Source organism: Onychomys torridus, chromosome 1 (assembly GCF_903995425.1).
Source record: "Onychomys torridus chromosome 1, mOncTor1.1, whole genome shotgun sequence".
Lineage (NCBI taxonomy): Eukaryota > Metazoa > Chordata > Mammalia > Rodentia > Cricetidae > Onychomys > Onychomys torridus.
The window spans coordinates 10,667,394-10,785,741 of record NC_050443.1 but is presented as its reverse complement, the minus strand read 5'-3'; the positions used below and the strand labels follow the sequence as shown (position 1 = coordinate 10,785,741).

Genomic DNA, 118,348 nt, shown 5'->3' with positions numbered 1-118,348 from the left:
TCCCTGAGACCAAGGAAAACTCAAAGAACACCAAAGAACAAGGATCACAGCAATTGAGGGTGGTTGGGCATGATGAGTCCACAAAGCCACAGACTCAGTTTACACAACCTCTCTAGCAAACTAATCAAATCACCAGTGAGGGGCTGGGGGCGTGGATCAACGTCTATCTCACTGAAAGCTTTGAGTTCTACCCAAGCACTATAACAAAACAAAACAAAGAAAGAAAGAGAGAGAGAGAAAAAAAACCCAGAACTACAGAGCTGGAGGCCAGCGGATCTCTGTGAGTTCAGGACTAGTCTGGTTGTCTTACCCAGACCCTGTCTCAAAAGGAAGTAAGTGGCTAGTGAAACTGAGGCCCAGGGGAGCAGTGTGCACCTGTAATCCTATCACTGTGGAGGAAGAAACAGAAAGCCCAGATATTCAAGGCCATCCCTGCAACGGCTGGCAAGTTCAAAGCCAGCCTTGACCACATCAAAATAAATGAGTAAATAAAACTAATGAATAAAGGGATTGATAGATCGGTTGGGAGAGTAGACCGGGCAGGCCTTGTTGCGAGCCATGGCAGCAGACAGTGGAAGAGTATGTGAGCTTCCATCTCAGATGCTCAGCTTCGGCTTGGTTCCCTCCTGAGCCGGGGAGCTCATGACCTCCCGGCTTGTATGCACCTCACAGGAGCAGCAGAGGTACTGTTTTAAAGAGACAGCCGCCTGTCACCCAGCACCCGCTCCGTGCCAAACTGTGGGCTGAATACCTCCGCTGCAAATGCTCACCCTAACCCTAGAAGGGAAGGTACTGTTTGTTCTCACACATTTAACACGGGAGGAAACCTGTCCGCCTCCCCCTCCTCCCGGCCACCCGGGCGCAGATGCTCAGGCTGCCTTCTGTTAGCATCATCCAGCTCATCTTCGGGAAAGGCTCCCATCCCAAAACTCAGCTCACAGGGGTTAGGTTGAGACTGCCTCTTTTCTGGAGAACTCACCCCATCCAGGCCCAGCCCAGTCCTCTGCCCACATGTGACCGTGATTGGTTCAGGGGCAGGCATGTGACCCTGTTGGGGGCCAATGAATGATGGATAAAGCAGGAGGCTTGGGTAGCCAGGCGTCAGCTTGGAGAGCATAGTGAACTCTTTGCTAAAATAATGTTAACACAGAAATACAGGCTGAGGAATGTGGCTCAGTGGGTAGAATCCTTGTCTAGCAACGGTGAAGACCTGGGTTCAGTCTCTAGCACCAAGCGGCACAAACCGGTTCTGCCATCACTTGGAAGACAGAAGCAGGAGGATTAGAAGTTCACAGTCATGGTTAAGAATACTGGCAGTGGACTGGCCGTGGTGGGTGGTGGTGGTGCAAGCTGGAACTTGGGAGGCAGAGGCAGGCGGATCTCTGTGAGTTCCAGGCCAGCCTGGTCTACAGAGCGAGATCCAGCACAGTCAGAGCTACACAGAGAAACCCTGTCTTGGAAATAAACAAACAAACAAAAAGAACATGTATTTGAATCTTTGGTTTCTAGTTAGTGGAAATGTTTGAGAAGAATTAGGAGGCATGGCTTTGTTAGAGGAGGCATGTCACTGGGGTGGGCTTTGTTGGAGGAGGTTGTCACTGGGGGTGGGCTTTGCGGGTTCAAAGGCCCAAGCCAAGCCTGGCTTGCTCTCTACCTACAACTTTCTGGATCAGATGTGAGCTCTTAGCTACTTCACCAATGCCACACCTGTCTGTCACCACACTCCCTGGCATCATGGTCATGGGCTCTCACCCTCTGAAACTGTAAGCAAGCCCCCAATTAAATTCTTCCTTCTACAGGTTGCCTTGGTTATGGTGTTTCAACACAGGGCTAGAACAGTAGCTAAGACAGATCCCCAGCAGGGACATGGCGGCTTAAAACAATCCAATACTCGCTGGGTGGTGGCGCACGCCTTTAATCCCAGCACTCGGGAGGCAGATACAGGCGGTCTCTGTGTGTTCGAGGCCAGCCTGGGCTACAGAGTGAGTTCCAGGACAGCCAGGTTACACAGAGAAACCCTGTCTCAAAACAAACAAACAAACAAAAAGAAAGGAAAAGAAGCAACTCCACAAAGCTGTGCCCTGACCACCACACACACACACACACACACACACACACACACACACACACACGTGACACCTGTACCCCCCATCATGCACAAGCACATGCAATAATAAATAAATGAATAAGTAAGTAATATGGAGAGCCTGCCTTGAGGGAATCACAGAGAAATATGGAACTGCAGCCAGTGATTTCACGGCACCAAGCTGTGGCTGAAGCAATATTCGCTTGTCTCTTTTTCTCCCTCCCCCACACTCTCTCTGTTTTATTTATTTGGTAAGCCAATACATTTTCCTAGGCCCGTGTGTTGTGTAGCCAAGGCTGAGAAACTCCTGATGGATCCCCTGCTTCTCTCCAAGGCCTCCCTGAACTAGCCCTGTACTCGACTACTCTGAGTCCTGGGGACGGCATCGTGATATTCTCTGCATTATAGCTGGGACCCTGTGAGGCCCGGGCTGTATGATCCTCTATACATGTATGGGTGCTTGCCCACTCCCTCACAAGGCAGGCTGTCTGTGGTGACCCTGGGTAATCACCTCCATGTCCACAGACATAGGCTTGAGCCAGACCCTGGCCTGAAGTTTCTCCTTGTGGTCCTGGCTGGCTGATGGGCGCCTCTTAGCAGCTCTTATGATGCACTGTGGATGACGTACTGGGTGGGTTCTTTCCATCTCCAGTACCATAAACAGCATGAAGTTCAATGCTGCATCCCCAGGGCCAAGCCTGGCACATAGAAGAGCTGTAAAAATGTATGTCCAGGGTTCAGCAGGTGAAGGTGCTTGTCACTAAGTCTGAACATGGACTTAAATCCTGGGGACCCACTCCACAAAGCTGTCCTCTGACCTCCACATGACCTCCATAGCCCACAAGGCCTTGCACAATAATAAAGGGTTTGGTTTTGTTTTTAGTGGTTCTCTCTCTCTCTCTCTCTCTCTCTCTCTCTCTCTCTCTCTGTGTGTGTGTGTGTGTGTGTGTGTGTGTGTGTGTGTGTGTTGGAAAATGGTATCATTACAAAGCCTTGGCTGTCCTGAAACTCAATATGTAGACCAAGCTGGCCTTTCTTAGAGATAGCTGCCTGCCTCTCTTCCTGAGAAGATGGGGGGGGGGGGGGGGGGTGTTTCTGGGACTAAAGGTGTGTACCGCCCTGCTTGGCAAATAAATAAACTTTTTAAAAGTGTATGATGGGATCATCGAGATGGCTCAGTGTTGGTAAAAGTGCTCTTGGAACCCATGTAAAGGCACACAGGCTGTATACACTCTCTCTCTCTCTCTCTCTCTCTCTCTCTCTCTCTCTCTCTCTCTCTTAACGTAAAAGTCACTTTTGATGGCGTAAGCCATCCCAGCACTTGGAGGTCAGAGGCAGGAAGATCTCTTGGAGTTCAAGGCCAGTCAAGGCTGCATAGTGAGACCCTATCTCAAAGGGAGAAAGAGGGAGACAAGGAGACAGAGACAGACACAGGCAGAGGAGGGGGAGGGAGACAGAGGCAGAGAAAGGGATAAAGAGGGAGGGAGGGGTCAAGGAGGCAAAGACAGGCAGATCTCTGTGAGTTCAATGCTAACCTGGGATAACCTAGCTCAAAGAGGAGAGAGGAGAGAGAGGGAATGGGAGACAGACAGACAGACAGACAGACACACACACACACACACACACACACACACACACACACACACACACACACACGGGTGCGGTGGGGTGGGGGGCGAGGGTTGGGGAGAGGCCCTGAGAGGCAGAGAGGCCGAGAGGCAGAGAGACAGAAATACAGACAGGCAGGCAGACATTAAGAAAGACGGAGACAGAGGGTCCAAGCTGAAGCTGCAGGATGCTACCTTGCACTGAGCCCATTAGCCACATTGCAAGCACCCCGCCCCGGGGGTGGGGGCTGGGGGGTTCGGCGTGCCTCGGTTTCCCCCTTCCGCGATGCCCGAGCGTGGAGGGCCCCCTCCTCGCCGCGCTCGAATCCCCTGGAAGGTTCTGCGCGACGGTGACTCAGGCGCGTCCCCGGCTCCCCGGGCGCGCACGGCCTCGGCCACCCGCGCGCGCGGCGGCTCCATTTTTACCCGAACGCCGCTAAAAATAGTCGCCGCTGCGAGCGGAGCCCGAAATAGCGGCCGCCTGATAAGGCAGCGACGACTCAGCGCTTCCGGGGAGCGGAAGGCAGCCGGGAGGCGGCCCCGCGGTCACCCCGGCCAGCCCAGCCCGGATCTGCTCCCCCCTCAGCCGGGGATCGGAATCTGTCCGTCCGACCTCTGCATCGGTCCGTCCATCCCAGCCCCGTGGCCGCCGCGGGTCCCGGGAGGCAGCCGGGCTGACCGCTGGGAGAGGAGGGCTGACATCCTTCTGTGCTGGGGTGGATCTCCTGAGACGGCCGGAGCTGGGACTCACCCTGGGCCTGACTCCGGTCCCTATTTATTTGTATTTGTTTGTTTTTGAGGCAAGGTCTGGCTGTCCTGCGACTCGCTCTGCAGACCTAGCTGGCCTCGAACTCAGAGATCCACATGCCTCTGTCTCCCAAGTGCTGGGTTTAAAGCCGTGTGCCAACACTGCCCGGCTTGTGTATGTAGACCCGAGATCGCATCTGCCTCTGCCTCCTGAATGCTGGGATTAAAGCGTAGCATACCCGGTTCTTTCTTTCTCTCTTTCTTTATTGGTTTTAAAATATCTTAATTATACACTTACTTATTTATTGTGTATGTACACTTGTGGAGGCCAGAGGTCAAGGTCGTATCTTCCCCAGTTTCTTTCCGCCCTGGAGCTTGCTCACTGATTGTCCGCACCGCCTGACCACAGAGCCCCAGAAACCCTTCTGTCTCTGCCTCCGGGACTAAAACACCGTGTGCAGCCACACCCTGCTTTGTAGAAGGGTGCTTCGGCTTGGACTCAGGTACTCATGATCAAGCCTTTGACCAACCGAGCCATCTCCCAGCCTCCCGACTCCACACTTTTTTTTGGGTGTGTGTGTGGGGTGTCTTGCTGTGTAGTCCTGGCTGGCTCGGTACTTGCCAGCTTACTTTCTATTTTTTAAAGGACATATTTATTATTTTTATATATGTGTGCGTGACTGATTGAGTTTATGCGCAATGCATGCAATGGGGTGTCCTCCGGGGGCCAGAGGATGGTGTCATATCCCTAGAATTGGAGTTACAAAGTGTTTGTGAGCCACCATGTGGATGCCAGGGACCACATCTGGATCCTCTGCTTAATTGCTGAGCCATCTCCCCAGCCCTTCATTTTATTTACTTTTTCTCTTGGATGGACTGAAGTTCTTGTTTTGCAGCCCAGGCTAGGCTTAAACCTCTCAATCCTCCTGCCTCAACCTCCTCTGTGCTAGCATTACAAATGTGTAGCATCACACCATGCCTTATTTTCTTTACTATTTTTTCTGTGTGTGTTTGTGTGTGCGCGCACATGAGCATGTGAGTGCAGGAGGTGGTCCATTGTCATTTCTTAGATTCTGCCTTATTTATTTAGATTTTATGTGGATGGGTGTTTTCCCTGCCTATATGCTGACACCTCTGTGTTCAGTGCCTTTGGAGGTCGGAGAAGGGCGTGAAACCCTCTGCAACTGGATGTGAGCTGTCATGTGGGGACTGGAATTGAACCAGGATCCTCTGGAAGAGCAGCTGGTGCTCTTAACCACTGAGCCATCTCTGCCAGGCTTTTACTTTTGAGACTGGGCCTCTCAGTATCCTGAAACCTGCCACCAGCCTGGCCAGGGAGCTCCAGGGAGCTGCCTGTCTCTGGCACAAACCGCCAAGCCCAGCTTTCCTGTTTGTTTTTAAATCAGGTTAACTCAGGTCCTCCCTCCTTTAAGGCAAGCACTTTACCAACTGAGCCGCCTCCCAGGTACTTATTTACTATCTTGACTGACATCATATTTATACATATTCATGAGGTACTAGATCTTTTTTTTCTTAATTTCACTTGTATTGGACAATGATCAGCATAGACTAATTAGGATATCAACCATTTTTAACTTATCTTTTTTTCTTCACTATTACAGGGCCTTCCATAGCCCAGGATGGCCTTAAACTGGTTTTGTAGCCTGGGATGACCTTGAACTTCCCTCCTGTGCCCCCCAAACCCGGCCTGTCATTTCTCAATACTAACTCTTGTAGGTCTCAGTCAGTGGGATCTACACAGCCCTCACCATGCCTTGCCTGGGATTAAGTCTATCACCGTGCTGACCTTGCTGCCAATAGGGCCCTGGGTACTACTGTTAAGCCCTTCCCTTAGGAGCTGTGGAGTGTGCCAGTGACCTCAGTCCTAAGGAAGCTGAGGCAGGAGATCTTGACCAGCTTGAGATATATTCCTATGAGACCTTATCTCGAAAGAAAAGAGGGGCCTGCAGGCTTGGGGAGGCACAGGGATGCTGCCTCTTAACGGGATGAAAGGTTTTCAACACTTCAAGTAGAAGCTAGGGGTAATGGCATACACCTGCCACCCCAGAGGCAGGAGGACTCAAACACACTGAAGACCAGAAGGCTGAGGGGGGTGGGGTAAAGCTCTGTGGGGACACAGGTGAGTATGGGGTTTTCTGAACAAGCTTGAAGCCCTGACTTCTATCCCCAGAACATGTTTTAAAATGCCAGACATGTGTGCTGGAAAGATGGCTCAGCGGTTAGGAGCATTGGCTGCTCTTGCAGAGGACCCGGGTTCGATTCCCAGCACCCACATGGTGGTTCACAACCATCTGTAACGCCAGTTCCAGCAGACCTGACGCCTCCATCTAACCTCTGTGGACACCAATCACGCACATGGTGTACATACAAATGTACAGGCACAACACTCACACATAAAATGAATAAATCTTTAAAAAGTAAGATTAAATAAAAAGCCAGGCATGGAGGATGGAGAGAGTCTTGCAGAGGACCAGGGTTGAGTTCCCAGGACCCACATTAACAGTAGACAACTGTCACTCCATTTCAGGGATCTGGTGTCCTCTGCTGGCCTTTTTAGGTACTACACACACACAGTATACATACAGACATACACAGCATTCATATAAATACATAATAAGAAAGAAAGAAATAATATTCTAGGCAAGCGCTCTACCACTGAGCTAAATCCCCAACCCCTTAAACCCATCCTCTATTCAATCACTATAGAAGCAGAAACAGGTAGGCCTTTGGAGCTGGGGGTCCAGCCAGCCTTGTTTGTTTGTCCAGCTCCAAGGCAGTGAGAGATGCTATCTCAAAAAACAAGGTAGAGCCCGGCGGTGGTGGCACACACCTTTAATCCCAGCACTCAGGAGGCAGAGCCAGGCGGATCTCTGTGAGTTCGAGGCCAGCCTAGGCTACAGAGTGAGTTCCAGGAAAGACACAAAGCTACACAGAGAAACCCTGTCTCGAAAAACAAACAAACCACCAAAAAATAAAACAAGGTAGATTGACACCTGAGAAATGATGCCAGATGTTGTGCTCTGGCTTCTGCACTCATGTACATGTGTGTGTGTGTGTGTGTGCACATAGAACTGCATGTGCACACTTATGTGCACCCTATGTATACACTCAAACACACACACACACACACACACACACACACACACACACACACGAAGTGGATATGATCAGAAAGAGTAAGATTCCAATTAGGGCACAAAGGAAGGCTCCCTAGAGGATCTTCCACATCCTTCTGGTGGGGAGCTTTGAGCTTTGGTGGGAGCACCCCCACTTTGGGAGGCTGAGATGTCACCACAGAGTCCCCCCTTCCTGTGTCCCTGAGGCACCCAGAAGTGTTTAAAGCCAGAGAATGAGGCTCCTAAATGACATCTGAGGGACACACTATGCTGCCAACACAGCCAGCTCTATGACATCAGAGTGATTCGCCACCTGCGGGCATAAGCTAGTCATGCCCTGGGGTTGAGATGAGGAAGTCCAGGAACTCAGTAGCTGAGAGATGCGTGGTCTGTCCTCAGCCCCAGGGAACCGTCTCTCAGAGGGCTGATGGAAGGTCTACCGTCGGAGGCAGGGTCTGAGGAAGCAGCCCAGACTTGGAGGAGGTCTACCTGGAGTCAGTGATGATAGGACAGAGTCAGCCAAGGGTTTCTGGGTTCCTGGACCCCGATTTTGGTGACTGTTGGATAGCTCTCACTGTAGGCAGTAACTGGGACAGATCAGGCACTCAATATATTTGTTGTTGTTTCCAGACGAGGGTGGGGTGGGGGTGGGCTCGCTCTCTGGCCCAGGCTGGCCTTAAACTCCAGACAATCTCCCTGCTTCAGCTTTCAGAGAGCTGGGATTACAAGGCAAGGCTCTCACCTGGCTCTCAACCAGCGCTCTATGGGAACCTGTTTATGATCTGGGACTGACTCAGTTTACCCTCCTGGCTGATAGCCTCGGCCGTGAGAACCAGTACCTCCCACAGGGACATCACTAAGCCTCGGGTCCACCGGGGTCTCCCATCAGGACCTGGATTCTCCATTGGGAGGTGCCTGAACAAGAAAAAGCAATTCCCGCCTGGCGGTGCCCCTCCCCCAGTGACGTAATGAGCATCAGCGGGGATCCCGACCCAAGCCCTTCCTTGGGGATGAGGGAGGAGACTAACCCGGATCGGTGGCCCGGCAAGGTTACATAACCGGTCCTCGTGTCCCATGGGACGTTGCCGGACGTCCTGGCCGGGCTGGGGACAATGGACGGGGAGGGGCTGTGCCTCCTGGCGCCTGAAAGTGGCCAGCACCCCCTTTCCGATTCACCCGAATTTCCGGCTCTTTGTGACCTTCCCAGGGAGATTTCTGGTGTCCCTAAATTTCACTTGCCACCCCACACCCAACAATTCAGCTCCGCATCCACCCTGCGAATGTCTGTCCCTACACCATCGCACCCCAGTCCCTTCCTACCCTTACAACTACCTCCTGCTGTTCCAGATCCCCCCTAAGTTTCTAGCCCCCACCTTTCTTTTTGGTTCAGCCATCCTTAGCCTCCCTTTCAGCACCCCGATACTGCCCTGACCTCCCAGTTGCCCTTTCTTTCCCAATATTCCCCAGTATCTCTGAATTTTCTCCAAACTCCTCCTGTCTTCCCTCCAACTGACCCCTAGAACTCTTTCTAACTTCCTAGTCCCAGATTCCGACTGTCTCCTTGAAACGACCCCCATGTTCCTATCTTGCCCCTTCCCCAAGCTGCTCTCCCATCTCTCCTCTCTCAAGTCACCCACCGGGTGCCAGCCCGGCCCGAGGTGACCCCTGCAACCCTCCCGACGTGCTCCCACGCCGAGCCCGGGTTCCCAGGCCGGTACTCGGGTTGGTGGCCCAGAGACCCAGTTTGCCGCTGCAAAACATTGGTCTCCAAGGCAACAAACCCCGCCCCGGGGCGGCTCCTGTGGGAACCCGGCAGCCAGGGCCAGGGGAGGGCGCTTGCGGAGAGGCCGGGCTGGGACCTGAGCCCAGAGCGCAGGGGACAGGGGTCATCCCGCACAACCCCCACCCCCCAGTCCCGGCTCAAGCACAGACCGGGACACCGGGACATAACAAGGCCAAACAAACCTCGGGACCCTGGAGCAAAAAACAAAACAATAAAAAACCTTCAGAGACACGGAGACTTCAGCCACAGGGAACTGTCAGGGATGCAAAGATAAGGGAAAAAGCAATGACCAGCCCCAGAAATAGACACCGAGATAGTGCGATTAAACACAGGCAACTCCAAGGCACGCAGGGACGCGCCTCCGATATCAGGATAATCTATTTCTTCGCTCACCAGGGCCTTGAGTCCTGTGTCTGGGACTTCCCCTTTCCTCTTCTCGGTTTCACATCTGTAAACGTGGAGACCTTCATACGCAGGCCTTAGGCAACCGCACTGTAGTGACGATCAAGGGACTCCCAAGACCTGAAGATGGTAACACCGATCACCCCACACACCACTCCTAACGGAGTCATTCAGCGTCTACTGAACATGGACTACAGGCCAGCCCGTGCGCACCTAGCTGGGAGAACGACAAAGATGATGGTACTTCCGGTGCTGATGAGTAGGGAGGGAGTTTGCCAACAAATTAACAGGTAATAAATAAAGCCGGGCGGCGGTGGCACACTCCTTTAACCCAGCACTCGAGAGGCAGAGGCAGGCGGATCTCTGTGAGTTCGAAGCCAGCCCCGTCCACAGAGTGAGCTCCAGGACAGCCAGGGCTACACAGAGAAACCCTGTCTCGGAAATAAATATATAAATGCATAGATAGATAAAAAATAAACATAGTCGAGCAGATTAAATTATAGTAATGAGGTTTGTCAAGATGGTTGGGGTTTGTAACTGTCAGTGAGGTGAACAAGAAAGGCCAGGGAGATGGTTCCAAGGGGGAAGGTTCCTGCTGACAAGGCTGATGATCTGAGTTTGGTCCCCGGGACCCACAAAGTGACAGGAGAGAACTGACTCCTGCAGGTTATCCTCTGATCTCCACACTAGAGTTATGGAGCACACACACAAACATGTAAAAACAATAAAATAAAAATTTTAAAATGTAATCAAAAGTACTTTTTAAAGGAAGGTCTAAGTAATAAGGTAATGAATGTTTCAGTAAAAATGGGATTTGTCAGGGGCGGGGCCTGTAGACACCTGGACAGAGTTTGTACCATTCTGAGGAAACGCAGGTACACAGCGATAAGGGGCTTAGCTCAAAATTGAGCCCCTGCCTAGAATCCCCCAGTGAGGGGCTGGGAGTGTGATTCAGTGGTAGAGCCCTACCTAGAATACCCAGTGAGGGGCTGGGGTGTGGCTCAGTGGTAGAGCCCCTGCCTAGAATCCCCCAGTGAGGGGCTGGGGTGTGGCTCAGTGGAGAGCCCCTGCCTAGAATCCCCCAGTGAGGGGCTGGGGTGTAGCTCAGTGGTAGAGTCTCTGCCTAGAATCCCCCAGTGAGGGGCTGGGGTGTGTCGTCTGTGGTATTTGGAAAGCCCTAAATGGGCTAGGGGAGTCCAGCAAGTGCAGAGAGCTTGCAGGAATAGGGAGGAGGTCAACATAGCAGAGGGAACTAGGGGAGGCAGTGACAGACAGGACAGGCCTGTTCTGTAGGCCATGGTGAAGCTTTTGACTTTTACCTAGTACAGAACACTGAGAAAGTTTTGGGCTAAGTGCTACAGGTGACCAGAATGGTGGCACATATTTATAACCCCAGCACTAGGAAGGTGGGGCGGAAGAATGAAGAGTTTAAAGTCATCTTCGGGAACACGAAGGCCACCCTGGGCTACAGGAGACCCTGTCCCAAATAAACAAACAAACAAACAAACAAACAAACAGAGAACTCCATGGTCTGGTTGTGGGTTTTAATGGGACCCAGCTGGCTATATGTGTACAGGCGACTGCAGGGTAGAGGCAAAGAGACCAGCGAGGGAGAGCAAAGGTCCACACAGCGATTACGTCATCCTGGCCCAGGTGGTAACAGAGATCAGCATCCCCAGGCTGTCAAGCACGGTGGTGAACATCTGTGACTCCAGCACTTGGGAGGCAGAGGGAAGAGGGCCATGCAGGGTGACATGGCGAAGACCTGCCAAACACTGACGAGAAAGAAGGAAAAAGAGAAGAAAGAAGACTCTGAAGGCGTCTGAACTTTGAGCTGCAGAATTTGCTGATGGCCACATTCCTGGCCAGTTCTTAGCGGAGAGCAGCAGTCAGATGGTGTTCGTCCGGTCCCCACGAGCGTCATTATCGGAGCCTGTGAGGTAGCTTAGTGGGTAAAGGCACTGTTGGGCAAGCCTGGTGAGCTGGGTTCAATTCTGGGGACCACATAAAGGTGGAGGGACAAAAGGAATTTCACAAATGTGTCCTCTGGTCTCCACATTTGCTGTGACAGGAAATTCCCCAAATACACTTCATGCACCTGTGCACACATCACATGCACACATTCATAAACACATACACTAATACTACACTTAAAAACATTTTTAAAGGGAGGGGGTCTGGGGAGATGGCTCAAAGATTAACAACACTGGCTGCTCTTTCAGAGGACCTGAGTTCAGTTCCCAGCACACATTATGACAGCTGACAGCCACCAGCTCCAGAGTATCTGATGCTCTCTTCTGGCTCCTTCGGTACCTGCATGCACAATGCACACAGCACACACACACACACACACACACACACACACACACACACACACACACAAATAAAATAAATCTTAGGGGCTGGAGAGATGGCTCAGCAGTTCAGAGCATTGGCTGCTCATGCAGAGGACCTGGGTTTGATCTACAGGGCCCACAGGGTGGCCTAAAACCATCTCCAGCTACAATTTCAGGGGTTCCTATGCTCCCTTCTGGCCTCGAAGGCACCAGGCACCTGGCATGTATGTGGTGCACAGGCATACATGCAGGCAAGACACCCATACACATAGAAAGCTGAAAACACAAATCTTTCAAAGGGATGCTATATGCAGAAACTAAGGTTACCCAAATGTCATTCACCTCACACAGGCTCCCTCAAGCTCAGGCACCAAGATAATAACAAACGTTGTCAGCGCCCAGATCTACAGCACCCTCCATGTGGGCTTGTCCACAGCTCTGGGCCAGGTTCTCATGATAACCACACCCAGCAGGGCGTTGTCGGGCCCAGCAGGGAGAATGCTGCCTGACTGGTGCTGGGGTTGTCAGGCCATCACCTGCGCCAACTTGGGTCACTTGCTTACAGGCAGGCTGGCACATGCCAAGGGGAGGACCCACAGCCTTCCACAATCAATCGTGGTCTTAAACTAGGCACACCCCACACTTCCTGCAGCAACCTGCTAAACTTAGTCACACGTGTATACTGAGACGTGGCCCTGGGCTCTTGGAGATGCATTTTCTGATGGCATGAAAACAAAAGTTTTGTACCTGTCACTTCTGTTTGTCTGTGCTAGGGATGGAATCCAGAGCTTTCTGTGTGTTAGGAAAGCGCTCTAAGCCTAAGCCACGCCCCTAGCCCCTCCCTGGGGGATTCTAGGCAGGGGCTCTACCATTGAGCCACACCCCAGCCCCTCACTGGGGGATTCTAGGCAGGGGCTCTACCATTGAGCCACACCCCAGCCCCTCACTGGGGGACTCTAAGCAGGGGCTCTACCACTGAGCCACACCCCAGCCCCTCACTGGGGGATTCTAGGCAGGGGCTCTACCACTGAGCCACACCCCAGCCCCTCACTGGGGGATTCTAGGCAGGGGCTCTACCACTGAGCCACACCCCAGCCCCTCACTGGGGGATTCTAGGCAGGGGCTCTACCAATGAGCTATATTCCCAATTCTCATTTTTATTTTGAAACACATGTTTGGCCTAGTTACTGAGGTTGGTCTTGGATTCACTGTATAGCCCAGGCAGGCCTCAAACTTCTAATCCTCCTACCTCAGCCTCCCAGGATGACTGGCTTGGACCTCCTGACCTAGCTGCAGTGGAATGAACCTTTGCTTATACCCGCACATCTTTGCAGAACCTAAACTACTATTGTGGCATCAGGACTTAGCTTTTGGACAAGTATCACACACACACATACACACACACACACACACACACACACACACACACAAAACAAAACAAAACAAAACACAAATAAAATTTAAAAATAAGCCCATGACTGAGAAAGGCAGAATGTTGATTAGTGATACAGAAGGACTCCCCAGGAGGGGTGCATGCTCTTCCAACAGTGTGCATATACACGCCCATGATTGCTAGACACAGCCAGTGCCATGGGTTGGTGATCTCAGGGGACCAGGCCCTCTTCTCCAGGCTGCATATGTAGGATGTACCAAAGACATCGTTTACATAACCTGCCCTGCATGCAGAACCCAAGAGCTTTACATAACATAGCGCAGTGAGTCACGACACAGACATGGGAGAGTGACCTGACAAGCCCAAGGAGGGGAACCCCCACTCAGGACCGTTACCCGGAAGTGACTCTGTGACACAGAGAGATCATAGGTTTCATAGAGAAGCAAGTAGGGTCAGAGAGGGCAAGACACTTGCTTGGGAGCCACACAGTCAGGATTTAATAGGCAAGGATTTCAGCCCCATCTGCCAGTCAGTGGAACATAATAAAAACATCACTAACAGGGGCTGGAGAGATGGTTCAATGGTTATGGGCAGCTGTTGCTCTTGCAGAGGACCTGGGTTCGATTCCCAACATTCAGGTGGTGCAAATTCATATACATAAAATTAGTAAATCAAGAAATATATTTTAAAAAAATCACTAATATGCAACACTCCTGGATATTGACTATGCCATACTGCATGAAGTACATACAGTTCATTCTAATTCTCCACTTATTGCATATTTTTATTAATGTTGTGCGTGGGGTTAATATGTATGCTATGGCCTGTGTGTAGCAGTCAGAGAACAACCTACAGGAGTCGGTTCTCTCTTTTCACCTGTAGGTCTCAGGCTGTCAGACTTAGCAGCAAGCGCCTCTGCCCACTGAACCATCTCCTTGACTCATTCATTTATCTTAAAATCGGTGAGGTAGGGACAGAACCCAGGCTATTTTTGTATTAAGATTTATTTGTTTATTATGTAGGGTAGGAGGTGCAGGTGCCAGGGTGCATGTAGAGGTCAGAGGACAACCCACAGGAGTTGATTCTCTCTTTCTACCATGTAGGTCCCAGGGATTGAAGTCATTTCCACAGGCTTGGTGGCAAGCGCCTCCACCCACTGGCCATCTAGGCTGCCCTAGATAATACTTTCTATCCACTACACACCTTAGAGAATTTAGAGAGGTCACAAGGTCTCACGGTGAGAGATGCTATCAACCCCACCCCAGGAAGGAAAGGGACTCACAGGTCAAAGTCACAGAGCGGGTACTGGAATCCAGTTTTTTGTTGTTCTTTTCCTCACCGCCAGGAACATGCCTTGCGCACCTGCTGCGAGCGAACCTGCTCACAGATGCCATCAACAAACACCAACATCTCAAATACTTGAGTTGACATATCTACTACAGCTGCGGCCTGGTGTTCTCTTTCCGCTTCGAGAGCGCGCTTGCTCCTGACTCAGCCTCCAGATCCACTGACTGTCCCCGTGGTCTGGAAAGAACTGTTTTTCTCTGCCTGCAGCTCCCGGGTCTCCTCGCGGGACCCAGGACCGGCTCCTGCCCCTTTAAGAGTGGAACAGTCGCCCGGCGTCGCCCTAGCAGCGCCGCGGTGGTTGCCTAGCAATGTCAACAAACCGCGGCGCCGCCGGCGACTCTGCGCGCCCTCCCCCCCCCGCCCCGCCCGCGCAGACGCGGTGACGCGACGGCCTGTGGCACGCCGTTGCCTAGCGACGGGAAGGTTGTTTGTCCCGGGCCAGGCAGCAGGACCGTGCACAGCAACCAGGGCTGGCCGGGGGCAGACGGGCCCGACCCGGGGATGGCAGCGAGGGGACATCTGGGTCCCTAAATTACCGCCGTCTGCGCCCCCTCCTCTCCGGAGTGCCCGTCTGTCCAGAGCCTCCCGCGCGTTGACTGTCTCCTTCCCCCAAACCATGACACACAAAAACAAGAGAGGTGGCCCTTCTCAGACTTGTGACCTCAGACTCCAGGTTTCCGGGTGCAGTGCTGGGGCAGGGGGATCCCCCCCACTAGGGGAGACGGTTGCTCAGTGCACGACCTGTACACACGCACACACCCAGGGCCACAGCCCGGACCTCTCCCCACTCCCTCCTCTGTGGGTTTCTTGCCTACCTGTCTCCTCCACCGCCTCCGTCACCAGTCTGAAGCATCCCGGCTCTGTCTGAGAAACCATCCACGAACTGGGAGGGTCTACCCACTGGCCCAGCACACCTCCTCCTCCCAGGGCCCCCCATGCCGCAGCTTCATGTGACCAGGGCTGGGCCGAATCTCTGAGCAAAGAGACGCAGGGTGGAGTGAGTTCTGGGGACAGTGCCCAGCTGTGTGATAGACAGCAGGTTCCCGAGGACCACTGTTGTGTGTGTGAGAGAAAGCCATGTTTTTCTAGGTGAGTGGCGTGTGTGTGTGTGTCGGGGGTGGTGGGGGGTTGTGTTTGTAGCCAGGTTGATTGTGTAGGTGTAGGGGTGTGTGTGTGTGTGTGTGTGTGTGTGTGTGTGTGTGTGTGTGTGTGTGTGTGTGTCTCCCCAGGTAATCTGTGAAGCCGAGAATGTGGAAGTGTCTGTGGGTGGCTTTACCTCTAGTGGAACCTCCTGTTTACAACTATGTGTGTTCAGACAATCCATTCAGAGATCCCCTGGGGTTGTAGCTCATAGAGAGGCTTGCTTAGAGCGGCTTGCTTAGCATGCATGAGACTGTGGGGGACGTGGGTTCAAATCCCAGGGCTGAGAATTCCCTCTGCACATTGAATGCAATTTGTTTGTTTTCTTTTTTGGCTGGATCTAATCTTGTGCAGACTACTTCAAACTTAATATATAGCTGAGGAAACCCTCAAATTCCAATTCTCTGCCTCCACCTTCTAAGTGCTGATTACAGACATGTACCCCTCTGCCCAGCTTACACAGTACCTGGGACCAAACCCAGGGCTTCATACCTGTGGGTCAAGTACTGTACCAATGGAAACACATGCCTAGTCTCTTGTCTTTACCTTTTTTCTTTTTTCTTTTTTTCTTTTGGTTTTTTCGAGACAGGGTTTCTCTGTGTAGCTTTGTGCCTTTCCTGGAACTCATTTGGTAGCCCAGGCTGGCCTCAAACTCACAGAGATCCACCTGACTCTGCCTCCCGAGTGCTGGGATTAAAGGCATTCACCACCACCGCCCGGCTACCTTTTTTTCTTAAACAAGGTTTTCTTATATAGCCCAGGCTGCCTTTAAATTCCTAATCCACCTGCCTCGGTTTCCCAAATGCTAGAAAGATAAACCTGTAGCAAGATAATGCCTCCACTTTCCAGTGCTCCCTGTGTTCTGCAGTGTACTGTGTCCTGTGAGGGAAGGACCCAGGTGTCACACACACCCCGGGTCCCCCAACATTGCCCTACACACAGTAATTGCTCTGACCTGAGTGTCTGCAAAAGTGTCACAAGTTCTGGGGGGTTTGTCTGCCATAAGCTTCGTCTCCAGAGCTTTGATGGACTAAAAAGACACCAACTGTCCCACCCACAATGGGGTCAATGCCCATGGGCTTGGACTGTGTGACTCTCTCCGCTCTGAGCAGTACTATGCTCGGTCTCTGCCATTTGTTAAGTGGAGTGATATGGCCAAGTGATTTGCCTCATGTCTATAATCCCAGCTCCCAGCACCCACGCTGAGGCAGGAGGGCCGACATAATTCATAGCGAATTCCAGCCTAGAATGAGACCCTGTTTCAATGTTACCCGTAGAGAAGAGGGTGTGATGGTACCCACTCATGAGACTACCAGCCATAAACAGTGGCAAATGTTTACACAGTGCTTGGCACAGCCAGGTGTGGCGGCACACACCTGGATCCTAGTACTTGGAGAGCAAAGCCAGGGAGATTAGGGAAAGTTTCAGATCAGACAGGCCTACATAATGAGACCTTCTCTCTCTCTGTCTCTCTCTCTCTGTCTCTCTCTCTCTGTCTCTCTCTCTCTCTCTCTCTCTCTCTCTCTCTCTCTCTCTCACACACACACACACACACACACTCACACACACACATACACTTATTCCCCAAGGCGGAGGAAAGAGGGCCTGCTAAAGAGAACCACCTAAGGGCAGGCTCTTGACTAGACTAGCTGCTCCAAATGACTGTTGAGGGTGGAAGATTCTGAAAGACCAGACTTGTGTGAGGAACTCTTGGGGAGTGACAGAAGCCAGCTTGCTAGTTAGTGGAATTAGAAATAAGGACCATAAACACAGGGCACGCACAATCGACAGGCTAGTCCTGAACTTGTGTCCTTCTGCCTCAACCTCCCAACTCTTCCAGGCCTGTGTCACCAGCTGGATGTCTTGTTTCTTTCTGTGCCTGGGGCTTCACTGGATGGGGATTACATGTCTGAATGGCTGAATGAATGACTGGACCAACGGATGGATGGATGGATGGACGGACGGATGGATGGATGGATGGACAGATGGATGTCTTTGGGAAAATGGGGAAGGATTGGTGGCGAGCACAAGCTGGCCCAGAGCCCTGACTCTGCGAACCGAACCCTCTCTTTCTTTTGTGTCCCTAGCTCAGGGCCATAAAGGGCGTGGAGGGGGCCGGGAAGGGAGTGTCAGCTCAGTGGCTGCCTGCCCTGGACACTGGCCCAGAGTGTCTGGAGGAAGAATAGGGTATCTCAGGCGTCTGAGTCACCTTGGAGAAACCCTGGCCACATACCTGTCTGCTGACATCACGCGACCAGGGTAACCCTAGTGGCCTAGACAAGGAGACTGAATCATGGACTGAATTCAGTCACCTTGGGCACGGGCACATGGCCACTAGTGACCCCCTGAGACACCCCCGAGTGGCTGTCTGGCTGTGGGGGCGTGCAGGCCACATCAGGGTCAGTGAGGGCACACCAGCCTGAGTCAGGGACAGGGTGGTTACTGCCAGAGACCACCGACCACAGCATCCACAGGGGCAGGAAGAGAAAGTGAAGGAGGGAAGCCAGAGGGGAGGCCCCAGCCAGGGAGAGGGAAGTGCCCCGTGGGTGGGACAGGAAGCTGTGGCTTGCGGCAGTGGCCTGGGACCTGCGGCAGGGATGTGGAACAGGGACTTGGTGTTTGCGCACAGAATGGCGAACTTGCAAGAGAGTGAGAGGGTCAGGGCACGATCGAGCCAGCAGACAATGGGCTCTTACACATGCACACGCAGGCTCTTGCGCACAGAAGCCAGCACAGAGCCAGCTAGCCACCAGGCGCCCCAGGGCCGCAGCTTACCACACACAAGCCTGTCCCCCAAGGCTTGCTTCCTTACCCCATTGAGTGACATCCGTAATATGTGTTTTATGAAGATTGTTACTCATGATATTTGATTATCTCGTTTGATATGAATAATTTACACATATGAAGCACACATATCTTGCCAGGTACTGTTCTAAGCTATTTGTTTACTTAGCGGTTCTGGGGATTGAACCCACCCACGACTTGTAGCATGCTTGGCAAGCACTCTACCACTGAACCTGTCCCCAGCCCCTCCCTCAGGGATTCTAGACAAGTGCCTTGCTGTTTGTCTCCAGAATCCTGCTTTACTTTCAATTCCGAGACAGGGTCTCATTATGTAGTCCTAGCTGGCCTGGAACTTGCTATGTAGATCAGGCTGGCCTTGAACTCACAGAGATCTGCCTGCCTCTGAGGTGTGTACTATCATGCCCAGCTAGCTGTGTATATCTTTAAGGAGGTAGAGAGGTATACAGACTCCAAAGAAACATATGTATAGACTCACACAGTTGGACAGGCAACTGCCCTAAGGTGCACATACACTCATGAACAGATATTTAGCTGTGTCTAGCAATCACGCCTTAATCCCAGCACTGGATCAATGAGTTGAAAGAGCCTGGCTGGGTGATAGAGTGACCAGACCCTGAGACATAACAGACCTGAGACACAAGCTTCTCCCCAGCAGCTTGGGCACAGAGGGTTGTGCCCAACATCTGGAGTCAGGTACCACACTCACACACAGTGTCCCTGCCTCCAGGTGATCCACTAGCTGCATATTTGAAGGCCCAGCCAAATAGGTCTCTCACTGTGTTGCCCATCAGACCCTATGAATGAATGAATGAATGAATGAATGAATGAATGTTTATGGAGGCAAGAATGAGTCAGGTGTGGAGGCTAATGCCTGTAATTCCAGCACTCAGGAGGCTGAAGCAGGAGGATTGCACGGAGTTGGAGGCCAGCCTGTGCTACAGAGTAAGACTGTCTCAAATGGAAGAAACAAGAGCTGGCAAGGTGGTTCAGTGGGTAAAGGCACTTGCCTACAAGTCTGAGGACCGGAGTTCAATCCCTGGAATTCTCATGATGGAAGATGAGAACCAAGACCCACAAGGTGTCTTCTGACCCTCACAAGTGTACACACACACACACACACACACACACACACACGAAGTAAAAAATAAATTTTAAATTAAAAGAACAAAGAAAATTGCATATGTGGTCGGGCTGGGGTGTGGCTCAGGTGGTATCCTTGCCTAGGACTAGTGAAGCCTTGGGTTTGACCCTCCCGCACTGTACAAAGCAGGTGTGGTGGCACACACCTGTGATTCCAGTGCTGGGAGCTAGAGCCAAAAGGATCAGAGAAGCTCTGGCTGGATTATCCTTGGCTGTACAAAACACTGGATGCTGCTACCTGAGACTGTACCTCAAAAATGATAAAGTAAAAATAACGTAAATTCTTGATTTGGCAAAAAATGTTTGCAGCACCTACAGATTCCCCTCACTGTGCTGGGACACCACAGTGAACAGGGTCGCCTCAGCCCAGCTCTGAGTGGGACACCTGAGGGACCACACACTTGGCACAGGGACACTAGCTCATCTGAGACCAAGGCAGCTGTGGGAGCCCAGCAAAGCCGAAGAGTGCTCCACACAGAGGGAAGAGGTACACAAATCATCAGGAGTCTGAGGTGGGTAGGGAGAGGGGAGGCCGTGGCAGGGGTCACTGACAGGGACCATAGATCATTTCATTCTGTCTCCCTGAATTTCCATGGGTACCACCTCCAGGAGGCCTCCAGGATTGCTACCAAAGAGTGCCTGAGCCAGCAGACAATTCTGCTCTGGCCTCAGAGCCGTGGGGGTGCAGTGGGGGTGGGAGCTGGGGGGACAGGCTACTAAATCTATGAGAGTGAGGAGGGCAGGAGGGGGGGACACTCATGCATTGCCATGGGCAGGCCCTCTCTCTTCTCCAGCCATGGAAATGTCCACAGACATCACAGCTCACTGGGGCCCTTAGGGCCAAGGCTGGGGTGTGGCCTGATGGTTTGAGGGGACTTAGGAATATAATAGTAAAGGTTTGCTAAGGGAAGGCCAGCGGATTCTGTATGAATGAAGGCCAGGGTGATGCCATTGTAGCAAATAAACACAATATCAGGTATGGTATGTAGCTGGGAGGCAGAAGCAGCAGGGTGGGTAGTAGTTTGACAGTTCAAAGCTAGCCTGGGCTACAGAGTAAGAGCCTATTCAGAAAATAGGAAGGAGCTGGGTATACTAACTCGGCTTGCGAGGCAATGAGTTCTAGGCCAGCCTGGGCTGCACAGGGATTCTCTGTCTGGAAACAAATGAAGCTGGAGAGATGGCTCAGCAGTTATGAGTGTGTGTGTGTGTGTGTGTGTGTGTGTGTGTGTGTGTGTGTATACAGCCGTAGCAAGGTCCAGCGGTCCACTACTCCACTGGGAGCCTCTTTGCCTCCCTGTGTACATAAACACCTAACATGTAAGATGGTGGGGTCGTGTGAGAAGATATCTTTCTCCGTGCAGGTGTGTCTGTGAAGCCACTCTCGATGGCTGTGGGCTACTCCTTGTGGGCAGATGTCTGAGTGAGCCTGTGGCGGTGGCATTCTGGGTGTCTGAGATCCCTGTGTCAGGGTCTGAGGGCTTTGGGGCAGCCAGAGTGGGTGTTTGTGTGTCTCCTTTTTCCCCCAGGAAAAGGAGATGAGAGGGTCACTCCCTGTCTGATGCCCGAGCCGACTCATTGCCTGTTGGTGGCTGCTGTGTCATCCCAGGGTACCTGTCCCCCCCCTCACTGGAGCAGACAGAGGGGGCGTGGGCAACCAGGTGGAGGGTGCTTTGAGGCAAGGCTTTTGTCTGGCTGTCTCTATGTCGTCACCTCCAAGTCCCTTTAGCCTTATGTGGCTCTCCATCCTCTCTCCATTACTGGTGCAGAGAGAATCAAGGTTCTCCTGGGTGTGAGACATTACATCTTGTCCTTGGTGTTGGCCCTGAGCAAGGGCTTTTCCTTTCTGGGCCTATGAGATTCAACTTTTTCTCTTGAGACAGGGTCTATGTAGCTCTCTAGCTGCCCTGGACCTTGCTATATAGACCAGGCTGGCCTTGAACTCACAGAGATCCACCTGCCTCTGCTCCAGATTGCTGGCTTTAAAGGCGTGCACCCCGGTGCCTGGTGAGGGTTAAAGTGCTTCTTGGGGCTGGAGACATTGGTCAGTAGTGAAGAGCACTGGCTGCTCGTACAGAGGACCAATGTTTGGTTCCCAGTACCCAGGGGGTGGTTCACAACCATCTGTAACTTCAGTTCCAGGGAACCAATGCCCTCTTCTGACCTCCGTGGGCACCAGGCACACACACGGTGCACAAAACACTCATACACACAATATAAAATAAATAATCCTAAAAAAAATTAACATGTTTCTTTGCTTTCTTCTCTGAATTCTGGGCTAGACCAGGAGTGTGTAACAGTTTCCTCTAAGATTGAAACATCTCATCTTGTAGAGAAGTTCTTTAAACAGAAAGCTAAACCACTCAGAATAGGAAGTCCCTGAAACCAACCAGATTTACTAAGCCCCTTCCTGCCAGAGTAAGCAATAAAAGCTCAGAGCCCATCCCCCTCCTTAGAGGAAATGGAGACAAAATGCAAAGAATACCCTTACACAGGCCAAGTGGAAAAGAAGATTCGGACACCAGTCGAGCTGCCTGCAAGAGGTGTAGACCAACTGAGGCACCTGGGAAGGACACCCTCCAACATGCTGAGCTGCCTGCAGGCCCTGCCATGTGCTCCAGGTTCCCAGCTCTGGGAGCTGTCACTCATGGAGGGGTGGGCTTTGGTGATGCTGTCTTTGAGTCTTTTCTGCTCCTATAAGTAACCCCTCACCAATACATATTCTGGTAAGTAACTCCAATAAAACCCACTGGTTCACCAAATTGGGCTTGGGCGGTATCCGCACTTTGGTCTATTGAGAGCTGGCTCCCTATCTGGGGAGAGTGGACATGTGTGTGTTGCATCTGCCCCAAAAAAGTCTTGTCACACAGGCTGGGTCTGGGACTCTCCAGGCTTGTGTAGTTGCTGATGACACCTTTCTAAGTGAGTGTTTAAGAGTCAGGACTCTGGCCAGCCATGCAGCCCAGGTGGTGGACTGCTCACCAAGCATGCAGGAGGCCCTGGGCTCCATCCCCAGCAACACATAAAGCAGGCCTGGTGACAACACGGAGATGAGGGAAGAGTTTCAGAAGATTATCCTCAGATACAATAGTAAATTCCAGACTTTGTCTTAAAGACAAACAGGCTATAAGATCAGAAATGTTCACTGTCTGGCATGATGGCACATGCCTTTAATTCCAGCACTCAAGAGGTAGAGGGTAGCCTGGTCTACATAACCAGTTCCAGGCTAGCCAGGGCTGTATAATGAGGCCCTATCTCAAAAGCAGATAGAGGCGGGGGGGGGGGGGGGAGAAAAAGGAAACGCTCACATTAGATTCTGTAAATATGTTACATTTATTATACTATATATATTATATTATACTATATATATTATACACACACACATACACATACACACACATATATATGAGACAGTTTCACATAGCCCAGGCTTGCCTCAAACTCTCTATCCAACATGCTTTAAAATGGAATCCCTGTGGCTTCGTCTGTGCTAGCCCTCCTCAGTGGTCTCTCAAGCCTATCAATTAATCTAACATCCTTTCTTCCTGTTTTCTTTCCTTCCTTATTCTTTCCAGGCTGGGGATTAGAACTCAGGACTTCACACATGCTAGATATGCATTCCACTTTAAGCTACATCCCAGCCCTCCTCATTTCCTCTAAATTATTATTTCTCTTTAATTAAATAATAATAATGATGATGATTATGTGTGAGTACCGGTTGGTATGTACCTCAGCACACGTGTGGAAGTCCTGAGAACTTCCAGAGAACATATTTCAGGAGCCATTTGTCTCCTTCCACCGTGAGGCCCGGGGGAACTCGGGTCGGCAGGTTTGTGTGGCAAGCTCCTTTACCTGTGAGCCATCTCCCTGACCTTCATTTTCATGTGCTATGAAGATACTACTCTCTTAAAATGCTCAAGGTTTCAAGGATTAGAAGTTTTACCCTTCAAAGGCTCAGCACTGAGCTGACATTTGCTGATTGCTAAACACATGCCACCAATATTATTATTATTATTATTATTATTATTATTATTAAGTATTAATTATAATAATTTTTTGAGACAGGGTTTCTCTGTGTAGCTTTGCATCTTTCCTGAAACTCACTCTGTAGCCCAGGCTGGCCTCGAACTCACAGAGCTCCACCTGCCTCTGCCTCCTGAGTGCTGGGATTAAAGGCATGCGCTACAACCAATAATTATTATTGTTCTTAATTACACATACTTTCTATCTCCGGGTAAGGCGCTAAGCAGGAAGGAGAGAACTTCCAACACCATCAAGCCCGAAGAACTCACAGGGTGTAGGTTCCTACCTGATCCAATTCTTCAGGTCCCCCAGATGCAGGGCACCCCCCCTACCCCCGGAAGCCACCCATCCTTGGCTTAGCTGTGAGCACTGAAGTTTTGTCTCAAGGAGGGAGCACATTTTCCAAGGTCAGCGAATCAGGCAGAATCTGGCACAAAGTTAGTGGGGAAGGGACTCCATCCTGACTTACCTCTACCTACACCTGGGGACATCACAGCCCCTCCAACCCCGCCTGAGCCTCAGTTTCCCCGCCTGGATTGACTACACCTCTCTCACTAGGATCTGCACTGGGGACTAGCTCTCTTCCACCAGCTGGGGACGCTGCACCGGCTTGGGGAGGATGGGGGTCTCGGGGTTAGCAGGCCTGGGCACCTGGGGTTGCACCTTCCCTAGCTGGGGTCAGCAGGGGCCTTCCCGCAGTGTTCAGGCTCCTGTCAATCTCAGCCCCCGGGGCGGCGTGGCACTGCGCAGGCGCGGGCCTGTTCCGCACGGCGCTGCGGCGGGCGCGCGCGGGAGCGAGGGATTCCCTCTGACGTCATTGCTAGGATACCAAACAAACACTCGGCCGCGCCGGCCGAGCTCCTTATATGGCTAATTGCGTCACAGGAACTCCGGGGAGGGCGGGGCGGGATCCCCTCCCGCGGAGACCCTCAGATCGCAGCCTTGGGGACCCCCGAGACCACCAGGGTCACCCTATGGGCAGGTGGAGGGTGCACGAGGCCCTGGGGGGCGCCACAAGGGGCTTGGGCGGCGGAAAGGGAGAGTTCGGGAGGTTTGTGCATGGAGCCGCGGGTGACGCAAGCGGGGGGGGCGGGTCCCCGGATGCATAAATTCAGCCCGGTAGCTTCAGGCTTCATTCATAAGACTGGAGCGGCTACGCCGGGGACACGCGGAGCCGGGGCTTGCGGGACTTGACTACTGGTGACACTTCTTCTTCTTCTTGGCGGCCGTGAAAAAATTTATATATATATATATTATTTTTTAATTGGAGAGAAAGTTTTGTGGGTTTCTTTTTGTGCAAGACTCCTTCTAGATCGTTCTTCTGTTTCGTCCCGAGGATAGATTTACTTTCTGTGGGCTTTTGGATCGCGCCCCTCTGCCCTCTCCCATTTCGCGGGACTCCTGGAAAGGAAGGAAACAGCATCCGAAGCGCACGCTGACCGGCGGCACTGCGCGGCGGGACTCGGGGCGGGGAGCGATCCCCGCGTCGCCCCCCGTGAAATCGACGGAGCTTGGACTTTCAGGAGGTACAGCGGAGACCTGAAGGGGACCTGGGCGCTTGCAGAGGGGACTTGATCGAAACTTGGGCAGTTCTCCGAGCCGGACGCGGAGCTCCCCCAAGCAGCGCACTTTGGGGACGTGTCCGGTCTACTCCGGACTCGCATCTCATCCCACTCGGCCATAGCCTTGGCTTCCCGGCGACCTCAGCGTGGTCACAGGGGCCCCCCTGTGCCCAGGGAAATGTTTCAAGCTTTCCCCGGAGACTACGACTCCGGCTCCCGGTGTAGCTCGTCACCCTCTGCCGAGTCTCAGTACCTGTCTTCGGTGGACTCCTTCGGCAGTCCACCCACCGCTGCCGCCTCCCAGGTAAGTTCTCGATCGCAAAGATGCTACTTTGGTGGTCATGGAAAAAAATATTTCTTTAAGTCTAAAGTGTGGATTAAGCATCCTCTCAAATAGAGACGCGCCAAAAACCCAAGATCTGGGAAAGCAAGAGGTTTGGGTTGCACTTTGGTTTTTTGTTGTTTGCAAATTGCAAGGAATGGAGAGTTGTTTGCAACGGGTTGTGTGCGAGGAGCGCGGGAAAGGAATGCGGTTTGGCAAGCGTTGGCTATGACCGGTGCAAAGTATAAGCAGTGGCTAGCAGAAGCTGAGAACTTTCAGCTAAGCTCCGGCTCCCTAACGCGGAGCTAGGCAAGCAGGGGAAAAAAAAAAAAACAAAAAAAGAAAATCCCAGAGAAGCTTCCAGTAGCCTTCTCCGCTGCCTCCTCCTCCCAAGCATGGACTGCAGGGCCCCGGTCGCCTGCCACCCGCAGGGAGTTCGGGCCTCGAACCCCGATCACGCTGCCTCCGCCTCCTGCGCGGAGACGTAACGGGGGACCCATGCGTAAAGGCTGACGCGCTGGAATCCTCCGTCTGACGCGGGGCACGCACAGTGCGCGGCGCCCCCTCCGTCCGCCCCGCCCCTGACGTCCCGGGCACGTTCTATTTTGGAACGCCGAGGCCACGTTGCTAAGGGAGGGGGCAGCGCGGCTTTCTGATTGGCTGTCGCGGAGCGGGCTTTAGCCAATCAACGTCTCCTTCCTATTTGTAGAGCGTAGCTCCCTTCCCTGCTTTTTGTGGTTCTTCCGTGCTGGGGGGGGTCTCCAAGAGGCTGAGCTAGGGAATTCTTGTCATGATTGGGGCCACTCTGTGAACTCCTGGGTCTGCGATGACCTTGTGGGGACCTGGTCCTTCTGCTCTCAGAAACAGGAGGCTTCTGGCCGAGTGCTAGCGTCTCTAAGGGGGAACTGGAGGCCGTCACCCCCTCTCCAGGCACACATATACGCGCTCCCTGCGCGCTGAACACCCGGTCCTTTCGAGGTGTCCAAACATTAGATGAGCTACCCCAAAGGGAGGCAGCCAGGTGGTCTCTAAAAGGTCCGCCTTCCCTTAGTTCCCAGGACTCTGATTGGCCAGGGATTCAGCCCTTCCCTCGCCACGCCCCCCAGAGTAGTTAAGCCTCTAGGATTCCACTTGCGGGAGGGGGGTGGTGATGGACGCTTCTTGGGTTTGGGGACGCAGATCCTATATCGCCCCCATCCCCTGCAAGACAGTCTGAAGGATCCTCATTATCACTCTTCTCTACCCACCAGTCCACTCAAACCTGTCACTTGTCAGTCTCCTCGGGGAAGAGACAGAAATTCGGAAGGGATGCTCTCAACTCTTAGGCCAGTCCCCCAAAACCATTGGATCTGGGATCTCCGCCCCTGCGGGAGCCCTCATACAGTGGGGGTGTGTTTGTATGTGAGTGGAGAGGAAGGCTTGGGTTAAGGCCTCTCCCTCCCTCTGGGGTGGGGGTGGGGTGTTGTGACTCTGTGTGTGTGTGTGTGTGTGTGTGTGTGTGTGTGTGTGTGTCTCCATCCCGGGAGGCTCTGTCACCAGGCTCTGTCCAGCCTCCTCTCCACCCCCCCACACACCTAAGAGTCACCAACCCGGGGTGTGATTCACCACCCGCTGCAACCGTGCAACCTTTCCCCGAGGAAGAAGGAGGAGGTAGAAGGCAGTTGAACAGAATCCTCTCATTAACCACTGCGTCACGGTGTAGTGGAAGGGTGGGTGTTGTGGCTTTTTGCCTGTGACACACACATCCACACCCGCTCACCCTGTGCTCACTCACAGGGGTCGGTGTGTGTTATGTGTGTTGGGCGTGTGTGTGTCGGTGGCTTTGTTTGTGTGTCTACGCCTGTGTGTGTATGTCTCACCCCGTAGGAGTGCGCCGGTCTCGGGGAAATGCCCGGCTCCTTCGTGCCAACGGTCACTGCAATCACAACCAGCCAGGACCTCCAGTGGCTCGTGCAACCTACCCTCATCTCTTCCATGGCCCAGTCCCAGGGGCAGCCACTGGCCTCCCAGCCTCCAGCTGTTGACCCTTATGACATGCCAGGAACCAGCTACTCAACCCCAGGCCTGAGTGCCTACAGCGCTGGTGGAGCAAGCGGAAGGGGTGGGCCTTCGACCAGTACTACCACCAGTGGCCCTGGGCCTGCCCGCCCAGCCCGAGCCAGGCCTAGAAGACCCCGGGAAGAGACGGTAAGTGGGAGGCCTCGGGCGTTGATCTGGAGGAGCCTAGGCATGTGGGCTCCGTTGGTAGAGTGCTTGCTAGCATGCATGAAGCCCTGGGTAGCATAGCATAAACCGGGAGTGGTTGTGCAGCCTGGTAGCCCCAGCTCTCCAGAGCTGGAGGCAGGAGGAGCAGGACTTGGGAGGCTAGCCTGTGCTACTTACTGAGCGTGAGTTCAGCCTGGATTGCAAGAGATCATTATTTAAAAAAAAAAAAAAAAAAAAGTTGGCCTGGGGGTGAGGGAAGTAAGAGTGAGAGGGTAGTCACTATTAAGTTGGGGTCCTCTGAGGCCTCAAGACTGAAGGGACTCTATCGTTCCTTCTTCCCTGCCCCTGAGGAGTAGTGGCTGTTGTCTGGGGTTCTGGAGGATAAGGAGTTTTGTCAGGGATGGTGGAAGTGCTCCCAAATCTCATAGTCCTCATCTCTTTGACCCAGCTCACCCCAGAAGAGGAAGAGAAGCGGAGGGTTCGCAGAGAGCGAAACAAGCTGGCGGCAGCTAAATGCAGAAACCGTCGGAGGGAGCTGACCGACCGACTCCAGGCGGTAAGGAGGAGATCGGGGTGTCTCGAGGCCGCGCGCGCGCTGGGCGGGGGGGCTCTTACCTTGCTCTGCCCCCCACTTCGCACTGTGCCTGTGTCCTGAGCGAGGATCCCCACTTAGGGCCTGCCGGAGTCGCTGTGTACGCATGCGCAGACCCCTGCCCGCTTAGTCCCAGCTCTTTCCCACTTTCCCTGGACATGTCCGCACACATTTCTTCCTCTCAGCTTAAGAGGACAAGCTGGAGGAGGCCATTCTCTTTGTCTTGGTTTAGGAATAATCCATTTTGCCGCAATGTCTCCTTTTTTTTTTTTTTTTTTTTTTCCTGAGACGGGGTCTCCCGGTGTAGCCCAGCATGCCAGCCTCCTCCCCCCCCCCCCCACAACTGGATAGCTTTCAGTCTCAGCCCTGTGAGTGCTGAGATGACACACGGACCATCATCTTGGCTGTCTCGAAACTACATTATTTTATGCTGCGTCAATTCCTTGCCTCCTGCCCCAGCCGCCTACAGTTCTCCAGAACTTGAGCTGGTGGCACCCACCAAGCCCCTCCTGTCTCCCTTCTTCCTTAGTGTGAGGGTCCCCTCTCCTTTATGCCTGCAGAGTATCGTCTTGCCCCTTGAAGCCAGGGCACACCTCTGCTTTCCTCCTGGGAGACCGAAGGAAGGGATGTGTGATAGAACCATACTAAAAACAACACATAACCATTGTTTATTCGCATACCAAATTGCACTGTGTTCCCTTTTCTCTCTTTAAAAAAATTGTTTCATTATATTTATTTATTTGCTGACATTCGAGTGTGTGCTAGTGTGCCACAGCACACATAGAGAGGTCAGAGGGCAATTTCCAGAGTTGGTTCTCCCCTTCCATCTTGTGGGTCTCAGAAATCGAGCTCAATCTGTCAGGCTTGCTGGCAACCACCTTTGCTTACTGAGCCGTGTTGCCGCCGCCTTCCTCCCCTTTTAAGGCTGAGTGCTCCTAAGTACAGGCTGGCCTCAAACAGTCCTCTTCCTGCCCAATCATCTCTTGCTCAGTGGGGGAAACTGAGGCTCCAAGTTGCATTGTCTCCCTCCCAGAGGGCGTTCCCCTGAGCACGGAGGGAGCCACCCAGCCCTCTGGATCTGCAGCTATAATGCCTGTGGGGTGGGTGAGCCGCTTGGTGCGGTCGCTGACCGTGGTCCCTCCTTTCTCTCTCCTATGACCTGGCCCTGCTGGGCTCCATCAGGAAACGGATCAGCTGGAAGAGGAAAAGGCAGAGCTGGAGTCGGAGATCGCCGAGCTGCAAAAAGAGAAGGAACGCCTGGAGTTTGTCCTGGTGGCCCACAAACCGGGCTGCAAGATCCCCTACGAAGAGGGGCCGGGGCCAGGACCGCTGGCCGAGGTGAGAGATTTGCCAGGGTCAACATCCGCTAAGGAAGACGGCTTCGGCTGGCTGCTGCCGCCCCCTCCACCACCGCCCCTGCCCTTCCAGAGCAGCCGAGACGCACCCCCCAACCTGACGGCTTCTCTCTTTACACACAGTGAAGTTCAAGTCCTCGGCGACCCCTTCCCCGTTGTTAGCCCTTCGTACACTTCCTCGTTTGTCCTCACCTGCCCGGAGGTCTCCGCATTCGCCAGCGCCCAACGCACCAGCGGCAGCGAGCAGCCGTCTGACCCCCTGAACTCGCCCTCCCTTCTCGCTCTGTGAACTCTTTAGACAAACAAAACAAACAAACCCGCAAAGGAACGAGGAGGAGGAAGAGGAGGAGAGGGGAAGGAGCAGTCGGGGGTGTGTGTGGACCCCTTGACTCTTCTGTCTGACTGACTGCCGTCCGCCTCTGCCGTCGGACAGGACGGAAGGACCTCCTTTGTGTTTTGCGCTGCGTCTCTGGTTTCTGTGCCCCGGCGAGGCCGGAGAGCTGGTGACTTTGGGGACAGGGGGTGGGGCGGGGACGGACACCCCTCCTGCCAGACATCTAAAGGTCCTGTCACTGCAACCCAACTTCTGGGGATAGATGGATGGGTGGATGAGGGGTGGGGTGTGACGCCCACTTTTGGCGTCTTGCGTGAGGCTGGAGGGGAAGGGGTGCTGGGTGTGGGGTGCAGGGTGGGCTTGTGGACGAGCTGGCATGCACCCCCAGAGCGGCCCAACGAGGAACTGACAGCCCTGTCCTTCTCCTTTCCCACACCCACCCACCCACCCACCCACACTCCAAGGCGCAGGGTGACCAAGATAGCTCTCTTATGCCCCCTCGGGCCTTAACTGATTAACCCAACATTTCCAAGAGGTCACAACCTCACCTCCTCCGGGACGAATTGAGCCCCCACCCCCGACTGAGGGAAGTCGGTGCCTGCTTTGGGGAGTCCGCTAACCCCACTTCCCCGATGATTCCAAAATGTGAACCCCTATCTGACTGTTCAGGCTTTTCCTCCTGGAAAAACTGGCGTGGGTTGGATTTTTTTTCTCATCTGCTACAGAGCCCCCTCCCAACTCAGGCCCGAGCCCACCCCTGTGCAGTATTATGCCATGTCCCCCTCACCCCAACCCTCAGCCGCCCTTGGCCGTCCTCGTTGGGCCTTTCTGGTGTCAGGCAGCAGGGGGCGCTGCGACGCCCGTCTTGCTGGAGCGCTTTATACTGTGAATGAGCGGCCGGATTGCGGGGTGCGCGGGGTGGGATTGACCCCCAGCCCTCCAAAGCCTTCCCTGGGTCTCCCCTTCTTCCAGCTGCCTCCTCCCTGCCCTCGACAGGGAGTTAGACTCAAAGGAGGGACGGTGATGCACCCCTGTGGCCGCCTTGCGCAGGCCCCAGACATTTTTCCCCAAGGTCTCCCGCCTTCCCCAGCCTAGGACGCCAACTTCTCCCCACCCTGGGAGCCCCGCATCCTCTCACAGAGGTCGAGGCAGTTTCTAGAGAAGTTTTCAGGGCTGAGGCTTTGGCTCCCCTACCCTTGATATTTGAACCCCCAAATATTTTTGGACTGGCATACTTCAGAGGGGGCTGAGTTTCCACTATTCCACTCCATCCAATTCCTCCAGCCCCAAATATGGGTCCTGGCTCCTCCCTCCAGCTTTCACCTCGTGAGAATTCCACGAGTCAGATTTCTATTTTTTAATATTGGGGAGATGGGCCCTCCCGCCCCCCTCCCCTGTGCTGCATGGAACACATTCCACACCCTGTCCTGGGTCCTCGGTTCCAACCCTAACCCCCACCCAAGCTATTTATCCCTTCCCTGGTTCCCGAAAAGCACTTATATCTATTATGTATAAATAAATATATTATATATGAGTGTGTGTGAGTGCGTGTGCGTGCGGTGTGTGTGTGCGCGCGTGTGTGCGAGCTTCCTCGTTTGCAAGTGTGCTGTGGAGTTCGAAATCACTTCTGGGAACTCGAGTCAGACTCTGGCTATCCCTTCATAACTCACTCTGTTGTCCCAGCCCCTCTGGCTGTTGGAGACAGTCTTTTCTCAGTCTGTTTCGATCTGACCACTTCCAACATGTCTCCTCTCTCACTGGCCCTGATCTTCCTTCTGTCTGTCGACTCTGGGTTTGTTGGGGACATGCAATTTTACTTTTGTGAGTAAGTGTGACTGGGTGGTAGATTTTTACAATCTATATCGTTGAGAATCCTGGCTGGGAATGTATGAGCAGGAGAAGGGCCTGCCGCTGCCGACCACAGTTCATTGACTCCGTAGCTCCCCACCCATGCTGTATTTGTGATTTTGTTGTTGTTGTTGTTGTTGATGATGATGTATTTTGCACCTGACCCAGGGGGTGCTGGGACAGTCTAGCACTGGGCAGCTCCCCTCCCCCCTTGGTTCTGCACTGTCGCCAATAAAAAGCTTTAAAAAATGTATCCACGAGGTCCAAGTGTCTATTTCTCCTGGGCGCCTGTTACATGGCATCCTTTCAGGAAGACGGGATGAATTTGGATTGCTAGGAAGCCTTCACAGGCACTTATTAGGGCACCTAACCAATCAGCCCACAGCCAGATGAAAGGAAAATGGATACCTGGGAGGACTTCCCATGTTTCCAGGCTGTGTCACCTACTGGAAAAAAGTAAGGCCCAGAATGTCAGGTGTAAGGTACTGACATGGAAAGGGTCTGGGAGACTTCATGATTGGGAAAGAATATATCCAGAACATTGGATGTCCAATGATTTCATCAAGAGCTAAAGGGGTGTAAGGCTGGGTGTAATGGGGTACGCTTGTAATCCCAGCCTTTGGGAGATGGAGGCAAGAGGGTCAAGAATTCAGGGTCAAGAAGATGGTAGATATCAGATATTGGGGCACTGAGGGATGTCTCCGTGTCAGGAGCAGCAGGCATGCGGAGAGTCGGAGAGAACCCTTAGGGAGCTTCTGCAGGCAATGACATTCTTAGAATACCGAGTTCCTATGCTCTTTTGAAAGCGTTAGGGAGCCATCACAGGTTCTGAGCAGCAGAGAAGCCTGGCAAGATTAGTGTTAGGTGGACTGAAGAGAAAGGGACCCAGGACGGGAGAGAAAGGATGGATCCAAGAGACACGGGGAGGCAGGACGCATGCCACTTCGTTAATAGAAAGCCCGGGAAGGGAAATTTCCCGGGGAAGGAGGTGCACCAGCACTCGGGTGGTTGAGAGTCCTGGTGACCTCAGAAGAGGGAAGGCATCTATTTGCTCCAGCCTCGGTGTCCCCATTCTCGCCCTCTGTCAGCCCTGCCATCCCTCAAGTGTGTCTGTCTCAAGGTCACCCTGCTCAGGTCTCCTTGTGATGCGCTCTACTTTTCTCGAGTTCATTAAATGCATAATTGCCTGGTGCTGTCTTCTCCACTGGCCCAGGTTCCCTCAGGGCACCAGGGCTAAAGGTGTGATCACAACTGAATGCCCATCACTGCTCCAGTATAGAGACAGGGCTGAGCCAGAGCGAACAACTGAACAAATATATGACTAATACCTGCACGCGTGATTAAATACATAAGCGAGCAAATGACTGGATGAAGGGAGGCACTGAAAATAGACAGGCATATCCTAACACTGTAGAGACAGATTTAAATCCACGTTTGAGATGCACTGGATCCTTCCGGGAGAGACAAATAGTAACTACGAAGAGAGAATAAATAAGAACAGAGCAGGGTTTAGAGACGTTTATAAGAATGTGGGGTTTTTGCAGGGAGCAAAATGGGATAGATACTCCCGCCCGAAAGGTGGAATTGAACCACTCTGTCGCTAAACAGCTACAGGTTTGAAGCCTGCACCCCAGACCACTGAGGATCATCCGGGCAGAAGCTGCTATTTTCGGACTCATATATAAAGGCCAAATGTAGAAAATCTTATTAGTTACGGCAATTATCCATGAGTTACAGGGAAGGACGAATTCTCACGTTTCTAATAGTATTCTCACGTTTTATCGTGAATACATACTGTTTTTTACAATGCATGCCACGAATGACCCTACCAGGTAAAAATAAGTATCTCATTTGCATAGCGCCGTGCATTCTGGGAAGCAGCGCCTCAAGTGCCTTCCCCCCTGACTGTATAGGAGCAGAACTTTTTGCAAAGTGAAAAGTCAGCTTTATTTTTTTGTTTTGTTTTGTTTCTTTAAAGTAAGAACTCTTGGGGCGGCACTCGGAAGCCCCTCCGAGGCAGAAGTCGAGTTTTTCTGCGAGGGAGACGCGAGTTTCTCCGAGGGTCTGATGGCGCGCGGCCGCAGGGCGCGCCCTGCTGTTCCTGCGTGGAACTGCAAGCATTTACGGACCCGCCAAGCGGTCCTTGTCGCGTTTGGACGCCGGAGACCACCCGCGCCTTCCTGCACTCGTGCGTGTGAGCCAGGGAAACTGAGGCACAGACAGGGATCGTGTCGTTAGCCCAGTTCCTGACACCCAGCTCCCTAGGGGAAGCGGAACCAACATCATTATATTCTTACCAGCACTGGTGTTGCTGTTTCCTTGCGACGAGTCTCTTTCTTTTCTGACAGCGGCTCCCTCCGTAGCCCTGGCCGGCCTGCAATTCACTAGGTCGCCCGGGCTGGCCTGAACTTCGAAGCTATCGTCCTGGCTCAGCCTCCCGAGTGTGGGGATTGTTACCGGCGTGAGTCACACACCCAGTTTAAACCTCCAATGCCTCCCATCCCATTAGAGTGGAGCCCATAATCGAACCCCTTCCACCCCATTAACAGCCTGCTCGGGGCCTTTGTGATGCTGATGATCCTTTCTCCCGGGTCCGTGCGGCCCAAAGCCTGCTGCTTTCCCGCTGGTCTCCACCACCGCACCACCGAGAGAGGCCTCCTCCTCGCCTGCCTGCGGTGTGACCGCAGTCAATCGCCTCGCTCTCCCCTGCCACACACAACCAAGTCGCCACGTGCTGCTCGCTTATTGTCTGGCTGCTTAGGTGAGGGCGTGCAAGCCCCTGGACCAGTGGTGCTCAGCCTTCCTGTCGCCGCGACCCTTCAGCACAGGTCCTCACGGTGTGGTGAGCCCCAGACACAGAATTATTTTCGTCGCTACTCCGTAACTGTGATTTTGCTAGTGTTAGGAATCGCAATGGAGGGGGTGCGGGAGGAGGGAAGAGGGGGGATCTGTGGTGGGCATGTGAAATGAATTAAAAAAATTCTTCCTTTTAAAAAAACAAACATTTATTTATTATGTATACAGCATGTGTCCCTGCAGGCCAGAAGAGGGCACCAGATCTCATTACAGATGGTTGTGAGCCACCATGTGGTTGCTGGGAATTGAACTCAGGACCTCTGGAAGAGCAAGCAGTGCTCTTAACTTCTGAACCATCTCTCCAGCCCCTAAAAAATTTCTTAATTAAAAAAAAAAGGATCGCAATGGAAATACCCGTGTTTTCCGACGGTGTTATGCAATCCCACAGGTTGAGATCGGCGCTCCTAGAGGCATTGTGAGGACGCCGGTAGGGGGCGCTCGGCTACTTCAATTCCGAAACTGTTTCTGTTTGTGCCCTGCGTCGGGGCGCAGGGGTGGGTCGGGTGCAGAGAGGGGCCTGAGGGCTTTAGCGTTCCGGTCGGATTCTTCTCCCACCTCCCCATACTATGATATGAACACTACGCGTTAGGAAAGATGTGAACGACCTCATCTCTAAAAAGCTTTGCTGAAGTACAGAGGTCGCCGGGCGTGTGCGGTTGTAATCCCAGCTCTCTCGGGAGGCAGAGGCAGGCGGATCTCTGTGAGTTCGAGGCCAGCCTGGGCTACAGAGCAAGCTCCAGGACAGCCAGGGCGGATACATAGAGAAACGCTGTCTCGGGAAACAAAAAGAAAAAAAGAAAAGAAAGTGTATATATAATAAAGTATTTATTTATTTTGTTTTTTCCCCTCGAACTTCAGACATTTCCCTGCCTCTGCCTCCTGAGTGCTGGGATTAAAAGTGTGTGTGCACCACCATGGTCTGGCGTATTTATTCTTGTGGGTGCATGCACAAGAACGGCTTGAAGAGCCGGCTCCCTCCTCGGGTTGGAGGGTTGGGGGGTTCACCTTTACCCACTGGGCCGGCCACCTTTCCATCATTTGTGTGCATGTATATGTGGTACCGGGGATGTGACCCATGGCCTCTCCCTTGTTATGTAAGTGCCCTATGGCGGGGGGTGGGGGGTGAGGGTGGGGGGGTGGAGGAGGAGAAAGAAAGGAAGGAAGGAAGGAAGGAAGGAAGGAAGGAAGGAAGGAAGGAAGGAAGAAACAAAGAAACAAAGAAAAGGAAAGGAAAAAGACTCAGCAGTTAAGAGCACTGGCTAGTCTTCCAAAGGACCCCAGGTTCGATTACCAGCATCCACATGGCAGCTCACAACCCAACCCTCTGTAGCTCCAGTTCCAGGGGACTTGACACCTTCACACAGACATACCATACATGCAGCCAAAATACCAATGCATATAAAAACAAAATAGACAAAGAAAAAAATCCAACAGTAAACTATTTTTTTTTTTTCTTTCTGGTTTTTCGAGACAGGGTTTCTCTGTGAAACAGTTCTGGCTGTCCTGGAACTCACTCTGTAGACCAGGCTGGCTTCGAACTCACAGAGATCCACCTGCTTCTGCTTCCAGAGTGCTGGGACTAAAGGCGTGCACTATCACTGCCCAGCCAGTAAACTAAATTTTAAAAGTAACACACAACTTGGCTGGAGATACAGATATTGCTGTTGTAGTGGGGGTTTTTGTTTGGTTTGGTTTTGATTTTTTTTTTTTTTTCTTGGCCTGGTCTGACCACATATAGCCCTGGCTGGCCTATAATTCACTACCAAGACCAGGCTGGCCTCTGACTACAGAGATTTATTTGCCTACTTCTGCCTCCTGGGTGCAGAGGACAGTTTGGGGAAGTTAGTTCTCGCCTTCCATCTTGTGCATTCCAGGGATTGAACTCAGGTCATCAGGCTTGGCAGCAAGTGCCTTTAACCCCTGAGCCATCTCCCGGCCCCTCTCTTTGTTCTAGTGCTGCGCTGCACAGCATCCCTACCATGTGGGTCTATAATTCCTCCTTGGCACCCCTGTATCCATCTCCTACAATGGCATACAGGGCAAGAGAAAGGTGATACAGTGATGAACAAGTCCAAATATATTTGTGTTTTTGTGTTTGTCTTTACTGTTATCTATTTCTGACGAGCAATGCTGGCTGGCTTCCAAGGTGGTAAGTAACATTTTCTTTATAAAAGATACTTGTTCTGTTTTATTCTACTTGTTCATGGTGCTGACAATGGAACATAGGACCCCTCGCAAGCTTGGCTAGCTCTTTACCATTGAGCCACACCCCAGCCCCTCACTGGGGAATTCTGGGCAGGGGCTCTACCACTGAGCCACACCCCAGCCCCTCACTGGGGGATTCTAGGCAGGGGCTCCACCACTGAGCCTCACCCCAGCCCCTCACTGGGGGATTGTAGGCAGGGGCTCTACCACTGAGCCACACCCCCAGCCCCTCACTGGGGGACTCTAGGCAGAGGCTCCACCACTGACCACACCCCAACCCCTCACTGGGGGATTCTAGGCAGGGGCTCTACCACTGAGCCACACCCCAGCCCCTCACTGGGGGATTCTAGGCAGGGGCTCTACCACTGAGCCACACCCCCAGCCCCTCACTGGGGGATTCTAGGCAGGGGCTCCACCACTGAGCCACACCCCAGCCCTCACTGGGGGATTCTAGGCAGGGGCTCTACCACTGAGCCACACCCCAGCCCTCACTGGGGGATTCTAGGCAGGGGCTCCACCACTGACCACACCCCAACCCCTCACTGGGGGATTCTACCACTGAGTTGCATACCTAGTCTTTGATATTTTATTTTATTTTATTTTATATGCATTGGTGTTTTGGCTGCATGTATGTCTGTGTGAGGGTATCAGGTCCCCTAGAACTGGAGTTACAGACAGTTGTGAGCTGCCATGTGGGTGCTGGGAATTGAACCCGGGTCCTCCGGGAGAGCAGCAGTGTTCTTAAACGCTGAGCCATCTCTCCAGTCCCATCTTTGATCTTTTGAGACAGTCTGGCTATTATATCTCCGTTTGTCTTTGAACTGTGTAACTATCCTGGAACTCAGCACTGGGATTACAGATGTGTGCCACCCTGTCTGGCTGTTCACTGTGTTTTTCTGAGTCAGGCAGTGCTAGGTATTAAACAAGGGACCTGATACATGCTCCTCAGCAAGTGCTCTTCTGCTAAACCACATCCCTAGCATGAAGGATCTCACAAGGACGTGAATGACATTTGGGAAACAGTATCTCTATCATAAACAGCCAAGCAACCGTACACATTTCTAGGACTGAGCATTTCTGCTGGGTCACACTTGGAAAATATACTTATTGTCATTATGTGTAAGTGCATACACAGACATAGCACGAATGTGGAGGTCAGAGGACAACATCATGGAGACCGTTGTCTTCCAGTCTCTACTGTTACTTTCTGTGTGTGTTTTGCCGGCATGGATGTGAGCGGCTGTGCAGCACAGTGCCTGCAGAGGCCAGAAGAGGGCATCAGATCCCCTGAGACTGGAGTTCAAGGTGGTTGGGGGCCAATGTGTGGAAAACCTTAGACCTCTGGGAGAGCAACCGGGGCTCTTAACTGCTGAGCCATCTCTCCAGCCTGGCATTTCTCTACTGTTCCGTCCATTCCCCAGATTCAACTCATACCACCATGCCTGTGTAGCAAGTGCCTTTCCCGGCTGGACTCTCTCACTGATCTTAAATCTTTCCTCTTTCTTTTTTGAGACAGGGTCTGATGGTTATGGATTACAGACAGGGTTTGATTGTAAACCAGGCTGACCTTGAACTCACCGAGATCCACCTACCTCCGTCATGCCTCGTTCCCCCCACCCCCAAACATTTATTTAGTTATTTATCTGCACGCATCTGTGAGGGTGTACAAGAACAACTTGAAAGGATCATTTCCGGTCTTTCACAGCGCGGTCCCCAGAAATGGAACTCATTTGGAGGTAGGTGCGTCTCATCAGCCCCAGTAATTGACTTTCTAACTGTTATCTGGAAATTATTAAAATGACACTTCTATGTTTATGGTGAGTGAGTGCGGGTATGTGATGGAGCAGACAGAAAAGTAACAGGACAATGGGGTCGGTTCTCTTTCTACCATGCGGGATTGATGATCAATCCGGACCTTACTAGATGAGTCGTCTTGCAGCCCCCAATCATCTCGTTTTGTTGCTGTTTGTTTTGAGACAGGGTCTCTCTACATAGCCCTGGATGTCCTGAAACTCACAGGGCAGACCAGGCTGCTCTCATACCACCTGCCTCTGACTCCTGAGTGCTGGGATTTAAGGACTGCGCTACCATCTTTTAAAAATGCTTTTCAGTGTAGGAAGGTATAAGTGGAGGGGCCTTAAAGCACAGAAGGCCGTGGATTTTCCACAGGAGTCTTTATTACAGTGTACATCCAAGCTCAGGGCTCGTCTGGACCCCATGCAAAGCCCCAGCATAGGGGTTGGTGGCTTCAAAAGATACCAACCCCTCACGGCGCCTCCGGCGGCGGGTCACGGAAGTGCAGGACAGCGTCTGACTATTAAACTACAAGTCCCAGCAGGCTCCGCGGCCAAGGAGCCTGGCCTTTCCTGGACTCTTAGAGCAGAGCCTCTTAGGAAATGTAGTCCGGGTTGCTCAGGCACTTCCCACTGGGAAATGGCTCGGCCGAGTGGGAGAGGGTGTGGATGCACGGGAAGTGAAGGGGAAGAGGGCTGCTGGGGTGTGGGCAGGCGTCCCTCGAGCAGAGACACTCTCATTCGCCTTTGGTTTTGGATCCGGAGACTACTGATGCTGCTGGGGTCCCGGTCCCCGGGATTTTAGCTCTGATCCTGAGGGAGGAAAATTAGGGGCCATGAGGTGTGACAAGAGATGGAGAAGGTGCGGAAGACAGGCTTAACACTCGAAGCTGCCTTGTCTTCCGCCTGATGACCTGCTTTGAGAAGGGGACATTGTGCTCTGGGAGATTTGGGGGTAGGAAGTATAATGGGCATGGGGTGGGGGGACGAAACAAAAAAAACCCGCAAGCAACAAATATCCCAGGCTCCATCCCCTCCCTGCCATCATCTCCTGAACTTACTTAGCTTTGATGTGACTCAACTGATTGGTCACCAGCCCCACATACTGGTCGATCTGGGCCTGGGGAGACCAAAGAGACAAGGGGTTCTGGGTAACTGATGTGGGATGCTGCCTCCAGCTCCCACATCTCCAAATCAGAAGAGGGTGTGGGGCCCACCGCTCCAGTTTCCACTATGAGAACCATAACTGGCCCTTCTGCCTTTGTGTCTCATGTAGCCCAGGTTGGCCTCAAGCTTGCAATGTACCCGAGGATGGCCTTGAACTTCTGGACTTTCTGTGTCTAGCTGGGATTACAGGTGTGTACCACCACATCTGGTTTTATACACTGCTAGAGATCAAAGCCGAGGCTTCATGCATGCTAGGCAAGGACTACTAATTGAGCTGCATCCTCCACCTGTGTTTTAGTTTTACAGACAGAGCCTCGCTACGCAGCCCTGTCTAGCCTTGAACATACAGGCATCCTCCTGCCTCAGCCTCCTGGGTTCTCAGATTGTTCACTTTTTTTGGTGGCACTGGCCTTGAACCCACGGCCTTCACTGTCTAGACCTGTGGTTCTCAACTCTCTGATGCTGCAACCTTTTAATACAGGTTGTTGTGGTGACCCCCAACCATAAAAGTATTTTTGTTGCCACTTCATAACTGGAATTTTGCTACTGTTATGAGTCATAGTGTGAATATCTGTGCTTTCCCATGGTCCCAGGCGACCACTGTGAAAGGGTCACTGAACTTCTTAAAGGGTTTCGACCCCCATGTGGAGAACCGCTGGTCTAGACCCTTTTGCACCGGAAGTGTCTCACCTCCCTCTCCTGAACCATGCCCCAGCCCCTCACTGGTGGAGCCTAAGCAACTGATCTTGAACCCATACCATCCTCACTCTACTGAGTGCCGGATGGCAGCAGAGCTCCCAAGTCTGCCCGGGACATGTCTGGCTACGGAAGGGAGGCAGTCACGTCACCCATTTTTGGCTTCCATGTTGACAATGGGGCGTTTGCCACACTCACCTGGTGTTGTCTGTACAGAAGGGGGACGGTGAACAAGGCAACCACTCCTACAGACACAGAAGGGGGGCGGTCAGGTTCTCCCAGCTCCGTGGGGAACCCCATCCCTCATGAGCCCTCAACAACCCGCTTCCCCACACTTCCCCCCACAGCTCACCCAGGATGACGAGAGTCAAGCCGTTGAAGATGGCCCCCACGAAGGTCAGGATATAGAAGAGAAGAGCCAGCTGCAGGGTGAGCATCAGTGTCAGAGAGACCTAGGGGCGGTGTGAACCCTGCCCCCCACTCTGGGCACAGAGGAGAGAGCTGACAGTCCAGGAGCAGTTTGGGGGGGAGTGTACCTTGAGAGAGTCCACCAGATCTTCCACCAGGAAGAAATGCCGCAGCTGTGTGGCCGTGGAGACCACGTGGGAGGCAATCTGCTGGGACAAACGCTCTGTCTGCTCCCGGGTCAGGGTCAGGTCCATGTCCAGGTAGGCCCTGATGGGATCAAGGAGGGTGGTGTGACTCGGTGTGTATGGGGGCTCAGGCTTGGCCAAGTGGCTCTAACAAGGGTGAGGATGGGATGATGTTTGGCGGGAGAGGAGAGTAAGGGTTGAGGATGCTTGTAGCAAAGGCTAGGGTCAAGTTTAGGGTTAGGAAAGGTAATCAAGGACACAGGAAGGAGTCAGGGCTGGGGACCAGGGTTCACGACCAGAATGAGAAAGGATGAGAACGGGCAATGTGTGAGCTGAGGTCAAGGGTCACAATGGGGTGTCAGGAGTTCTCACTGGAAAGGGTTGGTGCCATCTCCCCGGTGCACGGCCTGCAGCACTTTGCGGTAAACCCTGAGAGAGATGGTGGCGCAGAGACCCAGGAGGGCCAGGTGTGCAGCCACGGATACAATGCTAAAGTGCAGGAGGCAGAGGAGAGAGGCCATGAGGCCCGTGAAGACAGCTCCCGACGCCCTGGTGTCCTTCCAGTACAGCAGATCTGCCACTGTGGAGAAGAAGACAGTGGGTGGGACTGGGCTGGAACCGGGCTGACTTGGTCATCTTTAAGAGGTTTTTTAAGGTTTTCACGGCGACGTGAAGGCTGACTTCAAACTCTGCAGTCCAGGCTGGCCTTGAACTCACAGAGACTCACTTGCCTCTGCCTCCCGAGTGTTGAAATTAAAGCTATGAGCCAGCAGGCCTGGCCGTGGATTAAAGGGCCACACAATACGCTACAGTGACAATCTTCATTTTATTCAATTCTGAACTCAATGTGGGGGTCACTCACTTTGTTTGCACGCCTTCCCCTTGACACAGCAGTGTGGCAAGAGCCCCCCTTCTACGGATATTCTCACCTCCACATGCATCTATTTCTGAGATACACTTCCAGGTTGGAAATCACTTAGGTGGGCCTAGTCCCTAGATCTACTTATTTACTTATTTATTTACTTACTTACTTATTTGCTTACTTACTTATTTTTGGTTTTTCAAGAAAAACCAAACTCTGGAACTCACTCTGTCCTATAGACCAGGCTGGCCTCGAACTCACAGAGATCTGCCTGCCTCTGCCTCCTTAAAGGCCTGCACCACCATAGCTCAGCATGCTCCTTTTCTTTTTCTTTTTTTAAACAATTTATTATCTTTACTTTTTATGTGCATTGGTGAAGGCATGGATGTCTGTGTGAGGGTGTCAGATTTTAGAGTCACAGACAGTTGTGAGCTGCCATGTGGGTGCTGGGAGTTGAACCCGGGTCCTCCCTCTGGTAGAGCAGTTGGTGCTCTTAACCACTGAGCCACCTCTCCAGCCCCATTCCTTTTCTTTAATGGTATACATTTTGTCAAACTGCTCAAGAGGAAGACTAACAATTTTGTTGCTGTTGTTGGTGGTGGTTTTGAGTTTGAGTTCTGTGGCAGGGCCTTGCTATGTAGGCTGGCCTAGGACTTACAGCCATCCTCCTGCCTCTGCCTCCCAAGAGCTGGGATGACCGGTGTGCCACCAAGCCTGGTTACCAAACCTGAGTGTATGGTTACACCACCTGATATTCTGACCCCTGAACCCAAGCTACTGCCCTCTCCCAGTGAGGTGAGCTCACTTCCCAAGCTAGGCGGGGGTCCCTGGTTGGGACCTCAAGCCTTCGAGGGACCATCCTATCACCCGGACCTCTACTGCCCTCTCATGAAGCACACCCACTTGAGCCCCACACTCTGATTTCAGCATCCTCCCGTTTCCTTCCAGCTGACCCACAGGGGCCCACCCTTACTGCTGTCCAAACAACCCATTCCACTGGGCAGGCCGTGGCTGTTCCCTCTCAGAGTTTGCCCTCACTCCTGTACACTCCTTACACATCCTCCCGAACACTAGCGAGGAGCCCCCTTCCCCCAGTGCGGGGGGGGGGGGCTCCCCGTCGGGTCTCCCCCAGACGGAGACGGGGTGGGGGAGGGGCCGGGTCGCCCGAGGCGGGGCTAAGTTTAGGCACCCTGGGGGGAGGAGGCCTCCTGCAGCTGTGCTGGCACATCCAGCCCCGGAGTGACAGCGCAGGAGCCAGGGCACGAGGCTGGGGGAGGGGAACCGCCCTGCTCCCGGGCCCCAAAGCTCTGGCTTGAAGAGGGGACCCCATGTCGCCTCAACGTCCTCCCAAGACGGCCCCTGGTCCGCCGCCCCAGCCCCAGCATGCGTCTCTGACAAATACCCCGGAGGAATCCACGCCCCGGATCGCAGGGAGGAAAGACGAGTCTGCACCCCCTTTGCTCTGTTCCCGGACCCCAGTTCCAGGCCGCCCTGCAAGCCCACCTTTGCTCCCCATCTCGGCTCCAGAGAGCGGCTGCGGACGCCCGGCTTCTGGGGATCTCGCCCACTTCAGTGGGACCCGAGGCAAAGAGCAGAGGGGAAGGGCCCCTTTGTACCCAACCAATGGCTGTCCAGAGAGGTGGGGACAGTTCCCAAATTGGAACTTTGTAAACAGACAAGGAGTCGTCTTAAACCAACAGCTTGTGGTTCCTGGAGGCCCAGGCTTTTTAAACTAAGGCTGAGTCTATTTACAAAGACCGAGGGATACAGTTAGGGAAAAGTAGAATGTTTTCTTTTGTTTCATTCTTGTTTGTTTCTTTGTTTGTTTGTTTGGTTGGTTGTTGGTTTGGTTTGGTTTTCGAGACAAGGTCTTATTGTGAAGTCGGGGCTGGCCTGGAACTCACCAAAATGCACCTGCCTAATCCTCCAGAGTGCTAGGATTAAAGGCGTGCATTCCCCACCATGCCTGGACTGAGTAAAGGTGTTTTGTTTTGTTTATGTGTTTGTTTTGCTTTTTTGTCTTCCTTAAAATGTCTTCTGTTTGTGTGCTTGAGACAAGGTTTCTCTGTGTAGCCCTGACTGTCCTGGAACTCACTATGTAGACCAGGCTGGCTCAAACTCACAAAAACGCACCTGCCTCTGCTCCAGAGTGCTGGGATTAAAGGTGTGTGCAGTCCTCATCATGCCTAGCCTGGGTAAAAGTTTTTAGTTTTGTTTAGTTTTTTCATTTTATTTTATATGTGCACTGGTGTTTTGCCTGCACTGGTAAGGATGGCAGAGCCTAGAACTGGAGTTAGGAACAGGTGTGAGCTGCCATGGGGATATGGGAATTGAACCTGGATCCTTTGGAAGGGTGGCCATTGCTCTTAACCACTGAGCCATCTCTTCAGCCCCCTTGATTTTGTTTTTTAACACAGTGTCTCTCTCTCTCTTTTTTCTTTCTTTCTCTCTTTCTTTTCCGAGACAGAGGTTTTTCTGTGTAGCCTTGGCTTTCCGGGAGCTCACTCTGTAGACCAGTCTGGATCACAGAGATCCTCCTGCTTCTGCCTCCAAAGTGCTGGGATTAAAGGTGAGCGCCACCACCACCTGGCTGGCCTTGAACTCTCCATCCTCCTTATCTCAGCCTCCCCAAGTGCTAAGATTAAAATCCTGAGTCGTCACAATGAACTAAACACAACTTGCTATGTAGCCAAGGCTGAACTTGAAGTCATGATCTTCCCATCTCTGCTTCCCAAGTGCTGGTAGTACAGGTGCATACCACCATACCTGGCAAGAGGAAATCAGTTTTATATTTTATAGATCTTTGTGTGAGTATGCCCACATAAGTGCAGGTAACAAAAGAGGCCAGAAGGGGGCGTCAGATCCCTGGAGCTGGAGTTACAGGCAGCTGGGCACCACAATCCTGCTCTCTGCAAGAAAAGTACATGCTTGTAACAGCTAATCCATCTCTTTAGCCCACGAGTAAAGTTTTTGTAAAGGCCCTGGGTGTGTGTTGAGGTTGGTGTGGCTCAGCACATAAAACAACTTGCAGTACAAGCCTGATGTCCTGTGTCAGACCCCCAGGACCCAGCGAAAGAGCTGGATTGGGTGGAGAGCATCCACAGTCCCACGACTTCTATGATGAGACAGGAAGCTGAAGCAGGAGAATTGCCGGGACTCTCTCAGCCACCAAGCCTGGAGTGGGCAGTGTGGCAACAGAAATGAGAGACTCTGCCTCGGATCTCTGTGAGTTCGAGTCCAGCCCAGCCTCTGCAGTGAGTTTCAGGACCCCCAGGGTTACACAGGGAGACCCTGTCTTAAGTCCACCCCTCACCCCCAGAGACTCCGCCTCTACAAGGTGAAAGGTGGGGATGGACTCCTAACAGCTGTCCTGAGAGAAGCAGGAGGGATGCTCAGTGGGAGCACTCAGTGCTCTTGCAGAGGACCTGGGTTCGGTTTCCAGCACCCACAGGGTAGCTCACAACCATCCTAGCGCCAGTGACTGGGATGTGACTCCCTCTTCTGACCTCCACATGGTGCATAGATATACATGCAAGCAAAACATTTATACACCTAAAATAAATAACACCAGGCAGTTTGACCCTACGCCTTTAATCCCAGCACTTAGGAGGCAGAGGTAGGTGGATCTCTGAGTTCGAGGACAGCCAGGGCTACACAGAGAAACCCTGTCTCAAAACACAAAAACGACAACAAAAAAATTGAGATAGGGTCTCACTATATAGCCTGAACTAGACTGGAGTTTATTACGTAGACTAGGCTGGCCTTAAACTCAGCAAGATACGCTTGCCTCTGCCTCCCAGAGCTCTATGGAGCGATAATTTCATATATAGAAAGTGCCAATGAGGCCAGGGGGTGGTGGTGCACACCTTTAAACCCAACACTTGGGAGGCACAGGTAGGTGGATCTCTGTGAGTTCGAGGCCAGCCTGGTCTACAGAGCGAATTCCTGGACAGCTAGGGCTACACAGAGAAATCCACCCTGTCTTGAAAAACCAAAAAAAAAAAGAAAAGAAAGAACCAATGGAAGCAGGGTCCCGTGGCTGCAGGCCTATGATCCCAGCTGAGGCTGAGGCAGGTGGATGGAGTTCAAGGCCAGCGTGGAGGAGGCCCTGGAGTTAGTTACCAGTGTGCATGTGCGTTGTTGGCGGAGAATCCCCAAACCACACACCCCTAGGTAAAGGGGATCTAGGAGCACTCCCTTCTCCATTGTTCTTGGGTCCTGTGCAGAGCTGGCCCCCTTAACCTTCAATGTCAAACTCCCCACCTCTGTCCAGCTGAACAAGGTCCTCTGCAGCCAAGAGGAGCCTTTGGAGCACAAACCTCTTACCTAGAAGGAGCGGCCCCAATGTGGATTCTGATTGGTCTGTGCTATCGAGGCACTGTGCCATGATTGGCTCCTGCTCCAGCAGCCGCCCATGCTCTCCCTCCTCATTCAGCAGAGGCTCATCAGGACTGGAGTTCGAATCTTGAGATCTTGGTGGGGATGGGGTATGAGCCTGGGGGGTCCCGGAGCTGGGGCTAGGCTGCGGCGTCAGGATCTCAAGTTGCGAACGTAGAGCCTGAGCAAGTCGGAGTTCCAGGTTCGTCTCTGGAGTCATAGAGAGAGGAAAACCATGAGCGTTCTTCTTGCAAGTATCTTGGTGTGCCACGCGCCCTCCGTGCATCTCTGAGATCTCACCTTCCTTAGCCTCGATGGCCTCCAATCCATCAGGCTCCTCGTTTTCCAGTGGGGTGGAGCTGCTGGTGGCCGAATCCTCCCCGGATCCCGCACTCCGGGCAGCCCAGTCCAGTTGGTCCAACCGCAGCCTCAGGTCCTCCAGAGGGCGCTCAGCTGGAGGCACGGTGTCGGGGTCACCTCGGCGCCCCGGCTCTGGGGACTGGCTCAGGCTAGGGATGCTCTCCAAGCTGTCCCCCAGGCCGGGCTGTGGGGGTGGGTCTCGTGGTTCTGAGACTGACCGTCCCTGGGGCCGGGGGCGACGGGCAACTGAGTCCCTACGGCCCCCAGAGCCCACTACACCGTCGAAGGCAATGTACGAAAAGGTCAGCTCCCTTGGGGTACCCCAGTCCTGCGATGTGGTCTCCTCCTCATCATCCTCTGAGAATTCCCGGGCTGTGTGTAGCTCCCGAAAATCCGAGTCGTCATTCCCTCCTGCAGTGGGGGAAGGGTCCTCAGCCTCTCCAAACCACCCCGGTCGTGAAACCCCTCCACGTTCCCGCACTCCACTTACCTTCCGTGGAATCGGGGGTAGAAGAGGCTGTAGACGGAGCTTCTTCTGCAATGAGAAAGAAAAAAAGACTCTAGACTTAGACTGTCTAGATCACAGACATGAGCTGTCATGGTCTTGCAGGCGCATACCGCCAACCCTGACAACCTGACTCTCTAAAGTTGACCTCTGACCTCCACACACAGGACCCAGGACCGGAGGAGCACACACACACACACACACACACACACACACACACACACACACTGTGGCGCATGTTTTTAATCAGAGGCAAAGGCAGGCAGATCTCTGTGAGTTTGAGGCCAGCCTGGTCTACAAAGAGGGTTCCAGGACAGCCTGGGCTACACAGAGAAACACTGCCATGAAAAAAGGAGAGGGAAAAAAAGTCAATCATGTAAGTGCCCCAGGTCTGAAGGCCTGGATGGCTGGAATGAAAAGAATCTTAGAACATTTGAACCGTGGAACATTCTGCATTCTGTATACAGACCGTAAAACTGGGGACATCGATATCAAAATCTCAGAGCTGCAGGCCTGATGGCACAGGCTTGGACTCCCAACTACTGCAGATTGAAGTAGGAGGAACACAAGTTCAAGGCCTGCCTGAGCAAGTTAGCAAGATTGTTTCAAAATAAAAAGCAACAGCCAGGATTGTTACACAGAGAAACCTTGTCTCGAAAGTCCGATAGATAGATAGATAGATAGATAGATAGATAGGGATGGATGGATGGATGGATGGATAGAAAGATAAGATAAGATAAGACAAGATAAGACAGACAGACAGACAAAGAGGGCTGGGGATGCTCAGGAGTAGATTACTTCCCCAGCATGCCGGAAGCCCTAGATTCAGTCAGTCCATACAGCAGGGGGTGAGGGAGGGAGGGAAGAGGGGGTGGCAGGAAGGAGGAAGGGAAGGAGAAGAAGAGGAGGGGGAAGAGGAAAAAGAAAAAGAAGAAGAGAGGGGCTGGAGCCATGCCTGTCTTAATCGCTCTTGCAGAGGACTCTGCTCACAAGCGTCTGTAGCACGTTAGTTCTAAGGGATCAGACGCCCTCCTCTGGCCTCAGAGGGCACTGCATCATGTGGTGCACAGACACATAGGAAGGCAAAACATCATACATATATAAAATAAAAATAGGCCTTTAATCCCAGCACTCGCGGGGCAGAGGCAGGCGGCTGTCTGTGAGTTTGAGGCCAGCCTGGTATACAGAGCGAGCTCCAGAACACCCAGAGCTGTCTCAAAAAAAAAAAAAAAAAAGTAAAAAGTAAAATAATAAAAAGTAGGGGCTTGGAGAAATAGCTCAGTGGTTAGGAGCACTGGCTGCTCTTCCAGACATCTTGAGTTAAATCCCCAGCAACCACATGGTGGCTCACAACCATCTACAATAGGATCTGATGCCTTCTTCTGGAGTTCAGGAATACATGAAGCTAGAGCCCTCACATACATAAAATAAATAAATCTTAAAAAATAAGCTGGGTGGTGGTGGCTCACGCCTTTGATCCCAGCACTCAGGAGGCAGAGGCAGGCAGATCTCTGTGAGTTCGAGACCAGCCTGGGCTACAGAGTGAGTTTCAGGAAAGGTGCAAAGCTACACAGAGAAACCCTGTCTCGAAAAACCAATAAATAAATAAAAATAATAATATAAATAAAAATTAATTAAAGACACAGAAGAGGAAGAGGATGATGGGAGGAACACAGACGCAGAGAAGTCTTAGAGGTTCTGATATACGGTCAAGGATGCAACTCAGTAGGCTGAGTGCTCACTTACAGTGCACAAAACCCCAGGTTCGACTCCCAGCATCAAATAGACAGGGGGTGATGGTGCATGCCTGGTGATCCCAACTTAGGAGGGAGGTGGAGACAGGAGGACCAGAAGCTCAATGTTAACCTCAGACGGCTACATATACCACACATGCAGTCCCAGCCCCGCCTGGGCTACAGGAAGCCTATCACAGTCTTCAAAGTAGGAGCCTTGGAAAATTCAGTTCATCCATTCATTCAACAATCATTCACTAAGAACACATTATGTGGCAGGCACTGCTCTAGGCCTCAGAGGGGCATGTTATGAACAAATCAGAAACTCCTGACTTCATTAAGTTACACCCTGTGGAGGAGTCCAAAAGACATGGAGCCAGACAAGGTAAAGCCGAGTGCTGCTCAATACATGATAATCTTTAAGGCTTTTCTGATGGCATCAGACCTCAGCCCCAAAGGAAGGGAAGTCACGCAGATGCCTAGGGAGCAGCCTGCCAGACCGAGGGACTAGAAGAGGAATAGAGGGTGTAGAGATGTGCGTGGAGAAGAGTGGGGCTGCAGACAGGCCTGCAGGGTCTCCCCCGTGTAATTTCAGCTAAAGACGAGATCTTCGGACGCTGGGGAGGAGGGGAGTGAAAAACTAAAAATGTCCAAAGCACACATTCTCAGAACTTGGGCATCTGGATACCCAAGACGTACAAGTGGCTAGATCTGCTAGCGTCGGCATCCCCAGCTGTCAGAACCACCCTGTGTGGGACGCGGGATGGTAAACACCGACTGCCAGAGCCAATGGCTCTGAGTTGAGCAGGATCGGATGAGGGGCTTGGAACCGGGAAGCCGGCCCCTCAGAGCTAGCTTGGGGGCTCTGCACACGGGAGAGCCTCGAAGCCTTCGAAAATCGAAACCAGACCTCCTGCCCCCACCTCATTTCCTCATCTGGGCAACCGGGAGGCCTGCAGAGGAGTGGGGTCTTCAGCAGGGTTACTACTGAGTGGAAAAGCCCGCTAAAGACTCAGTAGTCTTGGCACCAACCCAACGATGGTGCTCTTTGGGGACGGGGGTCGGACATGCAGAGTGTCATTAGGAGTGCCTTTGGGGCAGGTCACGAGGGTGAGATGTGCAAACGGATCAGATGAGGGGAGTCGGATCCTTCCTTCCATCCTGACTCAACCCGTCAGCCGCGGCCAGCACCAGGGCTGGGGACAGCTCCCCTCGCGCCTGCTCCTTCTCAGACTGGGCGGGGCGACCCAATCCCGCGCCCCGGGCACCCCCCAACACGCGATCTCCGTGACCCCCCAGCTCTGCCCCCTTGCCCCGGGTCCTCCGGGTCAGGATGTCCCAGTTGCCGCCAAAGCGCGACTGGTGGGGGGGGGGAGGGGAGGGATTCCTTTGTCTCCTTCGGCTTCTTCCCCTCAGCCCGGCTCTAGCTCCAGCCCGCGGCGCGCGCAGAAGATGGAGACCCAAGGAGGACCCCACGCGGGTTTCTGCGCCCCACACCAGGCCGGAGCCTCTCCATACTCACTGCAGTGGGCGAAGACCGGCAGGACCTGCCCCATGGCCCCCCTCGGGCCTGCATCAGGACCCCCGCCCACTCCGGCCGCGCCGCCCTGGGCCTGGGGCCACGGGCGCTCATCTCCGCCGCGTCCACGACGCCGCCGCCATCCTCCTCGGCTGCTTTAGCAGCTGCCGCCGCCGCCGCCGCCGCCGCCGCCGCCGCCGCCCTCTGCTCCGCACAGCGCGGGAGGGCGGGGCCGCGGAGGAGCAGGCACTGCAGCGCGGGGCCCGTGGGCGGGGCCAGGCGCGGAGGGGCGGGGCTTGAGGGCATCGGGGGCGGGGCCATCGTGCTAAAGGGAGGGGTCTGGACCTCGAGGGCGCGGCCTTTAGAGAAGCGGGGCGGGGCTTGAGAGGAAGGAGGCGCTGGAGTGAGTGGCCAGAGAAGATGCTGGCGTGGATCTGAGTGGGCTGGGGGCAGATCTAGGGATGATGGCTTTGAGAGAGGGTAGAATATGATGTTCTAGGGTACAGTCCGAGCCTAGACTTGCAAATGGCGTGGAAAATGGGGGAGGGGAAATACTCGAAACTAATTCTTACACGTGTGTGTGTGTGTGTGTGTGTGTGTGTGTGTGTGTGTGTGCGCGCGCGAGCGCCATGGAGCATGCATGCAAGTCAGTCTCCTCCACTCACAGGGCCGTACCCAGTAAGCTTATTCTCACAGTCTTCAAAGTAGGAGCCTTGAGGGGTTGGGGATTTAGCTCAGTGGCCTAGCAAGCGCAAGGCCCTAGGTTCGGTCCTCACTCAGCTCTGGAAAAAAAAAAAAAAAAAGTAGGAGCCTTGGGGAGTTTCATTTCATTTCATTCTTATAACAGTCCTCTACTGAGCACGTGTTGTGAGGCAGGCACTGCTCTAGGCCCCAGATGGATATGGTATAAATAAATTAGACAAAACTCCTATTCTATCCTGACTACCACTTGTCAGCCTTTCTTCTGGGCTGCTTCTGTCAGACCAGGTCCTGGGGCTCCTTCTACCATGTGGGTTTCAGGGATCGAACTCGGGTCATCAGGCAAGGGCTTTTTACCACGCTGAGCCTTCTTGCCCACTATAAAATGTTTGAGGCACAGAGGGGAGCTTAGACATGTGTGCCAGTGAGGCTTACAATGGCATAGAATGACTTAGGGGTCTGAGCTAAAGATGTGGTCTGGAGAGAATAGAAAGGACAAGTGAGAGGGAGGTCACCTCGGCAAAAATGACCACAACTGAGAAGGAGACAGGACAGCTTTGCTTTGTTTATTTGGTTGTTTTTTGGGTTTTTTTTTTTTTGGTGGGGGGGTGAGGGGTGAGGGAAATAGGGTTTCTCTGTGTAGCCCTGACTGTCCTAGAATTCACTCTGCAGACCAGGCTGGCCTTAAACTCCCAAAGATCTGCCTGCCTCTGCCTCCTAAATGCTGGGACTAAAGGTGTGCACCGCCATCAACTGACGTTTTTTAAAGGTATTATTACTATAGTTAGTTTTTGTTTTTGTTTTCTGTTTTTTTGGGGGGATGACAAGGCCTTATGCAGCCTAAAATGACCTTGAACTCCTGATCCTCCTGCCTTTACCTCCCAAGTGCTGGGGTTACAAGTCTGTAATACCATGACTGGTTTGGAGGCCACCCTTGACTAGCCAGTACCCTGAACGCAGAAGCGGGAAGGTCAGGAGTTCAAGGCCAGCCTCAGATACCATATGGAATTAAGAGTCCAGCCTGGGCTACAAGAAGACTTGTCTCAATAACAAAATAAAATGGTTTGGGAGATGGCACTTGGCCCACTAAAGTGGTCAGAGCTTGAGTTTAGACAATCTACCATCTGAAGGAGATCTTTATGTAGAAGGAAGGCAAGGGATCTAGAGTTTATTTTTCTGCAATACAGCTTCCTTTTTCCTGTAATTCAGTTTCCTGGTTTCTAAACTGGTCACATAAAAGCCAGGCATGGGGTGTGTGTGTGTGTGTGTCAAGAGTTAGCTCGGTGGTTAAGAGCACTTGTTCTTACAGAGAACCCAAGGTCCAGCACTCACATGGCAGCTCACTACAAGTATACCACTCAAGTCCCGGAGGATCCGACGCCCTTTTCTGACCTCCAAGCATACCAAAAACACATGTGGTGCACATACAAGACACCCACACACATAAAATAAATGAATCTAAAAATAAATCACAAGAAAAAAAAAATTAGGTGTGGTGAGCAGGTTTGTTTTTTTGTTTGTTTGTTTTTGTTTTGTTTTGTTTTGTTTTTTTAAATCTCAGCATTCAGAAAGCAGAGGCAGGCGGACCTCTGAGTTTGAAAGCCTGGTTTACGTAGTGACTTCCAAGCCAGCCAGGGCTACATACTGAGACCCTGTATCAAAACCCGATAATAAGCCGGGTGGTGGTGGTGGCACACGCCTGTAATCCCAGCACTCAGGAGGCGGAGCCAGGCGGATCTCTGTGAGTTCGAGGCCAGCCTGGTCTACAGAGCGAGATCCAGGACAGGCTCCAAAGCTACACAGAGAAACCCTGTCTCGGAAAAACAAAACAAAACAACCCTCCCCCAAAAAACCCAAAAAACAAAACAACAAAAAATACCAATGATAATAATAATAATAATTAATAATTTGGCATGTAAAATAGTGTGTGTGGCCTGTGACAGGGCTCAAGGGGGTAAAGGCGATTGTTGCCAAGCCTGATGACCTGAGTTTGATCCCAAGGATCCACAAGTTGCCCTCTGACCGCCACACACATTAAATGAGTGTGACAAATTTTTAAATAATGTGTTACACACCTGGAAGTAGAATGCAAATAATTTGCTCTTACCTTCCCACTCCCACCCCATCCAGGCACTAAGACCTTTGTTTGTTTTGTTTTGTTTTGAAAGTGCAGGAAAGAGGAAACCCATGAATGTACCTCTTAGTGACCCGACTTCAGGCTAGGTCAAGGGGCAGGAAAGAGATTTACTTGGTTTAAAGTCTCACAGAAGAGAGATTAGGGGAGGTGTGGGGGGTGGGGTGGGAGGGGGACGGGACGAAGGCGGTGAGAGGATGGAACCTTCTTGACCCCGCGGCAGGAGGATGGCGGCCTTTGCCCGACTGCTGGAGCGTCTCGGGTGGTCCCCTCGAGCTCAAGAGACAGCGAAGCAGGAGGTAGAGGTGGAGCGCAGGGTCCCCGGCGAGCCTGGGGGTCTCTTGGCTGCGCCCCGATGCTCGCAGAGGCTACACGGGGGTGCGGCAGCCGCACCCGGCTTGCGTTTCGGGGCGAGCGCGGTGCAGGGCTGGCGCACGCGCATGGAGGACGCGCACTGCGCTCGGCTGGCTTTGCCCGGCCTGCCGTCGGGCTGGGCTTTTTTCGCAGTCCTTGATGGCCATGGCGGAGCGCGGGCCGCGCGCTTCGGAGCGCGCCACCTCCCAGGTCACGTGCTGGGGGAGCTGGGTCCCGCGCCCCGGGAGCCGGAGGAGGTGCGCCAGGCTCTGCGTAGCGCCTTCCTCCGCGCAGACGCGCATCTGCGCGCGCTCTGGCCCCGCAGCGACCCCGGCGGCTCGACGGCCGTGGCCCTGCTCGTGTCCCCGCGCTTCCTCTACCTGGCGCACTGCGGGGACTCGCGCGCGCTGCTAAGCCGCTCGGGCTCCATGGCTTTCTGCACCGAGGACCACCGTCCCCACCGGCCTCGGGAACGCGAGCGCATCCACGATGCTGGTGGCACCGTCCGTCGCCGGCGTATTGAGGGCTCCCTGGCCGTGTCGCGAGCCCTAGGCGACTTCGCCTACAAGCAGGCACCCGGGCGGCCTCCTGAACTGCAGCTCGTGTCCGCCGAGCCCGAGGTGGCTGCGCTGGCACGCCAGGCCGAGGACGAGTTCGTGCTCCTGGCCTCCGATGGCGTGTGGGACACTCTGTCTGGTGCGGACTTGGCGGGGCTGGTGGCGTCGCGTCTCCGTCTGGGATTGGCCCCGGAGCAACTCTGTGCGCAGCTGTTGGACACGTGTCTGTGCAAGGTCCTGGGGCCACTGCATGTGGGGAGGAGAGGCTTCGATGATTAGGGGTGGGGCCGAGCTAGTGGGTGTGAGTGTCTTGGTGTCCAGAGCAAGGATGTTTTGAACCATGATGGAGCTTAGAAAGGGACTGATAGATAAGTGGGAGGGATTTAAGAGAAGGGGCGTGGCTTCTAGGAATGGAGTTGGAGCTAGGATTTCAAGTCAGTCCTGAGATGTGTCCGAAACAGGAAGAGTCCCCTAAATAATAGGAAGAATTTAAAAGGCTTTGGGCTGGCTTTTTTTTTTTTAATTTCACTTATTTAATTTATTACATTTTAATGTATTTCGTGTGCGTGTTCATACCACATCACGTGTGTAGGTCAGAGAACAGTGCTCTCCTTCCATCATACGGGTCCCAGGGATCAAATTCAGGTTGTCAGGCTTGGTGGCAAACGTCTTTGCCCACTGAACCATCTTGCTGGCCCGTGGCTGTTTTCTTTACTAAAGCGTGGTAGGACCCGTAAAGGGCATGGTCCAAGAGATGGGTCCAAATGGGAGAGAGAGCTTGGGTGAGGTAGTCAGATTGGCGAGGGGCTGTCCCAACAGCAGGATCGTTGGGAAAGCCATGCTCTCAAAGGCGTGGGTAGAACCCTGGGAAGGCTTTTGACGCTCCCACCAGACTCTTTTTCTTTACCTTCTCCAGGGAAGTCTGGATAACATGACTTGCATGGTGGTCTGCTTCCCAGGGGCCCCCAGACCTTGTGAGGAAACCATCAGGAAGGAGATGGCTTTGGACGCAGCCCTGAGCCACAAAGTTGCTGGTGAGCAGTCATCTAATGGCCCATGGGAGGGGTAGTTGGTAAGTACGGGCTCTCCACTCACTCCCTCCTCAGAGCTGTATTCTTCTGCCCAGGAACCCCCATGCCTAAACACGGTTTTCAGGACCCTGGCGTCAGAGGACATACCGGGCTTGCCTCCCGGAGCAGGGCTGCATAGCAAGTGAGTTGGGGCAAGGCGGGATGGCTCAGGGCGACAGGACCAGGTCTCTTTAGAGCGTCCCTTTGCTCTCCAGGGCCACTGTCATTGCTGAAGCATACTCTAAGCTCCGTCATACCCCAGAGGAATGTCAGGAGGTAAGGGACTGTCTCTTTGGGTCTATCCCCAACCTATCCTACACCCCTGCCTGCCCGCCACACCCCTGCCACTCTGGCAAGGACACCAAGCTCAGGCCCTAGCCCCAGCCCAGACCTGTGTTGCTGTTGTTAAGTTTTGTAAGTTTTACCCTTTCATTAATGTGGGGGGTGGTGAGTGTGTATACGGGGGCATGTTGCTGTTATGGCAGTCAGAGGACGACCCCCGGAGTCAGTTCTCTCCTTCCCTCATGAGGGTCCTAAGAACTGAACTCAGATCATTGGGCTTGGAGGAAAGTGTGTTTGCCTGATGAGTCGCCTCACAGCCCTTTACATGTTGTTGTTGTTTTTAAATTTAAGGCAGGCATGGTGGCCCATGCCTTTAATCCCAGCACTCGGGAGGCAGAGGCAGGTAAATCCCTGGAGTTCAAGGCCAGCCTGAGCTACAGAGCAAGTTCCAGGACAACTAGGGGTACACAGTGAGACCTTATCTCAAAAAAAAAAAAAAAACAAAAACAAACCAATAAATAAAATAAAGGGCCATATGGATCAGTGGTAGAATGTATGTACAAGGCCCTCGGTTCAATGCTCTGTGCTTCAAAAACAGCAACTGAAGGGCTGAGAAGATGGGTCACTTACTGCTCTTCCAGAGGACCTGGGGATGACAGCTGTGATTCTAGCGCTCCCGAGTGAGGAACTTTGGGGAGGCAGTTGAAGTCACCCTGGAAGACATGTGACCCTGTTTAAAAAAAAGAAAGGAAGGAAGGAAGGAAGAAGGGGAAGGCATCTGCTGCCCTCTCCGGCCTCTGCACACATGAAATGTACATGGGATGTGAATGACACTCCCGGGGACCTGTCCTGGGATCCTCAGCCAATCACTGTTTGTGTGGGGGGACATATAGCTAAAAGTCCAGATCCAGGAGAGGGCCAGAGCTTTTAGCCACCTTTGCTCAGCACTGGCACTTCATCTGCCTCTGTCCTGCAGGGACATGTACATGTATATGTATACATGCATACATATGTATACATGCATATGTGTACATGCATGTGGGCAAAACACTTGTACGCTTAAAAATTAATTTTTTTAAAAATTTTTAAAAAGAAAGACAAAACCGAGGTAGGGGGAGGCTTCTAGAAGGCTGAGGGGGTTGCTGACAGGCGGCTTCACCCTCTCCCACGTTGTCTTACAGAAGAGGTGAGATGGTGCGGAACCCACGGCACCCTTGACTTGAACCCGTGGCCGTCCTCTGGGACCATCTGCACAGCTCCGGGGAAAACCTGTGCTTCCCTACCCTAAGAGGCAGAGGAAGGAAGGCCAGCCGTGGAGGAACCTAGATCCTTCATTTCCCCTTCTCTGACTTCCCCTCACAAGAGTCTCATGAGGGGGAACTCCACCATCACCCAACACCAAAAAAAAAAAAAAAACAAAACAAAAAAAACAAAAAAAACCCAGCCGAGCATAGTTCTTTTTCTCCTCCTTAATATTTAAAGTGAGACAGGTCTTAAGAGATCAATGTGTAACAGCATTTCTACCTTTTTTTTAACCTGTTCTACAAGGAGGTAGTAAGATCTGAATATCTGAAATTTTTAATCAATAAAGCAATTCCAAATGCATCCCCCTTCCCTTGTTTTTTTTTTTAATTATTACTATTTATTTTGTGTTTATGTGTGTGTGCAAGCACATGCCATGGCATACACTTGGGTGTTAGAGGGCAACTTTCAGGAGTCGGGTCTGGGGATTGAACTCAGGTCCTCAGGATTAGCAGCAAGCTCCATTATCTGCGGGGCCATCTCGTTGGGTCCCTTTCTTCGCTTCTTTTTTCTTTCTTTCTTTCTTTTTTTAAACCTTCCCCGCGCTTCCCTTTCATTCATTCATTCATTTATTTTTCGGTCTATGAATGTTTTGCCTGCATTGATCCACATGCATTGCACGTGTGCCGGCAGAGGCCAGAAGAGGGCATCAGATCCCTTCCGACGGGATTTACAGAGAGCCTTGTGAAGCGGTAGGATGCTAGGAACCGAACCGAATTCCTCTGCAAGAGCAGTGAGTTCTCTTCCTCACTGAGCCATCTCTCCAGCAGCCCCTTACTTACATCTTTGTTTTGAGCATGTAGTCCAGGAGAGTCTTCCCGCCTCGGCCTCTCAGGTGCTGAGCTCACAGGCATGTGCTGCCTCCTCCACCTCCACGTTTTCTTATATAAAAAGTTGTTTGTTGCCAGGTATGATGGCATCGGCACTCCCAGGATCGAGGCGACGACGATCAGATCAGGAGCTCAAGACCACCCGGCGGGGGCTGGGGGCGGGGCGCAGAGGCTCACGGTTAGGAGCGCTCACTACACCATTATGAATGATGACTGATTTAGGATCCATGCAAGCAGACATCCTGCAAATGCCTGTAACTCCAGCTCCGCGGGATCTGACACCCGCTCTGAGCTCCACAAGGGAGCAGGTGCAATATCAGCACACACGCCTGTGCATACACTCGATAAATCAGTTAATTAAATTAAAAATTAGTGTGTGCCTTTAATCCCAGCACTCAAGAGGCAGAGGCAGGCGGATCTCTGAGTTCGAGGCCTGGGCTACAGAGCGAGTTCCAGGATAGCCAGGACTACACAGAGAAACCCTATCTCAGAAACAAAACAAAAAGTGATTTGCTTAGTCTCTGGTCAGCAAACGTGCAGTGAGCAAATGCTGTATCATCAGACCCTGTTCATCGCTGGGAGCCAGCCCCGTCCACTGGGCCGACTGCCCTGTTTGGGGGACAGCAAACAAGTCCACTACAAAGTAGAGCCACAAGGAAACAATACAGGGAAGAAAATGACCAAAGAGATTCACCTGATGTTAATTTACTTTTTATCAAATCTTGGGCTGGGTAGATGGCTCAGCAGATGCCACCAAGACTGACAACCGGAGTCTGGCAACCTGGAAGCCACACAGTGGAGGTCAGAGGACAACACGTGGGAGCGAGTCAGTTCTCTCCTCCCACCATGTCGGTCCCAGGAACTGGACTCACATCCTTAGGCTCGGCAGCAAGTGTGTTTACCCATTGAGCCATCTGTTTTTATATTTTAGAAGTGTTGTAAGAGCCAGGTGGCGATGGTGCACGCCTTTAATCCCAGCACTCGGGAGGCAGAGACAGGTGGATCTCTGTGAGTTCGAGGCCAGCCTGGGCTACAGAGTGAGTTCCAGGACAGGCATCAAAACTACACAGAGAAACCCTGCCTCGAAAAACAAACAGGGCTGGAGAGATGGCTCAGTGGTTAAGAGCACTGGCTGTTCTCCCCCGAGGACCTGGGTTCAATTCCCAGCACCCATGTGGCAGAGCATGACTGTAACTCCAAGATCTGACACCTTCTCACAGACATACATACACGCAAAATACCAATGCACATAAAATAAAAATAATTAAAAAGAAAAACAACAAAACAAACAAACAAACAAACAAACAAAAAACAAAGAAGGGGCATGAGGGCTGAGCAAGTGTCTGAGCGGTAGATCTTGTTTAGGGTGCAAAAGGCTTGTATTGTATCTCCCAAAAGTGCTGCACGCACATACACACAAACACACACACATGAATGAACCAAGACTATGTCTGCTACGTTTAAAATATTTCCATTGGGACTTTTTGTGTGCACCTGTCCATGTGGGTGCCCGTGTGCTCTGTGTATGTGCTTAGAGCTCAACTTCAGGACCGTCTTCTTGATTGTTTTTTTTTTTTTTTTTTTTTTTTTTTGGCCTTATTTTAGAGACAGGATCTCTCCAAACCTGGAGTTCACTGATTCAGTTAGCTAGTGATGCACGGGGACCTTCCATGTTCCGCTGCCTCAGGGCTGGGGGGTTAAGAGACCTACATGGGTACTGGGGACCCCAACCCAGTCAGAAAGGGCACTTCACAGTGCGAGCTGTCTCTCCAGCCCTGTTAATGAGACTTTTAGAGGAAAAGTTGCTAGCTCTTGCTATAGTGCCGGTGGTACAGAGCTTTTTACCCTTCCCATTTCACGATGGGCAGACTCGCATGCAAGCGGGTCTCCCTCAGCTTTAACTGTTACTCCAGCTTGGCCTCTTTGAGAACCCAGAAGAGGATAAAATCTGTTATGTCCCAGTGCTCACAGCCTGGGAGGTTCACAGAACTATAACCTAGATCAGTGGTTTTCAACCTACAAGGTTGCAACCCCATTAGGGTCGCCTAAGATCATTGGGAGACACAGATATTTACATTACGACTCATAACAATAGCAAGATTACAGTTATGAAGTAGCAATTAAGATGATTTTATAGTTGGGGGTCACAACATGAGGAACTGTATTAAAGGATTGAAGCATTAGGAAGGTTGAGAACCCCTGCTCTAGATGAATGGGGGGGGGGATTGGATTACTCAAGTTTTTTTGTTTTGCTGTTATTGTTCATTTTTCAGACAGAGTCCCTTTGTGTAGCCCTGGCTGACCAGGAACTCACTATGTAGACCAGGCCAACCTCTTATTCACTGAGATCTGCTTGCCTCTGCCTCCTGGGTGCTAGGGTTAAAGATGTAAGCCTGGCCTAATCGTGGTTTTTTTGTTTGTTTTTAACTTTAAAACGATTTAGATGTATTATTTTTAACTATGTGTGTGTGTGTGCACATAAATGCAGTGCCCTGGAAGGCCAGAGGCCAAGGATACCCTGGAATTGGAATTACAGGCAGTTGTGAGTCTCGTGCTGAGACTTGAACTTGCGTCCTCTGGGAGACTAGCAAGTGTTTTTTAACTGCTGAGCCATCCCCACTCCACCCCCCGTTTTTGTTCTTAAATATTACTTGGAAGTCACTCTATAACCCAGGTTGACCTCACACTCGCGATTCCCCTGCCTCAGCCTCCTGGTTTGTGGCGCCATAGCTAGTTTCAGCTCAGAATCAGCAGAGTTGGGCGTGAACGAAGAGGTTCTCGCAGGTGAAGGCCAGCAGGGAGTGAGCATCCAGGAGACGGACTGGCTAAAGGCCACGTGGGCTGATTCTCCGCGAGTCTTGGGGGACCCAAACAAGACGATCGTAGGTTAAACCCATTCCCTACCTCCATGCCTCAGTTTCCCGAATTGTAAAGCAGGAACTGGTGCTTCCCTAGGGTTAACGCCTTTCACCCTGCCAGGTGGAGCTCTACGGGAGGGGCGTGTCCATATGATGACGATGATGTAACTCTGGGCGGGGCCTATGGGACTCGCTGCGGAAGCCTGGGAGGGTGTCTGGGCTCCACTCAGCCCGGGTGTGCTGGGGGAGGGGGCCCCAAGGAGAGTCTCCGGGCCCCTGAGCTTACGGGGTTGCTGGGACCATCCCACTGTCTTCCGTGGGCGGACACCAAGTCGTAGCTGGGCAGCAGTGGGGAGCGGGTTAGGGGTCCCACCCCTACCCTGCGCTCCCAGTCCATCCCCACCTTCACCCCCGCCCCCACCCCAGCCGCGACCCGGCTGCGGTGAGTCAGCGGCCCCGCCGCGCCCCCTCGCTCACTTCCTCCACACCTTCCCCCCGAGGGTGGGGGGCGGAGAGGGTGGGGCCCGGCCTCAGAAGCGCGACCCGGGGAACGCCGGACGTGCCGAAGTGTTACTTAAAGGTGGAAATTGATGAGATCCCTTGCTTAACCAGAGGGCCTCCCCGTCCCCCCTCCTCCCCAAAAAACTGGGCAGAAGTCCACGGAGCGAGTAGGACGCGAGAACCTGCACCCGCAGATCTCTACCTAAGAATTCAATAGTGGAGACGGCTAGAGATCAAAGAAAGGCCCCTTCTCTTCCACCACGCTTCCCCGTCCAACTCGGGGGTGAGGCCCAGGGTGCACCCCCACGCCACCAGGCTGGGGTAGGCGTGCAATTGCGGAAGCCGAAGGTTCCGCGTTGCTTTTTAAACGCTCTCCATCCCCCGCCTGGAGGTGTTCACGGCCCCTTTAAGGCGCGGGGCATTGTGGGTGCGGGGAGTGGAATTTTGGAACGAAATGTAGCAAAGAGAGTACAGTAGTGAGAGTAACCGCGTCGGTGCTGCCGGCCGAGGGGGTGCGCCGGAGAGGTCCGGACTCTACACCCCGCTTTCCATCACCAGGGACCTCAGTCCATCAGAGCAGCAGAGGGAGGAGGCGCGCGAGGACCCGCCCCGGCCCGGTCCACGTTCTCCCCAGGAAGCTGGACTCTATGGGGCGGGACCCCGAGAGAGACTGAGCAGAACCTGGAGCCAGCCCCGCACCCTTGCACTTCCAACCAGGGGCGCCCCGGGAGCACTCCCCGTGGGCGCGCCGCCCGCCCTCCGCGCAGCCATGAGGTGAGCCCCGAACCCCCCAGCCCGGTTCCAGCCGGGCGCCGGCTCCGCGCCCCGCCTTTGTCCCCCTCCCCCGCCCCGGCTCGTTCAGGGCTGCATTTAGGGGGACATCGGGCTTCTGCGTCCCAAGTCTGAGCCGATGCCTCCTGGAGCGATCTGTAAATATCGGCACCCCATTTCTCCGCACTACTCCCCAAAGGCTTGAGGCGGCGCCGGCTGAGGTTCTCCTGGTGGCTTTCAGGTTTAGGGGCGCTCCGGGACTTAGAACCTGAAGACTTTTGGGGGAGCACCTCCGAGTTGGCAGATAGGTGGAAGCATCCGGTTTAAGCGGGGCTCAGAGTTACCGCCCCAAACTCCAATCCAGGTCTTGGGGAGGAGGTAGTGGGAGGCTGGCTTGAGAAGCCCAGCTCTGAAACTCTGAGCCTCGGGTCTTCGGACCCCTGCGTCTGGGGCGCTGGACCGCGGTCCTTAACTTTGGGGGTACGTCTTGATGCCTCTAAATTTGAGGGACACGGAGGTTCTCCTGCGGAGAGGGTTTCGGGAGTCTGATCCACAGGGCCTGGAGGGTCTGGGTGGGACTCCTGTCCCCCTGGGTTCCCAGGCTGGGTCCTAGGGCCCGGGAGCACTCCAGGCCTGGGGCGACTCCCGGGCCAGAGGGCGGCTCTGGGCCTCCCCCCCAACCTGGTGGCCCGGGAGGGAGGGGGCGCGGCAGCTGGGGGAGGGGGCCTTTGTCTTCCCGACTCACCTGTCGAGACAGCTGGTGTGGGGGGCGGGCCCCCAGTGAGCATTGTGGGCCAGCTGCTTTCCCCACATCAGGGCCCCTCCCCCTGGGCTCGGTGTGGCCCGGTGCACCCCCTTCCCCAAGCCGTGGGATTGGAGGAGGGGGCGCTGGAAAGCGTCAAGGTCACAGCCTTCTCCCTCAGGGACCCAGGCTTGCCAGCTTCTTCCAGCTCTCTTCTCAGGAGTTTAATCCTGGGGGTGAGGGGGACCTAGGGATCTTTTTTTTTTTTTTTTTTTTTTTTAATTAATGTCTTCCCTGGGCCTGCCCTGAACTCCTGGGCTCACCTGAGGGCGGGGCTGGGCCGGCAGAGGCCTCCCCTCGGCCCCCCCATAATCTCTCCCTTGGGGCTACATCTTGACAATACTATCTCCCTTCCTCCACTTTGGCAGGCACTTCCTGCCCCAAAGCCCCTGGCTAGAGGAGGAGTCTCCTGGGGACAGTTTGGGCTTAACCCCGTGTGCACGTCCTCCACTCCTGCCCTCTGACATCAGGGTGACATTCCTCTCCAGGACCCCGAGCGAGGACCCCTCCCTCCCGCACTCGTCTGTCCCTTGGCATGTGGGAGTGTTGGGATCTGGAGCTGGAAGGGGACATGGAGACATCCTGAAGACTTCCTGCCTGTCCTTCCCTCCCCCCTGGGAGTGCTGTCCCCCGAAAGGGGTCTATTTCTCCACCCGCCCCCCCACTCTCCTCTCCTGCTGCCCCCAGCCCTGCCCCTCCCCCACCCGTTTCCGGTCCCAGGCCCGGTGGAAGGCGGATGGCGGATGTCCGAGTTAGTGCCGCCTCACTCGCTGAGACCGTAAAAGGGCAGGAGCAACGTCTAGGCCGGCCCCCTGCGCCCTCACCCCCAGCCCCGTCCTCCTGCAGCCCGCCCCCCTCACCTCCCCGACTGGCTGTGGCCTGGGACAAACCTCCCTCCCCTGAGGGTGGCCACAAGTGGACCGGGTCCCCCACCCTCTTAAGAGAGGGTCTCCCTTGTCCTTGGTCACTTGCTGGGCTGTGTTACTTTAATCCTAGGACAGCTAGGGTTAAAAGAGAGAGTGAGAGACCCATCCCCTTTTCCCAGCTGGGTAAACTGAGGCCCTGAAACCGAGAAGCCATGGGGTCCTCAGAGGTTCTTGTGCGGTGTTGGGGAAAGGGGCGGACTGGTTTGTCTGGGGACAGGCCTGGGGCAGTGGGAAAGGAGGTAGTTGAGATGGAAAATTACAAGATGTGGTCCTTTTTCTCCCAGTTTGACAAATATTTGTCGAGTGTCTGCTGCATCCGGGAGCTGGGAAGGCAGAGAAGGGGTCAGAGGTCTGAAGGCTCTTGGGCAGACAGCGTTCTGAAAGCATTTGGGTTCATTCCTTTCCTCTTGCAATAATAACAGAAGCAGCGACTGTTATTTTATTTTGAAATGACAGGGCTGGTTCAGTCACACATCTTTGTACCAGGCGCTGTAATACGGGTCTGATTCCGTTTAAACCTCCACCACAGCTAAGTATGATGCTAGTCCAAGCGTGTGTCCTGGTCTTGCCCCCATTTTATAGGTAGTAAAACTGAGCCACAGAGACATTAAGGAAATGGCCTGTTAAAGTTTTAACAGTTTGGGAGTACAGTGTGGTGACTCATGCTTGTAACAGTAGCACTTGGAGCTGCCACTTGGAGGCCAGCTTGGGCTCCTGAGTCCCTGTCTCAAAAATAAATCTATAGAGTCAAGCAGTTTGGAGGTGGTAACGTTTGAATTTGTGCCCAGGACTGTTTAAGTCTAGTGGTGGTATAGAAAAGAAAAATAGGACCATTTGTGGTGGGGAGTGTTTTGTTTTTGTACAAATAACACATTCACTATTAAACTATTAAAGAACATTTTTCCCTCAAACTCCGATACATAGCAAGTTTGAGGCCAGCCTGGGCTACCGAGTAAGTTCTAGGTCAGCCTGGACTACACTGAGCAGGTTTCAATAAGCCAACCACCTAAGCAAGCACCTTTGCCTTCCTGTTCACTTAGGAGAAACCGAGGCCCACCGGATGGGGTAAAATGAACCCCCCCCAAAACTCCATAGACAGAATTTGACTTGTCTGCAAGCCTGCTTCAGGATGAGTGCGTGTGTGTGTGTGTGTGTGTGTGTGTGTGTGTGTGTGTGTCAAGTGTCATGGTACAAGGAGCTGGTGAGGTAAGGCCTGGGGGTTGCGGGCAGCGAAGGGAAGAGCCAGGCTCAAAGAGGAAGGTGCCTGCTGGGTCCCCTCCATCCCCTCCTTCTTAGGACTCGAAGCTGCCAAAGGTGGGGGTGTCAGTGCAGGGTTGTGGGTTCAGGCCTCTGTTGACCCCTTTTCTCCTTACAACAGACTCAGTGAGTGGCTGGAGACTGAGGCTCCAGAAGTGAAGCGACCCAGAGGGAGGGTGGGTCTGGAACTGGCCGCCTGGGAGAGAAGAGACCCTAAAGAAATGGGGGTCACTCACCCTGCCACCCCCATCCCTGCCGAGGTCCTGGCTGTGGAAATTTTCTGTTGATTTTCTTTTCTTAGAAAAAATAAGTTGTTTGTTTTTGCATGTATTTATTTTGGTGAGGATGGGCGTGTGTGAGGGATGTGGAGTTCAGAAGACAGCCGTAGGAGTCGGGTCTCTCCCTCCATCTACCGTGTGGGTTCTGGGGGTCGATCTCAGGTCGTTGGGGTCACATGTGTGTCCCTCCTGTGGGGATTTTCCATTTCAGCTCCTTTTTGGGACAGTTGACACAGGGTCTCGACATGTAGCCCAGGCTGGCTTCAAGCCTACAGAGATCCTCCTGCTTTGCCTCCCAAGTACAAGGCCACAGGCATATGCTCTCTAGCCTGGAATAGTTACCCTCTTTTATTTCCTCTGCTGAAACATTGGGTCCCCAAGGATCCCTTTGGCTCCCTCTCTGCATCCCAAGAACCTCTAGCATGGTACTCAGCACTCAGGAGTACTCAGCAGTTGTAAAGCGCAGACTCAACAATCGCCGCTGACATTTGAGGGTCACCGGTGATGCTGTCCCAGGCTTTGGAACCCACAGCACTCAGCAAACTGATGGTCTAGACTGAGGCCTAGCCTCTGACAGATGCTGAAACGCAGGCACAGAGAGGTGAAGACGCTTGGCAAAGATCACCCAGCATGTGGGGAGGCTCCCATTGGAACCCTGTGCTCCTTGACTGCTAACCTCATTGAAAGATGAGAAAACAGTGGGGTTGATAGTTTTTAAAAAGGCAAAGTATGAAGGAGTGTGAAGGAGTGTGGTTCAAAGGGGTGCTGTTTTAAAAAAAGGTGGTGGCTGACACAGGCAGCTTCTCAGGTGACAAGGTGTGTGTGGGGGGGGGACACTTCCAAGCTTTCACGCTTTTGACCCGGTTTACTCTTTCTTAACCTTTTCTGTTTTGAGGATTTTTTTAAAGATCATTTAGTTTGATTTCAGGTGTGTGATGGTCAGAGGACAGCTTGTGGAGTCCCTTCTTCTCTTCCTCCAGTGTGTGTTTCCAGGATCAAACTCGAGGCCCGAGGCTTGGGGGCAAGCACCATCAATCACCAGCCCTAGTTTGACGTTTATTCCAGGCAGGGTCGAACTGTGTAGCCCCAGGCTGGCCTCAAACTTGAGATTTCCCCCTTGCCTCTGCCCCCTGAGTGCTAGGATGATGATGGGCTCTGGCCCCATCCAGCTGAGGCCAGTTCTGGTTTTTGTTTTATCATGAGCTTAAGTTACAAGGGTGTCTCTAAAGATTGTGGAGCAGGAAGGATTGCTGAGGTGTGCAGATGAGGTGGAGGGCTTCTGGGAAGGGAAGACATCTAGGCAGAGCTGGGATGTGCAAGCAGAGAGGGCCAACTGGAAGGGATACAGCAGTGAGAACAGGCGACCTCACCAGCCTTGGAGCCACCGGGGACACTCTGAGATTGGGTCTTAACAGGGTCCTTCTCTAAAGCCTAGTTGAGGGTGGGATGGAGCCCAGGGTCAGGCAGCCGGCAGTGTCCTCTCTGGACCAGAAGACCGGAGCCATGGCAGACAGGGCAGGACCACCTGGGAGGCCAAAGTGCACCTGGGTGGGGCAGTGACACCCTGGGCATCTGGCCAGAGCCTGCCCTGGGTGTGGGTGGCAGGTGTGGGTGAGGCTTTAACCCTGCCCTGCCAAGGGTGCCTAAAGCAGAAACAGCCCCTGAAGCTTTGCTTGTTTCAAATGATGCCTGAGGTGTGGGGAGAACCCACAGCTCTGTGGTTAAGACTGGGACCTGGGAGCCATCTGGCTTAGCAGCCTCCTCTGCCACTGCGGGGCTGTGTGACTGTGAGTGGGATACTCACTTCTCTGGGCCCTCAGTGCGGCACCCTGGAAGAGCAGCATCCATCCTGCAGGGTTGCCGTGGGTGGGAACCGAGTGAGGGTCTCGGGAAGGCTGGAGGCATGGGCCCAGCTAAAGGCCTTGTGATAGAGGAGCAACGTACATGCAAGGTTGGGGTGCCAGGCTCAGTCTGCAGTGCAGGGGCCTGCCTGCCAAGGGGCTTTCCCTGCTGACCTCTTGATGCATAGCGACACACCCCAGACCCCAGCCCAGCCATTGTGGGGTACAGTTTCTCTCCCCTGGAAACCACAAACTTCTTCTTTTCAGGAAAAAGCCTAGTGGGGGTGGGGTGAGCTCCCCCCACTTCCCCTGTCTGGTGGGGGTTGGGGCCTTAGCTCCCCCCCACTTCCCCTGTCTGTGTGTGACCTTGGCCAAGTTACTTCCTGTCTGGAGCCTTAGTGCCTGCCCTGGAGGAGAACTGGACCTTCCAGGAGGGCAGGTTTTTTTTGGGGGGGGAGTCTTGTGTGAGGGAGATGTTCAGGGCACCCTAGTACTGGTTGAGTACATGGTGCCCCAGTGCTGACAGTGACCGAGCACTCAGTACCCCAGTGCTTTCTGAGTGACAGAGTGCTCAGTGTATACTAGGTACTGTTCCAGTCCTTTTAAGTAATTAGACTCATTCCTCCTACTTTGGGAGGGAGGGAAGGAGGGCCCATCATGTCTTCCCTAAGTGACAGGTATGGGGGATGAGCTCTCTGGGTCATGTGGAAGAAGGCTTCGGTGGGGGGGGGGGGGGTCAGACCTAGGTCTGTGGTGTCCGACTCCAAATCTGTGCGGCGTTTTGCCCTGTCAGCCAGTGGCTCTCCTCAGCTCTGCCTGGCCTCCAGGCTTCAGCTGCTCCGAGGTGTTCCTTAACTCTGAGGCTCTGCTGTGCCAGCACAGGTCTGTCCCGGCACTGGAACACACTGGTGGCAGGGAGATCTGTCTGGGACACCGCTGTGTCTCCATCCCCAGCCACAGGGTGTGACTGCAGCCAGGAATGTAAGCCAAATGGCTGTGTGTGCCCCGGGGAGCCAGAAGGACCAGGTGGCCAGTAAAAGCAGCCTCTGGGGAAGCTCACCAGGGTCCTGGAATCTTTCCTCACACTTCCTGCCCTCCAACCTCAGCTTCCTCATCTGACCTGAGCCCAGAGCAGAGGCAGGGTTGGAGACGTGGTAGAGACAGAGAAACCGAGGCCAGCCTGGGGCTGTTCTTACCTCACTTCTTGGCTGTCTGCTAGTCCCGGCATCTCTGCCTTCTCTAGTCACCTTGTACTCACTTTGGATTAAGGCTCTAGAGGCTGAGCCCAGGACCCTGAGTAAGCTGCCTGGTCCTCAACTCAAGCCTTCTGAGCCCTACCTTATCTTTTTTTTCTGCCTCTTCCTGTGTTCAGCCTGTCTGTTCATCTCTTCCCCACAGTGTGCTCATCTGTCAGTCTGTATCTTTTTTTTTTTTAAATAGTACTGTGGATCTAACCAAGGGCCTTGAGCAAGCTGGGCAAGCTTGAGCATTCTAACATTGAGCCACACCCCAGCCCCTCACTGGGGGATTCTAGGCAGGGGCTCTACCACTGAGCCACACCCCAGCCCCTCACTGGGGGATTCTAGGCAGGGGCTCTACCACTGAGCCACACCCCAGCCCCTCACTAGGGGATTCTAGGCAGGGGCTCTCCCACTGAGCCACACCCCAGCCCCTCACTGGGGGATTCTAGGCAGGGCCTCTACCACTGAACCATACCCCCAGCCCCTCACTGGGGGATTCTAGGCAGGGGTTCTACCACTGAGCCACACTCCAGCCCCTTACTGGGGGATTCTAGGCAGGGGCTCTACCATTGAGCCACACCCCAGCCCTTCACTGGGGGATTCTAGGCAGGGGTTCTACCACTGAGCCACACTCCAGCCCCTTACTGGGGGATTCTAGGCAGGGGCTCTACCATTGAGCCACACCCCAGCCCTTCACTGGGGGACCTATGTGCAATCAGCTTTCTGCTTTTTCTGTATGGATCCAGGAGATTGTGCTTGGATCATCAGTTTGGTGTCTGGCATCTTTTTTTAATCAGCTGAGCTATCTCTCCGGGCCATGCTTTGTCTTCTGATTTTTCTCCCTTTAATATCTTCTTGCTGTGTGTCACCCTCTCCTGGTGTCCCACGCCGTCTGGGCCTCTGGGGAGGGTGTCTGAATCCGCCGTCGCCATCTCTCTGTCTCCCTCCGTTCTTGTCATGCCGTGGGGAGACCCACATGGTGAGTGTGACCGGCCCCTCTGCTCTCTCCTTGCAGTGAAACGGTCATCTGTTCCAGCCGGGCTACCGTGATGGTCTATGATGACAGTAATAAGCGATGGCTTCCCGCTGGCACCGGTCCCCAGGCCTTCAGCCGAGTCCAGATCTACCACAACCCCACTGCCAACTCCTTCCGAGTCGTTGGCCGCAAGATGCAGCCGGACCAGCAGGTGCAGGCTCCCTCCCTCTGTCCTCTGTCCCCCTGTCTGTCTGTCTCCTTGCCACCGAGCACACGTCACCCTTCACCTACCCGTTCCCTTTTGTAGGTGGTTATCAACTGTGCCATCATCCGGGGTGTCAAGTACAATCAGGCCACTCCCATCTTCCATCAATGGCGGGATGCCCGTCAGGTCTGGGGCCTCAACTTCGGCAGCAAGGAGGACGCAGCGCAGTTTGCAGCCGGCATGGCCAGCGCCCTAGAGGCCTTGGAAGGTTAGATGGGCGGGTGGGATGGTGTTGGGGCTCACACTTTCAATCCTTGCACTTGGGAGGCTGAGGCAGGAGGATTGTAACAAGTCCCAGGCCAGCCTGGATGACTTAGCGAGACCCCGTCATGAATAAATAAGTCAGTAAAATCAGACTGGGAACAGCCATCTGTATGTAGAGAGCTCACCTAGCGTGCTTGAAGCTCTGACCCCAGTCCCCGGCACTGCATAAACTAGGCCTGGTGCTGGAGATTTAGCTCAGTGGTAGAGCGCTCGCCTAGCAAGCGCAAGGCCCTGGGTTCGATCCTCGGCTTCCAAAAAAAAACTAGGCCTGGTACCACACCTGTCACTCCAGTGCTTGGCGGGTGGAGGATGATGAGATTAAGGCCATCCTCAGCTACACAGCAAGGCTGAGACCAGCCTGAGCTACATAAGATTATCTTTTAAAAAAAGTATGTGTGTGTGTGTATACGTGCACATGTGTGTGCGTGCACTTGTTGGGGGTCTGGAGAGATGGTTCAGTGCTTGCAAGCATTTACTGCTTTTCCAGAGGTCCTGAGTTTGGTTCTCAGCACCCATGTGGAGAGAGGCTCACAGTCCCTGATGTCTGACATCTTCTGGCTTTTGTGGGGACTAGGCACATGTGTAGTTCAAAGCACTCCTACACTTAATTCTTTTTAAATGGGGGTTGGGGTGCATAGAAGGGACCCCTCAGCAGTGCTGGGAAGCCTGAAGCTCCCATCCTGCACTTGGGGGCTTGGGTCTACCTCTCTGTAAGTCAGCTAACCCATGGACATCATGGAAAACTCCCGTGAGAATTGTCCATGCCCGGTGTGTGCCCAGGGGGATAGCATGTTCCTGTGGCCATGCACGCTGGACCAAGATGTCTGTCTGTCCAGCCTCCACCATGCTCCTTGTGTTGGTCACGGTGGCACATCCTTGTAATATGAGCTTTTGAGGTGAGGCGGATGGAGAGTTCTGAGCCAGCCTGGGCAACATAGCCTGATTTGGTGTAAAAGTCCACAGGTAGCATGCTATGGTGAAGGCTCGGTGGTACAGGCTTGCCCAGTATGTGCCAGACCCTGGGTACCATCCCAGTTCATACTAAAGTCTCCGTGTGCTGTATCTACTTCTTTCTCGTTTTTAAATTACATTAATCCATTTGGTGTGTGCACACTGGGCTCTGGTGTTTGTGCAGGAGAGAGAGGACAGCGGGTGGGAGTCTGTTCTCTCTCCCACCGTGTGGGCCAGGCCTGAACTCAGGTCTCCAGGCTCAGCAGCAGCTGCCTTACCCCACAGGAGTCGGCTTTCCTATTTATTTCTTTGTTTTGAGACAGGGCTTCTCTGCAGAGCCCTAGCCGTCTTGGAACTCACAGAGATCCTCCTGGCAATGCTCTGCTGTTTGTAGATTGAAAACTGCCCAGTGACTGAGGTGTTGGCTTCGCAGGGCCTTGTCAGTACTAATGGAATGGCTCGCCCATTGTGTGTGTATGGAGAAGTATAATAAGAGGTGCAGGCCTGTGTTTGTTCCCTCGGGGCTGGAAAAATGATTGTTCCTGCAGATTTCCAGCCTGCATGGCCTAGCGACTAGTGGCATTTCTGTGTCCCCAGATCACCCAGCTCTCAGCACCTCAGGCCCAGGGAGGCTGCTCCTTGCTGTCTTTCCTGTGTGCTACCCCCTATGGAGGGATGTCAGGGCCTCTGGTTCAGTGGGATGGCATCGTCATGAGGGGAGGGGAGGGCTCCCACATTCTCACTGTGGTTTCCCTTCACCTTCCAGGAGGTGGGCCTCCCCTGGCCCCAGCACCCCCTGCCTGGTCTGCACAGAATGGCCCCTCCCCAGAGGACCAGGAGCAACAGAAAAGGTGGGGACCCTCCCTCCCTTTAGGGAGTCTCATAGCTCCTGGAGTTCAGAACCCTGCCAGCTTTCACCTTCTAGAAAGGTCCAAGGTCCAAGGGTCTAGAAGCAAACAGCATTCAGACACCACTCCCCAAGCTCCCGGAGTTCAAGAAGCATACTACAAAGCTGGGCCGGCAGGGCAGCTCACACCTGTCTGTCATCAGTACACAGGATACGGAGGCAGGAGGATTGCAGAGAGTTTAAGGCTAGCCTGGGCTACGTAGTGAATTCCGTATGAAATCAGTATGGGACCCTGTTATAGTAAAATAACCCCTTGCTGGATTTGTTGGAGCATACCTTTAATTCCAAACAGTCAATGAAAGGTAGAGGCGGGCACATCTGCAAGTTAGAGTCCACCCTGGTCTACAGAGTAAGTTCCAGGCCAGCCGAGGCTACACAGTGAGGCCCTGTCTCAATAGAGGAAGAAAAACTACCACCCCCCCACCCCCAAGGACCTGATAAGAGAATGCACCATTCCAGCGCCTGGGACTCCGCACCCGGGTTCCACAGCTTTCTGAGACCCTTGACTACCTGACAATCAGCTTGTGGGACAGTTGAGAAGAAGGCTTGCTTGCGCCCAGCCCCCATGGGTGCCTCCTGCCCCTTGTTCTCAACCCTCCTTCCCTGGGCCCTTGGAAGGCAGATGTGGAAGGGAGCCGCTGGCCTCGCTGGTGACCCCTGAGAGAGGAACCAGAGGCTTCTGGCCCCGTGGCTAGTAGCTTGGTCTGGGTACTGAAGGCAGCTTCCTTTCCCCTGCACAGGCAGCCTGAGCACGTGGAGCGCCGGGTCTCTAACGCAGGTGATGGCTCAACCTCTGGGTCACCGGGACCTCCCTGAAGGACCAGGTTGGGGAGGCCGGATAAAGAAGAAGGCTTCTCTCTCAGCAATATCGTTCTCTGTGTGTTTATTGCAGGAGGCCCCCCTGCTCCCCCAGCGGGAGGTCCACCTCCACCTCCAGGACCTCCCCCTCCTCCAGGTCCCCCTCCACCCCCGGGTCTTCCCCCCTCAGGGGTATCAGCTGCAGGTCATGGAGCAGGGGGAGCCCCGCCCCCTGCACCCCCACTCCCTACAGCACAGGGCCCCAGTGGTGGGGGTTCCGGGGCCCCAGGCCTGGCTGCTGCCATTGCTGGAGCCAAACTCAGGAAAGTGAGCAAGGTGAGTGTCTGGGAGATGAAGCCCTGAGGGGACAATGGGGGGTGGTCAGAGTCCCCCAAAGGTGTCACAAGAGGCCTGGGAGGTCACCTGGCCTGCCTTTAAAGCCATCCCCCCTTTTTCATCCCTTCAGCAGGAGGAGGCCTCTGGGGGGCCCTTGGCCCCCAAAGCTGAGGGTACTCGAAGCACTGGCGGGGGGCTTATGGAAGAGATGAACGCCATGCTGGCCCGGAGGTGAGCCTGGGGCCCTCAGGAGTCAGCCACTCATGGCAGTTTTGGGGGCTAGGCTTCTGGAGTGCCCATGGCGCGCCTTCCCTCTCCTCTCTTCTCATGTCTAGCCCAGGCTAAACCCTGATCGTCCGGCCTCTCAGCCTTCTGAGTGCTGGGGTGGCATACCTGCACCCAGCTTCTGTGCCTTCAGGTGGCAGTCCAACCTAATGGTGACAGCCATGTCTGGGACACAGTGCTGGAGAATGTCGTCCTCTGAGGTGGCTCACAGACTGTAACATGTCCTGACTCTCAGTGTTAGGACCCTAGGCGATTCCACTTGAATGTTCTGGAAACAGATTCTTAAGAATCTCAGCTTGCTGATCTTGAAACCTTCTCACCCTTATAGTTCTTACCACTTCTGGACGTGGGAATTATGGGGGACCCTTCCAAATTCTAGAGAAGTAATCTTTAAGCTGGATTTTTAATATTTTTTTATTTTTATAAAAAGTTTACATTTGCTGGGCGGTGGTGGCGGTGCATGCCTTTAATCCCAGCACTTGGGAGGCAGAGCCAGGCGGATCTCTGTGAGTTCGAGGCCAGCCTGGGCTACCAAGTGAGTTCCAGGAAAGGCGCAAAGCTACACAGGGAAACCCTGTCTTGCAAAACCAAAAAAGAAAAAAAATAGTTTAAATTTATTTTTATTCATCGTATGTATGAGTTTGCCCTTGGCACCTGGGAGGAGTCTTTTCTCTGCTTTCACGGTGTGGGTTCTAGGAACTGAGCTCATGTTGTCGGGCTTGGCAGCAAGCACCCTTACTCACTGAACCATCTCACTGGCCCTAAACTGGATTTTTGTGGGTGTTGTTGCTGTTCTCAGCCCTGGCTGGGCTGGAACTTCGAATGATTCTCCTGCCTCTGCCTCTCAATGCTGGGATTACAGGCTTATGCCATCCTGTTCTTATTTTTGTTTTCTGAGTCACTATGTAGACCAGGCTAGCTTTGAAGTCACCAAGATATGTCTGCCTCTTTTTAAAAAAAGAAAAAAAAATTACATTTATTCAGTGTGTGTGTGTGTGTGTGTGTGTGTGTGTGTGTGTGTGTGTGTGTGTTTATATGTGTGGGCACATATTTGGAGATTAGAGGATAATCTGCAGGATTTAGTTCTCTACTTTGAACTACATGGGTCCTTGGGATTAAATTGGGTGATCTGGCTTGGTGGCAAGCACCTGTGTCTACTGAGCCAGGCCCCGTCTTTAACTTCTCAATCCTGGAATTGAGCAGTGGGGAGGGGTGCTGTTGAGAGATGGACCGTGAACTGTAGCTTGTTCTTGCTTGCCCCTCCGCAGAAGGAAAGCCACACAGGTTGGAGAGAAGCCCCCCAAAGACGACTCAGCCAGTGTAAGTCGGGGGCTCTTCCTGCTCTATATTCCTTATATGTACCCTAGGGCAGGGAGGAGGTGTGACAGGGTTGTTCTGGCTTTGGACCTGGAGGATGAACATTGGCTTGGAAAGGGTGGTTTATGATACTTTTATTTACCGCCAGCAGGAGGAGCCAGAGGCCCGAGTCCCCGCCCAGAGTGGTGAGTGACAGCCCTGTGTAGCCATAGAAACTACAAATCCCAGGATGCATTGTTCTTGCTTTGAAAGCATACTTGCATGGGAAACCTGTGAAAATAATACTGGGGATTGTAGTTTTCTAAAATAGTTCTTTGACCTGGTGGGTTGGGTGGCTGTATCTTTTGGTGGGGGGGCAGTGCTTGTCTCGATCTTTCTGATCTGTTGTTCCCCCATACACCCAGAATCTGTGCGGAGACCCTGGGAGAAGAACAGCACAACCTTGCCAAGGTAGACCATCAGTATTGGGAATCGGCCCCTCAAAAGTGTTGAACTTTTCTCTTGTGCAAGGGGGAATATAATGTAACCTCTGGACCAGGAAAAGGGGAGGCAGTGCCCCTCTCTAACCTTATCCCTGTTCCACGCCAACTCTTCCAGGATGAAGTCATCATCTTCTGTGACTACCTCCGAGGCCCACCCCTCTACCCCCAGCTCCGGGGATGACTCTGACTTGGAGAGGGTGAAGCAGGTAGCCTGGGGCAGCAGCTGTCATATGCCCAGAGTGACAGACCTGGGTCCAGAATGGATCCAGAGAAGGCTTAGAAACCTCAGTCTTCTAGTCTGAGAAAGGGAGATGGTGGGTGGGTCCGGAAGGACAGAGCCTAAGCAGGCCATGCCGTCTATCCCTCGTTCCTGCTGAGTACCCACAATCCTCACTCAGCTCAGTGGCTCCAGCTATCCGTCTCTAGTCAGAGTTGGCAGGAGACTGTACATCTGGCAAGCTTCTTACTGGATGCGCTCCAGTACGGTCCTGCTGGCCCCAAAGATCTAGAACTCTTCTATAGAACATCCCCATCATTTTGTGACCTTGACAACTGTGTCAGAGGATGAGGGTGAGAAGGGTTGTGAATCGGCTTCCTCTGTCTTTTCAGTCAAAAAGAAAGGGAGAAGGGGAACTTTGCTCAGCAGAAAAGTGCCTAGAATCCCCCAGTGAGGGGCTGGGGTGTGGCTCAGTGGTAGAGCCCCTACCTAGAATCCCCCGGTGAGGGGCTGGGGTGTGGCTCAGTGGTGGAGCCCCTGCCTAGAATCCCCCAGTGAGGGGCTGGGGTGTGGCTCAGTGGTAGAGCCCCTGCCTAGAATCCCCCAGTGAGGGGCTGGGGTGTGGCTCAGTGGTAGAGCATCTGCCTAGAATCCCCCAGTGAGGGGCTGGGGTGTGGCTCTGTGGTAGTATGCTTAGGTAGCATTTAAGATGCCCTAGGTTCCATCCCTGTCCCTGCAATAAGATGGGCCGTTATGATGGCTCAGCAGATAAAGATGCTGTGCCCGTCTTGACAACTTGAGCTCCATCAGCAGAACCTCCATTGGTAAAAGAAGTGAACTAATTCTCTCAAGCGCGTGCATATACGGGAACAAGCACACACAAAAGAATTGTTAAACAACTTGAGAAAAGTTGAGATGAGAGAGGAGGTTCACTGCTTCTGCGAGTCCAGGTCCCCTCTTGATTGTTTTTCAGGAGCTTCTGGAAGAGGTGCGGAAGGAGCTGCAGAAGATGAAAGAGGAAATCATCGAAGGTGAGGCGCCTCTGCTCTAATGCTGCATTTCCAAGGGCCTTGTGTCTGTCCGCGGAGGAGCCTGCCTTGGAAGGGGAGGGCCCGGGACCGGCCTGAATTCTCCTCCTCCTCCTTCCTTCCAGCCTTTGTCCAGGAGCTGAGGAAGCGGGGTTCGCCTTGACCACGGGGAGCCAGAAGACCCATTTCTCCTTGCGCGCTTCCCGCTGGCGCCTGCTTCCCCTGCCTCATCTTGACAGTCCACCAGAAGGCATTCTCCCCCCACTGGGTGTGGCTTCCTGGTGCCATGGCCACACCCATGCTGGCTGCTGATTGGCTAAGGAGGTCCTGCCCCTTTGTACCCTTTGGTCCTTCCCCTCTGCCATCCCCTTGGGGCTGGTTCCTCTGCTGGGGATGTACTGGTAACCCCACAGTGAGGAAGGAAGGAGGGATCTCACCTTCCCTTGTTCTGGATTCACTTTAACGCTTTAATGCCTTGGATTTTTTTTTTTAAAGAAAAAAAAAAAAAAATATATATATATATATATATATATTTGGGTTTTGGGGGGAAAGGAAATTTTTTTTCCTCTTTGGTTTTGATAAAATGGGGTGTGGAGTTTTTAAATGCTGTAACCCCAGGCTTATCCCATTGGAAGCAGCTGTGTAACAGGGGAGGTATCCCAGCAGGTGGGAGGGATTTCTCTCATCCCAGGAACATCTCCCCTTTTGCCTTGGCCCCTCCCCCTTTTCTATGAGGAATTAAGATTCTTTAACATTTTTGGAACCTCAGTTTTGTGGTTTTTTTATTTGGGTTAGGATTTCAGGGTCCAGACCATTTTTGCCCTCTGGGAAGATGAAGTCAGGGGAAGGAGAAGAGGAAAAATAGGCCCTCCAACTTCCACACCTTAGCTTCGTGGACACGGGCCCTCGCTGAATAAATCTGCGGTTTTTATAAATGTGAAGGTCTCTGGAGTGACTTGGAAGAGGGGGTTCCTGCCAGCTGTGGGAACCCTTATAAGGATGCCATGGCCCTCCACTCCTGCTTCCCCTGTCATCCACACTCCCCTCTGTGGTCACCAGCCTGCCTCCTCCATCCTGGTGTTGGGGCTGTGTATCCCCTAAGTCTTACAGCTTCCTCTGGGAAAGGTCTCTGAAGGTGACTGCCCCCGCGCCACTGGAAGCCCCTCCCCAAGTTCTCCTAACTGGAGTGAATGACAGACACTTGTGCCCACTCAGCACATCAGGGTTTGAGACACTCTTTGACCTGGGGCTCCTTTAATTATAAAACATTAAAATATTTAAAAAAAAAAAAAATAGAAGTCAGAGCTCAAAGGCCACCCCTTTGTGGCCCAGTGGGTTAGTAAATGAGTGTGTAAGAGAGTAAATTGGTCTTCTGGGATGTTCCATTTGGTCAGAGGTGAGGCTGTCTGCCTTATTTTAAGAGGCTTTTGCCTGGAAGACCAAAGGGGGGGAGGCTGTCCCTTAGAATGCTGTGAGACATGGGGGGGGGGGGTGGCAGACCGAGGTGTGGCCCACGTGTTAAGGGTGCAGGTGGCTCCTTACAGAAGGCCAGTAAAGAGGCTCTCAAGGGGGTGGTGGCTGGAAATGAAGGGGCTGAGATAGGCAGAATGGCTCATTTTGGGTTAGAACCAACTTCCTCCCTCCTAAGACATGATGAGAAAGAGGCACCCCGCCAGCTAGTGGACAGCGCCTTGGACTAGAGGAGGGTCCACCAAGAGAGAATGCCACACAGGCACCTCGGAGTAAAGGCAGGAGGAGCCAGAGTGACACCGTGCAGACCCGGCCTCTTTCCCTTAAAAGTGAGGTAGATGGAGGAGATGGGGTCGGGACACTAAGGCACGAACGAGTGTTCCAGGGTGATGGACCAGTGCCCTAGGCTAAGGGTTCTTAGGTGGCTCCCCAACACGCTGTGCCCTCCCTTTCCACGTTCGGTGTCGGAGAGCTGGTGGTTTGGGGTTGGGGATCTGGGAGCGTCCCTGGCGTGTCCCACCAGTGGGTGAGAGACCCCCGTGGAAAGGAGCACTCACACCACTCCCGGCCTAGGATCCCTCTGTCCCCAGAGACCAGGGCATGTCAGCTGGCCCCGTTCAGGGATGGGCCCATGCAGGGAGGCCAGGCACAAGGCCAGACATCAATCCACATCCTCCGAGGCCAGAGTCTTGCGGTCTCTACAAGGAGGCTTCGGGGGCCTGGGGCTGGGGCTCCGGCTCGGGTTCGGGCTCCTGGCGCTCCGTGCAGATCTGGCCTTTGAACTCCTCCAGCTCCGCCCGCAGCTCGGCCCTCAGCTGGTCCAGCTCGCTCCTCTGCACGGCCACCTGCACCTGCACTTGCAGCTTGTTCAGCGCCTGCTCCAGGCGGTCCAAGTCCTCCCTCAACGACAGCAGTGAGGCTATGCGCTCCCCTTCCTTGCGGCGCCTCATTGACTGCTGGCGCCAGAACTCCAGCAGCAGGCAGCTGCCAGCGCAGCCAAAGATGATGGCCTCGCCCAGCAGGTTCGCGCCCAGCTCGGCCGCTGCCACCTCGTTCAGTGGCTTGATGGATTCAGCGTGGAAGCCCATGATGCTCATTTTGGTCCGCATCTCTGCCCAGTGGTACACTGCAGGGAAGAAAGGGGTCAGGGTTTGCTGTGGCCTGGGATGCTCCTTGTCCCCTGTAAGCACCAGCCCCTGCTCCGTGTCTTGGGGATCAGAGACAAAATCGCCTGCGCAGAGAACAGGCACCCAGTCCACACACTTAGAATAAGGACTCATCTGGCCTGGGGGAGGGGAAGAGGGGAACCTGAGGACGTGGTTTTAAAATGGTCCAGGGGCTGGGAATGTGAGTCAGTCGGTGGAATGCTGGCCTAGCATTCGAGATCCCATACTTAAAATCCCCGGTACAGAGTTTAATGGTATAGGCCTATAATCCCAGCACTTGGGAGGCAGAGCCAGGCGGATCTCTGTGAGTTCGAGGCCAGCTTGGTCTGCAGAGTGAGATCCAGGACGGGAACCAAAACTACACAGAGAAACCCTGTCTAGAAAAACAAACAAACAAAAAACAAAAAAACAATCAAAAACAATTCAAGGTCATCTTTGGAAACTGGCCCGAACAACATGAGAGCCCCCTCCAGCCCCCTCCAGTAGGCAGGTCATGGTGCTTTCAGGAGGCCATGGTCTCGGCACTCAGGGGAATGAAACAAGAGGCCATTCTGGCCTAGAGGTAGACTCTGGCCTCAAAACCAAAAATAGATAAATAAATAAATAAAATAAAAAATGAAAAATTGAATAAAAAAAATCCAAAGTCAGCAACTGTTTGGTGGTGGGTCAGGGTGCCTGCCATGTAAGCCCAATGACCTGAGTTCAATCCCCAGAACCTGAAGAAGACCACTCCAGAGTTGTCCCCTGAGCTACACACACACACATTAAAATTTTTTAAAAATGTCCAGAAGATCATGGAAAGTGGGTATGGGTGAAAATGCTAACCTGGCTGGAGAGCGAGAACCTTCCAGTCTGGTAACCACTGCAGGTTAGGGTCACAAGGAGGTCCCATGATACAAGACCCCCCAAAACACTCATACACATAAAAATAAATTGCCAGGTAGTGGTGGCGCATGCCTTTAATCCCAGCACTCAGGAGGCAGAGGCAGGTGGATCTCTGTGAGTTCAAGACCACCTGGTCTACAGAGTGAGATTCAGGACAGCCAGGGCTACACAGAGAAACCCTGTCTTGAAAAAACAACATAAACTAACAAAAACTAAACTGTGTATTCAAGTGAATTTTAGGGAGGATCCCCTACTTACCATCTTATGCTTGTGCATACTGGGTGTGCGTGACTAAAGTCATGCACTATGGGGAGAGAGATGGCTCGGCGGTTAGGAGCACATACTGCACCTGCTCGGGGTCGGAGTGCAGTTTCTAGCTCCCATGTTAGGCAGCTCACTACCGCCTGTCACTCCAGGGGATCTGATGCCCTCCCTTGGCCTCCATAGCACCCCAACACACATGGCGCACACAGATACACGCACATAAACACAAATAAGAAATAAGATATTTTAAAAATTAAATTCTACATTATGGGACAGTGCATGCTTGGCATAAAAAATGACTGTGACCTAATTGATCAGCCAGAGGAAGAGAACTGCCCACAGAGCACCCTTAGCAACCAAATTCCTCCTGGACCCCATAAAAGGAAGCTCTGGAAAATAACTGGATCCCCAGAGTGCTCCGCCTCCAGGGCAGCTGCTGATCTCGACAGCAGTCCTCTGTAGCCTGCACTAGGGCTCTGCTCTGTAAATTAGGTTTGTCCTCACAATCCCGCCTAAGCCCTTATTGTCAATTGGGGTGTGTGTGCGCGTGCACACGTGCGCGTGCGCGAGAGTGTGTGCCTGTGTGTGTATGTTGAGACTCGCCTTGTGGCCAGGAACTCACAGACATCCACCTGTCTCTGCCTCTGCCTCTCAAATGCTGGAGAAGCTTCGTGAGCACGAGGCAAGCTCTCCACCACTGGAGCTGCTGCCCTGGGCTCTCAGTGTCTCTGAAGCTTTTTGTTGTTTTTGGTTTTTGGTTTTTGGAGACACGGTTTCTCTGTGTGGCTTTGCGCCTTTCCTGGAACTCACTCTGTAGACCAGGCTGACCTCGAACTCACAGAGATCCTCCTGCCTCTGCCTCCCAAGGGCTGGGATTAAAGGCGTGTGCCACCTCTGCCCAGCGTCTCTGAAGCTTTTGTTTTCGCTCAAATGCTGTTTTTCAGTCATGGACACACTGGCTGTCCCCAAGGCTGCAGGGCTATCTTCCCATGAAGTCTTCACACCACCCCGCCCCTCTTTTTTCGGTTTTCTCCCCACACACACCCCTTGAGCTAGGGTCTTGCTATGTAGATAGAGATCCTCCCGCCTCCAAAGCGCTGTGATTGAAGGCATTCTCTACCACCCCTGGCTGGATTCTATCTTCTACTTGAAAACTGTTTCTCTCTTTGGACCTGGAAATCTCTCTTTTATGTGCACTCAAGAATGTAAAGAAGAGGTCCTGAGTTCAATTCCCAGCAACCACATGGTGGCTCCCAACCACCTGTAATGTGATCTGGTGCCCTCTTCTGGCCTGCAGGGACACATGCAGACAGAACACTATATACATAATTAAGAAAAAAAAAAAAAAAGTAAAGATAAACTGGGCATGGTGGCACATGACTTTTTAATCTCCACACTCAGGAGGCACAGGCAGGTAGATCTTTGTGAGTTTGAGGCCAACCTCGTCTACAAAGAGAGTTCCAGGACAGCCAGGCTTGAAAGAAAAGATTACCCATATGAAAGCCTGACTTTTGAAGGACTGACTTTTGCTCTGAGATACCTGGAGATGAGCCTTAGGACTTTGGAATTTCTGGCCTCATTAGTCTGTCTTTGGGCAATTTGGATTTAGACTTGTTGGAGTATATCCCCAAGTATCTATCTCCAAAAGGGTGTTTGGTGTTTTGAATCCTTCTTTCTTGGGTTTTCTGAGGTTTGTTATTCTGAGACAGAGTCTCTTTATGTAGGCCTGGATGGCCTAGATCTTACAATGTAGAGCAGGCTGGCCTCAAATTCAGAGATCTTTGTGCCTCTGCTTCCTGACTGCTGGGCTAAAGGCTTGCACCACCTCATCCAATTTCATCTTAATTTTGTTTGGTTTTTCCAGACAGGGTTTCTCTGTAACCCTGGTTATCCTGGAACTCACTCTGTAGTTCAGGCTGGCCTTGAACTCAGAAATCTGCCTGCCTCTGCCTCCTGAGTGCTGGGAGTAAAGATGTTTGCCACAACCCTGCTTTCATTTTAATTTTTACATTATTTTATTTATTGTATTGTGTGATTATGTGGATACCAAGGCATACTTGTGGATGTCAGAGGACAATTTATGGAAGTTGGATCTCTCCTTCCATTGTGGGGGTCCCAGGAACTGAACTCAGGTCCCTAGGCTTGGCCACAGGCATTGGGTCACCTTGTTAGCCATAAGTCTAACTTTTGATGTTGCTGCTGGAAATCTGAATTCAGGTTCCCATGTTTAGCAGCAGGTACAGTGAGCCATCTTCCCAGGCTATTTTTTTAAAGATAGGGTTTTACCCTGTAGCCCAGGTGGGCCTCAGACTCATAGCATGTCTCTTGTCTCAGCCTCCCAAGGGCTGGGGTTACAGCTATGAATGAGTCAGCATGCCCAGATCTTAGCTCCTATTTCGACAGACTCTCACGTAGCACAGGCTGGACTCGAGCTCACTCTGTGGCTGATAATGACTTTGATGCTATCCCTGCATATCTGAAATACCTTTTCCTACCTCCATGGTGAAACAGACCCGGAAGACTTGCTCATTCCTCAGGGTTTAAGGGCTGATTGCATTGGTGATGGACCGGTCTGTGCTCCACAGGGTAGTGGAGGGACTTCTGTCTGTCTCCCTGCCTCTGTCCGCACCTCTATCTTCTGTCTGAATTCTCTTTCATCCTGGGAACTTTTCTTTTATGTACAAAGATGAGCCTTGTAACACAGAGGCCTGGCCTTTGCCCTAGGATCCTGAGAGATAATCTTTAAAGGCCCTTGGAATGTCCAGCCCATTAAACTGTCCTGAGGCACTGGCCATGGCCACACCCACTAGTTGTTTCTGCTAATGACAGAATTTCTGTTTTCCCTCATTTGTGCATTTTTCTGTGTGTGTGTGTGTGTGTGTGTGTGTGTGTGTGTGTGTGTGTGTGATGAGTCACTTTGAGAATGTGGCAATCAGAGACAGCTTTTGGGAACTGACTCTCTTCTTCCGCCATGAGTTAGCCTGTTGAACCGTCTTGTCAGCCTCCACTTGATCTTATATTTACCTTCGACATTTTATTTGTGTGTGTGCAACGCTCATGTGCCACAGCACTTGTGTGGAGGTCGGGAGACAACCTGCAGGAGTCTGTTCTCTCCTTCAACCCTGTGCAATCCAGGGACTGAATCCAGGTCTTCAGGAGACAGGCACCTTTATCCTGAGTCATTTTGTCCTCACTCATTGTTTTAAGACAGGGTCTTGCAAGTATGTAGTCCAGGCTATCCTTCTGCCTCAGCTTCACAAGTACTGGAGTTCAAGGTATGCAGCTAGCCGGAGTTTCTTTTTTCCTTTTTTTAGTTTTCCAAGACATGGTTTCTCTGTGCAGCTCTGGCTGTTCTGGATCTTGCTCTGTAGACCAGGCTGGCCTCGAACTCACAGAGATCCATGTGCCTCTGCCTCCCGAGTGTTGGGATTAAAGGTGTGAGCCACCACCACCTGGCTCACCGTAGTTCCTGATTATAACTGACCTCCTCACACCGACCACAGAAACTCTATAATGTTCCGGTGACTCTGACTCTTAAGATGGTTCCTTGTGCAATAGCAGGTCCCGGGACTCCACTCCTGAGAGGTCCTGTTCCCTGCCCTGGAGGGATGTGGAAGAGCCTGGGAACTCTGGTCGAGCAGAGGCGTTCAAGAGCACAAACTCCCACAGGGGGCTTTGCACCCTCTCTGGAGTCATCTCACCTGCCCTGTCACGAGGCCTCCGTGGCAGCCAGTAAACAGGGGTGTTTCTCCTCGGGCTTTGCTGGCCCCTCTGCAAACCCATCTAGCTCATCAGTGATGGTCCACCCAAGCAGGCCTAACAGGGACGTGGAGTTTGATTCTGTAACCTGAGGTCACCAAATCAGCTGCTCTGCTCCCTGCTCCTCCTTTACAAAAGACTGTTTGTTTTCTTTTAGAGACAGGCTCTCACCAGGTACACTGGTTGTTTTTCTTTTTTGTTGTTTTTTTTTTTTTTTTAAGACAGGGTTTTTCTGTCTAGCCCTGGCTGTCCTGGAACTTGCTCTGTAGACGAGGCTGGCCTCAAACTCACAGACATCCATGTGCTTCTGCCTCCTGAGTGCTGGGATTAAAGGCGTGCACCACCACCACCTGGCCCTAGCTGGCTTTGAATTTGGCCTCCTCCTATCTCAGCCTCCGGAGTGCTGGAATTATCAGGGTTTGCCACTACAGCTGGCTACATGGGCTCCCCTTTATGAAATCCAGTCAGGCAGAAAGCAGTGAGTACTTTTCATTTTAATTAGACTTGAGACACATCTGACATATTAACCCAGAATCCTCCGCTGTGGCTGCTCACACCTGTGCAGAGCTCAGACATGGTACACAACTGGAGCTCCGAGTTCCCCTGGCTCTGGCAGAGTCAGGCTTTTGCCATGTTTCCCAGGCTCCAGGGGCCCTCCTACCTGTTCCTGAGCGACTGAGTGTGCAGGCACACCCACCCACGCTCGCTAGTGTTTAATGTTGTTGTTGGCTTGTTTCTGTATTTTGAGGCAGGGTCTCATGTAAACTGGCACTTAACTCACTACTCAGTCAGTTCAAGGGCTACTTAGCCCAGGCTAGCCTTGATTTCCTGATCCTCCTATCTCCACCTCCTGTGTTGGGATTCCAAGTGTGCACCATTTAAGCTTATTTTTGGCGTGAGGGTGGGGGTAGGGGTGGGGTTGGCACAGGCTCTCATGTAGCCCAGGCTGGCCTCAAACTTGCTATGTATCTGATGATGACCTTTTAAACTCCAGAACCTCCTGCCTCCACTTCCCAAGTGTGAGTCACCATACAGGCTGTTCAAACTTGTAACAATCTTCCTATCTCAGTCATAGCTGAGATTAAGGTAGGTGCTGTCACATCAGGTCAGTTTTATGTTTAGAATACATATTAGGTGCACAAAACACATATGTGCATATGTGTACAAACACACACACATGTTTATATAGGTTTTGTTTTGTTTTTTGGTTTGGTTTTTTTGAGACAAGGTTTCTCTGTGTAACAGAGCCTTGGCTGTCCTGGAACTAGCTCTGTAGACCAGGTTGGCCTCAAACTCCCAAAGTTCCACCTGCCTCTGCCTCTGCCTCCCTCCCTAGCTGGGATTAAAGGCATGGGCCACCACACCTGGCTTTATATAATTATATATATATATATATATATATATATATATATATATATATATATATATATATTTGTTGTAGAATATTCCTTTATATTGTATGAAGACGTGTCACTCTGATTGGTTTAATAAAAAGCTGACAGCCTATAGCTAGGCAGGATTTCTAGGCACAAAGGACACTGGGAAGTAGAAAGGCAGAGTAGCCAGGACACAGAGCAAGCAGCATGGGCATTACAAAGTAGAGGTAACCGTGCCACGTAAAAAAAAACCATAGATTAGTAGAAATGGGTTAATTTAAGTTCTAAGAGCTAGCTAAAAACAAGCCTAAGCCATCAGCCAAGCTTTCATAATCAACAAGAAGTCTCTGTTATGATTTGGGAGCTGGCTGGTGGAACAGAGGAAGACTCACTACATTTATCTATCATCTTATGTGTATGAATGACTGTGTGGTGTCTGTGTACCATGTGTATGCCTGGAAGAGGGTACTGATCTCCTGGAACTGGAGTTAGGAATGGCTGTGAAACACTGTGTGGGTTTTGGAAATTGAACTTGACTTCTCAGTAAGAACAACAAAAGCTCTTAATTGCTGAGCCATCTCACCAGGCCAATATAGTTCATCTCTATGAATGGGATTATCACAAAACAGGACATAGGAGGAAGCTCTGCTGGGTGATGACTTCACTAAACTGTCATTCCAGAGATATATGTGCAACATCAGACACAATGTCATTATCTACACACACATGCCCCGATTACACAACACTGATCTGCATACAGAGAGAACCGAATTATTACACAACATATTCTTGATGGATTACATCAGCTCTTCCTTCTCAAGGATTTCGATGGAAGCCCAAGTCCTTCCTCGGTTGCTGGTAGTGGCTTCTGTGGGGACTGGGGGGGTCAGGAACACAGAAGGGCAGAGGGGGGAGGGGCTAGTGTGTGGGGTGTGTAGGCCTCAAGAGACTCTGTGTATGACCTGTTCAAGAGTTATTTATTTATTTTGTCTTGTTTTTGAGACAGGGTTTCTCTACATAGCCCTGGCAGCCCTGGAACTACGTAGATCAGGCTAACCTAGAACTCACAGAGATCCACCAGCCTCTGCCTCCCAGTGCAGGGATTAAGGGCGTGGCGCCACCACGCTCAGCTCCTGTGAGACACGAGGCCTTTGTATGCCCTTGGTTTACCAAGTCAGCCAACCTCTTCTTTGAGGGGCAGTGGCTAACTGTAACTGTTTTCAGCTCTGAGTCTCAGACACTCAAACCCTGCTCAGGTGGCCAGCAACGTGAAAGTGAATTCGCACGCTGTTTTAATAAACCTTTATTGACTGATTCGACGCAGGGGCCTGGGCTGCTAGGCCTTGCAGTCATGACCGTTTGTTCTTACCCGAGTTTCCCTATGGAGTTCTCAACCTTGAACATGAGGTACCTCCAGTGTGTTAGGATGACAGGTATATGCAGTTCATGCAGTGCTGGGGACTGAACCCAGGGCTTCAGGCATGCCAGACAAGGACTGTGCCATGGCACCATCTCCCCAGCATCAGCTCTTTGCTCCTGCACTGGAGTGCCAGCTCCATGGTGGTGATGCTAGCTTGTCTTGTTCCTGCCTGATCCCGACTGAGTAGCTGCTCAGAGAGCATGTGTCCAGTTGGTGGGTGATGGCACCCCAGCTGCTAGGCAGGCTTTTCCTGTCAGCACTGCACAGAAGCCAGCCAAGGGATGGCCTTGGGGCCAGGGCAACTGGCCAGAAATTGTATGAGAGCCATTCTCCTCTGGGGTGGCTCTCCAACGTCTTGGTCCCTCCAATAAGAGTTTGTTCAACAATAAAACCAACAAGGGAGCAGCAGGGCCTGCCAGGGATAGACAGGCAGTGCGCCCACAGGCGGTGAGCTGGTGTGGATGGGGTTCTGTCTGCTACATCCTGAAGGCCAGAGTCACTGGGGAGGAGGAGTCGGGGTCCAGTCCAGCCCTGTCTCCCCACATAGCCAGGACGGAACAGACAGCACCGAGGACAGTGTGTGCAGCTGTTCCCCACTGGGCTGTAAATCCATGAGGCTGGGGCTGCAGTAGACCAGGGTTCTACTGGGAACCCAGCATGGCAAAGAACAGGGCTGGGCACATGGTGGGCAATTCCGTGATCTTCCTCAAGTGGCAGAATAAACAGAGGGCAGCTTTTCTGGTTAATATGGATTTTTTTTTTTTTTTTTTGAAACAGGGTTTCTCTGAATAGTCTTGACTGTCCTGGAACTCACGCTGCAGACCAGGCTGGCCTTGAACTCAGAGACCTGCCTGCCTCTGCCTCCCGAGTGCTAGCTTAAAGGCGTGCATCACCACTGCCTGGCTAATATGAATTTTAAAATTCATCTTTTGGTTTGTTTTTGAGACAAAGTCCCACAGAGCCCAGGCTGGCTTCAAGCTCACTTGTGGAGGATGATGACCTTGAATTCTTGACCTTCTTGCCTCTATTCCCCACGTGCTGATTCTCAGGCCCGTGCCACCCCGTGCCACCTGTAATACTGGGTTGCTTTAGACAGGGTCTTTCTATGTAGCCCCTCACAATGAAGTCTTTTATGTTTAGCAGGAAGCCAAGCGCTGGGATTACAGATATAGGCCAGCCCGACCTGGACTTTACAAAGTGTTTATTCCACTGTATTTATGTATCATGTGTTTACAGTTGGGTGTATGTTGCAATGTGAACATGGAGGTCTGAGGACCACCTGCAGGAACCAGTTCTCCTTCTACCATGCAAATCCTGGGGACCCAACTCAGGTCCATCAGGCTAGGTGGCAAATGGTTCCATCTGTTAACTGGATTTTTTTCAACTAAAAACACACACAAATAAACTTGAAGACAACCAGCTTCATTAATAAATTTATTCTCACCCTTCTCCCCACGTGGGAATACTGCAGTGAGTAGGACCACAGAGGACTGCTCCGGCCTCTTGCCTTGTGGAGGCTTCTGGAACCACACACCCTATCACACTTGCTTCCTGCCCTGCCACCGAGAGTGAGGCTGCCCACAGGCCCCAACGTGTCCAGATGCATCAGGACCATGTGAGGGCTCCACCGGGCCAGGATGGGCCCACAGGCCAATTTCATGCTTGGGTGGCCTGAAGGTGACATTCGTCTCAGAGAAAACACTCTTGTGGGGTTCTTCAGGAAACTCAGAACAGCGAAGCTGCTCTGTGGGAGTAATGACCGACCTGACAGGGCCCAGGGCCTGGCTTTGCCGTAACTTCAGTGGACTGACCCAGGGCAGGGTGGCCAGAGCTGGTCTTAGAGCTGTTAGTGCTACACTGGACTCTCGGGTAACCATGGCAATCGGGTTCTGAGTTGCCTCCCTGGCCCCATCCTGTCCTCCTTCATCCTGCAGCCATGTCTGTCCTTTGCCTTTGTCTCTCAGTCAGGACCTCACCTAACGCAGCCACTCCAAATTTAAAGAAAGACATCAATTCTCCCTCTCCTAGGAGTTGAGATACGGTCTCAGAAGCAAGTCTTGAGTTTCCACCTGGTGAATCCTGGGAATGGGTCATTTTCACCCCTCTGGGGAAGAAGAGCTCTGCCAGGCCCACCTCTAGGGACAAGGGCCAGGTAGAAGGAATCTGCTCCCTATATTCAGAGATCTCAGGCGTGGAAACCCAGTGCCTCTGGCCTCTGGGAAGAGGCCTGGCCCTCTCCTCACCTTGCCCTGCAGCTAGAACCATCTGGTTCTCCCCACTCCAAGGAGCCTGTCCCTTCTGAGCCATAGGGTCTTGGCCAAGTCCCTTCGTATCCCTTCCCCTGGGCCTCAGTTTCCCAATATGGGAAAGAGCTCATAGAAGAGTTTTGGCCGCTTTCCCATCAAAGCCAAACCCTTTTCTGGCTTTTCTCCCAAGTTTTGTCTTCTTTGTGTCTTCTTCTTCTTTGAGACAGGGTCTCACTCTGTGGACTCAGGGTCTGAGAGCTGGGATTCCAGATGGGAGCCACCACATTCTCTATTACTAGTGAACACTGGCCCAGTCTGGAGGTCATATTAATTATGCCACTCCTATATCCTTGAGATGCCGCCTACAGCCATGGCAGTGACTGGGCAGCCCGGCCCTTCTGGAGCTGTAGTGCCCAACCCCAGCAGCCAAGTGGAGGCTGCCCAAGGCCGAGCAGCACAGCGGGGCCTCGGCGCTCAGGATGGTCGAGGGAACAAGCTGAACCAGGGCCTCCAAAGATAAACCCATGTCCTAACCCTGTCAGCGTGTCCCCATTCAGAAAAGGGTCTTCAGAGGTGTAATTAAGGACCTTTCAATGTGGTCACCCAGACTGAGAGAGAGAGAGGAAGAGAAGGCCTCAAGAAGACAAGCCAGTCCAGAAGACTTGGAGCCCCTGAAGCCAGAAGGAGGAGTGAGACCCCTCCCCCCAATACCCTGGCCTTTGCTGTCGGCTTCCAGAATTGGAGAACAGGTCACTCTGTCCCGCACACGTTCCTAGTAACAGGTCACTCGGGGAGCGGGCAGACAGCAAGACCAACACAAACGGTGGGGGACCCAGGGCTCCAGGAGAGGGGAGACGTGGACAGATGCGTGGGTGACAGCTAACCCACTGGCCTGAGAAATACCACTGAAGAAAGACAGGAAGAAATATGGAAACAAGGTCCAAGGACCCCAGGACAGGGCTGCGACTGAGGCAGGCTAGCTGAGGGCCAGGCAGGATCTGTCGGTACCAAGGAAGGGACTAGGGGGTAACACCACAGGCCGGGGGGTGAGGGGATCTCAGAGGAAAGAATGGGGATGGGGGATGGGCACATCAACTGCAGGAGGCTTCACTGAGGCCTGCACCCACCAAAGGAAGAAGGCGGGCGGGCAGCTGACCTTGTCTGAGCAGGTCCCGGTTAGGCTTGAGCCCTGCTTCCAATGTGCCTTTGCCAGAGCAGTGGGGAGTCAGGTTGGCAAGACCTTGCAAGTCCAACGTGGTTCCTTGTTGGGGCTGAGCGCTCCGAGTCAGGAGCTGGGGCTCTGAACACTTTTGCTGCGGTGCTCCCTGGGAGAAATGCCCGGATTCTATCAGTAAGGATGACCACACGTCACAGTTCCATTAAGGTTCTGGTGGCTTCTGCTGGGCCAGGGCAGGCCAGGCCAGGCCAGGCCAGGTGGTGTGGGGAGAAAGCCTTGTTGCGGGCCTCATGGCCACATACAAGTCCAAGCCTCAGCAGCAGGCTATTTCTTGGAAGACGCTGCCTGGCACTTGGGAGCCGAGTGCGCGTTGCAGACTTGAGCACGCATCTCCTGCAGCTCAGCACGCAGCTCCTCCAGAGCACTCAGAGAGGGCGTGGCCTGTGCTTGAGCCTGTAGTGTCTCCAGGGCCAGCGCCAGGCGGCCCACCTCGTCCTGCAGCGCGTTCCAGGCTGCCCTCTGCTCCTCCTCCTTGTTACGCTGCTGAGTCTGGTGGCGCCAGTACTCCAGGACCAGGCAGCCTCCGCCCACAATGAAGATGGTGGCCTCGCCCAGCAGCTCAGCACCCAGCTCTGCCGCTGCCTCCTCATTCAGCGGCTTGATGGCTGTGCCCCGGAAGCCCATGATGCGCATCTTGGTCCGCATCTCCACCCAGTGGTACACTGCAGGGGAGAGAGTGGTCAGGTGTGCTCCCAAGCCGCCCCACCCCCACACTTCCTTGTCCCAATTGGAGTCAGAGACCAAGGTGGGAGCAGGAGCTTGTCTAAATAAGATCTGCCCCTTGCTTCTCCCGGGAACACATGGTCTCCTCCAGGGGTGACCCAGGGGCTTTCTTCCCCCAGTATTAAGATCAGAGCCCAGGGTTGAAGGCATGCTAGACACACCCACTACCACTGATCTACACAGGTCTTCTTTTTGTCTATATATATTTGAGACAGGGTCTTCCGTAGCTCACACTGGCTTTCAACTCCCCATGTAGCCAAGGATGACCTTCAACTTCTCATCTTTGTGTTTCCACTTGCCCAAGCGCTGGACGACAGGCATGGACATTATGTCCAATCACTTTTCCCCCAGTTGTAGCCCAGGCTGGCCTTGAATTCCTGATGCTCCTGCCTCTGCCTCCTGAGTAGCTGGGGGTATAGTCCTGTGACACTGGGATCGGGCCTAGCTCCGGATGTCTTTCAAAGCACAGCAGGCTCCAGAGAGAGCAGCAAGGAGCAGAGATTCCAGATGGGAGGCCATGTCCCTAGAGGGCACAAGCAGCTGCTCCCTTAGTGACAGGAACACACAGGTGCAAAGGTCCAGCAGCCATACCCAGCTCCCTCTGTTGCTCTTTAGGTCACCACACAGAGGGGCTGTCTGTCTTCCTCCCCTGGCACTGTGGCCCACTTCCCCTGTGAGGCAGAGGGTTGCAGTGGTGCTGGCGGGGGACCCCACAGGAAGGCCAGCTGAGACACTAAGTACCTTTTGCGGGGTCTGGAGGCTGCAATCCCCGGTTCTCAGAGCCAACTGGAAGGAGCTAAGCAGGGAGCCAAGCGGTGCTCCTGGGGCGGAGCTCTCTCCACGATGTCCCTGTTTCTCAGCCCTAGGGAGAGCCTAGAGGAGCATGGGAGACCAGGAACCACCTTCACTGGCCACAGCACTATGGGAGCCCATCAAGTGGGAGGAGGTGGAGAGGGAGCCCAGGCTAGCTCCTTTCTGAATGTACTTCCAATAGAGCTTTTTCTTGTTGAGATGGTCTCACTCTGTCTGGCTCACCTGGAATTTAGCATGTAGAGCTACGCTGACCTTGAACTTGTAGTAATCCTCCTGCCTCAGCCTCTCAAGCTGTAGGGATCACAAGCATACATCACCATGCATGCCTTTGTTTTAGTTTTTATTATTGCTTATTAGATTGTTTTCTCTTTTTTTTTTTTTTTTTTTTTTTTTTTGAGACATGGTCTTACTGTGTAGCCCTGACTGGCCTGGAACTCACTATACAGACCAGGCTGGCCTTTTCTTTCTTACTTTCTTGTTTTCTGTTTTTTTCCTATGAATTTATTTGTCTTTATTTTATGTGTGCTGGTATTTTGCATGCATGTATGTCTGTGTGAGGGTGTCAGGTCTCCTGGAACTGGAGTAACAGACAGCTGTGAGCTGCCATATAGATGCTGGGAATTAAACTAGGTCCTCTGGATGGGCAGCCAGTGCTCTTAATCATGGAGCCATCTCTCCAGCCCCTACTTATGTTTTGAGACAGGGTCTCACTGTGTAATCCAGGCTGGGACTGAACCCGGGGCAGAAAGTCTCCTGAGAGCAGCGATTGCAGGACTGTGCCCTGTACACTTCAGACCTGCCCTCCGTATTACTTGCATGCTGTATCTCAACTTCAGTCCTGAGACCCACATGGTAAGAGAACCAACTCTTGTGTTCTCTGACCTCAATATGCACACCTGTGACATATGGACAGACAGACAGACAGACACACACACACACACATCGACTTTAAGCAGGGCATGGTGGTGGATGACTTTAATCACAGCATTTAGGAGGCAGAGGCAGGTGGATCTCTGTGAGTTTGAGACCAGCCTGGTCTACAGATCGAGATCCAGGACAGCCAGTGCTGTTACACAGAGAAACTCAGTCTTGAAAAACAAAAACAAAAACACTTTACAGAATATACGTCCAGGGGCTGGAGAGATGGCTCAGTGGCTAAAAGCACTTGCTGCTCTTCCAGAGAACCCATGTTTGACTTCTAGCCCCCACAAGGCAGCACACAACTGTCTGTAACTCTAGCCCCACAGGATCCACTACAAGCATGTGCACAGACGTCCACTCAGGCAAAACATCATACACATAAAGTAATAAAAACAAATTCTTTTTCCAGGGAGAGCTCAAGTGCAGTCAGCCCTACTACCACAAATTATGCAGTAGAATTTGCCACATTTGGGGAAATGGCAGGAGTCAGCACATCAGGAACACTATGGATAAGCCTTGTCCTGGGAAAACCACCTTTGCGATCATGGTAAGCATATAAAAATAAATCTTTCCTTTTTATTCTTGTTTTAAAATTTACTTTGTTTATGTATATTTGTATGCATGGGTGCTTTGTCTGCTTGTATGCCTGCATGTCAGAAGAGGGCATCAGGTCCCACTATAGATGGTTGTGAGCCACCATGTGGGTGCTGGGAATTGAACTCAGGACCTCTGGAAGAGCAGCCAGTGCTCTCAACCCTGAGTCATCTCTCCAGCTCTGAGAATAAATTATTAAAAAAAAAAAAAAAGAATATACATACAAAAAATCAAATATTACTAACTAAACCCCAGTGAAGGAAGCAGTTTGGGACCCAGAAGGGCTTACTGTCCAGCCTATGCTGCCTTGGGGACTCAATTCTCTATGTATTCCTCACTCACAAAGCTAGGACCACCATAAAAGCTAGCTAGTATCAACTGCCCGGATAATGGACAGCATGATTAAGTAGTTGTTGTTGTTGCTGGCTGGGATATCACATGGCTCCGAGCAGTCCCTGGCTGTCCCTCTCTAGATATGTCCCAGGTACACTCACTCTAAAGCCTGGTATAGTGGCACAGATCTTTCCTCCTAACACTCAGGAGGTTGAGGCAGGAGGACCACAGGCTGCAGAGACGGCTCAGCTGCTGCTCTTGTAGAGGACCTGGGTTCAGTCCCCAGCACCCACAACAGGTGCTCAGAACCACCTCTCATTCCAGTCCCAGGGACCAAACACCTGCCTCTGGCCTTGATGGGAATCAGGCAAGCATGAGGTGCACATACATGTGCATAGGCACTCATACATACACATAAAAATACAATTCAACTTCAGGGGGCTAGACAGACAGCCCCGTGGTTCAGAGCACTAGCTACTTTTCCAGAGGACCCGGGTTTGATTCCCAGTGCCCTGCTGTAGCTCCAGTCTGAGGTTCCTAAGCTGCATTCTGGCCTCCACAAACATCAGGCACACAGGTACACAGACAGACATGTGGACAAACTCCCTGTGCAGCCAAGGCTGGCCCGGAAGTCACAGGCTTGCACACTACAGCCACTGCCGCGATCTCATTGACTCCGCAGTCCTTCCTCCTACAACAGCCCGTGGCACGGAGGCACTCAACACTGGGCTGAGGCACTAACGCAGGCTCCTAACGACTGACCGCAGCACAGAATGACCTCGGCCTGTACTCCCACCTAGACTGCTCAGGCCAGCTGGGCTTAACAGAGCGGGAGTTCTGGAGGCTCAGGGAGGCTAAGGGCTCAGTGTGCTTAGAGCTGGGTGGTCCTGGGTTCAGGTCCTGCACCTGATACTCACTTGCTGTGCCAGGACTCCAACAGCACAGTAAGCTCCCCACTTTGCAAGGGGAGCAGCAGGCAGGGGCAGGGTTGCTCCAGGCCTGGCTCCCAGGGGTGTTGGCTCCTCGCAGGAGTGAGCAGCGACTGGAATAACCTGACTGGAGATAGCAGAGCTACCTGCAGGACTGCAGCAGCAGCTGAGCCCTAGAGCACTGTGGTCAAGGCCACCAAGGAGTCTCACTGTCTGTCTGGTTTGGAGCCCCTGCTGAGCCATGCACTACCTCTTGCCCCCGGGCCCCCGTTTCTTCATCTGTGGGGCTTGAAAATGGCCACAGTAGAGGGCATGCTGGCTCATGCCTGTAACCCCAGCACTTGGGAGGCTGAGGAGGAAGACTGTCTCAGACCAGCTTGAGCCAGGCCTCCTTCCCACAGCGGGGGCGGCCCAGGGTGAGGACGCAGTAGTCTCTGAGGGGCTCCGAAAGAACTCTCTCCACCTTCAGAAGTGTCCCTTACCCCCCCACCCCTTGTAAGACAAATTCTCATAGCTTAGGCTGGCCTGGGACTTGCTGGTGGCTGAGGAGGGCCTTGAACTCCTGATCCTACTGCCTCCACCTCCCACGTGCTGGATTTACAGGTGTGCGCCTCCACACCTGGCCAACTACTGTCACTCCCCCCAAGGCCTGGGGGGGCCAGCGGGGGGGGGGGACCTAGGGCCTAAGGCACTTTACAGCTAAACTGCATCCATGGGTCTCTCCTGACACACAAAAAGCCTCTGTGGGGCTTCAGAGACGGCTCTGTGGGTAAGAGCACTGGCTGCTCTTCTAGACCTGGGCTCAGTTCCCAGCAACCACACAGTGGCTGACCGCTGTCTCTATCTCCAGTTCCAGGGCATCCAACTCCCTCTTCTCAACTGTCAGGCACCAGGCATGCATGTGGGGCGCAGACATACATGTAGGCAAAACACTTATATGCATAGACTAAAATAAATAAAAAAGAATTTTCAATGAAAAGAAAAGAAATAAGAAGCATGGTGTTCAGAGCTCTAGCAGCCTTATTGTGGTCAGGAGGAGAACTGTCTGGATAAAAACAACAAAAACAAAAACTACTGTCCGGAAGAGGAGGACAGAGCCACAAGATCCCAGGGGCCACCACGGAGCCACCAAACCACCTAGAGGTGTTTTCCGAGGACTTACTGTCTAGCCAGCAGGAGGTGTGACTCCAGGCCTAGTTAAGATTTACTGGCTGGTTTTTAGTGGACTTGAGAGGGGTAAAAACACCTGTGAGTCATACGGGCAGCCTTCTGTGCCTGCTGCCATCCCGGCAGAGCAAGCCCAGCTGCTGAACAGAGCTGAAGAACTGACTCGGGCGCCCTCTCCTGTCCGTTCCCAGTACTGTCAGCAACCAGGGCAAGGAGATTCTGATCCTGGGCTGTAAACCAACCAGCCCTAACAAACACAGTGGAAGGGGGTTGCTTGTTTTTGTACAATAGAGGTGGAGGCCAGACATTCAGGCAGGTTAGGCACTTAGCTACAGCCACCTCTGTTGTTTTGAGACCTTCTCATGTAGCCCAGGCTGACCTCAGACTTGTTGAGTAGCTAAGGATGACCTTGATCTCTTCATTCCCCACTTCTCAAGGGTCAGCTGCGTGCCACCATGCCCAGCCCCAGTTGGCTAAAAACTGTTTATTTTCAGACAGGCCCACTAGCCAAGCTTGATCTTGAACTCACAGTCCTCCAGCTCCAACCTCTAGGACTGTAGGAGTGAGTGTACCACCTCGCAAGAGTTGGGTGAGGTCGTCCAAATGCCTGTTCAGTGATCACCTACCTGCTTTGTTTTTGTTTTTGTTTTTTTTTTTGGTGGGGTTTCACTCTGGCTGAGGTTGGCCTTGAACTATCAGCAATCCTCCTGCCTCAAGCCTTCTGAGGGTTGGAATTATAGGTGTGAGTCACCACAACTGAAGGAAAACATTGTTTTTGCATGAACAAAAACACTGGGAGGTGGTAGCATGTATACAATTTTAAAAATCACTTTTAAAATACAATTAATGAAGCCCACGCCTTTAATCCCAGCACTCAGGAGGCAGATGCAGGCGGATCTCTGAGTTTGAGGCCAGCCTGGTCTACAGAGTGAGTTCCAGGACAGCCAGGGCTACACAGAGAAACCATGTCTGGAAAAACAAAAAACAAACAAATTAATGCTACCCCTTCTAATTGCTTTTTTAAAAATACCCACAAAATAGCCATATATTATGTTACCAAAATACCTAACCAGTAATTATGATGAATGCACACGTGCACACACATACACACAGATACAGGAAAATGCGCTCAGTTGTTTCCTCTCAGGAGAGTATCTTGAATGTCTGGAGGTCACCAGCAACAGCCTGGCTGCCACACACTGGAACTGATATGACACTCTCAAGACTATAAATAGACCTGGGGAAGTGACTTTCTCTGGAGACCATTAAAAATAAAAATGCCAGTGCCTCCCCAGATCGGCCGTGCCAGGACACGTAGGCGGCATCCGAGGCATCCCAGGCAAGCACCCCACAAAGTCACATTGTTCCTACAGGTCTTCTACCTGTTGCTCAGCCAACCTTTTGGTAGCTGTATTTCATCTGTCCCTCCCTTCCTTCTTTGAGACAGGGTCTCCCCATAGAGCCCTGGGTGGCCTGGATATGCAGACTAGGTTGGCTTCCAGCTGACAGATCCACCTGCCTCTGCCTATGTGCTGGGATTAAAGATGCGCACACGGTATCCCCAGGCCCTGTGCATGCTAAGCAAGCACCCAACCACTGGGCTACACCTGCACTAGCCTTTCATCTCTTTTCTTTCTTTCTTTCTCTTTTTTTCCTCCACCACAGGGTTTCTCTTTGTAGCTTTGGAGCCTGTCCTGGAACTCTCTCTGTAGCCCAGGCTGACCTTGAACTCACAGAGATCCGCCTGCCTCTGCCTCCTGAGTGCTGGGATTAAAGGCGTGCGCCACCACCGCCAGACTTTTTTTTTTTTTTTTCATATTTTTTAAATTAAGATATCAAGTAGCTCAGGCTGGCCTTAAATTCCTGAGCCCCCTGCCTCCACCTCCTAGATGGTGGGACTACCAGGTATGAGCCACCCCACTCGGCTCTCTTCCTCTGGTTTTTGGATCTCACAGAGTAGCCAGGATTGCCCGGAACGTAAGAGCCTCCTGCCTGACTCCACATGTGCTGGGATCACAGGCTAGCCCGCCAAGCCTGGCTAGCCCTGGCCTGCCGACCCTCTGGAGCTATCATTCTAGATGTTCTTTCTGTTTGCTTCCATCCCCCAATTTCCTGGCAACTTTCACTTTCCCTTGTGTTTATTACTCCTCTCTCTTATCCTTTTACACACATTTTGTTTTTTTGAGACAAGAGTCTCATGTAGCCCAGGCTGGCTTCAAACTCAAAATATAGCCCAGGATGACCTTCAGCTTCTGATTTCGCTGCCTCCACCTCCAGAGTGCTGGGTAAAACTGTGTGTAACCACACCCTCTATGCAGTGCTCTCTATCAGAGGAAGCTCCCAGCAAATCCCAGCCAAGCTATGGACTGGAGATACAAAAGGGTAGGTAAGGTGGCAGACGCCTGTATCTTAGCACTCTGGAGCCTGAGGCAGGAAATTCACATGAGTTTGAGGCCAGCCGGACCTACAGTATGTGAGTATGTTTCAACCCCCCCCCCCCCCCCCCAAAAAAAAAAAAAAAAAAAAAAAAAAAAAACCCAAAAACTCCATCCAGAGCTGGAGTTGGCCCTGAGGTTAAGAACATTTCCTCTTCTTGCAGAGGACCTGTGGGGTTCCCAGCACCCTGTCAGGCAGCTCACAACCACCTGTACCCAGCTCCAGGGAGATGACTCTCTTCTGGTCTCCTAGGTCACCAGAACACTTGTGGCATACACAGACACACACACATAAATAAAAACATATCTTTTGGGCTGGAGAGATGGCTCAGAGGTTGGGAGCAGCGACTGCTCTTCCAGAGGTCCCGAGTTCAATTCTCAGCACCCACATGGTGGCTCACAACCATCTGTAATGAGATCTGGTGCCCTCTTCTGTGTACATAATAAATAAATAAATCTTTGGAAAAAAACCAACATATCTTTCTTTTCATTAATTTAAAGGAGTCAATGGTTGCAAATTAAGTCGCCTGGCCTGGCCTCGGGTGTCTTTTGTCCCCAGAATTCCAGCAGGGGTTTAATCCCAGAGCTCTGTGAATGGTTAGGAGAGTGGAGATTTTGTCAGACAGTGAAGACTTCAGGTCCTAAGAACACCAAGATGGACTCCAAGGGCTGACTCCCGGTGGATTATAGGGAGAGCCCCAGACACAGTGACACCCTAGGACACTACTAGCAAGAAGGCCATCGAAAGAGCCAAGCAGCCGGGCGGCGGGGGCACACGCCTGGAATCCCAGCACTCGGGAGGCAGAGGCAGGTGGTCTCTGTGAGTTCAAGGCCAGCCTGGGCTACAAAGTGAGTTCCAGGAAAGGGGAAATTCTGTCTGGGGGGGGGGGGGAGCCAGGCAGGTGCAAATGCTGCCCAGACTCTGAGCTAAAAACCCTCTTTTCTTTATATCCCTAGTCTGCCTCAAGTATTTGGTTACAGGGAAGACAATACAATGAACACAAACGTGAATATCTGCGAAGGACTACGACCTTGTGTACTGCATGTGGCAAACTAGAAAAGTGAGCGGTACAGGTAAAGGAATAAGCACAAATGACCCGGGTTCCCTTCCTGCCCGAAGTCACCCTCAGCTTCCCTGGAAGCGTCTACAGCACACTTTGAGATAAGGGGTGGGGCTCAGAGGTTAAGAGCACTGGCTGCTCTTCCAGAGGTCCTGAATTCAATTCCCAGCAACCACATGGTGGCTCACAGCCATCTGTAATGAGATCTGGCGCCCTCTTCTGGCCTGCAGGGGCACATGAAACAGAACACTGTATATGTAATAAATAAATCTTAAAAAAAAAAAAAGAGAGAGATGGGGGCGGGGATGAGAGCTCTCTGAGCCAGGTACGGTGGCACATTCCTAAGCTCCTAGCACTTGAGAGGCCTTTGGAGCAAGAGGATGAACACAAGTTCCAGGCCAGCCTGGGCTACTGTACAAGAGCCTGTCTTCAAAAGCCCGAAAAGAACAAAAGAAGGAGTTTGGCTTCAGTGCCTCAAGGAGCTGGACCGGATGTGGGCAGTCTCTTCCTCCCAGGAGTGTGGACTGCCGAGGACAGGCAGGATATACAGGGCTGGCTTCCACTTCCCAAGGGCTTCTCCCTCAACTCTGAGCTGCAGCAGCCGCAGCGGCCTTCCCAGGATAAGAGGCAGGCAGCCAGGGGTGGTGCCACACACCTGTAGCGGGAAATGTAGCAGTCACTGTATCTTGGGTAAACATTACAAAGAAACAGTTGTGAAACCTTGAAGACTTCGTGGTGGAAAACAGTGATTGTTCTGTGTTATCAAGAGCTGGTTTTCTGAGAAAACTTCACAGCCTTTGTGTGACTTCAGTCACAAGCGGTCCTGGCACACCTGGAACGTCTTGCATTATTGAGTACCGCAAACAGTGCACACTAAGGACTGAAGTTGCGGAGGTGTGGTGTTTTCAACAAATAGATTAGATCAGGGGCTTTGGTATGAGGAACTCGCTTTACCCAAAAAACACCTTTTGTGTAACAGTCAATAAATCCACTTCTGTAGGGGTGTCTGAGGGTCAGTCTGTTGAGGCTGGACCTCCTTCCCAGCTGCCTCTGAGACCCGATTTCATCCTGAGGGGACCCTCTTTCTTTGATTATCCCGAGTAAGTGAGAACACCGACACACACATATAATCCCAGCCTGAGGAGGCAGAGGCAGGGAGATCTATGAGTTCAAGGCCAGCCAAGTCCACAGAGTTCCAAGCCAGCCAGGGCTACAGAGTGAGACCCTGTCTTGTTTGGTTGTTTTTCAAGACAGGGTTTCTCTGTGTAGCCCTGGCAGGCATGGAACTCAGAGAGCCACCTGCCTCTGCCTCCTGAGTCCTGGGGTTGAAGGCGTGCACCACCCTGTCTTAAAAGAAAACAATGTTCCACACGATACCAGGGGTGGGTGCGGCAGTGGTGGGAGGCCTGCGGGAGTTCTGAGCCACAGCCACAGCACTTAGCCTGAGAAGACCGGAAGAATGGAATGCAAGAAAGCAGCAGCCTAGCAGGGCTCTCCACGCTCAGGACCATCACCAGTGGAGCGCGAGTTCTTTCTGCCTGTCTCCCATCTGCCCTTTCTCCTACCTCAGTCCTGCTAGCTCTAGCTCGAACACGCTTTCAGACGGCCACCACCGAGAGGAAAGGAAGGGTTCTTCTCATAACTGACAAGGTGACAACAGGACGCACGACGCCATCCCACGTGGAGGGACAGACAGACACCAAGAATGCGTCCACACATGCACACACCCAGAGTATGGCGTGTCCCAAACCTTCCCTAGATAGACAGGGGCACACCATACTTTGTTGGCATTAGGTTTCTAATGGGGCAAAGGCTGAGGTGCCAATTTAACATATCAAAGTGGATGCTGGCCTCCAGGTTCCCTGGATCCTTCCGTCTCTACCTGTTCCAGGGCCCTATCTGGCTGGCAGACCCCTAACCTCTACCCCAAACTTCCCCTTCCTTTTTTTTTTTCCCGGTTTTTCGAGACAGGGTTTCTCTATATAGCTTTGTGCCTTTCCTGGATCTCGCTCTGTAGCCCAGGCTGGCCTCGAACTCACAGAGATCCGCCTGGCTCTGCCTCCCGAGTGCTGGGATTACAGGCGTGCGCCACCACCGCCGGCCACACCCCGTCCCTTTCATCTACTCTTCTGGGCCTCCTGGCTGATGCACCTGGTTCCCCGCCCCCTCCCCCCACATGGCTCAGGGGCCTGTCCACTCCGAACTCTCCCAAATGCCCCTGCTCTGACTGTGCTCTCCCACACAGCTATAACAAACTTTCTCCTCCACTACACCTAGGAGCAGTCATGTCCTTTCCTTTTCATTTCTTTGTTTCATTCAGTGGGGACCCTGCCTTTTAAAGACACAGGACTCAAATTCAGCTGGGGAAAGTCCAGACTGCAGGACCCCATACTGGACCACTGGGGCCCAATATCAATGTCATGAAAAGACAAGGACAGGCAGAGATAATGGTGGAGAGCAGGCCATAGACCCTCAAGTAGCCAAGGCTGGCCTCAAACTAGCGGTTTAATTACAGGTGACCTTGAACTCCTGAACTTCTCATGCTCCCTCCTCCACCTTCCAAGTGCTGCCATGATAGGATTCCATAGGATTCGTCCCCAGGCCTGGCTCCACCCTCACCCCTGTACTACAAAGTGCTGTGGTACCTCTCCAGCTGGTTCTTTCTTTCTTCACTCATTACTTTGAATCAGGGTCTCAAAGGATGTGTTAGCTGTGAACCCACTCCATCCCAGGCTGGTCTTGAATTCTCCTGCCTCAGCCTCCCGAGTAGCGGCCATTACAGGCTTGGCCAGCTAACTTTTTTTCAGTGCCAAGCCACATTGCAGATGAAAGGACACCAAACTACACTACGGAAGCTGTCTCCTCCCTGTATCTACCCTCAGCCAGTAATTACCACAGTTCTATTAAAACACAACTCACTCACCACACTCAGATTCTGCCCCTCTCAAGGATCAGAGCCCTCAGCGGTCAGGCCCTGCATGCTCCATCTCTTCCCCATGGCCACTGCTTTCCCCCATCAAATGCACCAGACGAACGAGACCCCAAGCCGTCAAGCTGGGGCGCTCACTTTTCCCTCTCCTCCAGGCTGCCATCGACCCAAGCCTTCTTCCAAATACTTCTGGTCTGGACCCTGATTTGCTGACTCCCACGGCAGTTACTGCTACCTCAAAGACTCTACATTTCAGTTTTGATTATGGAGAGAGGGCTTTATGACACAGCCTAGGCAGGCTGGAACTCACTATGTAGCCCAAGTTGGCCTCAAACTCAAGGTACTCCTCCTGCCTCAACCTCCCATGCCTGAACTATAGGTACGTGTACCCATGCCTGGCTAGACTTCCTTTAAGGTCCTGATGCTGGTAGTTACCTGGCTTCCCCCATAGGAATGGATGATCCCCAGAGATCCGGATTTCTTTTCTTTCTTTCCTTTCTTTGTTTTTCGAGACAGAGTTTCTCTGTGTTGCCCTGGCTGGCCTTGAGCTCACAGAGATCCACTTGCCTCTGCCTCCCGAGTGCTGGGATTACAGGTGTGCGCCAGCACTGCCCAGCTGAGACCTGGATTTCTTTCTGTCTCCACACTCCCACAGTAACGCAGCACTGCATGCAGTATGAACGCCCAGAAGACATACGCGAAGTGGGAAAACAGACACTACAGCGCAGTAACTGCGGAAGGTTCAGTGCAGTAAGGGCTGGAAGATAATGCACCCCAGAATATAGAAACTGCTTTACTGTTTCACAGCACCCCTGAACAGAACGGGGTTAAGTGATCTGCCCAGAGTTGGCAGCTTCAGGGGTGGGACCAAGCTGTTTCTAAACTACAAAGCTAAGACCAGTCCCAGTGCTGGGAAGAGAAGCAGGAAGCGGACGGAGCAAGCCCGGGGAGTCCAGAGTCCACATCTAGGCTCTGGCACAAGCCTCCATGGTGATGGAGTGTGACACGGATCATGACCGAAGCAAATCATTCCTGTCCTGGAGGCCTCACTTTTTTCTTCTGTAAACTTCAAGCATGACCCCAGTTGTGTCTTGGGAATCTTGGAACTCACAATGTGAGGATAGCTTGCAATGATTCTCCTGCCTCTACCTCCCAAGTGCTGAGATGACAAGCATATGATACCAGCTGTTTCTTTTGTTGATGGTGGTGGATGTAAGAAAAGGTCTCACGTAGTCCAGGCTGAACTCACTAGGGTATCTGAAGCTGGTCCTGACCTCCTGTGCCTACTGCCTCAACCTCCCAAATACTGGGATATGAGTTTGCACCACCACGCCTGGCTTCAAAATCCAACACTTTTTCCACTGTAAGATCTGCATCCCAGGCAGAAACTTCAAACACCAAAAGGCCCAAGAACTTCCAAATACACAGGGGGAATAAAAAAGAAAAGGCTCCCCTTAGTTATCTGGCCTTTGTACATGTTCCTTCCCTTGGAGCCAGCACTGTCCCCATCCCTCAGTGGTCTGGTGAGATTCTCCTCACTCCCTCACTCCTAAGACCCCACCCACCTGCCAGGGAGCACTCTCTGTACTCTATACCAGGTCAGGTGTCTAGTGGGCTAGATTGTCTAGATTGTCACAGCATGGGTCCTCGGTTGACGGACAGGTACTGGCATAGACCCTGTTGTTTCATAAGCAGGGTCAGCTCAGGCTTCGCACAAAACAAGATGCCCATCATCTATAAGCTACACGGGGGGATGGATGACGGTAGTTCCCTACTCAGCGAGTTACAAAGCCTGTCTCCACAGAGACAGATCAGCCTTTTCCAGGAGCTTATATTTGGTGCATCTGCGATGCCAGTGAGGTCTCTGCTCAGGAGGCTCACCCGGTTGTTCTGAACTCAAGACTGCCCACGGTCCCTGATGGTTCTGAGATAACATTGCCATGTTAGGACCGTATCTGCCAGTGCCTAGCCAAGAGGCCTGCACGGTGCGGCTACCGAACAAATGGATGGGTATGAGGAAACTCATAATCACACGGTTGGATGTCCATTCTGGGTTCATCCAAATGCCAGGTCGCAGGACTCCCCAGGACCCCAGATTCCACCACCATCACCATCACGCCCCTTAATCAGGCCCAGAGGAAAGCTAAGCCATAAGCACCGTGCTCTAAACCCAGGACGATATGCAAGCACCCACAGGGCAGCAGGGATCTTGGTGAGATTCTTATCAGTCCCGCCCCTAACACCACAGGTAAGCCCCACCCTAACAGCTTTAATCCCTCATCCTATTGGCTCTTGTACACGTCAACCGCCACAAGCCCTCTTCCCTATTGGCTTGCATTCCAAACTCGCGCGGTGACGCCCCTGACTGCACGCCCTTCTTCGCTATTGGAGAAGTAACACGCCCCTCTAGCAGAAGCCATCCCCATTGGTTATAGCGTTTTGCCGGTTCGCGCCAGGATTGGTCAGGTCCAGAAGCCACTCCCCTGAGCAACCCCCGGAGAGGGGTCGAGAATGGAAGGGCTAGGGACCGCGGGGTGAGACTCACGCTGGGCTGGGGGCAGGCAGATGTAGGTCTTGAAGAACTCGCTGCGGCGGGCGGCCTCCTTGATGCGGTTGGCCAGCGGCTTGCTGACCTGCCGGATGCCCAGGTAGAACAGCTTCGCCATGGGGAACGCGCCCACCACCATCTTGGCGGTCGCCCTGGGCACGCGCAACCTTGCCGACTGGGCGGGGCGCCGCTGACCTCGCCGTTCCCCTCCCGCCCGCCGGTGGGCCGTGCGTGCCTACGTAAAGGAGGGACTTGCCTTCGAACCTACGTACGAGCGCGCGTACGCACGCTGGCGGCGGGGGTGGGGTGGGGAGGGGGCAAGACAGGGTGCTTCTCCGCAGGGGCGCCCTGTGACGTCGCCGCGTCGACGCCTCGACGTCCGGTCGTTGAATATGCAAATACACGGCGGAAGTGAGGCGTCAGAGGGCGGGGCCGTTAAACGGCCGCTCGTGGGAGCGTGGCCGGAGGCCCAGTCCCGACGTGCTGACGTCACCACGCTCTTGCGTGATGTCACGCACGGAATCGGCTTCCCTGCCCATAGGAGGCGCCTTGTAAGTCCCAGTTAAGTCTGGTGCGCCCCGCGTCCGCCTTCCTCCGCGGGTTGGAGCGCTCGCCGGGGAGTGCGGAGACTCACCGCCCAGTCACACAGACCTTACGGCTTGACTCACTCTCTGAAGTTGGAGGAGTGACTCAGCCCCTCAGGAAGTCAGTTCTTCTCTTTTTTTAATTATTTTTTCTAGTTTTTTAAAAGATCCGGGTCTCAGGGGCTGGAGAGATGGCTCAGCGCTTAAGACTGCTCCTCCAGAGGACCCGGGTTCGATCCCCGGCTCTCTCGTGGCAGCGCACACCTGTCTGTAACTCCTGTTCCAGGGCTTCCGACACACCCCCTCACGCAGACATACGTGCGTGCATGCAGGCAACAGCAGAGAAAATAAAATAATTTATTTTAAAGAAGAAGCTACGTCTCAGATAGCCCAGCCTGGCTCTGAACTCACTGTAGCCAAGGCTGGCCACGGAACTCCTGATTCTTCTGTCTTGTCTCTGAATTTTTTTTTCCATGATTGAGGATGGACCCCAAGACGTTTCCCCTGCTAGGCTGCTCGCTCCAACACTGAGCAGGACTGCAGATCCTCACTGGGGGATGCTAGGCCAGGACCGCCGAGCCACACCCCAAACCTGTCACCGGGTGGTTCTGGGCAAGGTGAGTTGTATCCCCAGCTTTCTGTGTGACTCCCGAGTGTGAAGCACAGGAAGTGACGCACGTGCAAGGCCCACAGAAGAAGCCCTCTGCCGTGTGTGTGCTAGTGGTATTCTCTAACAGCAGCCTAAATGTGCTCTGTAGCTAAGCCATCCTTTTCAAAGTAACTAACCGGAAAGACCGGGGCCGTAAGAACGGGTGACACACGGCCTGCAGTATTGGCCGATACCATTGGTCCTCAAGCTGCCCCACTTCCTCCCGTGGAGGGCAGGCATCCCCAGGGAGCTGGCTCAGGAAGGAACTTTAAGGACACGTCCCAGACTGTGCTCCCTTACCCAGCAGGGAGCAAAATCATATAAACAAAGTCAGGACTGAGTTGAGAGAAATTCCTGGATGGTGGAGGGAGGGAGGATGGGTAGTTGGGGACACTAAGGGACAGGAAGGCACAGAAGCAGAAGGGTGGTGGCTAGCAAGAGGGAAACACTGGGGACACATAGCCGGGGGACCCTGGATCTCCCTGAGTGTCTTTGGTCAACTTCCCACACCGAGGGACCAACACTTTTTACATCGATGGCAGCTGGGCCTGGTGTCAGCCACTGTCATCGAAACACTCAGGAGGCGAAGCAGGAGGATGGAATGTTCTAGGTCAGCCTGGACTACATAATTAATTCAGGGTCAGGCTGGGCAACTCAGTGAGCCCTGACTCAAAATAAAATGTACAAAAATAAAATAAGATCCACGTCAAAGGGGCTAGGGTGTAGCTGTATTCGGTAAAGAACTCGTCTAGCTTTTGCAAGCCCACTACTAGACGGAAGGTGTATTTGTTAGGGTACTCTAGAGTCACAGAACTTATGGGATGGAGATATATTAATTTATTGGGATGAACTACAGGCTGCAGTCCAGCAGTGGCTAATATGGATGGAAAGTCCAAGGATCTAGTAGCTGCTCAGTCCCACAAGGCAGGGTGTCTCAGCTGGCCTGCTGGGATCCTGAAGAGGGAGCAGTTGTCCTTATATAGGCTTCCAGTAGAAGGTGTGGCCCAGATAAAGGTCTGGATTAAAGGCCTGTGTCTTCTAGCCTCAAGATCCAAATCAGGTGTGCCCTCCATTTCTGGATTCTGGTTCATTCCAGATACAGTCAAGTTGACAACTGAGAATAGCCAAGGCAGGGGAGACCATGTCTGACCCAAATGTCTAAATGATGAAGAATGTCCAGAATCTTGGAAAACAACTCTTCCAGGATCCCTTCTGAAAACGTGCAGTTGGATGAGGTCCACCATCTGCTTTGGACAGCATCTCCCGTTTATTTTCATTTTGAATTATGTGTGTTTGAGTGTGCCTGTGTGTGGGGTATGTGTGCATGAGTACAGTGCCCATGGAGGACAGAAGAGGGCATTGGAGCCCCTGGAGCTGGAATTAGAAGTATGTGTGAGCCACATGATGTGGCGCTGGGGACGGAATTGGGGTCCTCTGGGAGAGCAGTGCGTTAACCACTGAGCCATCTCTCCAGAGCCCCCTCTTCACATTCTACAGACTTGCCAACTGAGGCCTAAACTTCCATGGGTAATCAGGGTGATGACACTGAGGTTTCTTGAGTCCCAGCCCAGGGTCATCTTTTTGTTTCATTTTTTGTCTTTTGAAACAGGGTTTCTCTTGGCTGTCCTGGAACTCGCTCTGTAGACCAGGCCAGTGCTTTCTGAGCCCCATCACTCTGCACTCCTCCTTACTAAGTGCGTCTGTACGCTCCTTCCCCTCCTCAAGCCTCCTCTTCTGTTCTATGAAGGGTTCTATGGGACTCCTGGGATAGGGTGCATGTGTGTGTGGTGTGTCTGTGTGTGTGATCTTCCCATCTCAGGGGGAGAGGCATCTCCTGGGGGCGGGCCATGCTGGTCAGAGCTGGGCACTTCCTTTCCCCCTCCTGATTGGTGAAGGAGCCCTCACAGCCATCTGGATGACCCATTAAGCTACAAAGTGAAGGGACACCATAAGACGGCCCTGGCCACTCTGGGGCTTGGGAATAGACACAGACATGGGAGGCACAGGGAGCCCAGGGTGGCCCCAGCACTGACTCACCGTGAGACCTTCCACCCTTTGCCCGGCCTGCAGTCCCTGAGTGACTGTCCTGCTCTGGTTCCCAGAGGCCCTTTCCGCCCAGGCCCTTTGGGCACCCTTTTCCCAGAATGGGCCAGGGGCTCGAGTTACACGATCCTTCAGGCCCTTGAGTTTCTTCCACAAAGTCCTCCTTCAAAGTAAATCCTAAAAACTGGTTGGTCCCAGTGGTGTGGTGGTGCACATTTTTAATCCCAGCCCGAAGAAGAGGGACCTCTCTGAGTTCTAGGCCAATCTGTTCTGCATAGCAAGTTCCAGGCCAGCCAGAGTTACACAGTGAGATTTGTCTAAAAAAACAATTGAAACACACACACACACACACACACACACACACACACACACACACACACAAAACCAAAACCAAAACAAAACAAAAAACAAAAACCACCAACCTGGTCCTGGTGGTGAAGATCTATTCAAGACACTGAGGCAGGAATATCACATGTTCAAGGTCTGTGTGGACTACAGAGAGAGTTCAGAACCAGCCTGGGCTCAGCTAGAAGACATCTGATAGAGAGGTCCTAGTCCCCAAATAAATACCGGGGAAGGAGGGGCAGCAAGATGGCTGAGTGGGTAAAGCCTGCTACCCAAGCATGGCAACCTGAGTTTGATTGCCTGGGTCCCACGTGGTGGAAGGAGAGAACCGGCTCCTGAGTTGTCCTCACTGTCACAAGAGTGATGTGGGAGCCCCCACCCCACAATAAGTAAATAAATGTAAAGTGGTTGTCTTGCTGTATTCACTTTTTACTTGTTAATATCAAACCACTCAAGAGCAGGAGCTGGTCGCCACAGGCCAGGCAGGGTCTCTGAGGCATAAAGAAGTGGATGGACAGATACAGGTGGGTGGGTGGGTGGATGCTCTTCTTGTCCTGAGCCTCCTTTCTAAGCCAGTCCTGCTTACTACTAATCCAGGCAGTCTGCCTGGATTGCCCTCATCTCCTTCTGACATCCCTCATCCTCATGCACCATCCCAGACTGAGGATGCTGTTTGTGTAGAATCTCAGAAACTGCTGCACAGCAGTTCACTCCTGTAAGCCTAGCACTTAGGAAGCTGAGGAAGGAGGACCATGAGCTCAAAGCCAGACTGTGATTAAATAACCATACTCTTTTTTCCAAAACACAAAGAATTACTGTCACCAGCATGAGTTCTAGGCAGGGGCTCCACCACTGACCACACCCCAGCCCCTCACTGGGGACTCTAGACAGGGGCTCAACCACTGAGCCACATTCCCAGCCCCTCACTGGGGGATTCTAGGTGGGGGCTCTACCACTGAGCCACACCCCAGCCCCTCACTGGGGGATTCTAGGCAGGGGCTCTACCACTGAGCCACACCCCAGCCCCTCACTGGGGGATTCTAGGCAGGGGCTGTACCACTGAGCCACACCCCAGCCCCTCACTGGGGGATTCTAGGCAGGGGCTGTACCACTGAGCCACACCCCAGCCCCTCACTGGGGGATTCTAGGCAGGGGCTGTACCACTGAGCCACACCCCAGCCCCTCACTGGGGGATTCTAGGCAGGGGCTGTACCACTGAGCCACACCCCAGCCCCTCACTGGGGTATTCTAGGCAAGGGTTCTACCACTACGGATCCATGCATGCCCCAGCCCCTGGCCAGGGATTTTAGCTAGACACTGTTAGACTACATTTCCAGGCTTTGTTGTGCTTAGCATTTTGAGACAGTCTCACTTTGTGGTCCAAGTAGGTCTTGAACTTCCAAATCCTCCTTCCTCGACCTCCCAAGTAACTGGGATTATAAGCCTGTACCATTAGACCAGCTCTTCTGTCTTTATCTATTAGAAACAGTTAATTTTATCACCTCGTCCTGAACTCTCCATGGCTGACTTCCCTCCTGGGAGCCCATTGATGACAGAGTCGTCGTCCCCCCCCTCCCCGGTCAGGCCCTGCCAGTTAAAGTGAATCATTGGGGATCGTGGTGGAAGATGTCTGAGAAAGACACAAAAACCTCATTTTGTTTCTTGTATTACGAATATTCACACGGCTGTATTTACAGACATTTGCATACAGCAGAGAGGGGCAAGGCGTGAGAATCAGGGATGGGGATGGGGCTCACTGTGCCGGCGGCAGCAGCACCTTCAGCGGCACCTGGTCCCCTTGGGCGGTCGGAGGCACTGCCCAGACAGCCGCGGAGGCCTTGCTGGTGGTGCTTCTCTTGGAGGTCAAGGGTGTCTCCAGGGTGAGGGAAGCGTTGGCCATCTCCTGGGGCTTGTCGCTGGCCAGGAAGCGCAGGAGGTTGTGTAGAGCCTTGGCCACGTCACTGCGGGCTCCCTCGTTGACCAGGCAGTAGAGGATGGGGTCGGCCACGCAGTTGAGGCTGGTGAAAGCCAGGGAGCTGTGGTAGGCGGAGAAGACTCGCTCCTCGAAGCCACAGTCCCAGGGCCGGCCCAGATAGACGGCGCTCCGAGACAGCAGGAGGGCATGGTAGGGTGCAAAGCACACCAACACTATGGCAATGAGGCTCAGGGCCAGACGCTTGATCTTGACCTTCTCCTGGCGCTCCGTGGACACACTGCTCTGCACGGCCCGCAGGATGCCGCGGTAGCACAACAGCATGAGTGCCCAGGGGAAGAGGAAGCCCACGAAGACGCGGTACAGGTTCATCCAGGCCACCCAGCTCTCCATGGGGAACTTCTCGAAGCAGAAGGTGTGGTTGTAGCGGTCTCGAAAGAGCTCGTCGTGGAAGAGCGGTGCCGAGTTGGCGCCCAGCTCGGTGGCCCAGACCACGGAGCTCACAGCCACCGCGGTCTTGACCCGGCGCAGGCGCGCGAAGCGCAGCGGATGGGCCACGGCCAGGTAGCGGTCCACGGAGATGCAGCACAGGAAGGCGATGCTGATGTAGATGTTGCTGTAGAAGATGAAGCCGAAGAGCTTGCAGGAGCCGGGGCCGTGGATCCAGTTGTCGTGGTGGAGGAAGTAGTCGACCCACAGCGGCAGCGTGCAGATGTACAGCAGGTCGGCGATGCTCAGGTTCATCAGGTAGACGCCCAGCTCATTGCGCTGGCGCACCTGGCGATAGGCCGCCCACAAGGCCAGGCAGTTGGTGGGCAGCCCCACCCCGATGACGAAGATGTAGAGGGATGGCGGGAAGAGGTGGTCCACTCGAGAGTCCACGTGGCAGCCCTCCCACGTGCGGTTGCCCATCCTGGGCGCTGGGGCTTCCTAGGCTCTTCCCCTGGCCCGCTGGGGCTACAGGGCCACGGGGGGCGGGAGGCCATCGGGCCCCCTGAGCCCCCTCTTTGGAGGCTCAGGGGAACATCACAGGAGATGGTTCACGAGGACAGAGGTCCGGATTTGCTTTGTGGCAGGCTAAGCAAAAGGAGAACTTTAGAGGAAGAGCGTCAAGGAAGGATGGAGGAAGGATAAGAGGTGGGACTAACGTCAATGGGAGTGTCTGAGCAAGCAATCAGAATAGGAATATCTGCTATTCCTATAAAGAAGGGGGCACACGAAAAAAAAAAAAAAACAGATGAAGGCAGTATTTATGGAGGAGATGAAGACACCAAAGGTGTCATGCTTATTGAGGTCTTAGGGAGTAAGTGCAAACACGGTGACAGACCAACAGAATGGATTGAATGGTCTCGAAGACTCAAGAAATAACCCAGGGGAGCGCTGAGTTGGGAAGATGCAATTTTGGAGTGCTGGCATCTGCTAGGACCCCAGCAGGAAATATCGAACTATGGAAAGTCATCAAAATGTCCCCTGGGGATGGACAAAGAGGAAGGGCTTGCTAGGGCTGGGGACTGTGGGAAGAGATGCTAGGAAACGGAAGGTGAGTAAGCGGTGGAGCACCGGAGGACTGTGGGTAGAAGGAGAACTCTGAAGCGGGCACCGGGAAATCAGAGTTGATCCTGGTGGGGCCCAAGCGCTGGAGATGAAGTTCATGACCACATTGACAGCTGAGCTGGGTAGCTCTGTGGGGAGAGAAAACGGTGGTGAAGCAGGCGTGGGCGTCTATCCTGGCCTCCCCCATACCTTCCCGTTATTCCCGTGGAAGAGAAAGGGAACACCCCAGCAAAAAGCGCTTGCATACCACCTTAAGGAACAGAGTCCTAAAAGCATGTTATTGAGGGGGTTGGACAATAGAGGGGCTTCCTAAATACATATTAAAGACCTAACATGCTGAGCATATCGGCACATGCCTTGGATCCTGGAAGTCAGAATGTAGAGGCAGGAAGATGAGGAGTTCAAAGTGATCCTCCACTACACACTGAGTTTGAAGCCATGAAAATCTGTCTCAAAATAAGCGGTGGAGGGTGAGGTGTGTGGAGAGGGCTTAGTGGGTAACGGAGCTTGCTGCCAAGGCTCGCGACCCGAGTTTGATTCCAGGAACTCACACTGTGGAAGAAAAGAACCAATTCTTCAGGTTGTCTTCTGACGCCCACGTGTATAGCATAGCGTGGAGACACAGGGTGGGGGTTGGAGAGAGGAAGGGAGGGAGGGAGGAAGGGAGGGAGGGAGGGAGGGAGGGAGGGAGGGAGGGAGGGAGGGAGAGACGGAGATATGGAGGGAGAGAGACAGAGACAGAGAGATTTGACAGGCTGAAGCAAGAAGCACGTCCCAGACCTGTCCAAGGTCCTGATGCCCAAGGTGGGTGGGACTCCCAGCCCTTTTCCCAGACTTGCCTTTAGTTTCTAGAGCCCCCTGGATACAAAAGGGCCCTGGGCCTGACAGTGGGATAGAGCAGGTCATGTGGGACTCCGGAAAGGTCAGGGTCAGGAGCCCAGGGGAAGCCTGGGGTTGACCTTAGCAGGGGCACAGCCCTCACACCCTCTCCTTTCCCATTGTCCCAGTGAGGACCTGGGATTCATCACCTTCCTTTTTTTTTTTTTTTTCCCCTCCCCGGGAAGATCTACAAGTTTATAGCAGAGAACATTCACACACCAAGCCCCTGATGATCGCAGGGTCTGTACATATTTAGTTTTCTCAATCTCTCTCTCTCTCCCACCCCCAAGTCTCTTACAGTACAGGCTGGGCTTGAACTCACTATGTAACTGGGGATGACCTTCAACTCCTCCATCCTCCTGCCTCCTCCTCCTGGGTGTTAGAACCACAGTCATTTCCAGTTTACACAGAGCTGGGATTGCTATCCTGGGCCTCATGAATTCTAGGCAGGCACTATACTAACTGACCTACATCTTCTACCCATCTGTTGGCTGGCTTGTTGGATTGTTTGGAATTGGGTCTTACTGTATATAGCCCAGGCCAGCCTGAACCGTTCAAGCATCCTTGCTTCCGCCTCCTGAGTGCTGGGACTATAGGCGAGCACCACCGGGTCTAGCTTTAAAGCATTTTTAAATTCAGGAGGCAGAGGCAGGCACATCTCCGAGTTGGAGGTTAGCCTGGTTACAGAGTGAGTCCCAGGACACCCGGGGCTATACAGAGCCTATCCTGAAGAAAAAGGAAAGGAAACCATACAAACAAGATCATACTTGGAAATCCACTCTAAGACGGTGGAAGGAGCAAGTGCCATGTGGTCTGCGTGGAAAGATGTGGAGACTGGAAGTCCTGAAAAATTTCCAGGACACACTTGAAAACCACTGTGTGAGGGGCCAGTGAGATGGCTTATGTCAGTAAAGGTGCTTGCGGCCAAGCCTGACAACCTGAGGTTTATCCCCAATACCCGCATGGAGAAAGGAGAGAATGGACTTCCACAAGGCTCCAGGTTCCATGGTACATAACGCCTGCCACCCAGCCACAAAACAGAGGAGGAAGGGGGGAGGGAGACACAGGAGAGGCAGGAGGGGAGAACAGAGAGACAGACAGACAGACAGACAGACAGAGTCTTTCTTTTTCCCAAGGAAAGTCCTTCTTGCTTTACTTCCAGAGGGACCCTGACTCCATGCCTGGGTCTCTGACCCATTGCTGGCTCTATGATGCCCTCACTCACTGCTCTTGGTCCTGGGACATCTGTCCTCATACTCTGTCTGCCTCAGTTCACTCCCCAAGGCAGCTAGGAAGCCCTTGCTAAAGGAATCAGCTCTTCTTTTCTTTATGAACTTCCAACGGTTTTCAAGGGGCTGGGTCCTGGTTCAGTGGTAGAGCCCTGCCTAGAATCCCCCAGTGAGGGGCTGGGGTGTGGTCAGTGGTAGAGCCCCTGCCTAGAATACCCCAGTGAGAGGCTGGGGTGTGACTCAGTGGTAGAGCTCCTGCCTAGAATCCCCCAGTGAGGGGCTGGGGTGTGGCTCAGTGGTAGAGCCCCTGCCTAGAATCCCCCAGTGAGGGGCTGGGGTGTGGCTCAGTGGTAGAGCCCCTGCCTAGAATCCCCCAGTGAGGGGCTGGGGTGTGACTCAGTGGTAGAGCCCCTGCCTAGAATACCCCAGTGAGGGGCTGGGGTGTGACTCAGTGGTAGAGGCCCTGCCTAGAATCCCCCAGTGAGGGGCTGGGGTGTGACTCAGTGGTAGAGCCCCTGCCTAGAGTCCCCCAGTGAGGGGCTGGGGTGTGGCTCAGTGGTAGAGCCCCTGCCTAGAATCCCCCAGTGAGGGGCTGGGATTCTAGAAAGACTTGGGCTTCTGGGGACTTGCTGTGTGACTCCTCATTCATTCCTTCCCCCTCAGTGGACTACAGTTTCCTCATCTGTCCAGTAGACTAAATGAGTTTTTCTGTCTCTGTCTCTGTCTGTCTCTCTCTCAAGTGTGGCTCAGTTGTAGAGTACTTGATTAGTATGTGCAAGATCCTAGGTTCTACCTGCAATATTGCAAGAAAACAAACAGAGGAGGGAAAATGGAAACTCCTGGTGCTTGGTGACAGGTAATGAGGCTCTTCCCAGCTAGCCTGAGCTGCCTTACCTACTCAATCTCCCTTCATCGACCTCCAAGCCAATGAGCTTCCTCCCTCCAGTACTGATACCTCCACGCTCTACCTAACTGGCCTATGCCTTCTTCCGGTCCTCTAACTATGCCTCTCCCTTCTTCCTCCTTCACAAATCTCTGCCACCACGTCTCTACCACCCTCACAAACATCTCTTCGCAGTACTTGTATCTGGTTCGCTTGTGTCTGTCTAGAACTTCTTGGGGGACAGGGACCCTTAGTGTCACGTGGACTGTGTGAAGGGCTGTAGCGCTTCAATAAGTGTCTGGGTACAAAAGTCATGCCAGAAGCCTCTAGAGGGTCGGAGAGGGCACAACACCCTGGCCAGGCCTTCTCCCACCATGGCTCCACCTCTCTTCCTCCCAGATGGTACCCCAGGCATCAACAAGCCCTGGGGAGACCCGGAAGGAAAGGCTGCATGCTGGGAGGGGATTAAAGGGTAGGACCCATCTGCTCCCTAATTGGCTTGGAAAGGTCAGGCTGTGTCCTGATCCCTAAGGCCAGCCCCCTGTGGGGATCCTTAGACACCTACCATCCCATCCCAGAGCTGGAACCTGCTGGGTCCCTTGGAGATGGAATGGAAGGTACTTGTTTCTGGATAGACCAATGGGAGCCAGTCCAACCTACCATCAATCAAAACCGTGTCTCTCTCTCTCTCTCTCTCTCTCTCTCTCTCTCTCTCTCTCTCCCCCCCCCCATTTCTCTTCACTCCTACATCTTGTGACATCAAGGGAATTCTTTTCCCCCCCAGAAGCCCTAATTTATGCAAAAGACGGTACAGTCTTTATCCTAATCACATCACACATGGACATCTTTGAAAAAACCAGGTATCATCAGTAAAATGTGCAGTATTTGGGACCTGGGGATATAGCTTAATGAAGAATACTTACCCAGAGCCTAACAGTGGGTGCCAGGGGCTGTGGCTCAACAGTAGAGTGCTTCTCTAGTTGCATGAGGTCCTGAGTTCAATCCCCATGACCACCAAAAAGAAAGCTTGGCTGATTAAGTATTTGCCTAGCATGCATAGAGCCCTGGGTTGATCCCCAGCACTCCATAAATGAGTCTGTTGGCCCAGCCTGGAACCCCAACAGATCAGCCTGGGATAAATGAGCTCCTGTCTCAAAGTGTAAAGAGAAAGGAAGTGATGGACTGGAGATGGGACGCCGCAGTGCATAAAGGGACTGCTGCACCCGCCTTCAGATTCTCAGCACCCAATCAGAAGCCCTAGAGGGAGAGCTGGATGCCCCCTGAACCCCCCTTCCATTGCCCCGGGTCCCTGCTGAGACTGGAACGGGTACACAGGCAGCAAAGACATTCCTGGCAGCCGACGGAAATGAACTTCCCATTGCCAATTTCCTCCCAGGGAACAGAGTCTGGTTTCCACCCTGTCCTCAGCCTACCTGAGTCATAGAGATGCTAGGGCTGGGCAGAGAGTCACTGACAGACAGACAGACTGACAGACTGACCGACCTTCCTTCTTCTCTGCCTGACATCTGGCCACCGTAACTCCCCCGCTCCCAAGTCACCATAGAACCTTTGATTCTTAGAATTCCATGGTACAGGCTCATATGGTGAGCGGGAACAGGATGCTCTTTCTTCCTGATGCACATGCAGAACCTGAGGTCCAGAGTGTAAGGCTGTTTTTCCTTTGAGCTAAAGTGTCTCCTCTGAATATTTATTTCCTCTCATTCCCAGTCTCCTGTCTTTTTAGGGGCTTCAGATCTCTTTGGGAATTTGTCAAAAATGAGGTTTGGGGTTTTTTGTTATGTATTCAATTTAATTTAATTTTTGAGATGATGTTCCGCTGTGTAACCCTGGCTTCCCTGGAACTCGCTCTGTAGACCAGGCTGGCCTCAAACTCAGAGATCAGCCTGCCTCTGCCTCCTGAGTGCTGGGATTAAAGGACTGTGCCACCATACTCCATTAATAAGGATTTTTTTTAAAAAACATACACACAAAAGTGACCCTGGAGGCGGGAGAGATGGCTGGTAGGTAAGACCATTCATTGTGAAAACAAGAGGACTTGAGTTCAAATCCACAGCACCCACTAAAAGCCAAGAATGCCCTGTATGCCTGTGGCCCCAGCATTGAATAGTGGCAGGTGGGCCCAGGAGCTGGCTGCCCGGGCAGTCTAGTTGAAACAGTGAGCATCAGGTTCAGATCTGTGTGTGTGTGTGTGAGAAGACACCAATGTCCTCCTCTGGACTCCAAATTAGAATTCACCTTACACACATGTGGGCACGCGTGCGCGCGCGCTCGCGCACACACACACACACACACACACACACACACACACACCCCGACCCTCCGTGGCTAGAGTGTCCCTCTATCCCTTGTCCAGCCCCAAGTGGAGTCAATGTTATCTTAACCCTTAGTGAGTCTTTGTTGGGGAGCTGCGCACCCAAATTTTACAGCCTCCAACTCAAGTTCCTGCAAGAAAGGTAAGTTCAGTTGTGACCCAATATGTGTGGGGGATAGGAAAGGCTAGCTTGAGTCCCAAGCCTCTGCAGGCCTCAGCTACAAAAGCCAGAAAAAAAAAATCCCGTCTCACAAGCCCCCTTCTCCCCCCCCCCCGCACCCCCTGCAAGATTCAAAGACACGGAGAGTTGAAAAGCCAAGAGAAAGAAATGATAGCCCCCACATCAACCCTTAGTCCACTCACCACCTTTGTCTCCGAAGCCACTGGGCTGGCTCCCCCTCTTTCCCTCCACCATGGGCTCCCAATCTCCCCCATTCTGGAGGCCCCAGGAGACCAACCAGCTCCAGTCTGCTCATTATGGCTGAAATGTGATCAGTGCGTCTCGCTGCCCACCTGGTGCCTTGGCAGCAAGCGGAAACGACGAGGGGGGTGCAGTCAGGCCACTCCATGTCCTGGCTGGGCCTCAGTTTCCCCATTTCCATTAAGGAGCGTATCTCTCCCACCCCTATCCCGGCTGCTACACCCACACCACCCAGCAGGAATATGGAATTGTTAGAACCACCCTGCTGACATTCTAGAATCTGACAGTTCTCAAGTCCCGAGGTTTCTGTGGCCAGCCCTGCTTGGGGCCGAATGTTCTAACATTCTAGAGCCTTGATTCTTTGCTTTCTGTTATTATTATCCTCGCCTTTGCCAGCACATACCCTTGTCAGTTTCTAATATTCCAGGCGTCTCCCGGCCCAAGATTCTGAAGTTCTATTGTTAGAACCCTCTATGATTTCAAAAAAAAAATTAAAAAAAAAACACACACACGCTATGACTTTCATAATCTATTATTAAACTCTGGGTGATTTTTATCTTTTCCCAGCAAATGAATACACGTTTCCCTTTTCACTCTTTGCAGAAATGGGAACGCGTTGTAAATAGGTGAACCCCACTTCCTCTTTTCACCCCGTTTTTGCTCTGACTTTTAAAATAATGAATTCTCAGATTGGACGGCATTCTGTGGTGCTGAAGGTTGACAGAAGCTAGTGGGTGGGTGGGGGCCAGGATGGCTGACCATCACCTTCAACTGGCCCCCCAAATGATATTCTCCCCCTCTCGGGAAGGGACTCTAGGAACCCACGCTGCTTCTGACCCCTTGCTCACGGTCTGGCCTCGCTTT

At 52.8% G+C, this 118,348-nt stretch overlaps 7 protein-coding genes, 1 long non-coding RNA gene and 2 other non-coding genes across 23 annotated transcripts in view; 3 read left to right on the top strand and 7 right to left on the bottom strand.

Annotated features, from left to right (window-relative positions):
• Window positions 1-11,287: 11,287 nt before the first annotated feature.
• LOC118581474 lies at window positions 11,288-15,149 on the bottom strand. The gene is made up of 2 exons (XR_004944688.1): window positions 14,774-15,149; window positions 11,288-11,537 (listed from the first exon to the last, which is right to left on the bottom strand). It is a non-coding gene; the product is annotated as an uncharacterized LOC118581474 (long non-coding RNA).
• A 9,928-nt stretch (window positions 15,150-25,077) lies between these two features.
• Window positions 25,078-32,410, top strand: Fosb (FosB proto-oncogene, AP-1 transcription factor subunit). 2 transcript variants are annotated; one of them, XM_036183350.1, is made up of 5 exons: window positions 25,078-25,809; window positions 27,694-28,014; window positions 28,481-28,588; window positions 29,807-29,962; window positions 30,103-32,410. In XM_036183350.1, exons 1-5 carry the CDS (start codon window positions 25,684-25,686, stop codon window positions 30,103-30,105), a joined length of 714 nt encoding a protein of 237 aa, XP_036039243.1. In that variant the 5' UTR covers window positions 25,078-25,683; the 3' UTR covers window positions 30,106-32,410. The 2 variants fall into 2 exon arrangements, with proteins under 2 accessions (XP_036039243.1, XP_036039234.1); XM_036183341.1 differs by having other exon boundaries at window positions 29,807-32,410.
• Window positions 32,411-33,729: 1,319 nt separating this feature from the next.
• Trnastop-uca lies at window positions 33,730-33,816 on the bottom strand. The gene has a single exon. It is a non-coding gene; the product is annotated as a tRNA-Sec (tRNA).
• A 5,563-nt stretch (window positions 33,817-39,379) lies between these two features.
• Rtn2 (reticulon 2) lies at window positions 39,380-51,073 on the bottom strand. Its single transcript, XM_036182991.1, has 10 exons — window positions 50,831-51,073; window positions 47,561-47,605; window positions 47,011-47,481; window positions 46,660-46,920; window positions 41,844-42,051; window positions 41,415-41,553; window positions 41,231-41,300; window positions 41,077-41,123; window positions 40,077-40,135; window positions 39,380-39,828 (listed from the first exon to the last, which is right to left on the bottom strand). Exons 1-10 carry the CDS (start codon window positions 50,862-50,864, stop codon window positions 39,753-39,755), a joined length of 1,410 nt encoding a protein of 469 aa, XP_036038884.1. The 5' UTR covers window positions 50,865-51,073; the 3' UTR covers window positions 39,380-39,752.
• A 2,772-nt stretch (window positions 51,074-53,845) lies between these two features.
• On the top strand, window positions 53,846-58,183 carry Ppm1n (protein phosphatase, Mg2+/Mn2+ dependent 1N (putative)). 7 transcript variants are annotated; one of them, XM_036183073.1, is made up of 5 exons: window positions 53,848-54,805; window positions 55,488-55,605; window positions 55,678-55,783; window positions 55,857-55,917; window positions 58,134-58,183. In XM_036183073.1, exons 1-5 carry the CDS (start codon window positions 53,888-53,890, stop codon window positions 58,137-58,139), a joined length of 1,209 nt encoding a protein of 402 aa, XP_036038966.1. In that variant the 5' UTR covers window positions 53,848-53,887; the 3' UTR covers window positions 58,140-58,183. The 7 variants fall into 7 exon arrangements, with proteins under 7 accessions (XP_036038991.1, XP_036038996.1, XP_036038983.1 ...); XM_036183056.1 differs by lacking the exon at window positions 58,134-58,183 and adding an exon at window positions 57,105-57,519 and having other exon boundaries at window positions 55,837-55,917; XM_036183065.1 differs by lacking the exon at window positions 58,134-58,183 and adding an exon at window positions 57,105-57,519 and having other exon boundaries at window positions 53,850-54,805.
• Window positions 58,184-61,106: 2,923 nt separating this feature from the next.
• Window positions 61,107-76,866, top strand: LOC118581187 (vasodilator stimulated phosphoprotein). 6 transcript variants are annotated; one of them, XM_036183170.1, is made up of 14 exons: window positions 61,107-61,355; window positions 61,973-62,188; window positions 69,546-69,717; window positions 69,814-69,979; window positions 71,753-71,837; window positions 72,634-72,671; window positions 72,786-73,027; window positions 73,158-73,258; window positions 74,581-74,632; window positions 74,778-74,814; window positions 75,034-75,079; window positions 75,227-75,317; window positions 76,302-76,359; window positions 76,482-76,866. In XM_036183170.1, exons 2-14 carry the CDS (start codon window positions 62,184-62,186, stop codon window positions 76,517-76,519), a joined length of 1,131 nt encoding a protein of 376 aa, XP_036039063.1. In that variant the 5' UTR covers window positions 61,107-61,355; window positions 61,973-62,183; the 3' UTR covers window positions 76,520-76,866. The 6 variants fall into 6 exon arrangements, with proteins under 6 accessions (XP_036039063.1, XP_036039071.1, XP_036039097.1 ...); XM_036183178.1 differs by lacking the exon at window positions 61,107-61,355 and adding an exon at window positions 61,397-61,697; XM_036183204.1 differs by lacking the exon at window positions 61,107-61,355 and having other exon boundaries at window positions 61,795-62,188; window positions 73,161-73,258; window positions 74,781-74,814.
• Window positions 76,867-78,524: 1,658 nt separating this feature from the next.
• LOC118587663 (optic atrophy 3 protein homolog) lies at window positions 78,525-78,944 on the bottom strand. The gene has a single exon (XM_036193692.1). It carries the CDS (start codon window positions 78,933-78,935, stop codon window positions 78,525-78,527), a length of 411 nt encoding a protein of 136 aa, XP_036049585.1. The 5' UTR covers window positions 78,936-78,944.
• A 10,218-nt stretch (window positions 78,945-89,162) lies between these two features.
• On the bottom strand, window positions 89,163-104,906 carry Opa3 (outer mitochondrial membrane lipid metabolism regulator OPA3). The gene is made up of 2 exons (XM_036183493.1): window positions 104,630-104,906; window positions 89,163-90,841 (listed from the first exon to the last, which is right to left on the bottom strand). The coding sequence occupies exons 1-2, from the start codon at window positions 104,769-104,771 to the stop codon at window positions 90,444-90,446; spliced, it is 540 nt and encodes a 179-aa protein (XP_036039386.1). The 5' UTR covers window positions 104,772-104,906; the 3' UTR covers window positions 89,163-90,443.
• LOC118576967 lies at window positions 93,042-93,199 on the bottom strand. Its single transcript, XR_004944150.1, has one exon. It is a non-coding gene; the product is annotated as a U1 spliceosomal RNA (small nuclear RNA).
• A 5,014-nt stretch (window positions 104,907-109,920) lies between the features above and the next one.
• Gpr4 (G protein-coupled receptor 4) overlaps window positions 109,921-118,348 on the bottom strand; it is a 10,617-nt gene continuing 2,189 nt past the window's right edge. Inside the window, exons 1-2 of one of the 2 annotated variants that reach the window (XM_036183266.1) lie at window positions 117,888-117,928; window positions 109,921-111,868 (exon numbers count right to left, since the gene is read on the bottom strand). In XM_036183266.1, coding sequence (XP_036039159.1) covers window positions 110,007-111,098 — 1,092 coding nt within the window. In that variant the 5' untranslated portion in view covers window positions 111,099-111,868; window positions 117,888-117,928 and the 3' untranslated portion in view covers window positions 109,921-110,006. Of the gene's footprint in view, window positions 111,869-117,887; window positions 117,929-118,348 lie in introns of those variants that run through there. The other variant, XM_036183258.1, reaches the window with a different exon arrangement.

Excerpts from the sequence above, each read along its gene's own strand:
- LOC118581187 (XM_036183170.1), top strand. Across the intron at positions 71,838-72,633 it reads GACCAGGAGCAACAGAAAAG|GCAGCCTGAGCACGTGGAGC; the intron begins GTGGGGACCCTC and ends TCCCCTGCACAG. Across the intron at positions 75,080-75,226 it reads AACAGCACAACCTTGCCAAG|GATGAAGTCATCATCTTCTG; the intron begins GTAGACCATCAG and ends CAACTCTTCCAG.
- Opa3 (XM_036183493.1), bottom strand. The coding sequence starts at position 104,771 with ATGGTGGTGGGCGCGTTCCCCATGGCGAAGCTGTTCTACCTGGGCATC. Across the intron at positions 90,842-104,629 it reads CTGCCTGCCCCCAGCCCAGC|TGTACCACTGGGTGGAGATG; the intron begins GTGAGTCTCACC and ends TCTCCCCTGCAG.
- LOC118587663 (XM_036193692.1), bottom strand. The coding sequence starts at position 78,935 with ATGCGGACCAAAATGAGCATCATGGGCTTCCACGCTGAATCCATCAAG.
- Fosb (XM_036183341.1), top strand. The coding sequence starts at position 25,684 with ATGTTTCAAGCTTTCCCCGGAGACTACGACTCCGGCTCCCGGTGTAGC. Across the intron at positions 25,810-27,693 it reads CCACCGCTGCCGCCTCCCAG|GAGTGCGCCGGTCTCGGGGA; the intron begins GTAAGTTCTCGA and ends CTCACCCCGTAG. Across the intron at positions 28,589-29,806 it reads TGACCGACCGACTCCAGGCG|GAAACGGATCAGCTGGAAGA; the intron begins GTAAGGAGGAGA and ends GGGCTCCATCAG.
- Ppm1n (XM_036183056.1), top strand. The coding sequence starts at position 53,888 with ATGGCGGCCTTTGCCCGACTGCTGGAGCGTCTCGGGTGGTCCCCTCGA. Across the intron at positions 54,806-55,487 it reads TGGACACGTGTCTGTGCAAG|GGAAGTCTGGATAACATGAC; the intron begins GTCCTGGGGCCA and ends TACCTTCTCCAG. Across the intron at positions 55,784-55,836 it reads GGAGCAGGGCTGCATAGCAA|AGCGTCCCTTTGCTCTCCAG; the intron begins GTGAGTTGGGGC and ends AGGTCTCTTTAG.
- Rtn2 (XM_036182991.1), bottom strand. The coding sequence starts at position 50,864 with ATGGGGCAGGTCCTGCCGGTCTTCGCCCACTGCA. Across the intron at positions 46,921-47,010 it reads GGCCATCGAGGCTAAGGAAG|AGACGAACCTGGAACTCCGA; the intron begins GTGAGATCTCAG and ends CTATGACTCCAG. Across the intron at positions 42,052-46,659 it reads ATTGGGGCCGCTCCTTCTAG|TGGCAGATCTGCTGTACTGG; the intron begins GTAAGAGGTTTG and ends TCTTCTCCACAG.